A 131,892-nucleotide genomic window follows, 5' to 3' on the forward strand; every position below is an offset into this window, starting at 1 on the left:
GCAACACACTCATCGAGGAGGGGGACGGACACAATGCCTGCTTCCAGTACGCTGGGGCAGACGTTGTGGATACGATACGGTGACGATTCAGACGTTGCGTCACGGGTGGCTGTGTTCCCACGGGACTCAGCCACCACCTCGTTTGCTCCCCGTTCCGTGGCGGCAGGACTACGGCCCTGCCGTCCGCTACGGCAAGCAGCGAGGGTGATATGAGGATTACTGTGAGCGATAATCCGCCAGCCACTAGCTCATGGACCGTTCGCACCTCGTCTCGCTCGTCTGACCGTTCCCCAGGAGACGGTCCCACCGTCTTATTCCTCAATCACGTATTCGGACATGATGTGTGATGATGAGATGTCTCTTGCAGCATCGGGGGGTGACGTATTGCCATCCGACTCCGACGATTCCTCGGGCTCCCTCCCTCGGGGGGTCGAGCCCAGGAAGAAGCGGACGTCGAAATGTCAGCCATGCTTTCCCGGCCCCCGTGAGTATTTGGTTGCAGTGCCCGCACTGCCTCTCCCGGCGCTCGCGGCTGGCTACATGGCGCATCGGGTTTGAGCGCAGCTATAAGCCGCACCCGCCCCTAGTGCCGTGTTTACCGGAAGTGCATGAGGAACTTAGTAAGACCTGGAACGCCCCCTTTCCGGCACGTTTCACATCAAACAAAGTTCTGTCACCCTCTCTTCCCTCGAGGTTGAGACAGCTAGAGGATACGTCGAGGGCTCGACCTAGACTCCCGTCCAAAGCATGTGGGGTCTCGGCATCTCTGGTGTCAAGAGCTTACATTGCGGCGGACCAAGCTGCCTCCTCTCTCCACGCTATGGCTCCTGCCAGGCCAGGGCATTGAGAGAGCTCCACGAGGGTAAGACCGACCCAGCGCTTATGTAGGAACTCCGCGCCGCCACCGACCTCACTCTACGGGCGACCAAGGTGACCACGCGGGCCCTGGGTCGGACGATGTCCACACTTGTGGTCCATGAGAAACACCTTGCGCAGATGAGTAACGCCGAGAAGGTCCGCTTTCTCGACGCACCCGTCTCGCAAGGAGGGGGCTGGTTGGTGTTACTGTCGAGCCGCAGTTCTCGACAGTAAAGAAGCAGTCCTCCATGCCGCGACTCGGCCATCGAGTCCCGTGCACCGTCTGCTTCCCAGCAGCCCTGGTCCTCTTCGACGCCCTCCAGCTCTGGCGCCCCCCCCCACTCAGGCGGCCCCCCCTGGAGGAGACAGCGAAGAGGAGACCATCGCCCCATCAGCAGCCGCGGCCCTCATGGGAAGACCTCAGGGGGATTGAGGCTACCATTGGGCCCAACCCCAGCCACGTCGCTGGGAAATCAGATAGGGACGGATCCTGCCCCGTCTCTCCATCTGCTGGCCCCCTCCGGGGGGCTAGCGCCCACTTACTCTCGAAAAAGAGAGTTTCCTCTCTCTCTGGGTTATCACAGCCGCTCCCACCCTCTGCACGACGATGAACGGCAAACTCGACGTTGCATCACGGCGAAGCGCAATGTCGAGTATAAACACCAGCCCTCAGCACTCTCAGTCAGACAGTGCGTTGAGCTGCGCAGTCGCCTGGCAGGAAAAGCAGCAGAGCCGATCTCCTCCCCGGGGGACCTCCCCCGGCAAGGAATCCGTACTGCTAGCCATCGAACCAGGCTGGCTAGGGAAGACGATCCGTCTCGGCTACGCGAACCCAAGTTTCAGGGCATCCGTTATACCTCAGTCAGAGGCTAGGATGCTCCCGTACTTTGGGCCGAGGTCGCCACCCTTCTGGCGAAGGGAGTGATCGAGCCCGTCTCACCAGCCGAGATGTTCAACGGGTTTTACAGCCTGTACTTCATTGTCCCCAAGAAAGGCGGGGAGGCTGCGCCCTATCTTGGGTCTGTGTTCTGAACAGGCACCTATACAAGCTGCCTTTCAGGATGATCACACAGAAGCGCATCCTGACGTCCGTCAGGTGTCAGGTTTGGTTCATGGCAATCGACCCGAAAGATGCGTTCTTCATGTCTCTATCCTCCCTCGACATCGGCCGTTCCTACGGTTCGTGTTCGAGGGACAGGCATATCAGTACAGGGTCCTCCCCTTCGGTCTGTCCCTGTCTCCACGGGTCTTTACTAAGGTCGTGGAAGCCGTGCGGGTACTAAACTATCTCTATCTCGACGACTGGCTCATCTTGGCTCACTCTCGAGATCTGTGGTGCACACACAGGGACCTGGTGCTCCGGCACCTAGATCGGTTGGGGCTAGAGGTCAACAGGGAAAAGAGCAAGCTCTCCCCGGTGCAGAGCATCCTCTTTCTCGGTATGGAACTCGACTCTGTCCCCATGACAGCGCGACTGACTTCAGAGTGCGCTCAGTCAGTGTTGAACTGCCTGAAGCTTTCAGGCAGTCAGCGGTCCCCCTGAAACTTTTTCAGAGGCTCCTGGGATACATGGCATCCTCGGTGGGGGTGGTCCCCCTCGGGTCGATGCACATGCGACCGCTCCACTGGCTACAGAGTCCCCATAGGAACCCCATTCTGTCGGTTCGACACAATGTCGAGAGACCGACAGAAAGGGAACATCTTGGTTACGGATGTAACCTCGGTTCCCTGATGGAGGGAACGAGACGTTGTGTCTCTCATGCCACAACACTGGCTGCCCACCCCAGCGGTCGGGGGAGGATGCTTAAGGCTCCTCAGACCAAAGGTGAATGAATGAGCACGCCGGCTTCCCTCTTATACCGGACATCCAGGGAGGAGTCCGGCATGCAAATTTCATTCGCCAATTTTCATTGGCCTTTTCTAAATACTCAGAAGATGATAGGTTCTCAAGACAAACCCCATTCTGTCGGTTCGACACAACATCTTGTTCCCTCCATCAGGGAACCGAGGTTACATCTATAACCAAGACGTTCTCTCGCAAAAATCACCTTAACAAATTAAGGGGAAAACAAGGGGTGCTGCAACGGTGTGTCATGCATTCTGACTTCTTTACAATGTTAACATGCTGTCTTCTCATGCTTAACATGGTCAACTTGTCAAAAAACGAGTTGGGCGTATTACGTAGTATTTCTGTGCTCGATGCACTCCCCCAGCGACCGTACAGGTTTCGGAAAGTTTTTTTCGAACATATAAAACTGTTTCGTAACAATTTTTCTTAGTCTCTTATTGGACAATTCTACCGGAAAAGCACACGCCACGCCCATGCGGCAGCAAGGAGAGCAGGAGAAGGAGAATGCGCAGACGACACTTCACTTATGTGCAGGAGAGAGAGAGAGAGAGCATACATTCGCGAAGTTCAGGTGTTTGTTTGTTCACTGCATTTGGGTGATGAATGTTATATAAATGGTGGATATAATGCTGGATTTGGAGATCGTTTGAAACTCATATATGGAGTCGTCCCAGCGCTAAAATATGCCGGACATGAACCACATGCGGTGAGTGAAACTGATGTCTGTGTTTTGTTGGCAATGGGTGCGCACGTGCTTTAGTTCAGCCTACCCCCCCCTATAAGGACTCCGTTGCATGTTGAGAGAGAGTGCTGATGGATCGCCGTGTGAGGTAATTCGCTGAGTTCTTCCGGAAATCGGAGTGGTGTTCAACGGAGCTTGATGAAGTTTGCAGAAGTAAATTGCCGGAAAGTCGATCTCAAAGAGATGAGATTGGTCCCAGGTGAGTTGAACTGCCGAGCTGAGCAAAGAATAAGTCGAAGGATGGTGGTCTTAAGCGCATACATGCCACACCCTCAGTGGGTAAATGGGTGAATGTAGAGCAGCCATCGGTGCACGGGAAAGTCTTTCTTTTTCACTTTGACCGCCATGGCAGTTCGAGTTAGAAATACTCAGAACTCTTTTGTGTTTTGTAATTTTAATAAAGCAACAATGTTAGAATAAAATATACATATATTTAAGAAAAGTCAGGGTACTGTAGTTATATGGGTTTTATTTCAACAAAGTTGTTACATTGCAAATTTTAAAAACGGTCAAAATGACTGCCTTGGTAGTTCTAGTGTTAAGCTCAAATTCATGGTAAACATGACAGTCTGGAGTTTTACCATCAGCACAACTTGCTGTCTGCACCTTACTCTCATACTAATAATAATTTGTAATACCACGAACACAATGACAGCGTTCACCACCGTTGCAGAGACTGAATAACCATAAAATACATCCACACAGTGGCCGCATTTCACCAAAACCTAGGATATGGCAAAATTTCCTCTGGCCATACAACAGTGACATTCCATAGTAACAGAACCATATATTATACCACATCATATCTAAACAAAATGTGTACAAGAATTCACGAAACTGAAAGAAGGCATGTACATGCACAGAGACTAACAGATAACAAACCCTACCCTCATGCCATTTAATATTACTATGTGACTGTTAAAATAAAAAATGATGATTGCCAATTTATGGTCTTATGTCATCAGTCAAATCCATTCCACTTGATTTATGCCCAATTAATAAAACTCCATTCCGTGTTTTAGCATCCATTCCATTCTGCTCATTCAGAGTCCATATAAATTAAACTCCATTCAGTTTAGACACAGCAATGTAAACAAAGTTTTGCTGTACATTATAAATTAAATACAATAATAATAGTGTAAATTATTATATTTAATAAAAAATATTAAATGGCTGCCAACTAATTGGGATAATTAGGACCTCCCTACTACCCCTAACCTTACCATACACTTCATTATTAAACACCTGTTAGCCATTTTTCAAATAGTTTCTTCATTTTGTTGAAAATAAATGCCTGTATGATCTACAAGCGAGTTCAGCGAAATGGGGAATCAAACCTACTTGTCACGTGTCTAACTACACCATTGAAGCTACTGGTTAAAAACGATACACTACAATACACGTGCTTCCGAGTCCCATACCAAAAATATACATTTACATTTACATTTAGTCATTTAGCAGACGCTTTTATCCAAAGCGACTTACAGATGAGGGAAACAATGGAAGCAATTGGAACAACATAAGGACAACAAAAAGCATAATTGCAATACAAGAAAACTTGTCTCATAAAGCCTAACACAGTATACAGAGCTACATTTTTTTTTTTTTTTGAAAGAGTAGAAAAGAGATCACTGATCAGTCAGGTGTTGACGGAAGAGATGTGTTTTCAGACGGTACTTAAAGATGGCTACAGAATCTGCTGATCTTGTAGCAGCGGGCAGATCATTCCATAAATGTGGAACCGATCCCGACAAGGTACGTGAGAGAGATTTTTTACCTTTTTGGGATGGCACCACAAGACGTTGTTCGTTTGCAGAGCATAGGTATCTGGCGAGTATATAAGTCTGCGTTAGCGAGTGAAGGTAAGGGGGTGCCAAATCAGTGGTGGTCTTGTAGGCCAGGAGCAGAGTCTTGAATTTGATTCGAGTGACTATAGGGAGCCAATGTAACTAAATGAAGAGAGGAGTTACGTGTGCTCTCTTCGGTTCATTGAAGACCACTCTTGCCGCTGCATTCTGGATCATCTGTAGAGGTTTGGTTGTGCAAGCTGGAAGTCCAGCCAGTAGCGCATCGCAGGAGTCCAGTCTGGACAGAACAAGAGCCTGGACTAGGACTTGCGTAGCATGCTCGCATAGGAAATGGATGAATCTACAGGACCGGGTGGTGCTGCCAACCTGATCAGTGAAGTTAAGCTGATCGTCGATCACCACTCCCAGGTTTCTTGCCGTTCTGGAAGATGTGATGGTTGATGAGCCCAGTTGAATGGAGAAGTTGTGATTAATCTTTGTGTCGGCCGGGATTACAAGCAGTTCTGTTTTATGTTTTATGGTCGTTCATCCAGAGTGAGATGTCAGCTAGGCATGCTGAAATGCGTGCAGAAACAGTCGGATTGTCAGGCTGAAATGACAGGTGGAGTTGTGTATCATCCGCATAGCAGTAATAGGAAAACCATGTTTCCGAATGACAGAGCCTAGGGATATCATGTATATAGAAAATAGCAACGGACCAAGCACTGAGCCCTGAGGCACCCCTGTGTCGAGGTGTTGGGACTCAGAGACCTCTCCTCTCCAGGATACTCTAAATGACCTACCTGTGAGCTAAGATCTGAACCATTGTAGCACCACTCCAGAGACAGCCATAGAGAGTCGACAGGAGAATGTGGTGGTTAACAGTGTCAAAGGCAGCAGACAGATCCAATAAGATAAGTACAGATGAGTTACAGTCGGCTCTTGCCAGTCTCAGGGCTTCAATGACAGAGAGCAGCGCGGTCTCAGTGGAATGACCGCACTTGAAACGAGACTGGTTGCTGTCCAGGAGGTTGTTCTGGGTGAGAAAGGATGAGAGCTGGTTACATACCACACGTCCAAGAGTTTTAGCAATGAATACATCAGTCTAAAATATTTTGATTATCTTTGAGCATCATTATGTACACTTTTTCAACTATTTTGTCTGAATGCTAGGGTATGGCAACTGCCATACACAAACTGCGCCCCTCCGAATATATGAAACTTTAAAATTACATAATTCCATTGCCTTATCAGGAACCAAAACCGCTGAGCCATGTCTCTGAAAAAATCAGCACATTTTTTCAAGTCTCTCAAGGGTCTCTGTATGGTGAGCCACAGCTGTATTTCATCCATTTTGTTAGTAAGTGAACATGCATTTGTGAGGAAGATACAAGGGACTGTGGGGGCCTTTTCGACATGCATGCCGACCCCGATTTTGCTTCCTCTCTCATCGCCGTGATTATCTCCTTCCGGTCGGCCTAATAATCCATGGAGTTGCCGGTGTTCTGACCAGTTCCATTTGAATAATGTCAAAGTCACATAACTTCCTGAAAACTGTTGTTTGCAATTCTGTGCGATTATATACAACTTTTGTGGCTAAACTATGAACACTACTGAGAACAAATAGCAAGCATCTTGTGGGAGAGTGCAAAGCCGCTGCACTTGAGTGTGCCGCTATTTTGTTTGCATGCAGTATGTTTATACCAGAGTTGGCATTGCATTGTGGCATCTTTGAAGGCTTATATAATATTGTTTGTGGAGTGGGTGCTGTTGAATAATGAATCCCCATTCACCATCTGCCCTGCCAAGGAGGACTTTGCCAGCCCCATTCCAGACACAGAGCCCGGCCATGCCATCATCCCGCCGCATGGAATGTGTGCCCGAGCCCACCACAGACAGAGAGCCTGAGCCTGTCTGACCATGTGTGTGAGCTGGCATCATTGTGTATTACTGTGGGAGTCCTCGTGAAGTTTGAGGGTATGGATTGGGACCAAGCCCACACTCCCACCGCTGTGGGTGAGCTGTTGCTGGCCTCTGACAATTTGGACTGCTGGTCCCACCCAGCTCTCCTTCGTCTCTGCGGGTCCCACCCAGCTCTGCTTTGTCAGCCAGCTCCTCGTCTCCATCATCAATGAGGTCCCCACCCAGCCTCCCACTCGTTCCTCTCTATCTTTGCCAGCCAGTCCATCTGCCCTGTCTTTCCTGGCCCGATGATACCTCAGATTACTCTCAGCATGCCAAAACCGGTGGGTCAAATGAGCTTCGGAATCTTTAGCTTCCAGCTGCCTCGGGGTTGGAGGATCCCATGTCTCCACCTCCAGCCTTCGAGACCCGGACTCCACCTCGGTCCTTTGACTCATCGGCTCCATCTTGGCTCCTGGCTCCCTCATCTCCACTATGGCCTGTCAGCCCACCATTTCTGCCACGCTCCTTCATCCCTCTGGCTCCACCTTGGTCAGTAGTCAACCTGCCTCTGCCTAGGTACTACACTCCTACAGCTTTACCTTGTCCCTCTGGCTCCGTCTGGCTTCTACCACTCTCGGCTCCTCCTTGGTCCTCTGTCACTCCAGCTTCACCGCAGTCTTTCAGATCCCCGCCTCAGTCGCCTGAGCAGTCTTCTCTGGCTGGTACCTCCTGCCACGACCACCAAAGCTCCTGGAACCGATACATCATTTTGGCCCAGTATGCACAAAACTCCCTCCGACAACCTACTCACCCCTTTCCAGTGCGTGCTTTCCCATCAACCTCTTCCCCTGGTCCAGGGATCCATCTAAAGTGCCTTCCATTAATCATTGGTTCCAGGAGAGTAAGAGGGTCTGGGACTCAGCTCACCGACACCTCCAGAGAGCAATCCATCCCCAAGTACATGCCGACACCCTGAGAGGTACCACTCCCAACCACTACCCAGGTACTGGCTCTCCACAAGAGAAATCTACAAGCGATTACCATGTAATCCTAATGCAGCTCAACCCTGTCACCTAGGAGTGCTCCATCAGGGTACAGGATTCACCCTTCATTCCATGTCACACCGTTAAAACCTTATAACTCACCTGTCTCTCCTGTCCCCACAGAGCCTGGTCCCATGAGCAATCCCCCTCTCTCATCAGTGATGGATGATGCCACTGTCTACACCGTTAAGGGGGTACTCACAGCACGGCGGGCGGCTTGAGTATCTGTTTGACTGGGAAGGATACAGCCCGAGGGAGAGATCTTGGGCACCCCGGGATGATATTCTAGACCTCAACCTGCTGACGGAGTTCAGCTCACACCCCAAGTTTCCAGGCCCACGAGGTCATAGCCGCCCACCAAAGAATCTTCGCCCCTTAGGAGCAGGCCGTTGAGGAGGGGTCTGTGTCATGAACACACTGCTCGCTCACCACACAGTGCTCACAGTCACCAGAGTATTAATCACCCGCAGCTGGAGCTCATCAATGCACCTCATTACCACCAGCCTCAAAGCACACTCTCCACATTGCCACTTTTTCTGGCCTCCCAGATGGATTAGGACCAAATTGCTACTTACCTGTGTTATCCCAAAGTTCTCGTACATCTTCCTCTCTCAAGACACCAGATGCATAGATGCATAGTGCATGGCCTTGAAAACAAGTATAATAATCTTATAAATAATTCTCATTCATACTGGCAACCACTTTAATGAAATTGATAATGAAGTCACAGATTCATATTTCTAGCAGACCAGGGGTCTCATGTACAAATACTTGCGTTGATTCCATACTAAAACATTGTGTATGGACAAAGCTGTAAATGTGCGTAGGCACAAAAAACTCAGATGTATGAATCTCTGCGTACGTAGGATCCCACGCATATTCTCTTTGTACATAACAATTAACGTGAAATTTAGCGCACATGCACTAGCACAGCACCCCACCCAGTCTCCATCAATTAAATATATTTGAATATGGTAATGAGTCCACTTTGGCAAAAGCAAGCAGCAAGAAAATGGCAAAATCAAGCAGCAAGAAACGAAAGGTGCTACTATCGGAGGTAGAAAGGAGGAAAAATATTTTATTTGGAACTTTGTCCTCCGGAATTAATAACAAAAGGGAAAAAATGAGTGGGAGAGTTTGGCTGATGCCGTCAACGTGGTGGGATCATAAAATCGCAGTGTAAATTAACTTAAGAAGTGGTCTGAAGTGGAAGTTAAGCATAGAACTGCTGCGCACCAACAAAGTGTCAGCAGAACAGGCGGTGGTACAGGGGTCGATGAATTTACAGCCTTTGAGCAGAGAGTTGCCTCCATTGTGGGCGACACTTTACTCTCTGGAGTTGTAACCGTTGCTGTGGGAGATTCGGAATTACAACAGGATTGTCGTGAAGGTATTTCTCATTTGCTTTACGTTGGTTCACATAGCTTACCAGACTGCATTTAAACATCAAATGCAAGCAATCTAGCTGACCAAAAGTACACCAGACATTTTATGTATCCATAGCATTTATGGCAAATGCGTGCACGCATTAATAATGAACAGACTCAAATCACAGTTAACATTTGACTGTGTTTATTTTGACTCAGATGGTACAGCAGGAATGTCCACTGGCACACACTCTTGAGTCCGCCCCTCCTGAGCAGCCAGAGCCCTTTGTGTCCAGTGTCTCTGGCGTTTCTATTGCTCCCCCCGGTGCTGAGTCCCGTCCGTCTGGCCGCGTCTTGATGCATGCTGTTATTGAGTCACAACAGCAAATCGTTAGGGCCATTGGATAAATTAACAGTCACATGAAAAACATCACTGACACACTCACAGACATAAGCCCACTCATTAAAGGAATTGGTCAATAAATGAACTTTGTGTCTGATTACCATTTATATTGTCACAATCATATGTTGATGGGCCTGAATAGCTTGTTGGTTGGGCTGCACATACACTGGTCCTGGGTCGGGGTCATCTGGCGGTGCCACCACCTCACCAAGTGGTATGCCGTGCCTGTGCGCAACATTGTGCAGGACACCACAGGCCAGCACGATGCGGCACACCTTGTCAGGGCGGTATAACAGCATCCCCCGGTCCTATCAAGGCAGCCCCACCGACATTTCAGCTGCCCAATCCGCCCGCTCTACAACAGTTTGTGGGTTGGTGAGGGGGGTTAACAGCCACGTCTTTAGTGGATAACCGTGGTCTCCTGATGGGAAGTTGAATAATTACATTGTTACATGAAACAACTTTTAAATGCATCACTCACCAAGAAGCCACACATCGCGCACCCGTCCAGCTTGGAGCCTCATCCCAACCATGCTGTTTGTAAGGATGTATGAATCATGGGTTGACCCAGGCCACCTTGCCACAATATTTGTTAGGCGCATTTGTGTGTCACATATTATCTGACACCACAGGCCAGCACGATGCGGCACACCTTGTCAGGGCGGTATAACAGCATCCCCCGGTCCTGTCAAGGCAGCGCCACCGACATTTCAGCTGCCCAATCCGCCCGCTCTACAACTGACCGAGTGCAAGAATGGGCATCATTGTATCTGCGCTCTCGGTCAGTTTGTGGGTTGGTGAGGGGGGTTAACAGCCACGTCTTTAGTGGATAACCGTGGTCTCCTGATGGGAAGTTGAATAATTACATTGTTACATGAAACAACTTTTAAATGCATCACTCACCAAGAAGCCACCCATCGCGCACCCGTCCAGCTTGCCACAATATTTGTTAGGCGCATTTGTGTGTCACATATTATCTGCAAATTTATTGAATGGAAATGTTTCCGATTCACATATGCAAATTCTTCCTCAGACGGCGCCTTTATAGCAATGTGTGTGCAGTCGATCGCTCCGATTACATTAGGAAAACCAGCTATCACTGCAAATTACGCTTTAATGTTTGGCTGGTCAACTGCATCGTATGAGAACCTTATTTACCTGGTAGACATGTGGATGATCCCGTCCCATACAGCTGGCATTGCGCGGCACAAAGATGACTGGCTTATTCCTGAGCGGTCCGCCAGTTCCCTTTGGAAAGAGCCAGTTGCCAGGAAACCAAGTTTTGTCAGCACCTGTAAGTGAACGGGTAATGTGTGGCTTCTCACTGTCTCTCTCTCCAAATTCGGACCCAACTCAGCACAGAGCTCCAAGAGGATAGCCCTTGGAAATCTGAAACGGCTGATAAGCCAGTCATCATCGTGGTCCAGAAAATCACTGTTGTCCCTAAAAACTCGTTCTCTATGGATTTTCATAGACTAAGGATTGTGTTATTTTAGCTCATGCTTTTGTATGTTCTTAATTGCATAATTGATAGAGTAATCCCATATGGCGTGTGACAATAATATGTCAGTAATTTTATCAATTACAAATGAATAGCAATGTTCCTCACAGGTGGTGCAATTGACGTGTCGAATGATTTGTTAGGATAATGTTTGCAATTTGAGTAAAGACAATAGCTGTAATAGCTTTCCCAAAATCTGAAGTGCATAGAAATGGTTTAGCATTAACAGACATAAATTAAAAACAAAGATCTTACCACTGAGTGTATTTGTCTGTCCATCTTTGTCACTATTGTGGCGGGCAGAGAAACGAGACAGGCACAGAATTGCAGTGTTAGGCCCCGGAGGGTGATTTATTACAAGATGTGCACGTGAAAACAGTGGGGAGAGCTGTGGGGGAATTAGCTCCATCTGTTCCAGTCGTGAATCTTGCCGTGAAGGCTCCGGGGATGTGAGTGCACTGGTGCTTCGTGGGTTATGAAGGGCTCCTGCCGATCGTTAGCCGCTGGTCTCTAGAAGGGGAAAACAGCAACACGTGAGTCATGCAACTAGCGGAGAACAAGCTCACCCTTCCTTCTTCCTCTGCCGTTTATATGGGGTGAGCTTGATGGGGAGCAGGTGCCAACGATCGGCAGGTGTGGGGGCTTGATTGCGCAGTTTCCTTGGCGATGCTGATTTGCCATTGGCCCGCTCGCCACCCCCCCCCCCAAGCACGTCGACCTGCGCATCCGCCTGTCGGGGACTAGGGGAAAATAGGGGGGGGTTTAGTCCCTGACCATGATGCCCAGCCTGACCACATCGGCCTCTACCTTCTTCGGTTGGGGTTGGATGATTCCGCGGCCGACTCGGAACCCCAGGTACTGAGCTTCAGCTAGACCCAGGTGACATTTCCTCGGGTTCGCGGCCAGCCCTGCCTTCCAAAGGTCTACCAACACTCTCCGGAGTCATGTCAGGTGTTCCAAGTGGATGACTAGGTCGTCAATATAAGCGGCAGCATATTCCTGATAGGGGCGCAGCAGAATGTCCATCATCCGTTGGAACGTGGAATGTGCCCCGTGCAGACCGAACGGTAGCACCCTGTATTGCCAGTGTCCAGAGGGAGTGCTGAAGGCTGTCTTCTTTTTTGACTCCGCCAGTAGCCTTTGGTAAGGTCAAGAGTCGAGATAAAGCGCGCCTTCCCCTGTCGGTCCAGGAGTTCATCCACTCGGGGCATGGGGTAGCTGTCGAAACTGGAGACCTCGTTGAGGCGCCGGAAGTCATTACAGAACCGAAGCATTCCATCTGGCTTCAAGGTTTTATCCACCGTTTGCGACGTCCAAAACCCCTCGGGGCTGTCGTCCAAAGAGAAGCTCGAAGGGGGAAGACCCCGTGGAGGCTTGGGGGACCTCCCGTACCGCAAATAAGAGGGGTTCTAACCATTTAAATAAGAGGGGTTCTTGCCACAGGAATGTTGTGAAATTTTAGGTGAAGTAAACTGTAACATTGGTGATGAAAAATAGAATGACTTAGAAGTGCTGAAAGTAAAATGGTACAGTGCTGTAAAAGACAGATTACACGGTTTTTACATTTGGCAATACACTAACATTACCCAACATTTACAGAACCTATCATTTTTTATAATACCTATCCATATGTAATCAAGCAAAAGGTCAATAAAGAAATCCTCTACAATCATTTGGCCAATGTTTTATTTTTCAAATGTAATTGCAGCATAGGTATACTCTCTCTAACCAAATGTTCACAGTTAAATAAAACAAAATGAAACAAATGAAAACAAAACAACATTTAGCACACATAACATAAATTTGGCTGAATCCTGGCTTGAGCATTTGGCCATAGATTTTCATCAACATCACAGTGAATGTCTTCATAGTTCATGAACCTTGGGAAAAACCTTTTGGCATGGCGAATCCATGCTTGACAATGTTCTGCACTGATGTCATCACATGCCTCATCCATGGCCTGAAGGAGGGTGGCACACTCAAAGGGTTGGCAATCATACACCTTCCACCTCTATGCTGAAAAAAATCCTCAATAGGGTTAAGGAATGGAGAGTATGGGGGCAGGTAGAGGGTCATGAATCAGGGATTGGTCTGAAACCATGCTTGAACCACCTCCGCATAGTGGAAGCTGATGTTGTCCCACACAATTACATAGGTGACCTCTTCACCTTGACCGGCCGCCTCAATTTCATTGAGAAACTCAATGAGATGTGCAGCATTATAGGAGCCAAGTTATGACAAGTAATTTAGATATCCCTACAAATACACATTTGCGTAACTCTCGGAATCCAAATTCTCTATATACTGTAGCTCACATACCAATGTTACCAAGTGGTTCAGTGATTAACCATTAAGATAAATTAGATCAAATAATAGACAAATGAGAAAACTGAATGAGAAGACATGCAAATGAAAAGTTAGATGGGAACTGGCCTTTTGAAAGGCTTAATGTGAATGAAACATTAATATAGGTGAAACACTTATTCTGCGTAGTGAAAAGTATGCTTTGTGATTGTGTGTATTGTATTAAGACAAGTGAAAATAGGCTGAAATGTTTGAAAAAAAAAGTGCACTTTTGACAATCTGTTGTGATATTAGTACTAAGAGTTTTTGAAAAATTAACAGCTGCTTGTGAAAATAGTACCAAAGCGAATAAAAAAAAACTATAATAGGAGAGCTGTGTAAGGAAGTGGAGCCATTACTAGATTATTATTCATTTGCATAGGAATAATCTTGGCACTAATGATGCAATTTCCACATTAATGCAATTTCCACATTAATGCATCTTGTTCTGTTGCAACTCATGATCAGGATATATTAAGCAGGTTGCTTCTTATAAATATTTGGGAGTTCATATTGACGATGAGCTTAAATGGAACACACTCACGTGTCAAATGTCTGTAGACATTGCGAGAGTCCATCAGCGCCTAAATTTTTTAAGAAGATTACAATTGTTTGGAGTAGGCTTGTTGCGATAGTCGGTGTCACCGGTGATGCATGAAGTGCTTTGACATGTCCGATTACATCACTTGTCCACCGCGGCACCCACCCCCACCGTCATTTTTAATTTTTATTGTAATAAATCACTTATTTTAGTCAAAGACCAGACGGCGCATCTGAACGCGGCTGCTGCATTCAGCGTAAACGAAACAATATTTTATTCATCATCTGAGGAGAGCGAAGTGCTGACTGACAAGACGATGGCATTCTGGCAAAGAACACATTAGAATATGTAAGCAGCATTGTCATCAAGAGCCGGTTAAGTTTTAATTTTCTTTTTGTTCTAATTTTCAAAAGCCGGTGCTTTGCAATTTATTTAACATAAATGTTTTTCGTTTTGTATTCCTTTCTTATTTATTTATTTACCATAAACATTTTTCTTTTGTAGTCCTTTCTTATTCGTTTCCTGTTTTTTATTTAGTTGTTACACAATGTTTTCTGTGATTACTCGTTTTGTTATATAGGCAACTTATCTAACATAAATGTTTTTTATTTTCGTTTCTTATTTATTTTTTGCTTTATGTGTGCTGTGATTATTCGTTTTGTAAGGTCTGTGTTTTTAATACAAGCAAATGTCATTGTACTTTTTTTTAGTTTTGTGTGTTTTTATTAAGAAAGATATTGAACCCACCATTAATTACGTTCCCGAATTGCCGCTATTTTAAAACTGAAAGTAAAATGCGTCTTGCGCACTGCCGCATCTTCGACCACCCCACACTGTAAAAAAAAAACGTAATTTTACAGAATTTTCCTGTTTTATTTGACAGTTTTTTTCTGTATTTTTGAAAAACAGGAAAAAATGTCTAATTACAGAAATAAACTGTGAATTTGTTTTATTTTACGGATTTTCCCTGTATTTTGGAAATACGGGGAAAAAATGTCAAATTACAGAAATAGACTGCGAATTTGTTTTATTTTACAGATTTTTTCCGTATATTTAAAATATGGTTAAAAATGATAAAAATTGTCAAATTACAGAAATAGACAGAAAAGTTACATTGTTTATTTAAAAAGGTATCTGTATATAATTGAATATAAAGTATAAAGTCCTTTAGACAGGAAAAAATGAAAATATTCGTGTGATTTTACATCAAGAGCAGAGACATGTTCCTGTGCATTTTGTTTTGTTGTTTCACTGGAACGAATAGTTTCTATGATAGCGTGATAGATTGAGGCACTCGTGAAGATTGTGCCCAGGAGCCAGCGCCACTGATAAAAGCAGCATGATTAAAAAAAATAACACAAGGATGTCTCTTATTAAACACAAACGAACGAAATGAATGCTCTGCTGTTCAAATAGAAATGCGTCCACGACGCGATATGTTTTAAAAGTACTTCGACTGCGTGTTGGCGTAAAAGAGCTGGTGAGTTAGTTTTCTATCCGACAGAATCAGTTCGTGCATCAGAATCAGACATCACTACTGTGACTGACCAATCTAGTTCCGCTTGTTAAAGTAGTTCTGCTGCATTCAGTGTTTACGCATTTATTCTCATAATATGATAACATCATATAATACATTCTGTCTTTTCTGTTTTATTTGACAGTTTTTTTCTGTATTTTTGAAAAACAGGAAAAAATGTCTAATTACAGAAATAAACTGTGAATTTGATTTATTTTACGGATTTTCCCTGTATTTTGGAAATACGGGGAAAAAATGTCAAATTACAGAAATAGACTGCGAATTTGTTTTATTTTACAGATTTTTTCCGTATATTTAAAATATGGTTAAAAATGATAAAAATAGTCAAATTACAGAAATAGACAGAAAAGTTACATTGTTTATTTAAAAAGGTATCTGTATATAATTGAATATAAAGTATAAAGTCCTTTAGACAGGAAAAAATGAAAATATTCGTGTGATTTTACATCAAGAGCAGAGACATGTTCCTGTGCATTTTGTTTTGTTGTTTCACTGGAACGAATAGTTTCTATGATAGCGTGATAGATTGAGGCACTCGTGAAGATTGTGCCCAGGAGCCAGCGCCACTGATAAAAGCAGCATGATTAAAAAAAAAAACACAAGGATGTCTCTTATTAAACACAAACGAACGAAATGAATGCTCTGCTGTTCAAATAGAAATGCGTCCACGACGCGATATGTTTTAAAAGTACTTCGACTGAGTGTTGGCGTAAAAGAGCTGGTGAGTTAGTTTTCTATCGAAAGAATAGTTCGTGCATCAGAATCAGACATCACTACTGTGACTGACCAATCTAGTTCCGCTTGTTAAAGTAGTTCTGCTGCATTCAGTGTTTTGTTACGCATTTATTCTCATAATATAGTATGATAACATCATATAATACATTCTTTCTTTTAGTAGCCTACGCACATATTTACATGACAGTTATGAAGATTTTATATCTTTGAAATTTTAGAATTCGCGCAAGGATACACCTTCTAAGCACAAAGTAGAGCAGCTGCGCACGTGATAGGACATCGCCTCACCTCAGCCTAACCGCCAGGTTTGGAGAGGCGAAGCAGGTAAGATGCATATTTATTTATATAACAATATTAATATGTGTAAGTTCTAGTTACATTTTTTAATGTATTAATATTGACCACATTTGGCAGCAGACCGGTAATCATTTAACGGTAATCTTTAAAATGTTTATCTTAAAAAGTAGGCCTCGGTTGATGGTAACGTTAATGTGTATTATTTTCTTTTTGCGTGATTTTAACCAAGTCCTACTTTATAACTTAGTTTTGTGGTTTTAGTGCGTTCTATTGCATTTTAAGAGTTGCAAACCCCCCTAAAAGCCACCTTAGTCAAAAATGAAATGATCATGTTGTGTAACGTTAACATTAAACACTTTCCACACATAGTAACGTTAACTGTTAACTTATAACGTTACTTTACTCAAATAATTTTGCTTCAAAATCTGGTACAAATTAAATGAAAGTAAATGGAGGAGCCTGATAAAAAAATGCTCGTTTAACATACACAAAAAGAAGTCTGACGGATTTTGAGGGTTTTGCATCCGACCTCTTCATTCTATTACTGAGTAACTTATCTAATGTTACCTAACTTACTTGCCAAATTAGCCGTTGACGAATAGTAGACATTTTTAGACTTTATTGACAATTTCTGACAAATATAAATTGGCCTAAAAGTTAAAATATGCCGTTACTGAGGCGATGGATTAAAGTTGAGTTAATTACAACGCCTGCATAGTGACATTCTTAAAAATGTATTAAACTCCAATGTAAGTATAGCTTTCAGATATAGTCACAAAGATGATATGTTTAAATCAAGTGTGGTATGTACATTCAAGCCCGGTTTCTGTATAAGCAGAATCAGCGGAGCCACATGTGCTTGCATCTTCATATTTCGTCATATAACCGCGTCGTCATGATCTCCGTAATATTTCGTCAGTTTTCATATAGGATTCATTTTGGAATACGTTACAGTATGGAAAAACGTGAAAATACTGATTCTGCTCGGAGTGGAACGACATTTTTTTTTTCGTTTTAAAGGCATACTTCACCCAAAAATGAAAATCCTGTCATAATTTACTCACCTTCGAGTTTTTCCAACTGTGTATACATTTCTTTGTTCTGATGAACACGGAGAAAGATATTTTGAAGAATGCTTATAACCAAACAGACCTCAACACCCATTGACTACCATAGTAGGAAAAAAACAATGGTAGTCAAAAGTGCCCCAGAACTGTTTGCTGACCTACATTCTTCAAAATGTCTTTTGTGTTCAACAAAACAAAACAAATTATAAAATAATTTTTCTTACTATGGTAGTCAATGGGTGTTGAGATCTGTTTGGTTGTAAGCATTGTTCCACATATCTTATCAGAACAAAGAAATGTATACACATTTGGAGCAACTCGAAGGTGAGTAAATGATGATAGAGTTTTCATTTGTGGGTGAAGTATCACTTTAAGCCCTGGTTGTCATCCTGTAAGTCTTTCACATTGCTGTTGGTTTGATTTTATTGAAATTCAACAGAGACTGGAATGGCCACAATACATCTAGAAATGTTGATTTGAAATGAAAAGTTGGAATGGTCTCTTAATTTTTCCAGACTGTATACTGATAAGGACTTACTGGTTAGCAGATAGCATTTATTACTTTAGTACGTTTAGTATTTTAGACGTTTCTCAGTATATTTCTTTGGATTTTTGTAGATATCTTAACATGTCCCTTACACTTACATGTTTGATTTTCCTTCCTGCAAGTAAGCGGGGCTTCTTGAGCTAGTTCTCAAGTACTTCAGAGAGAAAGAGGATCAGATGTTCCGTAAAGTTGATCAGACAACCTTGCCTGATGAAGTGGACTGTGCTGGACTTCCAATTACACCCTGCATAATTGTGTGTGTTATGTTTAAAAATTCTGAAGTGAAGCTATATTTAATATTTGTTGGAATTCATGTTCTATTTTGTCACAGTGTTATAGATCTCTTTTTGTCTTTCATGTTACGACAGGACGTTCTCCTTTGACTGCAGAGTACTTTATGTTATCTGTGGACCAGGTCATAGTTAACAGCCACATCATCATCTTCAGTGATGCTGTCAAGTTGATGTTTGTCTCATACTACTGCTTGAACATTTCCTATCCAGCTGAACAAGGAGCAACACTGGAATTTGTGCAGAGGTAAGAAAGAAGCTAATGTCAGTCAACATCCAATCACATACCACGCTCTCACATACACTCATCCTCACATACACTCACTCTCACACACACACACTCATCATCCTCACATACACTCACTCACTCTACTACAACACTCACACACACTCATCATCCTCACATACACTCACTCTCCACACACACACACACACACACACACTCATCATCTCACAACACACTCTCACAACACTCATCTCACATACACTCACTCTCACACACACACATCCTCACATACACTCACTCTCTCCACACACACATCACTCCCACACACACACACACATCCTCACATACACTCACTCTCACACACTCACTCTCCACACACACACACACACACACACACACACTCACTCATCCTCACATACACTCACTCTCACATGCACTCACTCTCCACACACACACACTACACACACACACACCACACACTCATCATCTCACATACACACACCCACACACACACACACACACACACACACACACACACACACACACACACACACACACACACACACACACACACACACACACACACACACACACACACACACACACACACACACACACACACACACACAACACACACACACACACACCACACACACACACACACACATCACACACACACACACACACACACACACACACACTCTCACACACACACACACACACACACTCACACACACACACACACACACATCACACACACACAATCCACACACACAACTCACACGCACACACATCCTCACACACTCACACACACACACACACACACTCATCATCACATACACTCGCGACCTAACCATTCCCTGTGCAAATCTCCACCATGCTGATATTTTTATTGCTAATATATTAAAGAGAAAGTTCACCTTCAAAATGCAAATTTTGTCTTGTACACGCCCTCTTTTTATTTCAAACCTGTATGACTTTCTTCCGCAGAACACAAAAGAAGAAAATGTTGGTAACAGAAAACCGTTGGTCCCCATTGACTTGCATTGGTTTTGTGTCTATGTAATAGAAGTCAGTGGGGACCAACGGTTTTTGGTAACCAACATTTTTCGAAATATCTTCTTTTGTGTTTTGCAGAAGAACAAAAATCACACAGGTTTAAATGACAACAGGGTGAGTAAATACAGAATTTTCATTTTGAAGGTGAACTATTCCTTCAAGAGAATTATGGTACAGTCCTTTATTTATTTTTTACTGATTTTTTTTATTCAACAGATGCCTTTTCAAGATAAACCCAGAGAAGGGATCCAAAATCGTAAAGAACACATCACGAAATCAAAAGGCAGTCAGTCCAAAGGTTCTTTCACGGTTTAGCAAAATTGCAGACTATGAATGGATGGAGTAAAAATTGTCAAATACTACTCCATTATCTTATCTTAAAATTATTGGCTGTCACTGATTGAAACTACATGTGCTTCTGTTGTCTATTTGTTCTTTCATGACTCATCTGTTGACAAGACAATTTCATGGTAATAAGTGGTCTAGTTTTTAAGGCAGTTTATGAAATTTAAAATTTTGTATAAGTTGTAATTTTTATANTTGTTGCACTTTTATATTGGTGAATTGTTGTAATGATTAACTAATTGTTCTATTGATATATTGTCACAGTGCATTTATGATCTAATTTTCTATTGTCCATTACTGTTTAAAAACAAGTTATTTTTTTATTAAAACCTGAAAAACTCAACTTGAGGCAAATTATTTGAATCGGTGATCTTATTGGTACTTTAATGGTTTCTACATAAATTCCCACAATATGTAAGTGAATCTTTAATCTTTAGATCTTAAATTTAACATTATAAAAGTCAAGGAGTACAAAAAAAACTTGTGTAAAATTACAGTTAAAAACTGTAAAATTGTGTGTAAAATTACAGTTAAAAACTGTAAAACCTTGTGTAAAATTACAGTTAAAAACTGTATTTATAACTACGGAAAATTCCTGTAATTTTATGTAACGGATATTTTCTGTTAATTTTACGGTTTTTTTCCGGCGCCCCAGCTGCCGGAAACTTTCCGTTTTTTTACGGGTTTTTTTTTTACAGTGCACAGCAAACCCCTCACGCCCGGTGTCACAGGTACAGTACAACCAGTGTTTTTTCATGTCAATTAACCGGTGGGAAAATTTCATCACAACATCCCTGGTTTGGAGTGAGAAGTAATGTGATTTTATTTTTTTATAAAGCAAAGATTGAGTGCAAAGGAAATGTCTTTCAAAAACGATTTTACATTTTAAAGCAAACATTATATTAAAGCAGGTTATGCCTATATTTGCTTTAAACATGTTATTGCATGTTTCAAATTTTTACTGCTATGTTTAACTTGGTAATATACCATTGCTGTCTTTCCGAAACCTCGGATGTCGAAATGCCACTGTTTTTCAGGAAATGGAAAAAACACTGTACTTTATACATGATTAAATACGGTGTTGTTAAAGTTGACAATGGGTGACAAAAATGGGTGAATAATAATAATGATTTATGGCAAACAATAAAAAAAAAAATCACAATATATGGAGATACAAGGTTTTAGAAGGACAGCAGTGAAATCATATAAAGACTGTATTCACGCTGTGTGGGGTAAAAGAGAGATTCTCAGATGTTTACAGTGAGGTTTGCTTTTCAAATGTGATGTGTACATCGCATCAGTGGCTAACAACTGCCTAAATAAAGACACAGTTATTATTACCGCTCTTATTTTTGACTCTGGTATGTATTCACTTGCAGTTATGAAACTTTTTCAATAATTTGCATGTAAGGACAGAAAAGACGTGGTCATTATTATAACAGTGTGTTTTGTATCTGCCTGTAACTGCTTTAGGTTTTTTTACATCACATAAATATCAATATTGTTTAGATTTTCTTCAATATGTGTTGCCTCCTGTCACGTAATAAGGAATTCTATGGTATAAATTAACTATTTTCTTGACATACCTCATGTGTCATGATCGTGGAAATGAGGACCCAGGTGCAGACAACGGTGGACGGAAAACAAAAGACTTTTAATAAAAAACACAAATCAAACACCCACGATGGGGAGACAAAATGGGAACAGAGCTAACAATACATAAAAATATAAACCAAAAACTTCCCACATGGGGGACAAAACAAGCGGACAGGGTATTCAAACAGACTATATAAAACTAAGACAGGACTACACTAAATACACACAAGAAGACAGGATCAATGGATAAGCAACACTCACAGGGACTAGGAACAGCGGTGAATACAAAACGAATCAGCACAAGACAAGAGACACGAGGTCAATATATAGGGAAATACAAACGAGGGATAACGACACAGGGCAGGTGAGGGTAATCAAACACTCAGGGAAAGTTAACGAGGAAACGAGATGGCGGGAACAGAGACGAGGACCGGAGAGAGAGAGTATGGAAGGCCGAAAGGTCAACAATCTCCCTCTCCACATAAAACATAAGGCTTTGTCATGACTGTGCTACAGGACCAAGAAAATCATGACTAAGTGAAGCAGAGCCATGACATCATGTTTTTATTCAAGATCATTTCATAAAAATGTATGTAACTTTTATTTATGTAAGTAGCATATTAAGGCTTAAAAAAGGCTTATTTTGTCACTGGCTATAAACATAATTTGCTTGGTTACCACAAGTAGTGTTAACAGAAATAGTGTATTTCATTGAAATTTTTATTCTACTTACTGTTCTCATCCACAGCTTCATGGCTGGCAACCAGGTATAAAGAATCCTTACAGGGGGGCGGTGGTCTGGCAGGTTCCTGAAAATGTTGACATTACGGTTACGCTGTTTAAGGTGCAAAGCATTAACAATACATGGAAATTGAAATGATTTGTTTTATTATGCTAATACTAATAATAATTGACATTATTGTTACAGATCTGTAGGTTTATGTTATTTATTTGTTTTTAATTTATAATTATTTATTTATAAGTTTATATTTTTAATATTATTTTTCATGAATGTATATTTCATAAATGCTTGTCATAAATATTTGTAATTGATATATATTTTCTGTTGATCAAAGTTAAACGTGAGCTAAAATTTGTCAATCTAAGTTCAATTATTTTTCTTTAGGATCCAAACGCAGATGAATTTGAGGACAAAGACTGGACATTCATCATAGAGAATGTGAGTAATCATACTCTTTGTTTAACACGCTGTCATATTGCAATGTGATGTTTTGAAAATGTAGTTTTGAAAGCAGACCTCTTAAATTATAATGAGATAATGAATGAACCGAGTGCTGGTTTCGTTTTGGCTACAGTACAATACACTAAAGTTTGAAGGTATGATGCTATTTGTCAGCAGTGTAACCCCATCTTAACCCAACAATCATAGGAAACAAAGGGTCATCGGAAAGTTTTAGCATCAGTGGATGTAAACATGAAGCAATATGCGAGTGCTACTCCGGCTCAACTTGAACTGGCTCTTAAACTAAAGCCTCTGTCTGTGAAAGTGGTGGATGTCACACTCAAACTCACTCTGTCCTGTGTCTTCCTGAAAGAGGGCAACGCCACGTAAGTTTTTACTGTTTTTCTACTAATCAGGTGTTATCCTGATCCTTGATCAGATTTTATGTTATGTTTGCATAAGGTTACAGATTGCATACATGTTTGTATAATGTTACAGATTGCATACATGCAATGACAATTACATGTTTTCTTATTTTACTGATCTACAGTCAGTCATTTAATGTAGGCATTTTTTTAAACGTTTCCTTTATATATGCACACTTTACACATATTTCGGTAACACTTTAGAATAGGTACCAATTCTCACTATTAACAAGTTGCTTATTAGCATGGATATTATTAGCATATTGGCTGTTTATTAGCACTTATAAAGCACATATTCTGCATGACCATATTTTACATCCCTAATCCTACCCAATACCTAAACCTAACAGCTGTCATACTAACTATTAATAAGCACCAAATTAGGAGTTTATTGAGGCAAAAGGCATAGTTAATGGTTTGTTAATGGCGAGAATCAAACCTTAAAATAAAGTTTGATCCATATTTCATTATAATACTGGTCCATATTTCATGAACATTTATGTAGATGTGTTTCTCTTCGTGGAACTTCTGTGAAAAAAGCAGGAAACTAAAAATATAGGAGTTTATAGTATATATGTCATGAACGGTGAGGGAACAAGGACAGAGGACCCAAACGCAGACAGTGGGTAAGGGGCTAACAAGGACTTTAATAATAAAATAAAACAAAGACAAAACAAAAACCCACGAGGGAGTAAAACAAGAACAAGGATATAACAGGACACAGGAACAAGGACTAACTACACCTAACAAGACTAAAGATAACATTTACCATTCAATACAAATAGGTAGACTAGACTAACAGAGACAGTAACTCACCCACATGAAACGAATGACAATGAACCAGCACAGGACAGAAAACACAAGGGGGAAAGAGGGTACAGGTGTGGGGCATGAAATCATAATTAGCACTAACGAGGAAACAAGAGGGCAGGAACAATGACGACCGGAGAGTATGGAAGGCCATCAGTGCCAAAATGCCCCTTTCCACATGAAACATCAGGTTCTGTCATGATTCTGCCACTAGATCAAGAAAAGCAAGACAAGATGGGGCAGAACCATGACATATACGTCATAAGGAGACATATCAGAGACATATTTTCAAAAGTTGACCCCAAATGACTGGAGTTGACTTAAAAATAATCAAAAAACGAATCGATGTAAAGAATGTATGGAGTTTACAGCAAAGTTGCAGCCAATTCATAGTTTTCATCTGACCTCACGCACTTTGGGGAACGCCTCTGTCTTCCCCCTGGACCCAAATTTTAAAGTGTTTCCTGTAAAGGTCTGGGACCCCCCCAAGAAGCCATATGACTGACAGGTAAAGCATCCAATCACGTTTCGTTTTGGGCCGTGTCAAAATTAGGGGCGCTGAAATGTCCCTACAGTAAAAGACCAGTGTGCATTCAAGAACGTGTCAACAGTTAACAACAACAACGTTTATGAGTTTATGCCGTGAACCTTAATAACAGAGTCTAAGCCGATTACTTATGATCCTGAAGTTCTTACCTGGAAATTCACAACATATTGGCGATGAGGATGGCCCTGCTTGCTCTCTCGCACCTCCTGCTTTTTTGGAAACTCCGGGTGAGCCGACCAGACCGTTTAATTCATGGATTCGTATGTTTGATAACTACTGACTGTAACGTCGGCAGAGGACATTCTGGAAAAGAGAACGCGTGCTTTGCTTATCCATTGCTTGGGTATGGAGGGACAGCTGATTTTTTTATACACTCACAGTGGCTGATGAGAGATATGAGACTGCGCTGACTGCTTTACGAGCATTTTTTGTACAGAACGTTAACGTGGGTGCCGAGAGAAATAAATAACGGCAGCTCACTCCGAGACCAGGTGAACCTATCGTGCAATATGTGGCAGCCCTGCGTGACCTTCTTGTGAACTGCGGCTTTGGCACGCTCGCAGAGGATATGATTAGAGTTAATGCACTCCACGAATACGGGAACATGCACATGGGAACGTCTGCTGTTGGAAACAGATCTCGTATTGCAAAAGGTGATTACTATCACGGGACAAATTGAGTCTGTAGTAGCTGAAGCTAAAGCAATGGAGCAAATCTGAAACTTCAGTTAAAGTGGTCCATACTGGCTCACGTTACAGAGACCTGCTCCATGTAAGTCCACATCTTCCCAGAAAATTACATCAAATGAAACACAGAAAAAAGTGGATGCAAAAAAATGCTACCATTGTGGCAGTACATTACATTTAGCAAACTACCACAAATGCCCAGCTAAACAGTCAAAATGTAGACAGTGTGATGTTGGACATTTTGCTAGAGTTTGTCAGAGTTCTGCATCCACCTGCAATGTACAAGAGGTTGCTGTGCCAGAGTTAACAGTCTTAGGCATTGAAATGCAACTGCCTTTGAACCAGAAACAAAATCTGACATGTAATTGCATACTGCGAATGGGAATTCAGTCAATACTGAACTGCTTGTGGATACTGGGTCAGCTGTTTCTATCCTCCCAGAGCATCTGTACGAACAGCACTTCACAGATACTTCCCTTACTGTGCCCTCACTAATGTTTCAAGCAAGTTTCATATTTTAAAGGGGTCATATGGCGCGAATTGTGTGTCTTTGGTGTGTTATAAGTTGCCCATGAATGTATTAGACACCTAAAATTACAAATATTAAGATGTATTCTATCTAAAAGCGAATGCTCACCCAGACCTGCCTGAAACGCCTTGTGTAACCACACCCCCACAAATCTATGTCAGTTCATGGTATGATTTGACTAAGACCGCCCAAATGTATACGCAAGTAAGATGGCTTTGGAACCTGATGTTCCAAATATGTGACCCTGGACAACAAAACCAGTCTTATGGGTCAATTTTTCGAAATTGAGATTTTTACATAATCTGAAAGCTGAATAAATAAACTTTCTATAGATATATGAGTTGTTAGAATAGGACAATATCTGGCTGAGATACAACCGTTTAAAACTCTGGGATCTGAGAGCGCAAAAAAATCTAAATATTGAGAAAATTGCCTTTGAAGTTGTTAATCAGGGGCACTGTGGCAGACCATCCACTCACAAAAATAAAGTTTTTATATATTTAAGGTAGGAAATTTACAAAATATCTTCATGGAACATGATCTTTACTTAATATCCTAATGATTTTTGGCATAAAAGAAAAATCGATAATTTTGACCCACACAATGTATTTTTGTCTTTTCTAAAAATGTTCCCGTGCTACTTAAGACTGGTTTTGTGATCCAGGGTCACATATGGTAAGAGGCGTTACATTTCCGTCACACGCTTGCAGTATTCGACCAATCACTACGCACTGGTTAACTGGCCAATCATAGCACACCTGCTTTCAGAGCCAGAGTGAATACAAACATGCACGGTATGTGGAAAATACAGCGTTTTTAAACCTTAAATCGTGTATAACACATTACATCTAAAACAACGATAATATTCGTTTTAGCCGTGTATAGACCTCCTTTAATGCAAACGCTAGTTTTATGATGTCTTTCATTTTATGACAAGTGTTTTGAGTACAGCATAACACGTGTGCATCATATTTTTCATTATGACAATCAAAAGCGTTTGATTCAAAAATAAAAACATTAACTCAACTCAACTCAACTCAACTTTATTTATATAGCGCTTTTACAATTTTCATTGTTACAAAGCAGCTGACATGAGACACATTGACTACAAGCAAAACAATCAAAGTTGTACCTGCAAAAACAAGAAAAGGTTGAAAACACAGAAGACAGACATACCCACACACAAAACACTCCACACACACAACACGCACAGCACCAACACACACAGACACAGACACACACACACACACACAGCACACACACACAAACCACACACACACACACAACACACACACACACACACACACACACACACACACACACACACACACACGTACGTACACAGACAAGTACGCACACACACACACACGCTCAGTGAGAGCACACATTTAGGATAAAGGAGAGAGAAGCACAGGTCAAATATAACAGACTATAAATTCCTATATGCAATATTAATTAAGTAAAACTTTAAAATTCTAAAGCAGCCCCCCCGGTCAGGCAGATAGTGCAAAAACAGTATGCAAACGGTGGCGAGGAACCCAAAACTCTAATCGAGAAAAAAAACCTCAGGAGAACCCAGGCCCAACCAGGGGATTCCAGTTCCCCTCTGGCAAAAGCTGCTGCCTCTGCACAAGCTCCAGAGAACTTGCACAACAAGGCTAAATAAAATAAATAAACTTAATAATAAAATAAATTTAGTTTAAGATTATCATTAATAATCTAATAGCATTTGAAGTTTTGTGGTGAAGACATGTCAAGAGACCGCGTCCTTCTTTATCCAGCTCTATCATCTCAGCTCTTGTCAGGTCCCCACTTCCCATTCTCCCTCTACCATCAGGTCAGGCCATGAACTGCATCCTGCTCGCTGTGGTAACCTTGGAACAATGAGACAAGACTGGCTGAGAGTAGAGTACTGTTCTGTACTCTTTGATGCAACAAGTACATCAGTTGTGTTTTTGGTTCCGGTTGATCTAACTAATGCAGCCTAAACCCTCTAAAGATTTATATTATGGAAGAGTAGTGTATGCAAGATTAAAAAGATGCGTCTTTAGTCTAGATTTAAACTGACAGAGTGTGTCTGCCTCCCGGACAGTGCAGGGAAGACTATTCCAAAGTTTAGGCGCTAGATAGGAAAAGGATCTACCACCTGCACTTGATTTTGAAATTCTAGGTATTACCAACTGACAGGACGCCTGAGAGCGTAATGCACGTGAAGGACTGTAATACAAAAGGAGTTCATTCAAGTACTGAGGAGCTAAACCATGTAAGGCTTTATAGGTAATAAGCAAGATTTTAAAGTTAACGCGATGCTTTATAGGTAACCAGTGCAAGGTTGACAGAACCGGGCTAATATGTTCATACTTTTTTGTACGTGTAAGAACTCGAGCTGCCGCGTTTTGGACCAATTGGAGTTTTTGTAATAAGCCTGCAGGGCAACCACCTAACAGTGCATTACAGTAATCTAGTCTTGATGTCATGAATGCATGAATTAACTTCTCTGCATCTGACGATTGACAGCATATGACGTAGTTTAGATATATTCTTAAGATGGAAAAACGCAATTTTACAGGTGTTGGCGACGTGGCTCTCAAATGACAGATTACTATCGAATAGAACGCCAAGATTCTTTGCTGACGACGAGGGTTTTATAGAACATCCGTCAATAGTTAAACAGTATTCTTGGTTGTTACTTATAGCAGTTTTCGGTCCAATAAGTAACACTTCCGTTTTGTCCGAGTTCAGTAATAAAAAGTTGTTACTCATCCAGTTTTTTATATCGACTATGCATTCCATTATTCGATGGAACTGCTGTGTTTCATGAGGCTTCGAGGAAATATAAAGTTGAGTATCATCAGCATAACAGTGAAAGCTAACTCCGTGTCGCTTTATTATATCTCCTAGAGGTAGCATGTATAATGCGAAGAGCAGAGGCCCTAAGACTGAGCCCTGTGGTACACCGTACTGGACTTGCGATTTGCGTGACACCTCATTGTTTATTGCTACAAATTGAAAACGGTCGGATAAATAAGATTTAAACCATTTCAAAGCTATTCCCTTAATGCCGACATAATTTTCGAGTCTATGTAGGAGTGTGCTGTGGTCAATGGTATCGAATGCAGCACTAAGGTCTAGCAGCACCAATAACGAGATACAACCTCGGTCAGACGCCAATAGCAGATCATTTGTAACTCTGATCAAAGCAGTCTCTGTACTGTGACATGCTCTAAATCCAGACTGGAATTCTTCATTGATGTCATTCCTTTGGAGGAAGGAGCATAATTGAGTTGAAACTACTTTTTCCAGAATTTAGATATGAAAGGTAGATTCGATATAGGCCTGTAGTTCCTTAGTTCTCTAGGGTCGAGTTGGGGTTTTTTGACAAGGGGCCTTATAACAGCCACCTTATATGCTTTAGGCACATGTCCTAATGTCAGAGATGAGTTAATAATACCAAGAAGAGGATCTATAATTTCTGGGAGCATCTCTTTCAGTAGATTTGTAGGTATAGGGTCTAGTATGCATGTTGTTGATTTAGATGATCTAATAATTTTAGACAGCTCATCTTGATCTACGGTATAAAATAATTGCATTTTCTCCTTAAGGGCGCTGTAGTTAGTTTGTTCAGCGGGTTTCACTTCTGATTGCATTGTTATAATTTTTTCTCTAATATCTTGGATTTTATATGTGAAGTAGTTCATAAATTCATCACTGCTATGCTGATATACAGGATCAGAAGTCACTGACGATTTATTTTTTGTTAATTTAGCCACCGTGTTAAATAAAAACCTAGGGTTGTGCTTGTTTTCTTCTATTAGTGATGAAAAGTAGGCGGATCTAGAAGTTTTTAGGGCTTTCCTGTATTTTCGAATTTTAACGTCGTCCACATTTATACCGTAAGACAGTATTAAATCTAAAGTATGATTACGAAGGTGAGTGGGTCCTGACACATGTTGACTAATGCCCATGGAGTTAAGAGTGTCTTTGAAAGCCATTCCTAAGGCATCTGTAACGTTATCTACGTGGATGTTAAAGTCACCAACGACAAGGAGTCTATCTGCGGCCAGTACTAGTTCTGATAAGAACCCACCAAATTCTTTAATAAAATCTGTGTGGTGCCCTGGAGGCCTATATACAATAGCTAGAATCAATTTAAAAAGAGTTTTATCTTTAGTATTAGGTGTTGAAACATGAAGAACCATGACTTCAAAAGAATTATATTTAGAGTTCGACTTCTGGGAAATGCTAAGAGAGTTATTGTAAAGTGCTGCGACACCTCCCCCTCTGCCTTTTAGACGAGGCTCGTGTTTATAATAATAATCTTGGGGGACAGATTCATTTAAAGCAATATAATCATCTGGTTTTAGCCATGTTTCTGTCAAACAGAGCATGTCTATTTTATGATCTGTTATCATATCGTTAACAAAAAGTGCTTTATTAGAGAGAGATCTAATATTTAGCAATCCGAGTCGTAACAGTTGATTATCTGTATTTTGTTCATGTTTAGTTTGTTTAACGTTTATTAAATTACTTTCAAGAGGTTTACGCATTATTTTATGTTTGCTAATCCGGGGGACAGACACAGTCTCTATTTTGTGATGTTTGGGAGAACGGATTACTACATGTTGTACATTTTGTGTATTCTGCGACGTGAGACGGCAAGCAGACAGTTGGTTAAGCCATACTGTCTGCTCCCTGACCTGGGCCCCAGCGAGTCAAGTTTTAGCATTAGCATTAAGACTTTTTGCCATATTTCTAGACAGGATGGAATCCCAGCCCAGGAGGGATGGAGACCATCTCGTTTCAACAGGTCAGGTCTGCCCTCAAAACTCTTCCAGTTATTTATAAAAACTATATCATTCTGCAGGCACCACTCAGACAACCAGCCATTTAGTGATGATAATCTGCTATAAATCTCATCACCACGATAAGCAGTGAGGGGGCCAGAGAATATTACAGTGTCTGACATCTGCTTGCGAGCTCACACACCTCTTTAATGTTATCTTTTGTGATCTCCGATTGACGGAGTCGAACATCATTTGTGCCGACGTGAATGACAATCTTACTGAATTTACGATTAGCCTTAGCCAGCACATTTAAATTTGACTTGATGTCAGGCGCTCTGGCTCCCGGTAAACATTGGACTATGGTGGCTGGTGCCTCTATGTTAACGTTCCGAACAATAGAATCACCGATAACTAGGGCACTTTCAGCAGGTTTCTCAGTCGGTGCGTCACTGAGCGGGGCAAACCTGTTCGAGACTGTAATCGGAACGGTCGAGTGATGTTTTGTCCTGCGACTACGCCGTCTCACAGTCACGAAGTTTCCCAGCTGCGGAGGATTTTCAACCGGAACCGAGCTGTGTGCGCTAATGTTGCTCGCATCCAAAGTGTTTTCTATCGTCGTTAAACTCTTACTATCCTCAGATAAGGATTGGATGCGAGACTCTAATTCTAAGATCTTCTCTGTCAGCCTAACTATTTCCCTGCATTTATCGCATATAAAGCCCTCGCAGCTGACAGAGAAGGCTAAGCTAAACATATGACATGAGGTGCAAGTAACAATAATAGGAATAGAAGCCATAACTCACCGGATTTGAAGTGCAATTCCAACTTACCAAGGTTGCTCGATGGATCGTAGTATACTCGCTTAAAAAGAGAAACAGTTAGCACACAAGACAAACCAGAGGCAAGATGATATTCCACAGTGTGAACAGAAAGCAAGTTAACACGCTATTGCTATGCTAACGGCGTTAAGTTAACTATCACTTTTGGTTTAGACTCTTCCAAGTAAATAACAGGAACAGGGTTATTGAGATATCAGGATAAGTTAGCAACGACAATAATAATTAACGAAAATAAAATACACTAATATTAGAGCGAACTGATAAGAGCACTGATACAAACAATCTGCCGGCAGCGATGCAGGAAACAGGAAGCAATCAACATAAACAAACGTTACTGCGCATGCGCGCGTTCGTGGACTGCACTTAACTTCCAGTACACATTCACCATCACATTGGTGGCTCCACACACTGGTGTTCAATCTGAGGAGCGAGTGGATCTGAAGAAAGACTTTTTTACATTCACAAAAAGCTTGTAATACCAGTAAGAATGAGATGTCACACAAACGTTGTGCCATTCCTGGCTGTGAAAAACAAGTGTCTGTACATATAAGGGATTCCCATGTCAGAAATGGATTGTTTCTTTATAGCCACTGTCCAAGTTATGTCAACACCGACTTAACCTATCAATTGTTATGAACGAAACATGAATCCTGCAAGCGGTAAGTAGTGTAATTTTAAATACTACGTTGCAACCGGTCATGACCCGTTCATTTGTGAGTTTTTAATTATTTGACAAGATGGAAGCGGTAGCTGAGATCTGATGATAACACTACAGAATATATGAAGAGTTTGGTTCCAAAACGCGATGAACTCCATTTAAAAAAAGAGAGATTCCGCCAAAATCAGTATTGTATCGGGTCGGTATTGAAAAGTCACTTTTTAATTTTATGCAAAATGCGATATCCGCCGTGTTATTCTGTCATATATGCCAGTCTCACTTCTCTGCAGAATGCGATATATCCGCTCAACCAATCACAGCACAACATTCCACACATTTTAAACAGTAATGACGGCACTCTGAATACAGTCGGCATACTAGTTTCCCTGATCTACTTTGTACTTTGTGTTCAACAAACAAACAAAAAAATGAATAATTTTGACTGCATTGATGAACCTGTGCTGGTTTCTGCGGTGGGGAAGAAACATAAGCCATCGAAATCTAATCATTTACGTGAGGATATTAAAAAGATGAGGCACTAATTTATAGCATTAAAAAGATGACCCGTTGAATTCATTTTAGGAGCAATGAATTTAATGTATTTTTAGTCCAGTGCCTGTATGTAAGATTAGTATTGTATTGAGTTCAGAGGCTGTCATTTGTGGATCAACTCACTTTGTTGTGTATTTTCAGTTTCAATATGAAAAATAACTTTTATATTGATTCAATGGATTTATTGCATTTTGAAAAAAAAATGGATTTATTGCATTTTGGGGAAAAAAGACCTTTTGGTCTGAGGAGCCTGAGCATCCCTCGACCGCTGCGGCGGGCAGCCAGCGTTGTGGCAAGAAGGACAAAACGTCTCGTTCCCTCCATCATTACCACGTCTGGAGCACTAGGTCTGGTTAGAGCTATGTGGTAGATAACTCAACTGTTCCCCGGCCTAAGGAGGCAGGGCTGCTCTGGCCAGCCTGCCCCCAGGAGGGTGCTTAGTGATGGATGGAATGCCTGTTCTTTACCCAGTGGGGAAAGAAGGGAGGCGTAATAGCCGCTGATCCCCGTAGAGGAAGGGGGAAGGGCTTTCGCAGGTGTACGCCCTACCGGCTGCCGGTCCTACACGTTGCACTGCAGGACGCAGTTCCACGCGTAGGTATTAGAACCTCGCGAAGGTGTTGGGTGTAGCCCAACCCGCAGCTCTGCAGATGTCTGCCAGAGAGGCGCCCTAAGCCAGTGCCCATGAGGAGTGTGCCTCACTCCTAATGGGCAGGGACGATCTTGAGATCGGTATGCCGTAGTGACGGCATCCACGATCCAGTGCGTCACCTCTGTTTGGAGACAGCCCTCCCCTTCTGCTGACCTCCAGAACAGACAAGAGCTGCTCAGAGCTTCTGAAGCTCTGCGTGCAGTCCAAGTAGAGGCGCAGTGCGCGTACTAGACACAACACGGACGGGGTTCCTCCCCGGTGGGTAGCGCCTGCAGGTTCACCACCTGGTCTCTCGGGGTAGTGGTGGGAACTTTGGGCATGTAGCCAGGCCGGGGTCTCAGGATAACGTGAGAATCACCGGGCCAGAGTTCTAGGCAATCTGTGGACACGGAGGGTGCTTGCAGGTCCCCTACCCTCTTGGAGGTGAGCGCCATCAGGAGAGCCGTCTTTATCGTGAGGTGAGAAAGAGCGGCAACTCCGAGGGGCTCGAAGGGGGGGCCTCTTGAGGCCCGCCACCTAGGTCGCAAGAGGGTACGGAGCGCGGATGAGGCGGTAGCCTTCTCGCACCCCCTTAGGAACCTAATGACCAGGTTGTGCTGTCCCAGAGGCTTCCAACTGGGTCGTGATGAGCGGCCGTAGCGGCTACATACACTCCCAGTGTGGAGGGGGGAGAGGTTACTCTCCAGTCTCTCTTGAGGAAGGGACAGCACGTTCCCGATCGAGCAACTCCGTGGGCCTTCTCTTCGAGAAGAGCACAAGGACAAGAAGAGGTGCCACTTATGGGTGTATAGCCGCCTAGTGGCCGAGGCCCTATTCTGAGTGGTGTCCCAACCCCCGGGGGTGGGCCACTCAGGATCTCCTCGTCCCATCCAGACATGGAAGTTCCAGGGGTCTTCCTGGTATGCCATAACGTGCCCCTTCCCCTGGGAAAGGGGGTCCTTCGCCAGGGGGATCGGCCAGGGGGGCTCCGAGAACCAAGTCCGGTTGGGCCGATAGGGCGCAACTAGTACCACTTGATGCTCCTCTTCCCTGGCCTTGCACAAGACCTGTGCAATGAGGCTCACTGTGGGGAAGGTATACTTCCGCTTACCCTGCGGCCAGCTGTGCGCTAAGGTATCCGTGCCGAGGGGTCCCTCGGTCAGGGAGTACCAAAGCGGGCAATGGGAGGAGTCCGGGGAGGCAACAGGTCCTCCTGTGCCTGGCCGAACTGCACCCATATGAGCCAGACTGCGCGGGGATGGAGTCGCCACTCTCCGCGAGATGTCGACTGACGAGAGATCTAGGTGCCGGAGCGCTAGGTCCCTGTGTGTACACAACAGATCTCGTGAGTGTGCCCAGATGAGCCAGTCGTCGAGATAGTTAGTACCCGCACACCTCTCTCCCCGAGGGGAGTGAGGGTGGCTCCCCCGATCTTCGTGAAGACTCGTGGGGACAGGGACAGACCGAAAGGGAGGACTCTGTACTGATATGCCTGCCCTCGAAAGCGAGACATGAAAGTAAGCGTCCTTCAGGTCGATTGCCATGAACCAATCTTGGCATCTGGTAGATGCCAGGATGTGCTTCCGCTTAAGCATCCTGAACGGCAGCTTGAGTAGGTGCCTGTTCAGGGTACGCAGATCTAGCAACCCCCCTTTTTTGGGACGATGAAGTACGGGCTGCAAAACCCATTGAACATCCCGGCTAGAGGGACGAGCACGATTGCTTGCCAGAGGGGTGGTGACCCTGGCCCGAAGCACAGGAGCATCCTAACCTCTGACTGAGGTTGAAAGGATGTCCTGAACTTGAGCGGGCATCTGGTAAGTTTTATCGCGTAGCCGAGACGGATCATATCCCATAGCCACCATGATGGTTTGGGGGCTCTAGTCAGGCTCACAGGGACCGAGACAGGGGCTAGGGGTATGACCTGCTTCATCGACCTCCCAGCGGGTGGTTCGATGGCGAGCATTGCGGATCACTTACCGTGGGGAGGCCCCCGGGGAGGAGATCGGCTCTGCTGCTTACCTGCCTGGCGATTATGTAGCACAACACACTGTCGTTTGAGAGTGCTGAGGGCTACTGATTATCCTCGACATTGGGTCTCGCCATGATGCAACGTCGAGTTGCCGAGCACCGTCGTGTAGAGGGTGAGAGCGGCTGTGATAAACACCCAGAGAGAGAAGAAACTCGTAAGAGAGTGGGCTGTTGGGACGGGGCAGGAACTGTCCCGGATCGACCACCCAGCGATGGAATGGCTGGTGTCGGGCCCGATGGCATTCTCGGTCTCCCTGGGGTCTTCCAATGAGGGGCGATGGTCTCCTCTTCGATGTCCCTTCCCGGGGTGCCGCCTGAGTGGGGGGCACCAGAGCCGGAGGGCGTCGAAGAGGACCAGGGCTGCTGGGAAGCAGATGGTACACGGGACTCGACGGCCGAGGCGCGGCGAGGGAGGATTTGCTTGATATCCTCTGTCTGCTTCTTTACTGTCGAGAACTGCGGCTCAACAGTATCACCAAATAGCCCCCCCCCCTTGCGAGATGGTTGCGTCGAGAAGGCGGACCTTCTCAGCGTTACTCATCTGTGCAAGGTTTGGCCAGAGGTGTCTCTCATGGACCACAAGTGTGGACATCGCCCGACCCAGGGCCCGCGCGTACACCTTCGGTCGCCCATAGAGCGAGGTCGGTGGCGGCGCGGAGTTCCTGCATAAGCTCTGGGTCGGTCTTACCCTCGTGGAGCGCTCTCAATGCCTTGGCTTGGCAAGAGCCACAGCATAGAGAGAGGAGGCAGCTTGGCCCGCAGCAATGTAAGCTCTCGACACCGGAGATGCCGAGACCCTCCATGCTTTGGATGGGAGTCTAGGTCGAGCCCCCCAGGTGGCCGCCGCCTGCGGGCACGAGTGCACCGCGGCAGCATGCTCCACCTGGGGGACATCGACATATCCTCTAGCTGCCTCACCCTCGAGGGAAGAGAGGGTGACAGAACTTGTTTGACGTGAACGTGCCGGAAAGGGGCGTTCCAGGTCTTACTAAGTTCTTCATGCACTTCCGGTAAACACGTCACTGGGGGCGGGCGCGGCCTGGAGCCGCGCTCAAAACCGAGGCACCATGTAACCAGCCGCGAGCGCTGGGAGAGGCAGTGCGGGCACTGCAACCCAATGTTCACGGCGGTCCGGGAAAGCATGGCTGACATTTCGACTTTCGCCTCTTCCTGGGGACCCCCCGAGGGAGGGAGCCCGAGGAATCGTTGGAGTCAGATGGCAGTATGTCACCCCCCGATGCTGCAAGAGACATCTCATCACCATGCATCGTGTCCGAATACGTGGTTGAGGAACAAGACGGTGGGACCGTCTCCTGGGGAAAGGTCAGACGAGCTAGACGAGGTGCGAACGGTCCGTGAGCCAGTGGCTGGCGGATTAACGCTCACAGTAATCCTCATATCACCCTCGCTGCTTGCCGTAGCGGGCGGCAGGGCCGTAGTCTGTAGTCCTGCCATCACGGAACGGAGAGCAAACGAGTTGGTTGCTGAGTCCCGTGGGAACACAGCCACCTGTGACGCAACGTCTGAATCGTCAACCGAGTTTGAAGAGTAGAGTTTGAAGTCTCGAAGTCGATCAGTGTGAAGGCTCCGAAAAACAAAAGGTGAATGAATGCAGCACGCCGTCTCCCTTTTATACCCGGATATCCGGGGGCGGAGTCCGGCATGCAAATTCCATTTGCCAATTTCATTGGCCTTTTCTAAACTAGTCAGAAGTTGATAGGTTCTCAAGAGCGAACCCCATCTGTCGGCTCGACACAACGTCGAGAGACCGACAGAAAGGGAACTCTTCATATACACCAGCATGTGTTATAAACATCTTGGTATAGTGTTGATAATCTGTGCTAATCGTAGTTTTTTGCAGTAAATGCACTTTTTAGGATACAAACATGCGTTTAAAAGAGTAAGCATGACTCACACAATAGAGGAAAGCGGTGTCTGTTATCACTAGTGATTCATTTATGTTTTCTTTATAGGTAAAAGCTTTAATCGCTGTGCTTGTGTGATTGTTTAAATGTCTGTGACATGAATAAACACAAAATATGCTTATAAAGACATGCTATTTGAGAAGTTTTATACAAATAAAACTATGGTTATCCAGCAACATGTCTCTCTGAGACCTGATCATTTTTTTTGTTGTTGCAGTAAATATGGAGACAGAACAGTCTCAATAATAATACATTTACAAAACACAATTCATAAATTCACAGCACAATTCACATTCACAAAATCAGATTCGTAAATTCAAAACACAATTCATAAATTCACAAACATTTTCCCCAAATGCTCACACAAATATATCTCGCAGAAATAAATTCAGAATGTTTTCACAAATATGTATATATCATGTTCTTGAATTACTTTCCAGTAAACATTTGTGAATGTTGTTACATGTATTTATGGATTGGTGAATCTGCATTTGCAAATCGTCACACGTGTGTGGATTGCTTTGAATTTGTGTGTGGTATTTTTGAGACTGTCCTGGCACGCTGAGATTCAAGCGTAACTTTTTTTTAAGGATGGCCTGTTCAGCCAATCGCGTTGAGCTTTTGATCCACCAATCAAAACGCTCCTTACTGAAGTGACTCGAGAAGCTCGACGCTGCACAGTTCTGTGCAGTGTGCCTGCATCGGTTCAAAAACAGAGAGGGACGCAAGAGCACACTCAACAAGTAAGTAAAGTTTACTTTTTATACCTGATGCCACTCTATATCTCATAAAATATTCATAAAGCTTGTTTTTGTTACTGAGCTGGCGGTGTTGAATTGAAGGTGAACATGTTTGAACTGGCGTTTGTAAGAAGACTGTTGCAGTTACCAGAGCCTTTAAATTTCAGTCGCCACAAACTTTGCTCTTGCGGTTCACGTAATAAAACATTTAAACAGATGTTGACACGTATGCCTGAGCGATAAAATAAGAGTAATTTTAAATATTGTAGTTGGGGCTCGGGGGCGTTGGATCCTCTGCTGTTATATTTTAAATGCTGGCAATGTTTTACCTCTTCAGGATGTCATCGCGATTCGCAAGACAAAGCATATTTAAAGCTTTGATATGTTAATGAAAGAAGGGAAATGGCGTGGAATATGACTTGTGGTGATAGATAGTTTCAAATATTGAATTTCAGCACCAAAGCACATTTATTTCAGTATTTTTCGACCACATTTGTTGCTGAAATGACTGCATTTCTTGTCTTTTTAACATATTAGTTGATCTCTCACATCCAGTAGTAGTCAGCTTTAGTTAATGTGTATTGGTAGATAATAGCTACTTAGATTTATATGTTCTAACTGCAGTTAACTATACTAACAATAAACTTAGATACATTGATGAATTTAAACTGTGCCACACAACTTAAACCTCTGACACATTGTTCTCTCTCCTTAATAGGAGCTGATAGAAAAGTCTAAGCAAGAGATTTTCCTGTAGTCATGCAGTCTCAAGTTTCAGTTGTGGTGGGTGTTGTTATTATTTATTTAATACAGGCAAATAATACAACAAACACTACACATGTACAGTAGGACCGATTATTATTTCGTTATTGTTATTATTAAGCAGGTAGTCTGTTACAGAGACTGAAATGACATAAGCTTTTTTTTTTTTTCACTCTTAAATGTGGCTTGTTAACGGGTGTATGTCTTTGTTTTCAGCAGGATGGCTAATGAGTGGAGTGATGAATTTTCTGGTAGAGTGATGCAGTTTCTCAGTGGGGTCGTTGGACTGGTGGAGTTGCTGGAGCTGGTGGGGTGGTTTGATGATTAGCCTGTAAGATAGAATTGAATTGAATATTGTCTGAAATTAGTTATAAATTCATTGTCAAGTGCCAAAGTGCTATCACATACAAGGCCACACATTTTCACTAATTTTTAAAGCAGATATTAATATGATGTAAAGCACTTGAGGCACTTGATATAATATGGACAGTTTTATATCATAAATTCATACATTAATAATAATGCAAAGACAAGAGACCAGACAAACAAGTGAAACAGATACATACCCATGGAACATATTTCAACTTCACTATGTCACAAATATTTTATGTTTAACTACATTGCTACATTTGCTTGACAGTTGGTTACTTACTAAATTAACTTGACTTTTTAGGTAACTGTTGCTGTACTGGAGACATTTAGTTTTTACTATCATCACTGGCATAAAATTAAAAGGATGCAATGGCTATTTTCATGTTTATGCCTTTTCTGGTCTCCTTTTTCTACCTGTAAGAGGTTTAATGAGTGTGACGACTTTCCATTCAAGGAAAGGCTCATCTACTACCTGGATATATTAACAAATGAAATGTTTGTTGCCTTATTTATTTTGCAATTACTGCCAAATGTATTTATTGTTGCTTGCATCCACTGATATTTACTTGTTTTGCATGTTTATGTGGATGTCTTATATGTAAGCATTAGTATATAATTACGACTATGTTATGTATTCTATGTTACGTTCTCTCTTAAACTAAACCCATTCCTTTCACTGAAAGCTGTTTATTCAAAATGTCACTACTCACTATTGCTTTTCTGAAGAAATAAAGTCTGTAAACACTGCACCACTGGTTTGTGCGTGTGCTATGTGGGGGTCTGAGTGAAAGATGCATGCTTTGCAGAATCAGATCCAGAAACAACGTCGCAAAACAACATTAGACAATGTGTTGTTATAAAGATTTTCTGTTCGTTTTAAAACTATGGCGAAACAAAGTAGACGTGACAGGTTGTCATAGTCTAAACGGCCGGAACGTTCATATTATAACTATAACTATATTTGCGTCCACACCAGCGGACGACAACGATAACATTGTGTTTATTTTAGGCCTGCGTGCTGCAGTGTTCCCAGTCAGTAAAATGAATGAAGATGACCTGCTGCTGCTGCTTTCGTTTTCGTTCCCGAACGTCTTTTCTCCAAAATATGACAGCAACAGCTGGATGATCGCTCTGACACTTCTCTTCCAGGGAGGCAAAAATGCAAAATATGTGTTTGGTTCGTCATGTCAAAATATGTGTTCGTCGCGTGAACTACGTGCAATCACGTATCATGTCAAAATACGTGCCTGCTTTAGATGTGTCCAGAGGGTTTATTATAAAAGAGGTGCTCGCGTTTGCTAGATACTCGCTTAGTCTCGTGTGTAATTATAGTTAAGTGTTAAGAGAGTGTCTTACGAGTATGCTGTGAATGCGAGCGTCTCTTGAGACGCGACTAAAACATATTTTTGACATTACGAGCCACACAAATGACGGGCTACATACATGGTTTGATGAGCTTCGCATTCGTGCCTCCCCGGAAGAGAAGTCACGGATCGTCACTGAAAGCATATATTTTGCCAGCTTTCTCAGATTTATGTATCAGTGCATTTAATGTGTTAATATTTAGAATTGGCTGCAAATACTGTAGCTTCAGGGGTTTGCTCAAACAGACTGTCAAAGTGTGGCGACTGAAATTTAAAGGCTCTGGTAACTGCAACAGTCTTCTTACAAACACCAGTTCAAACATGTTCACCTTCAATTCAACACCGCCAGCTCAGTAACAAAAACAAGCTTTATGAATATTTTATGAGATATAGAGTGGCATCAGGTATAAAAAGTAAACTTTACTTACTTGTTGAGTGTGCTCTTGCGTCCCTCTCTGTTTTTGAACCGATGCAGGCACACTGCACAGAACTGTGCAGCGTCGAGCTTCTCGAGTCACTTCAGTAAGGAGCGTTTTGATTGGTGGATCAAAAGCTCAACGCGATTGGCTGAACAGGCCATCCTTAAAAAAAAGTTACGCTTGAATCTCACCGTGGCAGGACAGTCTCAAAAATACCACACACAAATTCAAAGCAATCCACACACGTGTGACGATTTGCAAATGCAGATTCACCAATCCATAAATACATGTAACAACATTCACAAATGTTTATTGGAAAGTAATTCAAGAACATGATATATACATATTTGTGAAAACATTCTGAATTTATTTCTGCGAGATATATTTGTGTGAGCATTTGGGGAAAATGTTTGTGAATTTATGAATTGTGTTTTGAATTTACGAATCTGATTTTGTGAATGTGAATTGTGCTGTGAATTTATGAATTGTGTTTTGTAAATGTATTATTATTGAGACTGTTCTGTCTCCATAGTAAATGCACTAGTTAGTTTGCAAACATCCATTTAAAAGCGTAAACATGGCACATTGTTTCTCTGCACACAATAGGGGAACGTGGTGTCTGCTATTCCTAGCGCTTCATTTCTATGTTTTTTTTTAGGTAATAACTTAAATCGCTGTACACATGTGATTGTTTAAGTTTCTGTGACATGAATAAACACAGAATGTGTTTAAAAAGACGTATGTACATAGAAACTGCAATTATCCATCAGCGCTTCTTCCGGCAGCAGCTGTCAATCATAGAAGTGGGCGGTTACACCGAGGCTACCAAAGGCTCTTAAAGGGGAAACCCAAGTCATAGATGGAGCAAGTCATAAATTAGTCCCTGCAGGATTTTGCGTTCAAAGAATTTAACGCATAATCAAACAAACTCCGCAAAATTTGCGGCAACTTGCAAAATTTTTCATGTTTATTTTGGTGTCAATGAACATTCATCACAATCAACTAAATGCTGATTTCTTAAAAGTATGTGAGGTTCATGGCATAAACTCATTAAAGTTATCACAGAGACATTTCCACAACCATAAACATGAAACGGCATGAAACGAATCGTGATTAGTTGCTTGACCTGTCAGTCAAAATGGCCTCTTGGGCAGGCCTTAAACTTAGTGGTCAAGTATTCAGAATGAATCTGCTGCATGCCTTTTAATCGTAGGGAATGCATAAATAATGTTTTCAAAAGTGGTAGCTTTAAAGAAGAACCCTATTTGCCAATTTGTAGTGTTTTTTACTTTTTCGGTAACCCCCCCAAATTTCAATAAAGCCGCTGCAAAATTAAGCATTTTGGGCTGCAGAAATCACAAAAAATCTCTGCAAAATCCTGTGGGGACTGATAAATGGAATAAAATGCAAGTGATGAGCATGTTATGGCTCCAGCTTACCTGATGACCAGAGTCAAAAAACTCCTCCACGTATCTCTCCAAAGGACGGCCGTCTTGACGGAGATGGGATAGGAGAAGGTCCACGGAGAGTGCACTGTATAATCCATTTTTAAAAGTCCTGTCTTCTGTCACATGATGCCACAGACCGGAGACGTAGAGAGAATTACAAACACAGTGATTTAGCAGTGTTGGGCACGTTACTTTTAAAAACTAATTATTTATAGTTACTAGTTACTTCTCACAAATAGTAATTGAGTTAGTAACGTAGTTACATAATTGTAAAGTAACTAATTATCAGGGAATGTAACTATTGCGTACCTTTTAAAAAATGTTCAAATATGTCAAATAACTTGGATGCCCCAACTTTAAATATGTTAAATGAATTAAATCGAAACTAAATAGTATAAATTATTTTGATAAAACATTGTACACTAATCTACACTATTTTAATGTTGCTGTGGGTCAATGTGAGAGACCCCTATTAAATTCAATATTTTATATATCAATATATTGTTCTTGTAAATATTGTAAATATTATCATTACTATACTGGAACAATAAAACACAATAGAATAGTTCAGAACTTTTACTGTTTATTGCACAGACCACAACTGGTCAACAAATAAGTCTAAAAATAAATGATGCTTCGAAAGACAACTTCACAATTGCTAGAGCTGTAGCGTCATATGTTTTACTGTGCAGCATGGATGTATACATTTTTAGAACGTTTCAGTGTGGATAGGCATGATTTGGAAAACAACTGAAAACGCTAGTGTGGTCAAAGACCGTTTTAAAACGAAAACTCTGTTTTCAAAGGAAAACATATGGACAAGGTCTCAGCTACTAATTTTGTGACAGCATGTGACGATATGAAGTGCTTCATAGACTTGCCACCGACGTGGAGCCAATAAGTTGCATGTTACATACACATTCCTTGTGTTTCACCAAAAGGAGGGGAAAGTAGTTCTTAGGCCTATATATCCAGTTTGTGAAAGCTACATTTGAACTTGTTGCTCTTGCCATCACTCTCTGACTCCTACATGTTGGTGCACTCTGTGCGACTGTGTTTGTATGTGAAAACCCACCCTACTCTGCCTCTTGTTGGCATAAGCTGAAAATTTACTTTACCTAAGCCAATCATCATCAGTTATGCGGTTATCTCCCACCCCACTCACACACACACCAATCAACATCAGTTATGTATCCCACCTCCCAACACACAGCCGAGAAAAAAACTTTGCAGGTACTTTGGAAGAGAGAGCCTACTCCGATGAAAACTGCTTCAGTCAGCTCAATTATAGTAACGCTGCATTTTATTGTCAGTAACTGTAACGGCGTTGTAACGGGGGAAACAGAAATGCGTTTGAATACTCGTTACTGAAAAAACGAAGCTGTTAGTAACGCCGTTTATGTATAACGCCGTTATTCCCATCATTATTATTAAAGTGGAAGTTCACCCAAAAATCAACTTTGTGTGATTTTTTTTACTCACCCAGATGACGTTAAACATGTTTAGAGAACTTCCGACATCTTCGGAGCACAAATAAATATATTTAGGTGACATCCGAGAGCTTTCCAGGCCTTCTCATTGAAACCATGGTGTCAGTTTTTGCCAAGGTCCGTAAAAGTACTAAAGACATCGTTAAATTGGTCCATCGTGGCATCGTTGTCATAGTGGCTCAGTTGCATTTTTTTGAAGCGACGAGAATGATTTATGCGCAAAAAACAAACCAAAATACAGACTTAAATCAATATATTCTCCTCTGTCTTGTCAGTGTATGGCGCGCATTCACGAGAGCACTAAAAATACAGCTAACTAACACAAGAAAACACAAGAAAAACATTTTCTGTGATTAATCATGATTAATCGCACATAACAATAATATTTTAAAATATACTTTTACATTTTAATAATTTCACATTTAATCTTCAAATTGATGTAGAAACAACATATTTCTTTAACAGCGTCATTTTATGAATGAAAGAAAACATTTTGATATTAGTACTGTAACTGATGTCTCTATTAAATTGATTATTTTAACATTAATTATAGCCATTCAACAACATAATTGAGAGCTATCATGAAATATACAGAAATTGAAGGAAGTTCTCAAACACTTTACAGTCTTTAATGCTAAATTATAAATTAAATGCAGAATAATTCTCATTAAAGCTACAAAATCACATTGATTTCTTCTTTTATTTTGTTCTTTGATTAACATTAGTAACAGGAGTCACAGCAGCACGTTTAAGAACGTGGCCCCTTTAAGAGCTGTCTCAGTACGCAGATCTGCCGTCACCGTACTCCCATTTTCACAACTCTGCATTCATTTAAGATTTTATTTTACACTTTGAAGTCTTGCTTAAGAAAATGCTAGACAAAACGGGCTTTCTGACATAATCTTGTTTGGTTTTATCCATTCAAGCACGAAAGAGAACTTAACACGGATGCGCTGTCTGACAGAGATTCACCGACGCAGCCTTCAGCCAGTGACTGTTTACACCAGACTGGACCTCGCGTTGCGTTTTGCCGCGTCCCACAGTTTAGAAGCTGTCTATCTTCATTGGATGCGTCAAAGCAACTGTTTAAAATCGCGCTTAACTGCTTTAAAAGCCTGTACACGAATTAGAGCGTGATTACATAATGTAACGCTAGACAAAGAATGTCAAAACAAACGGCTGCTGCGTTAATTGCGTTAAATATTTTCCACGCGTTAATTTGAAAAAATTAATCCCATGCGTTAACGCGTTAACGTTGACAGCCCTACTTATTATTAATGTTTTGTATTTAAATTCTATGAATTAAAACTATGCACAATATAAAACACGGTCCATTTAAGAACAAAGCAAGGTTAATGTAACATTGGCTTTACAATAATTAACAACATGTTTAATTGTACATGAAAGTTGGCTGAGACTGTTTTGCAGGCTGTATGTGGCATTCTGTCCCATGGGCTCATGGGATATAGAAGTATCTCAAGTATCCGTGGCGGAGTGCTTCAGAATCTGGGCGTAATCTGTAAAATATCCGGGAATTTCTTGCCTACACTGTAAAAATTAAAGGTACTTTGAGGAACCATTTGGGGTTCTTCACATTGCCACACCGGCGGAACCCTCAGGGGAAACTCAAGGCACCGCTTAATGAAGGGGGGCAGTTCTCTGAGGAACCCTCAAGGCTTCTTGGGGATCCCTTTTATTAAAATGGTCTGGAAACATCTTGGGTGCTTAAGGCACCATTTCACAGTTTATATTTGCTATTCACAATATTTTAATAAGCAGAAATACTAAATCAAATACAACAGTTTATTGATAAACAACAACAATTTACATTGAATAAATATTTACAGAATGGTCAATATTGAACATTACCATTCTAAATTCATGAAATCACATGTATAATTAATATTGTGTTGGTGATATTGTTATAAATGAAAAGTCTTTATCTTAACAAAACTAACCAAATAATTTGCCTTAATTTTAAATATACTGTACATACAGAAATATTTCAGGTACTTTGTACAAATGTACAATTGTAAAAAAGTCCAGCAAAAAGTAGTCTCTCATAGCAAGGCCTACACCCATGGTAAAGTTGTAATTTGCCAAAAAGCAAATCCTCGCGAGCTAGAGAAAACAATGCTGTTCTCTCCAAATGGGTTTCCTGCTATTACCAGGTGGTGTGAGGACCCATGTAGTCAAAGTCAAAATTATTTCTATAGTACATTTCACAATTTTGCATTGCTAAAGTATTTATGGCAAAAGAGAACAGGAGCTGCGCCTGTTGGCCTTAGGTGTCCCAGGCAGTGCAAGGATGAGCATCAGGGTGGGCTGGGTCTGTTGGCCTTGGGTGTCCCTGCGAATAAGACATGGAGACCAAAAAGAGGGATTTAGATAACGTCTCATAAAACATTAAATTTAATCATTTAGCACATCACAAATTGGTTTACAAATGTAACAAAGAACAAACAAAATATTACAATGCCTGGAAGTCACTGTTTTGGTCTATGGTTAAGGAGTACAATAGGCTATTTATAGCAACAACTGTAATAATCCACTTTATTCAGATTTTCCATTGTCAATGAGTATTTTTACATGTGCAAATATAACAAATAACATAATAATGAAAATATCACAATAAAAATAATACTTACATTTTTTTGCTGCTCAACTGGAAAATACTGAAAATTCTGAGTTAAAAGGATAAAAACAGAACTGAATCATATAAATATTTAATTACAGACAATTTATGTAACATGGGTGGGAAAACCATTCAACACAAACATCAATAAGTTAAAAAAGAGCTATACATTCACTAAAAGTGAACATAATAGCTAAAAGTGGCTAAAAGTCATTGTTTGTCATTAACACTAACGTTACCCATTTAACGTTAGCCCCACAAGCTTCATCTTAACTTATATTCGTTAGCATCTCGGCTAAAACATGCGCTGCCTACACCGTGTAAATAAATGGTTTAAACAGCCAAAAGCGGCCATACAATTAGACGTGTCAGAGTATACATTTACATAAATAGTATATAGTTAGTATATTTAAGTTATTTATATATTTTGACTTTACTTCCATCCAATGGGACAGTCGAGAGGTTGTTGCGATCCGTAATTTGGAATTCCCGCCTGTCGCGCGAGCGGAACAACACTGGTGAACACTCGTGCCACTGATGTTTGATCGCAGACGGATCGGCGACATCAAAGCACAGTGAGAGCTATTTGTGAACTGACTGCTCTGTGTGCTTTAGAGATGTTATTCTAAGTCCGTATGCGTTTTGTCATAAGGTGATCGGTCTGCGCAGAGCTGGAAAAAGTTAAACATACATACTAACGAAAGCGGCACATGCCTTGACTCTGAGACATTGGGCCAACAGCGCCACAGTACTGTGGAGGGCGAGACTGCACAATAAACACAGAGCAGCTGCAGTTTGTTTGTAAAGCACAACAACGTTTACATCTTCAAAAGATTTCAGTGACTTCAGGATCCACTTATAGAATAAAAATGTTTATTTATAATATATTAATATAATTAATTATATAATACAAATAGTAAGAAATATTAAATAATCAAAAAGCTTGCTGAAATTTTTCAAAATAACATTTAGCCTTTTCTAATCATGTGCATGATTTTAAATTGTGTTCACTTAGCAGGGGCCAAAAACCAAACTTTGGACTATTCTCATTCTCATAAAACATCAAAATGATCAGACACTAAAAATCCCTATTTCATGCAGAATTTTGTGGGGTTCCTCTAGATACTGTCATGCACAAGAGAGATTCTACAGGAACCACTTACAAGTTTACAGACCTTACAAGAGCCATTTTTAGAATTTGAGTTCCTTCAATAACCCGCAAAGCACTTTGAGGTCCCAGTGTAGTGAAAAGGTGACTCCAGAACTTTACAACTGAATATGGGGTTATTCAAGAATCTTCTAGGTTCCTGGAAGAACCACAAAGACTATAGATGGTTCCACCATAACCCTTTTATTGAGAAAAAGAGCTTTGGAGCACCTAAAATACAGTTTAAGGTTCTTTGAGTACACAACAGGATATTTGAGGCACTTTTTCTTTTTACTGTGTACTCTTTTATGAATACTGACGATTCGGACATACTACTCTGTTCAAGTACTGTTTTCTCCTACTACATAGTAGGTAAGTAGGCATATTCGGACGCAACATTAGTATACGCACGTCCAAATCTCACGAGAAATAGTCCACCATCTGGGTATTTCTCGCCTACTGTTTTGTGAATACTGACGGACATACTTTTTGTTTGCCTACTATGTAGTAAGGAAGTATGCCATTTCAGATTCAGCCGGTATTTATAATGAAGATGATGCTGGATATCGCTAGCAGGTGTGGGTGATTGAAGACGAGTGACGGGAGAGGGAGCGTGGAGAATACTGGGAAGTGAAGTCGGGGGGAAGACACGGGAGAAACAGGCAGTAGCTCTTCACTGAACGCAATATCCAGGGGCCGAGGTTGGATCCAGATCCAGTCTCCTCCCACTCCATTTGATTGGTCAACAGATTCCTGCAGCAGTTTTGCCACAACATACTCGTGTTGTTGATCTATCATTTCTGCATTGAGTTGTAACTGAAGTTATTCTTTTGACAGAAAAACAGACTTGCTGAAGACAAACTTCATTTATTAACATATTTTTAATAACATGTTTTATTAGATTTAGGGTAAGGATTAACATATATTTAACTGTGATCATTACTTACAGGCCTGCACTAAATTATGAATCCATCTCGACTACATTATTCAACCTGGTCTCATAGGAAATGCGTACCTCTGTACACCTTTTGCAGCGCCACAAAATATGTACCACCAGGTACATATTGCAACCCTGTATCACAATTTCCAACAACAGTAACGTTAACAACACCATATCATATTATATTGGGGTGTAATGATTTTGAATGTAATCAGACGTCGTATTTTGTGTGCGTTTATTATTTTGTACACATAATTTAGATGTTTTTGAGCACGTAACCCGCCCCTAAACCTAACAGTTTGTATATTATACAATATAATACACAACACGTAACAGGCTGTTTATTCAAAAAGTGCAATTATTCCAACCGTTCCGAGGCCAAAGAACAGACCCAAAAGCGATCCCCTTCTACGTCCACCATAAAACTCTGAACCAGACCAGCTGCGCGGAGTGACAGAATTTCAAAAATGTCCACCCTTCGACAGTGAAATGGCATTGGCTCTCGTGTGTCTTGTGACTAGTTGCATCATTACGTTAGCTACGTTTTGAAATGGCATTGGCTGACCCACTCCAATTCAAGTGGTACTCGCTGCAGAGCCAAGGGGTGGAGCAAAGCTCCAGCTCCCCCTCGCTGGACCTAGTGGGCGGAGCTTGAGCTATCCACGCGCAGATACAGTCCGAACTCGTACAGTTTGTTCCGTACTGCAAGAAAAGTGTACATTAAAGATAAACTGAACTTTGAGACATGTATAAAATCTTTCCATAGACTTATATCGTTGTCTCGACATAAATGCTAATATTTGTTGTTATTTTTGAATTCCTAACATTTGTCATGATTTTTTTTTTTTAGCGAAACGGCATTACGTGAACACATAAGCTAATAAAAATATTTAATGCCCAAACTATGTATGTATTTCTAACTGTTGAAACTTAATCCATCTCAGAAAAGGAAATGTTATAATATTTTCTTCTTATTATGAATCCTTTCGTTGTTTTGCTTCATTTCTAATTAGTTTTTGATAAAAGCTTCTACTTTATGATGTAAATTACTACATATAGTAGGCAATGTGAAAGCTTACTATCTGTGCACTCTTTCCTTCTTTTTTCCATCGCATTAACGTGTGGTTTAGATGTGAATTCAAATAATCTGATTCATTCGTGTAGTAAACTTCGGACCCTAACTGTCCATTGTTCTTTATTCTTATATTTACAAGCTTTTTGGAGTACGTGCATTCATATATAATAATTTAAATGGAATTATATAACTGTAATAGAGGATAGACTCAGCCTTCACGTGGTAGGCTATGTATTATGCCATTTCAATATGTAACCAGTCTAAAAGTAGTATGAAACCAGCCATGTGATTTGCCATTTAATAGGATGAACATGTTAACACATGAGCTCTGAGACTAGTAAGGCATCCAATCCACTGACATTTGTGAGTTGTGTCATTTTATAGTCACATATTCCACTGTCCTACAGGTGTTGCTGGATTTATTTGTTTCTATTAACCTTACCTTACTTAGCAAAATGTGCATCTAACATAAAATAAATATTTAATGTACATAAAATATAATAAATATACTATAATAAAAAATATAAATATATTTCAAGAACACAACACTTATTTTCACACAGAATTTTAATGTTATTTTACAAAAACAAAACCCAAACGATATTTACATACATAATATTTACAACATCCCACAATATTTACAAGTCAGGGTTGAAGAAACAAGACACACGGATATTTCTTTGGTCTCGTATTTCCTGTAAGAAAAATTCCATGTCCTCTAGTTTTTGAAACGTGAATAAGAAAGGAGCCCGGATTTCTTCTTCGTCCATGTCACCTTCATACAATGTATTAATAAATAAGTCACACATTGTGATAGCCAGCAAGGCATCATCCTCCTTCATTTTTAAAATCTTTGGGAGTTCAATCTTCCCAGCAAAGTGGCGTTGGTTCTCCTCCACCCACTCACAGGCCAGCTGAATATTTCTCATGACCGCTGAGTCCTTTGTGCAATATAAGAAATTCCAATGATAATGTAATTAATCAAATGCTGCTCATAAACACTTAAACAAGAAAGGTAAATACAGAAACAAAACAATAGACAAGCAATACATAAACATTTCCTCTACATACAGAGAATTTTGGTGTTGGGGTAATCTCAATGACATCCGCCTCAGGTGGAGTGACTTCCATGTCATCTGGATTTGGACGTTTTTCTTGGGCAACTGGCTGTGGGATTTCACTGTGGAAAATGACAAACATTACAATGTTTTAGGTGTGCATTTTTTATTTTTATATACTGCCTGCATACTAGAACTGCACATTATGGAGGATTTAATCAAAAGTATAGTTATCAATATCATATACCTTGTTAAAGGAAAAGCCTGCAACAACCGATAGCACCACCACTTCCTGATTGTAGGTATGTCAGACTGATAAAAGAAAGCAATCTTAATCATTTTTTATTCTTTTAAAAGTGTTCTCATAATCATTTTTGTATATAACCATAAATTGATGCAAACTTACTGCGGCGAAATCAAATGGCTTTGAGAGGGTAACATAGAGTGCATACTGAAATACAAAACAAAATCTATATTAACAAATGCAATGTTTAGCACACACACAACTGTACAGCAACTATAAGACCACTTACCACCAACATGAATACCCCACAATCACTTCCTCCCAGCTGAAGTGGTTCACCCTGTTAATTATAGTTGAATTAAACCATATATTATATACAGAATATAAATGTCAAGTCCAGTGATTGTTTTTTTATATTTTAGTCAAGACTGTTTGTTTATGGTTTTGTTGAAAAATACAATAAATTCACCCTCAGTGGGTTATTTGTGACAACTGTGTACTGTATTCTTTAAGTTATAAAACTATACCTCAAAATCTGTCAGTGCAGACATGTTCCAATGGCCGGGAGAAACGTGATCTGCCAATTGTCTGAAGTAATACAACAAAACGGATGATATATTATACAATAATATGTCTTCATGGGCAATCAAATATAAATAAAGACATAACTTATCATATTGCAATAAAAATGTTCGGGCTCAAAGAAGTACTACTGACTTGTGAAGCTGCAAGTGCAGCTATGAGCTGAAAGCACTGATTAGCAATCTGGTATAAAAGATATTAAAACAAGTTGAACTTGGTCAGATGGGCAATCATAGTCTGAAGAGAATATCCATATTTGTAAACAATTTTGTATAGTCTTAATAAAGCTTGTTTACAGCTATATACATTTTAAAACAGTAGTGTACAATTACAAGTAAAAGAAACAATTTCTTGACCGAATCTCCTTGTGTGAAAAGAGGAGCAGTGGAAAACATAAATTGATCAAGAAATATGTCCTAACACAAAGCAGATCCATACTGTTAAATTCATGGCTATTATTTTTAAGTTTTGTGTCACTCACCAGATTGTGTTGTTTCATCTGTTTCAGTAGCTATCTGTGCAGCTGTGCCTTTAGTAAAAGAAAACAAAAACAGTCAAGAGTATAATATAACAATGCAAATGTCCATTCAATGTTGAACAAATGACAAAATTAAAATATTAATATTTTACCAATTACTATCTGCCCATTGTGATCCAACTGCAGTTGAACATCTCTGCCCACTACTTTCTGGATGCTGGTTTTAGTTTTGTTATTGCATTTTGTGTTGTAGTGGTGCAGCATGTTCCGCATCATGAAGATGTGCTCAGAAGGTGTGAGGGTATTCAAAAAATAGTTGTTCTTTCTCATGTCTGAAAATAGTTGCTCGGCGCACTGGCTGTTAACCCAGCCAGCCAGTTCTGGAACAAGTGCAATCCTTCTAAGGGCATCTTTAGCATCCTTTGTATTCCGCTCATGGAAACCGTCGTACAGGGTGTAGTGGTCAGATGACCCAGTGATTGGGTGGCCTGTTTTCTTAGTTTTAAGCCATGGTAAACTGACCTTTAGCCTTCCCTCGGCAGCCAATTGTAGATTGTCTGCAGTTGCTTCAGCCAGCCGCCCCTCATGTGGACTAAATGGCAAATTTTCAGGCTCCCTCAAGTTAGTGTGTGTTGCCAATCCCCTTGCAAAGTCATATATGGCAATGTTTGGGAAGTGCTTCCAGCTAAGCAACATGTCAGCATAGTCTCTGGGACTCTCTGCTCTTAAATTACATGTTATTGAGTAGACCACTCCACAGGGGCACATAACAACTGCCCAGCCACCTATAGAAAATACAGACGAACCCATGCATTATTCTGTAGGCCTGTGGTAACTTGTACTGTATGTCTGTCTTTAAAAGTGAAATATCTTGAGCTTCAAACATTACATTCTCCTGGCAGAAGGACTTTTATCACTTTACAGTAAACAGACACAACAGATCCAACCGTTTAGTGAAAGATGTATCTTACCTGAAGCTCCCCAGACTTTCTCAAAGATCTTGTCGTAAGATGACCTATTCTTCATTTCTTCCCGCAATCTTAGGATAAGGTCCANACCCCACAATCACTTCCTCCCAGCTGAAGTGGTGCACCCTGTTAATTATAGTTGAATTAAACCATATATTATATACAGAATATAAATGTCAAGTCCAGTGATTGGTTTTTTTATATCTTAGTCAAGTCTGTTTGTTTATGGTTTTGTTGAAGAATACAATAAATTTACTAGATTCACCCTCAGTGGGTTATTTGTGACAACTGTGTACTGTATTCTTTAAGTTATAAAACTGTACCTCAAAATCTGTCAGTGCAGACATGTTCCAATGGCCGGGAGAAACGTGATTTGCCAATTGTCTGAAGTAATACAACAAAACAAATGATATATTATACAATAATATGTCTTCATGGGCAATCAAATATAAATAAAGACATAACTTATCATATTGCAATAAAAATGTTCGGGCTCAAAGAAGAACTACCCCTCCTTATGTTAGAGCCAGTGGATGGATTTACTATAACTGAATTCTAAGTATACAATGCTGGAAATAATAGCTGGCTAAAACAAAAAAAGTATGATCTCAAACAGATCGGCCATACATTTCATACTGTGTGACACAGTTCAGTTCATGAAGTCACAGTTCAGTTCATGATGTCGAAAGTATTATTCTGTCACTCCTCACACCTGTAAAAAATAAAATTTTGTAGCCAGTTCATTTAAAATTAAATAAAGATTATCACAGGATAAAACAAGCTGGTTAACATAAGAACACAGACATTCGTTTGTGTTAGTATAAACTCAAAACACATGCATGTTATTAGTATGACTGCAGATCATTAGAACTAGAAATGTGCAATCCTCAAAGGAAAACCTGAAAATATGAATGTAGCTCCCTTGTCCAAAGTAATTGGGGTTCATCGAATCAAAAAAGAAAATCTCCCTTGACTTTAGCTTGAGGATCTATAAAAGGACATGACATTAGAAATTAGTAATGCACTTCAGTGTATCCTTCATAGGAACTGGACCAACAGAGAGCCCACAAAGCACACCTGTGCAGTTATGGACTTAACAATCAAAAGTACAAGTACAATATTCATAAGCAGGTCTAATGGAAAACCAAAAAACTATAAGAAAAAGATAACTTTAAAATATACTTGCATGACACCTCAATTCTAAACACTACATTAACATATGGAAACATGTAACTTACGCATAGAATCCAGTGCCCTGACTCCCATGAAGGAAGTAAAATAAAATCCTTGGTTGCAGCATCATCCTGTGTACCACAGTAATGATCATTATTTTCCTGTTTATGATTGTTTATTTCCTGGACCAACAATTCACATAACCACATATTTTAAAGTATACTAACAGGTATAGCTGCCCTAGGATCATTGTCATATGGAGGCAACCATGTCAGCACCACATAACTGTTGACAGCAAACACATCTTTGCCCTAAAAAGATAGAAATATATAGTGCAGTTTGTGGCATTAAACATTTATCATAACCTTTGAGTTACTAAATCGAACAGAAACTAATAATAACTGACCTGTGAAGCTGCAAGTGCAGCTATGAGCTGAAAGCACTGATTAGCAATCTGGTTAAAAAGATATTAAAACAAGTTGTTTTAACATCAATCCTATGTCAACAGCAATATGATGCCTGGAAATGGACATTTACCATTGCCTCCAACTCATCAAAGGCCAAAGACCAAAAGTCACTTCTCTTTAATGTTTGGGTTGGGCTCAGCTGAAGTAAATGCTCATTTGGATCTTTGGCTTTATCCAAGACATAAGCCAGCTGGAAATGGGAAAAACACATGGTTATATTTGGAACGCATTAAAACATGTACAGTATCATGTCACAAACAAGAACAGTAAACCAGATAAAATATTTATGGCAATCACTGCCAATATGAATACACCACCAAATTCTGTTGTGCTGGTAGATAGTCAACATCCCATATCCTCCTGCTTGCTTGCTCATCTGTCTGGCTTGTTGTTAAACCTAGAACTTGGTCAGATGGGCAAGCAAAGTCTGAAGAGAAGATCCACATTTGTAAACAATTTTTTATAGTCTTAATAAAGCTTGTTTATAGCTATATACATTTTAAAACAGTAGTGTACAATTACAAGTAAAATAAACAATTTCTTGACCGAATCTCCTTGTGTGAAAAGAGGAGCAGTGTAAAACATAAATTGATCAAGAAATATGTCCTAACATAAAGCAGATCCATACTGTTAAATTCATGGCTATTATTTTTAAGTTTTAAGTTTTGTGTCACTCACAGATTGTGTTGTTTCATCTCTTTCAGTAGCTATCTGTGCAGCTGTGCCTTTAGTAAAAGAAAACAAAAACAGTAAAGAGTATAATATAACAATGCAAATGTCCATTCAATGTTGAACAAATGACAAAATTAAAATATGAATAATTTACCAACTACTATCTGCCCATTGTGATCCAACTGCAGTTGAACATCTTTGCCCACTACTTTCTGGATGCTGGTTTTAGTTTTGTTATTGCATTTTGTGTTGTAGTGGTGCAGTATGTTCCGCATCATGAAGATGTGCTCAGAAGGTGTGAGGGTATTCAAAAAATAGTTGTTCTTTCTCATGTCTGAAAATAGTTGCTCGGCGCACTGGCTGTTAACCCAGCCAGCCAGTTCTGGAACAAGTGCAATCCTTCTAAGGGCATCTTTAGCATCCTTTGTATTCCGCTCATGGAAAACGTCGTACAGGGTGTAGTGGTCAGATGACCCAGTGATTGGGTGGCCGTTTGCATCTGTTTCTGTTTTCTTAGTTTTAAGCTATGGTAAACTGACCTTTAGCCTTCCCTCGGCAGCCAATTGTAGATTGTCTGCAGTTGCTTCAGCCAGCCGCCCCTCATGTGGACTAAATGGCAAATTTTCAGGCTCCCTCAAGTTAGTGTGTGTTGCCAATCCCCTTGCAAAGTCATATATGGCAATGTTTGGGAAGTGCTTCCAGCTAAGCAACATGTCAGCATAGTCTCTGGGACTCTCTGCTCTTAAATTAAATTTTATTGAGTAGACCACTCGACAGGGGCACATAACAACTGCCCAGCCACCTATAGAAAATACAGACGAACCCATGCATTATTCTGTAGGCCTGTGGTAACTTGTACTGTATGTCTGTCTTTAAAAGTGAAATATCTTGAGCTTCAAACATTACATTCTCCTGGCAGAAGGACTTTTATCACTTTACAGTAAACAGACACAACCAATCTGATTAGTAAAACTGTTTAGTAAAAGATGTATCTTACCTGAAGCTCCCCAGACTTTCTCAAAGATCTTGTCGTAAGATGACCTATTCTTCATTTCTTCCCGCAATCTTAGGATAAGGTCCATTTTTGAGCCTTTTGAGTCCAGGCCACATTGCTTGCACAGCTTTCGAACCATGTCCACCTATTATTTTATCATGAAATAATTTAGCTTCAAACAGAATTCAAGCGGGTGAATTAATCATTAGTGTAACTGGTCATTACCCTGAGATTAATTAGTGCATCTTGGAGCCTCTCCTCTGTCATTTGGAGATCAGCCATTTCAGTAGCCTGCCTTGGTGCATGACACTTTTCATGTTCTGTGTTTAACACAGTGTCCCCCTTTCTAGTTTTTGGTCCAATCCAAGGAGCCCAGTAATTATAACTTGGAACAACCACAAAAGGGTTCTTTCGACCACCTGGACATAAAACATGTTAGTAACTAAGTCCCTTGTGTGAACGTACACATACAATTAACAATGTTGCCATAGTGAACAGTGTGATTAAGACGAAACAGTACTAGTAACATGAAAAGCATCGCAATACTATCACTGCAGTCTTGTGGGGAACAGACAAGCCTTATACTTTGAGTAAAGAGACACCAACTTGTTAGTAAGCCACTGCAAATGATTTCAGATGTCACAGAGTCCCAAAATCGTCTGATATCGACAGTGCCATCAAAGTGTGCTGGTACAGCCTCCATTTCACTTACTGTAAATTTAAGCATGGTATTAAAAAGATATTGTCATTTTTCTTTTATTCATTACAGGCTGTTTGTTCTGTTACTTACCAGGCATATTGAATACACCCTTTCTGTGAAGGTCCATGACCACTACTGGTGGATGTTATCCACATTTGAAACAAATATATGAGTAGTTGTGTTAGGTCAGGGCTTCAAAGTGCATGTAGGCATGGAGTATTGTGGCTTTTTTAGGGAAGGTCTTATTTTCGGTCTGCTCAAGGACTTCAATTGCTCGGCTTACAGAATGGTGAGTCTAAGAAAGTATAAGACAGAGTAAGGCACACAGAAAATAAGAACAGATTTTTTTTAATTGTGTTTCCTACCTGAAGTGATGTACTTAGTATGATACACAAATGAAGGGTGATGAGAATGTGGTCATTGAAATTGTGAATTCCATCACTCCATTCTTGATATCTGTACATCAGCCCACAGTCAGGACATGCCCTGCAGTATGTAGAAAAGCCTAAAAAACAAAATGGAAGGAAAAAGTTGAGAAATGATAAATAACAAATAAATATTGAGTGCTATCAATCCTAATCTTATTATTAATCTAGCAAATTCACTGTGCGCTTTTACTTTTACTTTGTTTTTAGCATTAGTTACATTTCTGTGGCTAAGATCATTTGGATGATATATTTTTGAGATGTCTTACCATCTACAACACCAGTATATGTGACAAGTTTGGCATTTGCTGTTATGAGCATTGGCTCACTAAGATGCCCGGCACACTCCACACATGAAGTTTCTTTTGGCATCAATTGTCTTGGAAGATCTTGCAAAGATCTGGAGCCAGTGACCAAATGCTGGGGTAGCTGGGCAGGAAGACCTTTTTTTTGCATTAAATAGTGAACCATCCTTCGAAGGCCTGCGTCATCAGGAGGATATGCTTGTCCCGCATCTTCACCTGGCTTTGCTTTGCATACAGATTCTTGTGTGTCTTGATGACTTACCGCTGAATCTGGCCTGACATCACTCTCTGCAGTCATGAACAGTTGTCGGTCAGTTTTAAAAAGATGCCATTTTGCGATTGCTTTATGGAGACATGACTGTCGTGCTTTGGCACATGGACAGTGCCAAGACTTCTTTTTTGAATCATATGCTGCTATTACTCTCCCAAGTCTGCTGTGGTATGATACTTTTGGCTCATATATAGAAATTAACTTTTTGGATGCAGGCCCTCCCACAGTCACCTCAACAGAAAGTGGAACACCTGCATCAGTTGCTGCTTTTTGTTGGTTTAAGCAGCTCTGCTTCCTTGCTTCCCCAAATAGCCTAGAAGCAACCATTTCTGACAGCACCTCTACCTCTAAAATGATGGGTGTGGTGTCCGAGCGGGGACAGAAGAGCAACGATCTGAGATGAATGCACTCATAAGGAACAATTCCACTCCTCACTGCAAATTCAGCATTTGCGTTGCATTCATCCAATTCACAGATTATTTTTTGGCTTGCACCCCACGTTTGTTTTTGAACATGTATAGGAGAACATGGCTTAAAGAATGATTTATCAACAGCAAAGATGCCATTTTTGGCATCAATGCATTGACATGATAGGTGCCGTTTTGGTGTAATTTCAATTACCCTTTGCCTGTGTTTTCGGTTAATATGAACCTGCAAGTTCCTTTGATTTATTGAAATGCCACAGTGTGTACAAGTCACCCTGACTTGTTGCCGGGCACGTAATCTTTGTGATGCTGGTGGGGTTGGTACTGTTGATGCTGCTTCTGATGCTTGGGATGGTGGTGGTACCGGTGATGGTTGTGCTGCTGTTGAAGCTGGAGATAGTGGTGGTACTAGTGATGCTGGCAGTAGTGGTAGTGCTGCTGATGCTTGGGATGGTGGGGGTACTGGAGATGCTACGGATGGCGGTGCTGCTGTTGAAGCTGGAGATGGTGGTGGTACTGCTGATACTGGCAATAGTGGTGGTGCTGCTGATGCTTGGGATGGTGGTGGTACTGGAGATGCTGGTGCTGCTGTTGAAGCTGGGGATGGTGGTGGTACTGCTGATACTAGCAATGGTGGTGCTGTTAATGCTGGGGATGGAGGAGGTGCTGCTGATGCTAGGGATGGTGGTGGTTCTGCTGTTGGCAATGGACGCTGTCTGGATGTCATACTTCTACAGGTTTTAAGATGTTTAATAAAACCATCCCTTCTGATCACAATTGAATTGCAGTAGCAGCAGTGAAAGTGTGGTGTTGGTCTGCAGTTTAGTCCACACTTGATGATGATAAAATCTAAAATTTAGAAAGAATACATTAGCACAATTGTTTTGTTTACAACTTGATATACTGTATATTGATTGATTATATAGTGCATTGCCTAGGAATAGGGTTTTGGTGAAATGCCTTGCTCAAGAGCACAACAAAATCTAAAAGAGCCTCAAGAGTATTTATTTATATAATTATTCAATAATTTTACAATGATTTAAACTAATATAATATAATGTGTATGTGTAAAGTCTATAACAACACTGTATTGCAGAAGTACTTGAACAACTGATATTCCGACTTTTCAAATGTTTCATCTTAAATAAACAATATGTTTTTAGTTCCAGAGTGAATGACTATGAGAAGCTATGATATACTTTTTGACACAGTATAATTAAATCATGCACACACATACCTTCTTGTTGAACTGCATTTACCATATGATTATTTACATGATTTTGTAGCTCGTGTAAATGGTTAAAAGCCGATTTACAGTAGGCACAATGGTATTTTGTGCAACACACTTTGCATCTATCAGTAAGATAGCAGGGGGTCCTGTCCTCCCGCAAGTATTGTAGGATGCATCTGCGCATGTTAAACAAACATAAATACAATTTATAAGTCAAATCTATGATTCGAAATACATGAACCTTACACATGCTAAAACGTAGCATGGGGGATGGGAGTAGATGCTACCACTAAATGAGTCATCACTTGTCGAAAGCGGACTTACGATCAATATGTCAGGATTTGAAAATAACAACAACATTAGAATTCATGTAGATACAGAAATGTATGTCTATGAAAAGATTGTACACATGTCTCAAAGTTTAGTTTATCTTAAATGTACACTTTTCTTACCGTGCGATACAAACTTTACGAGTTCTGACGACTATCTGCGCGTGGATAGCTCAAGCTCCGCCCACTAGATCCAGCGAGGGGGAGCTGGAGCTTTGCTCCACCCCTTGGCTCTGCAGCGAGCACCTTCTCTTTTGTAGTCCGCTATCACGTGACTCAGCAGCGCCAAGCGCAAGCACGCAGACGCCATAAGTGTCCTGCCTTAGCCGATCGCGCTTTGAAAACATTAGTGCCCTTCTCCACAACGTATCTTTGCGAGAGTGGGTTTTCAGCACTTGCCCACATCAAGAACAAATATCGACACAGACTCTGCAAAGAGAATGATTTGAGACTCAGACTTTCTCCGATACAACCAAACATCACAGAGTTATGCAAGTCATTTCAAGCACATCCATCTCATTAAACAGTGAGTAATTTATTTATATATGAGTCATATATCATTTATTGTTTGATAAAAGAAAATTACATGTATTTAGAATGCAAATAAAAAATGTTTGAGACCACGATTGTGACTAAGAAAGGGGGTACGCAGAATGATGTTAAATCCCGGGGGGGGGGTATGCCATTGTAAAAAGCAAGGTTTCATAAAATAAAGTAAATAAAATGATATTTAGGCTATGTAATGCGGTCAGCCGTTATAAATCGGGGTATTTTATAAAGGTTTAGAACTCGGCTCAGCCAATCAGAATCAAGGACCAGAACTGACCGTTTTATAAAATGGATGTTAATGCGTTTTATTGTCTTTTGTTGCGTCGCATTGCGCCGCGTCCCGTGTATAGACAAGGTGTAAATTTGCTACTGTAGTAAAAATGATCATTTACATAGAATCTGTGAAATATATATTTTAAAGAGATAAAAACTGCTTGCTCATAGACTTACACAGGCTGCCTACTGCACAGAGAAGGAGCAAGATGAAGGTCATTGAACACCAGGGACATTTTTTACTTCAGTTCTGTCAAACCCCAGATCAGAAACAGCTCACTTCATGCCAGAATCAGATTGAGTCAGTTTTAAAAATAAATCACAGCAGAGAGTTACATCATCTCACATACTTCAGTGTCTCTTCGTTCTGTAAAATATATGAGAACCAATGTGGATTGTGGAAATTAGTATGTTTAAGTATATTATTATGCCAGAAATGAATATGTTATGCTTCGTTCACACCGCCAGCGACAGAGCGACATGATCTAATTTAATGATATCTTAGCGACATCTGGCAACACGAGCGACAGTGATCATTGGCGACTAGAAGTGAGCGTGTCTAGCGATGCGACAACGTTGAGAATTGCTAAATTTTATTCAAATGATGAGTGACTTTCGGGAGCAACTACCAATTGGGAGTAAAACAGAGGATGTTCAAGTCATCTGTCTCCTGTCAGTTACTGCAGTGTTTCTTACACTGTTACTGTTCAACACAGTCTCACGGGAATTCCTGACATTGTCATGAACTGTAATCTATTAATTCGTGTTTACTGACTTTTTTCGTGTCACACAGCACGACTTTCAATATAAAGTATTTTAAAATGCGGTAACTTGCAATTTAGTTTATATATATATTAACGCTATCTGATGGGAATTCATACCTGTTTTACAAGGTGGCTCATTCGTGTGAATTCCTATTTCCTACAATAGTTTTTCTATGTTTTCCTGTGGCTCAGTGGTTAGAGCATGGCGTTAACAACACCAAGGTCATGCGTTCAATCCTAGGGATTGCACATAGTTAGAAACAAAATGTAAATTATAATGCAATGTAATTTGCTTTGGATAAAAGCGTCTGCCAATTGCACAAAATGTAAATGTTTTGACTTTTCCCCTGTGACGTTAGGTTTAGGGGCGGGGTTAGCCACAGTTAGCCACATCCTAAAATATGTACGACTTCTGATATAAGGTTATAAATATAGAAATGTAAATACACACACAGTCTGTGTATTGAAAGTCGTGCTGAGTGACATTAAAAAAAGGTTGTGCTGAAAAATGGGGATATTCGTGTCCATGAACACGCATTAATAGATTCAAAATTTTGTGTGTATGCCACGAACTGCCGTGAGACTGGGTTGTACTGTTACACCTTATCTACACTGGATGCGGCGCGATATGACACGACAAAACACAATAGAACCCATTATAGTTTCAAATTTTGTCCATACTGGACGCGATGCTCGCATCTACTGTAGACAGGGTGTTACTAGGGCAAACAAACCTGGGAATGCCTTTTCACATCAAACACGAAGTATCACTTCCCTCGCTCTATATTACTCACAGGATTATTTGTTTTCACATCACTCGCGCAAATAAAACCTCACAGGACAGGGAATGTCTTCGCGCATCCGGACATACATACATAGTTGTCAATAAGCTCAAATATGCCGCTCAAGTTGACATTTTTCAACTTCCACGGAAGACGCGATTGAAACGAACATCGCAAATGACTGTGTTGAAATAGTAAATGCAGCATTAGCCACTGAAATGACATTAAACTTTAAAAACTCATCTACAATATTTTTACATTATTGTAATCAGATGCTTCGACAGTGATAATAATAATAATAATAATTCATTTTACTTATAACGCACTTTATATCAACAAGAATAAAAAAATGCTAAAAATAGTGATGCTATTGTTAGTGATTCCATGATAACTGTGCAGTGAAAATCTGATATACTGTAAGTCCATATGTGTAAGTTTTGAAGTATATTTTGAAGTATTGTGTTTCATTTTCATCTGTTATCATCTTCATTACAATCTTCTTCATTAATATCAGCAATAATAATATCAATGTAAATACTTTTTGTGTCATCTCATCAACACTCTTTCCATCGTTCTCTTTCATATTTTTTTACCATCAGTATTATTGTAAATAATATCTTTATATACTTTATAATTGTGGTTGCAGAGTCCGAGCTGATGTCATTTTTGGTCACACCTAGAGCCGCAGACCCTCACGTTAAAGCCAATGATTCCAGCATATACTCCCCAGAGCAGAGAAACAAAGATTTACCCAAAAGAGCTTCAGTCACAGCTGTGGACAAACAAGAAGAACGACCAGAGGTCCCTGTCTCTCAACCTACAGCATTTACCAGCAATACCTTTACACCAGCCAGCACTCCCTTTACGACAACCACAGAGTTAACCAGCACTACCGGTTCAACCAGTGCCAAACGCAACACCAAAACATCTAACAGAAATTCAACCTCGCTCTACGAATCTCCAAGGACAAAACACAGAATCCTGTCCACTTCCACCTCACAGAGCACAAAGACCACCCCAGCAAGATACACTGCGGGACCACCAAGAGCTCCTGTTACTGACGCCACACCGCTCAGATGTAACATCACTGACAGAATGTGGATAAAAACAGGTTGAAATATTAAAGCCATCATAAAGAAACTAATTGATGTACATATTAGTGGCTTTTGCATATAGAGTATGCAAATTTCTTAAAAAGTTTGATAGTTTTGATAAAGGTTAACACACTACCACAGAGGCTTTGTAAGACCAACACTGTAAAAGATAAAAGATAAGAAGTGGTGTGATGAGTAGCGTGTTTGATCCAACAATGAGTTTGAATAAGATTTGTTAACTGTGCTATCAATAGAAATTCATAGGACCAGAACAACACTGGGATGCCTTACTGTTTTTTATCAAACTGTCAAAATAGCATAATGATACATCAATAAAGTCTATCTGTTGCTTCACTCGGATATTGCTTTGAAAAAAATAAGACTTAATTTTACACTACATGCATTTAAACTTGACTCTTTATTTTTGTGTCTGTGACAGTGCTGTCCATACAGTTACGAAGGAGTCGTCTAGACAGTATTCTGAAGCAGAATCTCCCTAGAGGACTAACAAATGCACTGAAGAAGGCATTGAATGACAGCATGGTTCAAGCTAAGGTCTGCACTTTACTACTTTGTGACTTATGCATTATGTATATTTTCCTAAGCCTAGACACTTAACTTATACAGTAAACATGATGTAATAACATTATAGCGGCCGTGCAAAGGTGTTTCATGCATTCTGACTTCTTTACAATGTTAAACGTGCTGTCTTCTCATGCTTAACATGGTCAATTTATCAAAAAATTAGTTGGGAGTATTACGTAGTATTTCTGTCATCGATACAATCCCCCAGCGATCGTACAGGTTTCGGGAAAAGTTTTTTTTCTAACATATAAAACTGTTCAGTTACAATTTTTCTTAGTCCCTTATTGGACAATTCTCCCGGAAAAGCACGCGGCAGCAAGGAGAGCAGGAGAAGGAGCATGCGCAGACGTCACTTTCACTTGTGTGCAGGAGAGAGAGAGAGAGCATACGTTCGCAAAGTTCAGGTGTTTGTTTGTTCACTGCATTTGGATGATGAATGTTATATAAACGGTGGATATAATGCTGGATTTGGAGATCGTTTGAAACTGATATACTGTATATATAGCCGTCCCAGCGCTAAAAGATGCCGGACATGAACCGCATGCGGTGAGTGAAACTGATGTCTGTGTTTTGTTGGCAATGGGTGCGCACGTGCTTTAGTTCAGCCTACCCCTCCCCCCGCACGCGCCGTATGCTTTCGGAAATAATCCTACAGCTGTATCTATCTTTTATAAATGTGATCAAACTAAATACTCTTTGAAGATACGAAGTATGCAATACTACTCTAGGTAGTCAAGATTAATATGAGATTGGCAGAAACCGCGTGTGTTATGGCCGCTTTAAAATAATGTATAAGCTTCTATCCAAACTCAAAGTAAACGTTAAAATAAAGTGATGGAGAAGCACAGCGGAATTAAGCCTTGCTACAACTGACCATAGATAAATAAGACAGATACAGTATGCTATATGATTAATTATGCATATGGACCAAAGCTATTACCGTAGCTTTGTTATCACATACTTTAACTTTTGACAAATGCTTGTGTGTCCAAATTGTTAAAGAAAAATCCTTTAATGTCAGTACTATCCACATGTTGGATGTAATCCAGAAAAATATTTAACGTTTGTGGCTGAATGGCTTAAGGAAAGATGTTTTTGCCTAGAACATAAAATAAATATTGTGTGCTTTATTTTAATTTAACAGCAATCTCCGTTGTTGGTTGTTTTTAATCATAAAAGTAATTTGGTACCATTTATGGCGCAAAGGACATGGCTATAACAGAAGCAAACAAAGATGTGGAACATTATATCCACATTATCCAGTAATGAAAACAATGCTGGTTTATCTTGGTTTGGTTCTGGCAGAACAACATAGCTATTCTTGAATAGTAAAGGTTGGTCAACTAATACAATCCAGCTGGTTAAGGAAGTTATGGGGATACAAGCACACACACAATGTGCTGTACTGGTGACCATATACCCTGATTTATCAGAGTAAGACCATTTCTCTGTCCTGTTGTCTTTGAGATGAATGGCATATCAAAACAATATCTACACAATGATCCAAAGAAAAAACAGCACAATGGCAGTAGGTTGGCACGTATCACCATAAATGCCATTATCGCTCTGGAGCCGCAGGAGAATGATGTCCTGACAAGACACAGTCCCGAGCTCTTCTGTCCTGAGCTATGAAAAAAGTCAAGTTCACGCTTTTAAGAGACCTTTAAAAAGTGGACTCTGAAACATCATCCACTGTTTCTTTCCTTCAGTCAAAATACAGTTTTAATCTGAACCTGAAAAAAAACCTCTGCACTTTGTAATGACGAAATAATGCTCTTCTCTAAGGAGTTTCCATTTTTGCCATTTTTTTGCTTAATATCTCACGTGCCTCAGGTGGAAAGCATTTCCAGTGTGCCTAACGTGACTGTTGGATATTACGTGACCCGTGGAGGGATGGTGTACACCGCCTCTGTGGTGGTGGAGGCTCTTACTCTCTATGGTATTGAGAGATTAATGGCAGACATCCGACAGTTTGTGCCTCTGGTCCAGGCAGTTCCCATGCCAGCAGCCCGCTGGAGACCCAGTCCTGCCATCACACTCATGCTGAAGACAGGTCAGCCATTCAGCTCAATCTCCATCACTACAGATACATTACTGCTTACAATGGAAAAAAAAATACACAACCAACATAAACGCAAATCAGAATAGAAAGAATGTTGTTTCTTGAATGTCTGCGCTATACGCAAAAGAAAATGTTAGTTGATGTTTGTAGTAATGCAACTTAATAATCTATTTTGTGTGTGTGTGTGTGTGTGCGTGGGTGTGTGTGTGTGTAGTGTGTGGGTGGGGGAGAGTGTAGTGTGTGGGTGTGTGAGAGTGTTGTGTGTGGGTGTGTGAGAGTGTAGTGTGTGGGTGGGGGGGGGGGGGGGGGGTGGGTGTGGGTGTGCGTGTTTGTGTTTGTGTAGTTCTGAGGTTTGTAGGTCCAGATGATGACCTCAGATCCTGTAGGTTTACTCAGATGGTGGAGCAGAGGCTGGAGAATGCTTTTGCTGAGGCAGAGGCCATGGTGCTTAACTCTTACAGCTCTCTCACTGTACAGGTGAGAAAGACCATAAGGTTTAACCTTTAATAAAAAATGGTTAAAAAATAGATATTTTGAGAAATGTCTCAGCAGATTTGTGTGAAAGTCAAGACAATGAAACCGGATTTGTGTTCTGCAGAAGAAAGCAAGAACAACATGACGATGAGAAAAGGCTAAAATACACTACAAGACTTTAGCTCAGATTTTCATTCTGGACTTGTTGCAGAAAGTCTGTGCCAGTCTGCAGATTTGATCAGTTACTATATGCAGGGGTGCACATAAGTTTTTCTATCTGGTTCTCAAGAGAGCACCTGGAGATTCGGTTTGGTGCTCACATTGCACATAGTGTGACAAATTATATTTACGTATTAAAAATAAAAGTAAAAAAGTAGTTACTTTTTAATGAACAATAAACAAAATAATAAAGTGGGGTAATACTATATTTATATTACTTTAAAGTACACTTAAAATACAATGATAATGTATTTCTTCTTGTTTTTCTTTTTACATTAGTAAATATTAATTTTCAACACCAATTTTGAAACCTAAAACGACAAGCTTTTCGGTTTTTGCCAGGTTGCTGGGAAGTGCACTTGCGAACGCACATGGAGACTCGCGGTGCGGAGCTAAGATCGAGTATAGCATAGAGAAACACAAGCTGCGTGCAAGTGTCAAGTTTAAACAGCTTGTCCTTTTAGAAAATTTAAGAGAAGCGGTGTTTTGGTAGACGTGCAGCGCAGCGCAGTTCCAGACATTCACAGAGGCTGTGCGTGCTGCGTGCTTCTCTAGTATCTAAAGCAGAACCAACAAAGGCGGAGCTACCAATACTCCGTTTTTCATCATTTACACCCAGGTCCCGTTTAACACCGGGAACAAACGAGATATCAGTAGATTTGGCAGCATTCAGTACAAACGGAAATCTTATCCAGTATTACATTTAGTCGGTCTAAAACAGTGATTGTGCATCAAAAGGTTTCAACCATGTCAGTACGCAAATGAGCGTTCTAAACTTATTTACAGAGCGCATTTTTAATTTTGGTCGCGCATGTGCACCTGCGCACCACTTATGTGCATCCTTGACTATCTGAAACTTTCAAAAGTGTACGATGGTTACACGGGGCGTTTCAGGCAGGTCTGGGTGAGCATTCGCTTTTAGATAGAATGCATCTTTTGTTCTGACACTTTAATTTTTGCAATTTTACGTGTCTAATACATGCATGGGCAACTTATAACACCAAAGACACAGAAAAACACATATTCGCGCCATATGACCCCTTTAAAATCTGAACAGATTTTTTAAAAACTAGACTGTATACGCAAGTAAAGTGGGTGTACCTGTCAGAACAATTGCTTTGGAACCTGATGTTCCAAATATGGTAAGAGGCGTTATATTTCCGTCACACTCTTGCAGTATTCGACCAATCACTACTCACTGGTTAACTGGCCAATCATAGCACACCTCGCTTTTCAGAGCGATGAGCTTCGTAAAAAATCCACGCGTTTCAGAGAGTCGGGGCAAAGAGGAGATACAAACATCCATGGTATGTGAAAAATACAGCGTTTTTGAACCTTAAATCGTGTATACACATTGCATTACATCTAAAATAAACGATAATATTATAATAAAGCACTGTGGATACTGTGGAGTCATTCAGGTTCCTGGGCTCCACCATCTCTCAGGACCTGAAGTGGGAGTCCCACATAGACTCCATTGTAAAGAAGGCCCAGCAGAGGTTATACTTCCTCCGTCAATTGAGGAAGTTCAACCTACCACAGGAGCTACTGACCCAGTTCTACTCAGTGGTCATCGAATCTGTTCTGTGCACTTCAATTACTGTTTGGTATGGCTCGGCCACCAAATCAGACCTACGAAGACTACAACGGACAGTTCGTAGTGCTGAGAAAATTATTGGTGCTCCTCTGCCCACACTTCAGGACCTGTACGATTCCAGAGTGAAAAACAGGGCAAGAAAAATCATCATTGACTCCACACACCCAGCACACAAACTCTTTGATCTGCTGCCCTCTGGCCGGCGCTTTAGAGCACCAAACACCAGGACTTCCAGACACAGAAGCAGCTTCTTCCCCCAGGCAATCTCCCTCCTAAACAGATAACTGCTCCTTAAGAGCAATATTCCACTTCCACTACTCCTATAGTGTGCACTATAGTGCCTTATTATATCTACATCTTATGTATACATGTATATAACACTACCTCTACTTACTAAATTATCCATTTGCACAAGTGTACATACAATCTGTTAATATGTTTATTCTACTATATACTACCCTGTACAATGTCTCTTATATGTTATTATCCCCCATTTTCTGTAAAATAGTCTTTATTTTATATATGCACAATTTAGAATCTTTTAGACTGTAAATCGTATTATATTGTATTGTCATTGTGTTGAATGTCTGTACTAGAAGCTTCCAACACCAAAGAAAATTCCTTGTGTGTGCAAGCACACTTGGCAATAAAGCTCTTCTGATTCTGATTCTGATTCTGAATATTCATTTTAGCCATGTCATATGACCCCTTTAAAAGTCTTGTAGTGTATTCCAGCCATAAATGATTACAGAATGAACAAAAATTGTATCAAGTAATACTTAAATTTTACAAGTTCGAACAGCCCATGAAGTTGAATTTTAGTGTAAGATATCTTTCTTTCTTTGTATTTTTTCCCACACAGATCTTGAGTGCATCTCAGTCTTCAGGTTCTCCTGCTGTATCTCTGATCTATGTGGTGCATAATGGAAGCATCACTCTCAATGGCACTACAGCCAGTAACCTCCTCAGTCGTTTGACAGCAGAGCTGGTGGGCTACTTCCTGTTTTACCCTCCACTGATCACTGCAGAGCGTAAGAGATTTTAAATTCTACACATAGGATGAAACTGTTCATTTAATACATTTAACAAATAGTTGTAATCTTGGTTTGATGGTGTTACTTGACTGTTGCATCCTTTAGCGAAATGTTAGATAGAAAAAAATCCCTTATCCATGTCATGCTCCCAATAAGGATCGTTCACCCGTTCTCACGCTTTTCCAGCTATATGTTTTACTTTTGAAATGATACAAATATTATATTGACATTTGATGTGTTTAAAACAATCTACCTTATATTAGATTTTGTCACGGTTAGCGGACAGAACCCAGACGCAGACAGTTAAGGGTTAATTCAAAATGCTTTATTTATAAAACAAAACAAAAACCCACGAGGGGGTAAACAGGAACATAAACAAGGAACCAAGGGAATTATCAAACAACAAAACAAACAATTCCCGCAAGGGGCATAACAAGAACAAAGACTAGAAATAAACAAGATATTACTTTACAGGAGCAGGGCAGGAATCAGGACAAGGTAATAGGGAAACAATCAAACAAAACGAACCAGCACGGGACAAAAAAAACAAGAGGGCCTTAAGTGGGGGAAACTAACAAAGGATAATTACATAGGGCAGGTGAAGGGCAGGTGACGGGAATCAACACTAAGGGCGAGATGAATGGAAACAAGGGGGCGGGGCTAAGAGACACGACAGGAGGACAGGAGGCGCAATGTCATAACAAAGGCCACGTGTCCCCACACATAACCTAACAAGCACAAAAGACATAGTACTGTCACGACTCTGTCCACCGAACTAGAAAACTCATTACAAGAAGGACAGAATCATGACAAGATTTGATGCCATAGAAAACCAACCATGGATAAGGCTTATTAATAAAACCATTAACTCTTTTTCGTGTAGTGTTGCCGTTATGTCAACATCACAACATTCACAGGAGGCAGAAACAGGTTCAACAAACATCAGCAAGAGCACAGCATGCACATGAAAACCAATTATCAAGAAAAATAATAAACAGTGGGGAGGTGTCATGTACACCTGTGCGAGTGTCTGTTGTAAACAGCGTTCTGCAAACATATGTACTGTACATTCATGTGAGAATATCACACACCTCTCGCTGTCCCACTTCTGCTCCTGGCATTGTGAGGTTATTTTTACTTTTACTTTTTACTGTCAGTATTTACTTCCTTGCACAATCCTTTGCTTTTGGACATGTTGTGTGTTTGATAGGCAGGGTTGGGAGGGTTACTTTTAAAATGTATTCCGGTACAGTTATAAATTACTTAATAAAAAATATAATCAGTAACGTAATCCAAGTATCACAATATAAAAGTAATGTAGTCCGATTGCTTTTGGATTACTTTAGGGTCACATATGTAAATAAAACAGAAAAGAAAAAAGATTTAAGTATTTTCATTTACACAGAAGTAAAGCAGCATCAGAATTGTCTTGAGGTGGCTTAAAGCAGAATATCAGATGACATAGATCTAAAAAAAACTTATTAGAGGGGGCTGCGATATTAAAATGAAATCTTTATAGTTGATTATAGACTTTGATCTTGTAATCTTGATTATTAATGTCAATTAACACAATACATTATAAACGTCATATTTGGCATTTGATAGGCAATGTAGATTAAACAAGCTGAGAAGCATTTAGGAATGTTTTTTATGCAATAGAAAATTGTATATTGAAATTGGTTGCTCAGCACAAGTTGTAATCCTGAAAGTAATCAAATTTTTAACTAATTGAAACTAAATTTTTGTATCCTGATCACTGTAATCCCGTTACATGTAATCAGTTACTCCCCAACCCCGTTGATAGGCATAATGAAATAAATGTACTATAAAAATGACACTTGAATGTTAAATGACACATCCTGTTTTCTACCTCAATGTGGGCTCTTAACAATTTGAGAAATTGCGTTGAAACTTTAGACGCATTCTAAATATAATTATGAACAATGTCAGTGAAGTAAAGTAATTCAACGGCTGTTCAGATTTTACAGACTATTTACAGATTCTGCCTGGAAGACACAATGTCAGCCAAATCCTTTAATCACACTGCCAGTATGCAATTGAGTAAAAGTTTCATTTGGGAAATGATGTGGCTAGAGTGAATGTGCACAGCTAAGCCTCAGGACCACGATCAAAGCAACTGGATTTAGAAAGAAACTGTCTTATCTACTCTCTCTCTCTCTCTCTACCCTGTCTTGCTTTCTACATCTCATACTCTATAGCTCTGGAGTATCACAACCTCAATACCTCTGTAGAAACCAGGCAGTTCTGGGTCATCACAGGTAATCATCTTCCTCATCGTCATTAAGTCAAAGAGCTTCATTTAAAAGGGCGAATAGCAATGAAAGGAACATGTTCATATTCAGTAACATAATCAGTGCAGAGAATCCGGGAAAACCTTGCACTTACTGTCTTTCCTCTTCATGTCTCTGCAGTTATTCAGGATGTGGAGAACTCATCTCTTGAGGGACAGTACCAGAGCTTCGCCAGTCTGATGGAGGAGCGTTTGGCTGAGCTCCTCATGGTGGCCCATCAGCAAGGCCTTCGCTTCAGAAGAGCAACAACAGTGGGCAGTTACACTGTCCAGGTATGTGCTCATGGAACTAAGGTTTTATGACAATTTGTTAACTGAGATATTGATTCTGTTACATAGAAAGTTTTGCAAACTAGCAATGTTTTCATAGTGCCACATCAAAAACTGACTATTTTGACTGTGGTCTACCTACTTTAAAGGGGTCATGAAATATTTGCGCACTGTTCCCACTTCCGTGCTTCTGAATAGCTGAATACTGTGAAGAAATTGTCTTGTTGTAAGGGGCAAATTTACTAAACTAGCACATCACTTTTGCACACTTTTAGTATACAGGGCTGGGAAGGTTACTTTTAAAATATATTTCACTACAGATTACAAAATACATGCTTTAAAAAGTAATCTGTAACGTATTTCATTAGATTACACAAGTTTTGTATACTTTATAATACTTTGGAATACTAAGGTACATAAATCAAAGGGATCACCAGGACTTGGCTTTCCTCTGCATATTTTAATTAAACAACAGAAGTTTAACAGTTTTCCCTCATTGGACATTATATTCCTTAATTGTGAGTGTATGTCTCACAATTCTAAGAAAAGAAGTCAGAATTGCGAGTCAAAAACTTACAATTGAGAGAAAAAATCAGAGTCAGTGTGACAAAAAGTCGCAATTACCTTAAAAATTACTTAAATACGACACAAACAACTATCACAAAACATGAAAACAGTCGTTAATCATTCAGGTAACGACAGACAATAAAGATTCAGAAATAATAAAGAAATAACCTATTCAAGACAGTACTAAATAAAATTAGCATGCAATTTCTATGAACCCAGATCCTTCTTTTGATAAAATTATTAAAAATTTGCATATTCAGCAAGGGGTATGAAACTTATGGGCATACCTGTAGTTTAGGATGCTTTTGCATATTGTCAGAGTCAGAGAACCACAGATTGCTGTTTATATTAATTGACTGTTTATATTAATGTTAAAATGAAATAAATGACATAAAAATTCCAAGTAATCACTTTGGTAATCTAAAATACTTTTTGGTTGTAACTGTAATTTGATTACCACCCATTTAAAAGTAACTGTAATGAAATACAATTACTAAAATTTTGTATTTTAAATATGTAACTAAGTTACATGTATTTCGATACGCCCCAGCGGTGTTAGTATATCAGGACCTTCACCATAATCTATCCAGTTTAACCAAGGCTTAAACTTGGAATTTTGTTTTATTGCACTTCAAATTATGTAGCCACATTTGTTGACATACTACCCACAATGCGTGAACATGGCCTAAAATTTTATTTTTGTGAATACACACCTTTCTACAAATCAGTGCTAGTGCGTTATTCATGAAGCCCTGCACTGTTTGTCTGCCACAATTGATGTAGCACCATTACTACCAGCAAAAAGCAAGTGGTTAACAGTGTTTGTTTATATTCTGTATTGGTCTTGGCAGCTGTAATTCATCACACGATAATAAAATGATGAAGAGAAGCTTTTTAGCTTGGCACACATCCAGAAACAATGAACAGTGAAGTGCGTTTTAAAGAGCAAATTAAGGTGCCTGTATTGTAATAGTGAAGTGATGCTGTACATTCTCAGTAAAGTGTGTGAGAACACAGTAACTCTCCACAACTCGGCACCTCAGACTGGTCTACAAGATTATGAATTTCAGCATACATATTCAGTTTGTGAGCATGTATGAATGATCTGATTTGGATCATTGGGCATTAAAACAACACTCATGCAAATTAAAATGTTTCCTCTAGTACTGTAAGTTGCGTTGATGGAAAAGATTCAACATGGTTTACAAATGAAAACTGTGTGTACAGAAGGTGATCATGCTGTGTTTTGTTGAATTCAGATGGTGAGTATCAGGCGCTTGCATGGTCCAAAAAACCCAGCCGAGATGACCTACTACGTCCAGCAAAACGGGACCCCACTGCTCGGCACAGCCACGGCCAAGCTTCTTAATACACTGGACTCGCAGACCATGGCGCTCACGCTGGGCTATTTTGTCGAACTGCAAGCTGAAGGTTAAATTACTTCTCCCTGAGCTTTGCCTATTCCTAGCATCAGCAGAATTACAGTTACTACTGTAATTTCAAATCAAATCACTCAAGCTTTATTTACAGAAATATCATCCCATAAGTGAATGAGGTTGCTCTTTTTCAGAACTAATCAACTGCCTCCATAAACAGCCTCTAAGATTCTTACCAATACAGTACTGTATGTGCTTTGAGAAAAAGAAAACATTTCACTAAACGTTGTATTCTTAAAATCTTTCTGAATGTTATGGATTCAACTCAAAGAAGCTCTATGAACATACTCATAATGGAGGTACACAGTGCAACACAATAAACATTACACAGTAGCTCACCCTTTTTAAAACCTAATAAAAACATAACAACATAACGTGCGTTTGTTTGTGTCGCATCTACAATGATGCCACAGCAGAAGAGGTGGTGCAACTGTGACGATAATTTATAATCCCACTCACTTTAAAGCGGTACTACACTGCAGTGGAAAAGCAAACTGAGCTGTGAAGTGAACTGTACAGAGCCGAGTCGTACCAAGCCTAACCATACCACGCAGTGGAAAAGCACCATAAGATGTCGTCACGTTTTCACTTCTTTGCCGAAGGAGATAACGTATTTATGAAACGCGCTCTGTAGAGCAGTTTGTCCGTTTAGGGCTACTGTAGATATAAAATGGCGAATTGCATGCAAGGGGACCCATTGTGTATGTAGATAGAAATAGCTCATTCTAAAGGCTTGTCCACACCGGGACAATAATCATGCACGTTTATTGTCGACGTTTAACGCCTTGTGACTAGGCAAAGGGCGCCAATGTGAGTGTGCACACCGACACGCAAATGCCAGACAAAAAAGCGTTCTTTAAAAAAACGCCCCAGGGCCGTTTTTTTGACGCGCCGCATTAAAAACTGACCGACTAATGAGATTGGCGCTTTTGTTCACATGCCTGGAGCTGCTGAAGTTACAGCAAAACACGACTTGGTGGCGCTCAAGCACAAAACGGTTATACCGAGCACACATTGACGTAGAGGAAGCAAGATGTATTCTTCTTCTGTGTGGCAAGCGAGTGTCAGAAGCATAAAGTTGCGCAAGCGCCACCTTGTGAACCGGGGTATTTCTGTTTTTCATTAAGCGCCATCTATGTCAGGGAGTGAATTTGCATGTTTACTCTTCATCGCCAGTGAAAATCGTTTGGGTCTCGAAAAACGCAGGTGTGTACAAGTCTTTAGGTAATAAAAACATAACGCTTCAATATGTAAGGTCTTTATACACCTCTGAAGACATAGTTATGTACTGTATATTACATTGCATTTCTGTTAATAGATCGTCCAAAAAACCTTCCTCTGCAACGTTGCTGAACTATGTTCTTGTTTTAATGTTTAAATACAGGAAATAATACTCTTAAATATTCTGTCCTAATACTTCAGGTTGTTGTTTAATATGTGACTGACATTATTTCCCATTGTGCAGCCGTGGTGAAGAATCCTCCCAACAATCTGTGGATCATTGCTGCGGTGCTGGCGCCCATCGGTGTGGTGACCCTCATTATCATCATCATTACTACTGTACTGTGTCATAAAAACAAGAACGATTTCAAGAGTGATCCAGTCGGTAGCTTCAACCCTCGAGTCAAGGTACGGAGGCGATTAGATCAGTGTTTCTCAATTCCAGTCCTCACGCACCTCCTTTCCAGAATGTTTGAGATCTGTGCCTTTATAAAACAACTCACAAGCCTGTTAGTTATTTTGGGAGATGTCTGAAACATTAGGCGTGTTCGACTTCTCACAAACCTTTAATGGCATTTAACATTACAGTACTGCAAGAGAGATTCGAGAGTAGAGGACTCTAAATGCTTGTTTTCAGTTTGCTCTTTTGTCATACTGTGGTGTCACTTGCCTGGTCTGATGATCTGGTCTGATGGTCTGGTCTGATGGTCTGACAAGCCTGTTTTGCGAGGGGGCTGATGAGTTAAATCAGCTCTTTTATATATGGAGACATCTAAAACATTCTGGGAGGGGGTAGCAAGGCCTGAAATTGAGAAACAATGGACTAGAATGCACCTCTCGCTCGGCCATTTCTCATAAAGCATGGCTTTGTTCTTTATCTGTCTCATTATAACTCATTACAGTGTTTTATAGACTCAGCATATTGTACAGTGGCTTCATCAACGGTTCTCCTCAAACTCTCACATGCTTTGCTTGCTTTGCCTCTGGGAATTCATCCCTGAGAGAACATTTGAGAGAGATCCGGAAATGATTGATGACTCTTCATGCTGTTTTCTCTCATTTAGACTGCTTACTGGAGAGACGTGGGTTATTACCCTCAGGTAGTTATTCACATCATCTCACCTGCTGCTCTGGGCTCCTGATGTTCTCACTCTGTTTAGGATGTTGTATGGTGTAGATGGGTCCCAGGCACAAATACTGGTGATCTTTCTCAAAAATAAAAACTTTGTCATCATTTACTCATCATTTTGTTGTTCTTAACTTAATGACAGGTTATTCTACTTAAGAGGAAGCTGCTCTCTTAGAATACAATGAGAGTGAATGGAGATGGACACTGTAGAGCTTAAAAAATAACAGAAAAGCATTATTATATTGTCCATAGATGCATATTATATTTCAAGTCAAACAACAGCCTATAATTTTGCAACTCTTAGTGTTCTCTTTTTTTTTTGCCTTTGTTTCGGTCAACGTACAAGTCATGTTAGGTCTTCCGTCACGAGTCTACAGTAAAGGTTATGACAAGTATAGAGGGGAGATGTGTTGGAAAACAATACTGCGCCGTATAATCGGCATTGTAATGCAATCTAATTCATTCATAATTCAGTAATATCTATAAATACTAAATCTTGCACAGTTTCTAATGGACCATGATTCATTCATTTTTAGCATTTTAACTTAATTACAGAAATACAGGCATTTTCAACATAAATACATTTGAATCAGCAGGGGGTTTGCAGCTTTTCAGTTTTCATCAAGTTTCCATCAAAGCTCTGCTGTGTAACACAAGATTGTAATAATCACAGAAAATTTCTTCTTTGAAGGGTCAAATAAATTGCTTTTGCATCTGTAGTACCCTTTTGGGACTTAAAGGGATACAAATTCTGTCATTTATTCACCGTCTTGTCCCTTTAAACCTGTATGACTTTCTTCCGCAGAACACAAAATAAGTTATTTTGAAGAATCTCGGTAACCAAACAACAGCATTGACTTGCATTGGTTTTGTACCTATTAACTTTTATTGTATGGACACAAAACCAATGCAAGTCAATGGGTACCGCTGTTGTTTGGTTACCAACATTCTTCAAATATCTTCTTTTGTGTTCTGCAGAAAGAAAGTCATACAAGTTTAAAATGAGTAGAGGGTAAGTAAATTATAGAATTTTCATTTTTGGGTAAACAATCCTTTTCAGTGGAAATCTCAGAATGGAAGTTTATTCTTTTATTGAACTAAAAGCAGTCTGCTATTTTTTTCCTTTCTTTTGCAACAACATATGTGCTTAAATGATAATAGAAGTCTTATTTTTGATTCCGGTTTTAATTAAGTGTCACATGCACACACAATTTGTCTTATATACTTAAAAATGTTACTAAATTTGTAAAAAAAAAAAGGTACAGCAATATACCAGACTATGACCTACATGTGTGTGCATGCACGTGCGTGCGTGTACATATGTGTCTATATTTGGGGTTGATCTTTGTGTGCTTCAATAGCCAAACAGGCAGAGAATATTAGGAATAAGGTCATACATTCTCAGAGGATTTTGTTGAAAGTAGGCTAGCAGGACCATGAAAAGGACAGAAAACGATTTGGTATAAAAGTGCATCTTTAATCAAAATGTGCATTTAAAGCATCAGTGCATCACATAACCTTCTCTCTAAATAAATGCAGAGCACAAATCTCTTTAAACATATGTCAAATGATGTCATATCACATATAATGATTGACCTGCTTCATGAACCTTATGGCCTAGTTTAGGTCAGGCAAATTATTTCACTGTTATAGCAAAATGATTCCCCCATTCAGGACCACCTTTATCAAACATGGAATTACATTTTTTTTATTATACTATTGTTTTTTAATATACACACCAGCCACTGTCTGGCACTGGTAATTGTAAAATCAATATTTAGTGGAAAAAGATTAAAATCTTGTTCATGCAAATGACATATCTTTGAAATTCTTATTTATATTCAGTGCATCTTTGTTGTTTTAGTGATAAGGAACAATCAGTGCGTCTGAATCAATGCATCTTAATGTCTCAGTTGTGTTGAGTTATATTTTATGGAAACCAAATCTTTATGCTTTTAATGAAATGTTGTATTATTTGCTCATTGTTTAGCCTGTTCAGGGGTTTGACTATGCCAAGCAACACCTGGGTCAGCAGGGTGGTGATGAGGAGAACCTCCAGGTTACCCAGGAGACCATGATTCTGCCTCACCCCATCCGAGATGCCCCGCTGTCCTTAGATAAGGTCATACGTCGGGATGGGTCTGCATCCAAGAAGAGCTTAACCAGTGAGATACGGAAAAGGTATGAGTGATGAAAACTCAATTAACACTCAAAAATCTGCCAACATTTGCAGTGGTTTGGCTGCATGCCACAAAACTATTTGTCATGGAAGATGTAGCCAAATGTAATATACCCAAGAGAGGAATGAGATAATTGAAATATTGTAACAGTGACTTTAATCGTTTTTACTGTAATCAATCCCAAAGATTTAAAACCATGTTAATCATGTCACACAAATCTTTTTAAATGATCATTCAGATGACGACTGCCTATTTGGGATTAGAATCCAAAATGAAATTGTTAATTTCCATTAGAAGTAAGATGCTGATAATCCAGATAAAGTGACTTATTATAGCAAAGAGAGTTGGTGCATGGTGTCGGCAATGCCTAGGTCATGGGTACACTTCTTAAAAAAACATTGAAGTTGATCAAATGTATAATATATGACTTGCTCAAGTTGCTTTGGAGAAGAAGTTTGGCAAATTTATAAGGGTAATGTACAGTAAATGAAGAAGATTTAAACAGAGACATAAAGCGATACCTATGTGTTGTAAACTAATAGACTTTTACTCGTAGAACACAGAACAGGCATACTGTATGTTCACAGCAGATCGATTTTTTTGTGGCTGGCACTGGCCACACACACAGCACACATATTCACACCTCAGTAATATGATGGAACAAAGTCAGAGTCAAGTGTGACCCACTGCCGATTTCTCTGGACTGTGGAACCCTACCAACAACTTCCTGGCACAAACAGTGCAATACTTGATGGGCCGTATGGATGCATCAAGAGCCAGCACAGAGCTCTGTGGTCATTTCGAGTTACTGTAGCTACAGATTAGTTATGACCTTATTTAGTATGCTACAAAAAAGCATATGATACCAACTAAGTAAATGTAAATGTAAATGCATTTTGTTAATTATCTACACCTAACCATAGTAACTTAGTTTACTATACTTTACACTTTTAAAGTGGCTATAACTCAGACAGTTTCTGCATATCTCATGTTAATCTTGAGTATTTACAGAATAGTATCGCACCCTTCAAATATCCATAGAGTCTTTAGTTTGATCACATTTATAAAAGACAGATACAGCTGTGCGAATATTTGTGAAAACATACGACGGGTGCGGGGTGGGTAGTCGGAACTAAAGCATGTGCGCACTCACTGCCAACAAAACACACACATGACTTAGTTTCACTTACCGCATGCAGTTCATGTCCGACATCTTTAAGCACTGGGACCGCACCATCTGTCAGTTTCAAACGATCTCCAAATCCAGCGTTATATCCACCGTTTATATAACATCCATCACTAAAATGCCGTGAACAAACAAACACACCTCAACTTCTCACTATCGCAAGAGTAACGAGCTGCAGCTGCAGGTGCCCAGCGCAGCCAGTCTTGATGGTAAGCGGGTCTATGCCGTTATTATAATGAAATATGTCGCGAGCACATTATTACAAGGCGACAGCGCATTCTTGTAATACGAGCGCACGGATCTCTCCACTTGCACACCGATTTCCTTTGCTCATGCACAAAACTGGATGCGCGCTTTCAATTATACGCTGCTCTCTTATGAATTTTCTCTCCTCTCGCTCAGTGAGTGTGTGCGCACTCAAAATGCGTGCCATGTGTCCACGAATCCTTTGGTACTCTTGCTCTCGAGAGGTCCTCCTGTGTGTTTCAGGCATTATAGGCTGTCAAAAGTAGTCAACCAATCAGGGATAAGCTTCTTGGTGAAGAGTTGTTTTTTGTGTTCTTTTCTACAAAGGTGTCATGTTAATGTGTAATTCTTGTAAAATAGTATATTGTAAATTGCTGAGTTTCATTCTTATAAAATCTTTTAATATATAAATCTTTTCATGAGTGGATTCTTGTGTGTGGGTAGGTGGGTGGATGGGGGGCACCTCTGGGTGTCACAGACTGGCGTGCAAGAACCCAAGCGCAGGCAGGCAGTGAAGGGGTTAACAAATATATTTATTTTCTTAAACACAAAAACGACAAAACAAAAACCCACGATGGGGCAAACCAACAAAACTAGATGCAAAAACTGACAGGACAAATATAACTGAGACAGGGTAAAAGAACAATACTATAGAAACGCAAACTCAGACTTACACAGGCTCGACTTGACATTGACTGGGGATTTAGACAGGAACACAATACACGGTACACAACGCACAATCCACGAACACAAGACAAAGAAACAAGAGGGTATTTATAGGAAACACAAACNGTGTGCGCACTCAAAATGCGTGCCATGTGTCCACGAATCCTTTGGTACTCTTGCTCTCGAGAGGTCCTCCTGTGTGTTTCAGGCATTATAGGCTGTCAAAAGTAGTCAACCAATCAGGGATAAGCTTCTTGGTGAAGAGTTGTTTTTTGTGTTCTTTTCTACAAAGGTGTCATGTTAATGTGTAATTCTTGTAAAATAGTATATTGTAAATTGCTGAGTTTCATTCTTATAAAATCTTTTAATATATAAATCTTTTCATGAGTGGATTCTTGTGTGTGGGTAGGTGGGTGGATGGGGGGCACCTCTGGGTGTCACAGACTGGCGTGCAAGAACCCAAGCGCAGGCAGGCAGTGAAGGGGTTAACAAATATATTTATTTTCTTAAACACAAAAACGACAAAACAAAAACCCACGATGGGGCAAACCAACAAAACTAGATGCAAAAACTGACAGGACAAATATAACTGAGACAGGGTAAAAGAACAATACTATAGAAACGCAAACTCAGACTTACACAGGCTCGACTTGACATTGACTGGGGATTTAGACAGGAACACAATACACGGTACACAACGCACAATCCACGAACACAAGACAAAGAAACAAGAGGGTATTTATAGGAAACACAAACTTGGGATAACGACATGGGGCAGGTGTGAGACATTAAACACTCAGGGAAAGATAACGAGGAAACGAGATGGCGGGAACAGAGATGAGACACTGGAGAGAACGTATATTATTGTCAAAAGGACAATAATATGTTTCTCTCCACACATAACCAAAGGCTTTGTCATGACTCTGCTACAGGACCAAGAAAAACATGACTATGGAAGCAGAGCCATGACACTGGGGCTGTTGCCCAGGGGCACCATGAGGTCTTAATACGCCTCTGGATCCACCATGTTCTCAGGTAACAATTTTTATATATTTGATGCAACATTATTAATCAAATGTATATTAGAAATGAACGGTAAGGGAGCATTTGGTATATTGCATAGAAGTTCAGTTTTATGCCCTGAACTTCTGGAACACTGAATGCAGAACACTTACAGTGTCTGTCTGCAAATGCATTAAATGCATAACCAAATAGGTATAGAATATTATATGATATTTCCAAATGCTCCACTGCTATTATTGTTTTGATATACCGTTACTTGTAGTAAATATTATTTTAGAATAAAGCTAACTTAAGACACCAATCTAAATTGGTAATCAATTTAGTACTATTAGTACTAAACTATTTTAGTACTATTTTGACAATACTACGTTTAGTGTACGACATGCATGAGGACCACATGAACTTGAGGGTGTTGGCCTGTTTTGTCTGAATAACATGGTAGTGAAACTGACGTTTATATGTAGCCTACAAAGCATCCTAATGCCCCGTTCATTTCTAATACACATTTGATTAATAATGTTGCATCAAATATATTAATATTGTTACCTGAGAACGTGGTGGATCCATCTTGCTTCGTTGAATACGTCGAGTCACTTTCAACCAATAAGATGCCATGTAAGAGGTCGCGTTTTCATTGGCCCGCCGTGGAAGCCTATCCCTGATTGGTTGACTACTTTTGACAGCCTATAATTCCTGGAACACACAGGAGGACCTCTCGAGAGCAAGAGTACCAAAGGATTCGTGGACGCACGGCACGCATTTTGAGTGCGCACACGCTCACTGAGCGAGAGGAGAGAAAATTAGAAATAAGAGAGCAGCGTATAATTGAAAGCGCGCATCCAGTTTTGTGCATGAGCAAAGGAAAACGGCGTGCGAGCGGAGAGATTCGCACGCTCGTATTACAAGAATGCGCTCTCGCCTTGTAATAATGCGCTCGCGACATTTATCATTATAGTAACGCCATACGGGTCTCGCTCGTCAGTTGTCGCGTGGGCGGGCTATTTCTTTCGCCTTTGCCGAGGCCGTGCTTTTCTGGGAGAATTGCCCTTTAAGGGACTAAGAAAAGTAATAACGAAACGGATTTGTCATGTTCGAAAAACTTTACGAAATCTATACGTACGCTGGGGGAGTGTATCAAGCACAGAAACAAGACATCATAAGTCCAACTCGTTTTTTGACAAGTTGACTATGTCAAGCATTAGAAGACAGCACGTTTAACATTGTAAAGAAGTCAGAATGCATGAAACACCATTGCATCCCCCCTTTAACACTTTGAGTGTGATTGTAATTGCTGAATTGAGTATCACAGCAATGCAATAGATGATCCAGATCTAATGGTAATACCCTTACACTGGGTTCCAAATTATTATGCAAATGATATCTTTCTCTGGTTTTCCTAATTTGTCGATGCAAATGACAGTCAGTATAATTTTCAAGTAATCAACAGTTAGGGTACATTTGGAATTTTATTGAACAAACCTCCCACTGACAACAGTATTTATTTAAAAAATGAAAAACTCAAAATGCACTGTTCCAAATTATTATGCACAACAGAGTTTGAAAACATTTCATAGGTTGTAAAAAACTGAAAATGGTCATTTGTTGAATTTGCAGCATTAGGAGGTCATATTTACTGAAATCAAAAGCTATTTCAATCAAAAACATCCTAACAGGGCAAGTTACATGTTAACATAGGACCCCTTCTTTGATATCACCTTCACAATTCTTGCATCCATTGAACTTGTGAGTTTTTGGATAGTTTCTGATTGAATTTCTTTGCAGGATGTCAGAATAGCCTCCCAGAGCTGCTGTTTTGATGCTAACTGCCTCCCACCATCATAGATCTTTCGCTTGAGGATGCTCCAAAGGTTCTCAATAGGGTTGAGGTCAGGGGAGGATGGTGGCCACACCATGAGTTTCTCTCCTTTTATGCACATAGCAGCCAATGACACAGAGGTATTCTTTGCAGCATGAGATGGTGCATTGTCATGCATGAAGATGATTTTGCTACGGAAGGCATGGTTCTTCTTTTTGTACCATGGAAGAAAGTGCTCAGTCAGAAACTCTACATACCTTGCAGAGTTCATTTTCACACCTTCAGGGACCCTAAAGGGGCCCACCAGCTGTCTCCCCATGATTCCAGCCCAAAACATGACTCCGCCACCTCCTTGCTGACGTCGCAGCGTTGTTGGGACATGGTGGCCATCCACCAACCATCCACTACTCCATCCATCTGGACCATCCAGGGTTGCACGGCACTCATCAGTAAACAAGACTGTTTGAAAATTAGTCTTCATGTATGTGTGGGCCCACTGCAACAGTTTCTGCTTGTGAGCATTGGTTAGGGGTGGCCGAATAGTAGGTTTATGCACAACTGCAAGCATCTGGAGGATCCTACACCTTGAGGTTTTCGGGACTCCCGAGGCACCAGCAGCTTCAAATACCTGTTTGCTGCTTTGCAATGGCATTTTTGCAGCTGCTCTCTTAATCCGATGAATTTGTCTGGAAGAAACCTTCCTCATTCTGCCTTTATCTGCACGAACCCTTCTGTGCTCTGAATCAGCCACAAATCTCTTCACAGTACGATGATCTCGCTTAAGTTTTCGTGAAATATCTAATGTTTTCATACCTTGTCCAAGACATTGCACTATTTGACGCTTTTCGGCAGCAGACAGATCCTTTTTCTTTCCCATATTGCTTGAAACCTGTGGCCTGCTTAATAATGTGGAACGTCCTTCTTAAGTAGTTTTTCTTTAATTGGGCTCACCTGGCAAACTACTTATCACAGGTGTCTGAGATTGATTTCAGTGATCCAAAGAGCACTGAGACACAATACCATCCATAAGTTTAATTGAACAATATAAAATTAAATGTTTACGACACTTAAATCCAATTTGCATAATAATTTGGAACGCAGTGTATTTGTAAAATTACAACACGAACACAATACATTTAAAATATTGTATGAGTGCTATAGTGTTTGCCAAACATTCCGCTTCTATACAATGTGCAGTTTTATTTAGACTATATCATCAGAGATGTGTCAGCTATGTCACACAAATGTATATTTACTGCAAACATGTTTAGGCTACTTCTGAGCATGCGATGACGCTGTATTTGTGTGTATGTGAGATGAGAGAACAGGCAAATAAAATGACATAACCATCTTTGCACATGCACTGACTCACCGCTACTCCTTGTTGCTATGGTTACTTGCAGTAGGTTACCGAGTGAGGATGGCTCTGTCATCAGCAGCGAATCACTGAAGGAGGTTTCGGGCAAGGGCTCGATTGTGCAAAAAGCCACAGCACAGCAGAAACTCACAAAGGAGGAGAGCAGAAAGAGTAATGGTGAGAGACGCTTTTTCACACTTGCGCTGTCACGACACAAACAGACAGCTGTGCTGGGAGATTTCACCACAAATGCCATGATGTTGTTTGGAAGGAGAACGCTCTGACGCATTCTCAGCGAGACTATTTGAAAGATAAGTTAAACGTGTGAGTTTGGGTGCAGTTTTGGGTTGGAAATTAAAATACATTTCATTATCTTTTGCAGTTTTTATAATCAGTCATCTTGCAAAGCCACCTATCCTAATATATATCTAAATCATTTCCAACATTCATTTGTTTTATTGAAAATGCTGTTGAAATGAATGGCCCGCAGACTTGCATAGTAAAGAAAAAGCAGCTTATAAGAGTCAATATTGTTTCAACGATGCTCTAATAATCTGCTCAGATCTTAGAGAACTGCTGAGTTCTTTTTTTCTGTAAATAAGAAATGGGAGCTAAAGGCATGAATTGATCCTCTGCACAAGTGAAATAAATTCCAGCCAGTGCAGCCGTCACATGATGATGATGTGAATTTGTAAACTGAAACTGAATCAGCCTTTACAGGTTTGTTACTGATGTAGAATTAAAAATGATGTTTGTTTGATGTCTTTGCAGATCATTATGATAGTTCCTCTGGATCACTTCAGCTCATTTCCATTAAACCAATGACTGCTCCACCCAACTACTCACACCCCGCGTCCTCCGACCGCAGTCAGGACTCGGCCATATTCAATGGAGAGGTAAGAAACCTCTCTTACATGGCATATACAGTATCTCCAGGATATAGTTGAGAAGCGCCAGCCCTATTCAACATGATTACTTTATGTCGAAGGTGTGTTTCTTGTGCTCAAGCATGTGTATTGTCCATATCAACAAAACCAAGCAATCTTATTATGTCTCTGATAATACTGTTGCTTAATTTAACCAAATTTGGGCTTCAGAGAGACTTGGCACAGTTTTTCTTTTAGCATATCAGTTTACCTTTGGGAAATCAGTTTCACATTCTTGTATGATTTTTTGCAGTAGGTGATTGGCCAGCCCCTTTCTTGTGTACGCAGGTGAATTTGGCTCTGAAACAGAAGTCAGACATTGAACACTACAGGAATAAGCTGAGGCTGAAGGCAAAAAAGAAGGGTTACTACGACTTCCCATCTGCTGAAGGGAGAAACAGCTCTAAAGACCTGAGCCAGAGACACAAGTATAACCGTGACAAACCTCCTCATCCTCACGGCAGACCTGCAGAGCAGGAAGACGACAGGGGATCCACATATGTGAAACATCATAGGAGGTAAGAGAAGTCACTTGCGACTGTGTATGTGTGTGTAAAACTACTGTACATGGAACATTGAATGTAATAATGTTATTGCATCGTATGACAAAGTTTAAACCACAGTGAAAGAACAATAGCACCACATTTTAAAAATATATAGCCATGCACCTTACAAACCTATGGTGTTACCACGGTATAGTGATAGAATCAAATAATACCATGTTACATTGTCAATATGTCAATAGTTTGACCACTTTTGATTACATTTTTGATTATGATCTTAAAATCCTACGCTATAAAAAATACAACCTCTAGTATTTATACTCAAATTGTTTGTGGAGATAAATGTGAGTATTCACTTTTTTGTAATAATAATACGTGGGGCTTTACACAGTCATTTATGTTAATATTTATAAAAAGTGTTATTTTTGTCTTAGTCCTTTCATCATGCTTTTTGACACTCTCCTCATCCTATACTAACAGCTGTAATCCTCTCTGGGTATCTTTTTCTGTGTTGTACTTATACTTTGTTTGTTGCTTATTGACACTATAATTTCCCCATGGTTACTTACTCTGTCATGTACTGTATCTCTGTTTACTGTTCATTATTGAACCATGAAATGCAACTGCAGTCATGCCATCCCTGGACTAGGCAAATGCCTACCGTCCATTTAACTGTCAAATTGATAGTGAAATGTCTGTTTAAGATCTGCTAATTGATTGTCTATTAACTGTCCACTTAACTGTTTAACTGAATCATCTGTTTAGATATTGTGAATTGATTGTCTGTTTACAGCGTCCTTAAGCCTGGGAAAGGCGCTATATAAATTAAACATATTATTATTAACAACAACAACTTCAAAATGTTCTACCAACAATCAGAATCAGAAGGAGCTTTATTACCAAGTATGTTTACACACACAAGGAATTTGACTCGGCAACAGGAGTTTAGTGCAGAAGAAAGTGTACACATGGTGCAAACATAGTGCAAATATAGATTAAGGTAGAAAAAATGAGAATTAAATAATAACTAAAATGCACTATATACAAAAAGGGAAAAAATACAGGCAAAAACCAACATATAATTTTTTAAAAGAGTGTACCGATGTGTTATTTACAGGTTTAACCTATTGTTTCTTATAATGTACAGTTTCCAGATGCTGTGTGCAATGTGCAAGTGTGCAATGTGATGGACAGTGTGTAGTAAGAGCTTTTAATTGTTCAGGCTGAGTATAGCCTGCGGGAAAAAAAACTGTTCTTGTGTCTGGCTGTTCTGGTGGTCAGTGCTCTGTAGTGCCGGCCAGATGGCAACAGTTTGAAGGGGAGTGAGCTGGGTGAGTGGGGTCCAAAATGATTTTCTTAGCCCTTTTTGGGCAGGGGGTCACCAATAATTCTCTCAGCAGTCCTGACTGTTCGTTGTAGTCTCTTAATGTCTGATTTAGTAGCTGAACCAAACCAGACAGGTAACAAAGCTAAAGTAACTGGACAAAGATTTATGTATTTATTCAAGTAAATTTGTTATTTTGTCTATACAGAGTAAGTATACCGAATGTTCATAGAACCTAAAAACTTGAACAATAATAAGTTGGATGGACTTTATGTCCTTGGTTGAGTAAACTTAAAAATCTACAAACCCGATTCCAAAAAAGTTGGGACACTGTACAAATTGTGAATAAAAAAGGAATGCAATAATTTATGAATCTCATAAACTTATATTTTATTCACAATAGAATATAGATAACATATCAAATGTTGAAAGTGAGACATTTTGAAATGTCATGCCAAATATTGGCTCATTTTGGATTTCATGAGAGCTACACATTCCAAAAACAGGTAGCAATAAGAGGCCGGAAAAGTTAAATGTACATATAAGGAACAGCTGGAGGACCAATTTGCAACTTATTAGGTCAATTGGCAACATGATTGGGTATAAAAAGAGCCTCTCAGAGTGGCAGTGTCTCTCAGAAGTCAAGATGGGCAGAGGATCACCAATTCCCCCAATGCTGCGGTGAAAAATAGTGGAGCAATATCAGAAAGGAGTTTCTCAGAGAAAAATTGCAAAGAGTTTGAAGTTATCATCATCTACAGTGCATAATATCATCCAAAGATTCAGAGAATCTGGAACAATCTCTGTGCGTAAGGGTCAAGGCCGGAAAACCATACTGGATGCCCGTGATCTTCGGGCCCTTAGACGGCACTGCATCACATACAGGAATGCTACTGTAATGGAAATCACAACATGGGCTCAGGAATACTTCCAGAAAACATTGTCGGTGAACACAATCCACCGTGCCATTCGCCGTTGCCGGCTAAAACCCTATAGGTCAAAAAAGAAGCCATATCTAAACATGATCCAGAAGCGCAGGCGTTTTCTCTGGGCCAAGGCTCATTTAAAATGGACTGTGGCAAAGTGGAAAACTGTTCTGTGGTCAGACGAATCAAAATTTGAAGTTCTTTTTGGAAAACTGGGACGCCATGTCATCCAGACTAAAGAGGACAAGGACAACCCAAGTTGTTATCAGCGCTCAGTTCAGAAGCCTGCATCTCTGATGGTATGGGGTTGCATGAGTGCGTGTGGCATGGGCAGCTTACACATCTGGAAAGGCACCATCAATGCTGAAAGGTATATCCAAGTTCTAGAACAACATATGCTCCCATCCAGACGTCGTCTCTTTCAGGGAAGACCTTGCATTTTCCAACATGACAATGCCAGACCACATACTGCATCAATTACAACATCATGGCTGCGTAGAAGAAGGATCCGGGTACTGAAATGGCCAGCCTGCAGTCCAGATCTTTCACCCATAGAAAACATTTGGCGCATCATAAAGAGGAAGATGCCACAAAGAAGACCTAAGACAGTCGAGCAACTAGAAGCCTGTATTAGACAAGAATGGGACAACATTCCTATTCCTAAACTTGAGCAACTTGTCTCCTCAGTCCCCAGACGTTTGCAGACTGTTATAAAAAGAAGAGGGGATGCCACACAGTGGTAAACATGGCCTTGTCCCAACTTTTTTGAGATGTGTTGATGCCATGAAATTTAAAATCAACTTTTTTTTCCCTTAAAATGATACATTTTCTCAGTTTAAACATTTGATATGTCATCTATGTTGTATTCTGAATAAAATATTGAAATTTGAAACTTCCACATCATTGCATTCTGTTTTTATTCACAATTTGTACAGTGTCCCAACTTTTTTGTAATCGGGTTTGTACTTGCATTACAGTTTTTGCATTACAAGTTTAAGTTTGTTTAGCTGATTTTTTTCATGGTGAATTTAAAATACATGGAACATTTATCAGTAAACCAAAAAAAGCGTGCGTGTGCGTTTGCGTGTGTGTGTGCAGGTGCATCCGTGTGTCTGCGCGTCCGTGTGTGCTAGTACGTGTGCATATTGTGTGTGGAGTGTTTTGTATGTGGGTATGTCTGTCTTTTACAGGTATAACTTTAATTGTTTTGCTTATTGTAAATATGTCTCATGTACAGCTGCTTTGTAACAATGAAAATTGTAAAAAGCGCTATATAAATAAAGTTGAGTTGAGTAAAGGGATAGTCCACACTGTTAAAAAAAATCTGTAAAAAAACGGTAAAAAGTCTGGCAGCAGAGTCTCCAGACATTTTCCGTAAAATTACGGAAAAGAACTGTTTCACAAAATTACATGAAATGAACTGTAAAAATACAGAGCCAATTTTATGGTCAAAATTGGTTAAATTACAGTATAGCACTGTTGATAATTGCTCATTAAACTGTGTAAAAACAGATAAATTATATCAAAATACATTAAAAAGCAACTTCTTTTCAGGGTAATCTCTGTAAATTTAGGAATTTTTAAGTAATTTTATTAAGATTCTCTGTCAATCTACAAAGGAATTTACTTCTAAAAAACATTTTAAATGTATAATAACTAAGAAACTACTAATAAAAACCTAATGTCTGTACATTTACCAGTTATAATAAAGATATATATTATTAAAATACACCAAAAGTAGCTACATTTAAAACCTACAATACTGTTAATTAAAATTAATTAGCAGTTATTTGAATCTATCAGGTCACAGGCCTACAATAATTTCCTGTTAAATTCTTTACATGTAAAATAAATACGCAATATTAAAAAACAGAACTTTATTTTGTACCTTCAATGTAACAGAAAAAGACATTCTGGGGAAATGCAAAAATATTTATTTTTTAAAATGTTCATCTGACAGTGGGAATACAAGCGGAGTATATCAGATTCAGAACATAGCTCTGTACATGCAAGTTATTTGTTACACATTTAGACATTATTTGAGCAACTTGAGTCATATAGATTACTTATGCTACCTATAGGTGACTTAGATTGTCAAGAGTTTTGGTCCCGCTCACTGTCATTATATGCCTTCTATAAATCCTGAAGTTATCTGCTGAAGAAAGAAAAACATACATTTTAGATGGCATCAGGTAAACGTATTTTTCAGATACCAACGGTCGCAGCAAAATACTTAGACTGACTGCAAATCTCTATGTACATTATACACTATATTCAGTTGACTTTCTTATAGCAAAACCTCCCAAGAGTTACTTTTGCAGTAACACATCTTGCACAGTCACAGTGGACCCACAAGGACAACACAAATTATTAATAATGAATATTATAGGAAAATGATACCGTGTAGATCAAATTTAATTTATTGCCACTGTCAAAGCAATCCTATGGAATCAAATTACTTGTCTGTCTTTGGCAATGTAGATTTTAGATTATAAACAGTCCAATCTTTTCCATACCTGGATTGTTATGGTCACCTGCGGTAGATTAGCACAAGCAGTCGATCCACAGAACCTGAAAATATTTAAATACATTGTATTAGGTTCACACATACAAAGTAGATTTTAGATTATAAACAGTCCAGTTTTTTCCATACCTGGATTGTCATGGTCATCTGCTGTAGATTATCACAAGCAGTAGTTCACAGAACCTGAAAATAAAATATTTAAAATAAATTGTATTACGTTCACACGTACAAGGTAGATTTTAGATTATAAACAGTCCAATAGTTTACATACCTGGATTGTCATGGTCATCTGCTGTAGATTATCACAAGCATTAGATCCCCAGAACCTGAAAATAAAATATTAAAAATAAATTTGTATTACATTCACACGTACAAGGTAGATTTTAGATTATAAACAGTCCAATTGTTTCCATACCTGGATTGTCATGGTCACCTGCGGTAGATTAGCAAAAGCAGTTCACAGTACCTGAAAATAAAATATTTAAAATAAATTGTATTACGTTCACACGTACAATGTAGATTTTAGATTATAAACAGTCCAATCTTTTCCATACATGGATTGTTATGGTCACCTGCGGTAGATTATCACAAGCATTAGATCCCCAGAACCTGAAAATAAAATATTAAAAATAAATTTGTATTACATTCACACGTACAAAGCACAAGTTCCACAGATAGACATACAAAAAATCAACAAGAAAATTAAGATATAACGTTAGAGTATTGCTATGAAATTAAAACAAAATGTATAGGGAAAACATTAGATCATTTTTACCTACACTGCAAAAAGTGCCATTCTTACTAAGCAGCAGTTTTGTCTTGTTTTTATTAAAAATATCTAAAACTTCTTAAATCGATATACAATTACTTGACAAGAAAAGTGACCTAGGGTATTTAGGCTCGGTTTCACAGACAAGGTTTAAGAGTAGTCCCAGACTAAAATGAATTTTGAGCTGTCTTAACTTAATTTTTTTTAAATATATCAGTGCCATTGTTTTGTTTTAAGATGCACATCAGTAATGTTTTTTCTGTTGCATTTTAATAAAAGCAACTTAAAATTTAATAATTAAATTATTAATTATTAATAATTAATTAAAATAACCTAATTTAACTAAGACATAATCCTGGCTAAGGCTAAGCCTTGTCTTTGAAACCGGGCCTTAGTCTTGTTTTATGTAAAATTATATAAGAATTAAGTACGTTTATGGTAAAAACAGGCAAAAAAATCTGCCAATGGGGTGAGATTTGTTGTCACTTAGCAAGAATGTCATTTTTTGCAGTGTAACTTTACCTACAGGTGTAATAATCATCTATTTGGATCGGAAACACATTTCTATAACCAAAAACGTTCATAAAAACGTCTCTGAAAAAAAAACTTTTATCGTGAGAACACAAATTACTGCATTATATATACTAACGTTAACGTTACTCCTTAGCTAACATTACAGTAACGTTAGGCCTCCAGGTTTATCAGAAGAGTTCTAACAATTAGCTTCAAGACAAAAAGTGCAGCACATTACATGAAATAATAAAATAATCGTTTAAATGTGTTATAAAACGCTTACCTCATCCGGCGGTCGGTTGCTCTGACTGACATGGTGAGACGAGTATAGTGAAGCAGGCGCTAAAGGCGCGTTGTTTTCCTCACAGTTTCAAAAGTATTGGCGCTTTAAATGTAGCCTACATGTCATATATTTCCATCGGAGCGGAAGAAATTTCTTCACTGTCACTCGCACGCTACTGCTCACTGCTGTTCTCAGAGATGTTTCCCGCGGTGCCTGCCTGGCTACCATAGGAATCCACTGGAGTTTGAAAACTCCCGCTCTGGCTCTGCTGCTCGCACTAGTACCGCCACTCACAGCCGTTAGGACGCAAGTGCGCCAAATTTAAATTTGCAGCCTCTGATTGGATGATGGAAGTCTTACACAACTAAAATATATATGCCCAAAAGGAGAGTTATAAATTTGATTGCAGATTAATTACAATATTGTTGTTTAAATTACAAATACTGCCGTACTGTAATATATTACAGAAATTATTACAAATTGTTAAAATACTGTATGTTGTATTAGCTATAGTGAATCGATAACCGTTGCACACGTAAATACTTTATTTTAATATTTAATATGTTAGGCAAAGTTTCAAAAACGTAATAGGATCTAGCAGTTTTACTACAGTTTACTATATTTAAGTTGTCAAAATGCAAAGTTGTATGTTGTTTAGGTGAGAACAAAAATAAATGTCAAAATAAATTACATTTGTGTCTGTAGAATTACCAGTTGACCTCTAAAATACCCTAAATATATAATGATATTCAACTGCATTTAATTACAAAGCAGTTGCAATTTTACATATTTTTTTTACAGAGAAAATCCGTAAATTTTTACTTCATTGCATTTTGGGAATTGTAAAAATACTATAAATTGCTTTTAAAAAAACATAATATTTCTGTAATTTAAAATTACAGGAAATTAACCATAATTTAATAGGTAGTACTTTTTAGTACAGCAAAAATCTGTAAAATAACAGGCATTAACTTTTTAATGGAAAAAAGGAAAAATTCTGTAAAATAATACAGACCATTACCTGTAAAATTACACTTTTTTTTAACAGTGCACCCAAAAATGAAAATTCTGTCATGAATTACTCATCCTCAAGTTGTTCCAAACCTGTATACATTTCTATGTTTGTTTGTACACAAACAAATATATTTGGATGAATGTTGCACCACCAACTGCACCATTGACTAACATAGTAGAAAAAATATTGTATATTTTGAAGAAATGAGGAAAACAAACCGTTCTGGGGCACCTTTGACTACCATTTTTGACTAACCCAGAAATCTCAGTTGCTAACATTCTTCTAAATATCTTTCTTTGTGTTTAATAGAACAAAATAAATGTATACAGGTTTGGAACTACTTGAGTAATTCATGACAGAATTTTCATTTTCGGGTGCAGTATGTTGGAATAGAAAAGGTCACTGCCCAAACAGTTGCTATAAAATTAGAAGCACAAAATTCTCTAGAATATCATTATAAGATGGAAAATGAATATGGAAATGATTAAAGTAGTCAAACCTGTTAGAAGAGGATGTCCCAATACCAATGTCCACCTTTAAAACTGCTGATGACATTTATTCAAACTGTTACATCATGAGTGACCTGTATAGTTCTGTGTGTTATTTTGTTGGTATTTTTGGTGTGAAAGTGCTAACTTCCGCTGATGTGTGATTGCTGTCTGACCCGCTCATTGCTCTGACACGTGACTCTGCATGATGACATCAGATGAAGTTGCCTACACTGCGACTTGTCTTTTCATGCCTAATAAATGATTTTCTAACCTTACACAGATGAGTAGTATTCATGTTCCTCAGTAATAGAACTTCTGTAACTCAATAGATAAAAGCATTCAAATGTATAACTGAAATAACTGAATCTAGCTCTAAATGCAACAGATCTATGTTTTCCTATAAAATATCTCAATGAAAACACATCTTATTTCACTACAAATAGTTCTAATAGTTCTAAACGATTTTATTACGTTTGTGTTGCAATGCATCTGCTGATTTTTCTGTTCCCAGTACAAAATGTGTGTATGATCATCATGGTTTCAGAGTGTCACAGGTGAAGCAGCCCTCACATCGAAGCAGACAGTCTCTAAACAGTCCCAGTCCTGGAGGAACAGAGATGGATCTTCTGGTCATGAGAGAAAGACCCAGAAAGGGGATTCGCAACACTGGTTATGATGTAAGTGTTGTTTAACAAAACAATTTGCCTCACATTTATTAACATCAACAGAAGAATTCCCTACTTCGGGCATTAAATACCTTTAAGAAAGTGTACACACACGGTGGGCGTGAGAAAAAAAACACGCCCACGCGTCAACCAGCCAGCTTGAGAAAGCTCAATGCCGCTTCACTCGGCTGACGGAAGTTTAGCTGTGTTTTGTTTGCTCACTGCATTTGGGTGATGAATGGTATATAAACGGTGGATATAACGCTGGATTTGGAGATCGTTTGAAACTGATAGATGGCGCGGTCCCATCGCTAAAAGATGCCGGACATGAACCGCATGTGGTAAGTCAAACTACAGTAAGTCATATGTTTTGTTGGCAGTCGGCGCGTACGTGCATAATGTAAACAACACAAATTTATAGTGAATCAACAGTTATACAGGGATAATGCGATGATGTATTGTGTGCTCGTGCTGTAGTTCCGCCCACCCCCCTTCACGCCTCCAGGCGCTCGTCTTTTTCCGGAAATAATTGTACAACTGTATCTCTTTCATAAATTTGATCAAACTAAATACTCTTCAAAGATACGAAGTATGGAATACTACTCAATAGGTACTCAAGATTAATATGAGATTGGCAGAAACTGCATGTTACCTCATCTTTAAATGTGTAACACTGGTTGTGTGAGGCATGAATTTTTGTGCCTTTGTATGTCTCTACACAGTAGAATGACAATAAAGCTCACTTGAACTTATTTGATTAACAGCTATGGCATTTTAATTTAGCATCTAAAACACTGAACCTATAGTATATTGACATGTTTTTGTGATATGAATTGATACTCTTGGATAAGATACTGTCAAGAAAACAATGATAGTGTTAGTTAAAGGAGTAGTTCACCCAAAAATGGTCCCCATTGACTTGACCATAGTCATTTTTATTCCTACTATGGAAAGTCAGTGGGGACCATTATTTTGGTGAGCTACTCCTTTAATTAACATAAAATAATTCACATAATATTTAAAGTTATTTTAGAAGGCTGTCTTAGACGTTAGGGGCAAAAAGATCTACAGTCCTTTCAGGACTTTAATGTTCTGTGTATTTTCAACTGTCTAGATATTTGCAACCACAATGGACTAGAGTCTGACAACAGCTTACTTAAATACTGATTCTTTATACTGTAAGTAATTAGCAAAATTCTAAAATGTAAACAAAACCAATGCACTGACAATATGAATGGGCTTATATGACCATATTTCTTTACTCTGGTAAGCACTAGCTTTTGATAGCTTTTTGCATAAAAAAAGATTATTCAATAACCCTGTCGGGCACCCAGATAGCAATACAGTATTACAAAGATATATTCTTGGCATCATGAATATTCTAAATAAGATGGAAGAATGCATGGGAAATGTTACTTTTTAAATGCCAGATTGCAATCATTACAATTAAATTTTATATGCACATAATTATATTTTAATGAGTTATATTTATCGCTTACATACCGTATACAAGGAGAAATACAGGGGTCTAAAAACTGATCCTTGTGGTACTCCATACTGGATTATATTCTGTGCTTTCCTGTGGCTCAGTGGTTAGAGCATAGCGTTAACAACTCCTAGGTCATGGGTTCGATCCCAGGGGATTGCACATAGTCTGAAACAAATGTATAGTATAATGCAATGTAAGTCACTTTAAAGTGTCTGCTGAATGTAAATGTAAAATGACCTGTAATTCACAAATTCTCCCAGATCAAGCTCTCATTTTATAAGAGATTTGATAATTGACAGCTTAAAAGTGTTTGGGTACATGTGCACAAGATAGCAAACTGATTTAACAATATTTTTGTATTTATGCTTCGTTCAGACTCTTCAAATTCAGCTTGATTGTTGCACAGTCTGTTTGTCATAGAGTGTCATGGAGATTTATAAACAGCAATGGAAACAGATGAAAGACTTGATCGTTTTGTCCCATACAGTTTTCCAAAGTATACAACAATCGACTTTGCCTGCGATGCTTTACAATGTCTTGATAGAAAGACTAACATGTAAAAGGATATAAGCTTACTTGTCAGAAAGCAATGCAGACTGATTTTTTTCTTGTTCACAACAAATTGCATATAATGACACTAGGCTATTGTAACAGACAACAAATTGTTTAGTCAGAATCAGGCATAAGTACTCAATACACAATTGTAGAAATAACCAGCTGAAAATACATGACAAGATGGAAGTAATGCCCTATGTCAAGCTGATGAGCTCTTGAGCCCTGATTGTCAGAGTGGTACAAAGTTTTTAATCAGAGAGTTTATTTTTCCAGTCTCAATGTTGGGCGTCTGATGCCAGTTCTACCTGGCATAGCATCTCATGGGTGCTTATCCACCGAATCTCCCAATGCTGTGAGTTTGACAACGTAGACAGTTTAAAGAAATGAGGACCAAAGCATCCCGAGCACCAAGACTGGCCTGAGGTTGGTGTTAATAAACTCTGGTGGAAGGATAAATTGTTAATTGACATCCTTCAGCATTTTCCTACTCCAGGCCATATTCAGCAGCCAATTCTCTTGTTCAGGAAGCAGAATTGTTGGCTTTATCTCTTCCTTCTGGATGAATGCTTTTCTTTTCTCTCTTTCTGGATGAATGCCATTGGTCTCAGTATGTTGGTAATTCCTGGGGGCATCAAGTTATATGTCATCCACATGGTATTAATTGCTTCTACAAGCCCTTTCAGGACCTGGCTGTGATGCTTCATGTACCTGCATCACAACAAATCTGAAGTCAGCAGTTTTTTTCTAGCAAATTAATGCACTGAAAAGATTTTTTGAATACAAGCTGCATGGTTATGAAGGTGTGTCTCTATGGAAACAAAAGCACACTCTTATGGTTTGGATTACAGATGTACAGGATTCTACCAAATGCGTAAGCTTGAAAAACATGAAATTGCCAGGACAGAATTAGTGGCACCTACAGTGTACATTTTGATCTCAGATCTTATTAAGTGAAATTTACTGAAGTACACTTACTGAATGCACGTCTCAGCAATTGTAAAGACGCTGACTCTCTTATTTGAAACAACGCTTAGCTGTTTACGCTTACAGTAAAACATATTTGCCCTCTTGCATTTGGTATAAACAATATTGTATTTGTTTTTGTCCTCACACTACGCGTTATGCTATGGTCTGTTCATCTGTAACCCTGTGCTTAGTGTGGGCTCATAGTGACAAATGCTACAGTTCCATTGATTATGGTATAAACACATTGCCATTGGCTAGATTACTGCAGATTCTCGTTCTTGATGGTCTGTGCTGTAAAGGGGGTGATTTATATGATGGGCCAGAGCGCCTCAACTCTCACATGCCACAAAAGAATGAAAGAGATAAGGAAAGATGTGAACTCAAATTCTGCGGTTACAGATTTTTGACACAATGTTAGTACTAGACAGTATAGACAAAAACACTGGAGTGTGTGAAACGAGAGATAAAATAAGTTACATCAAGTTGGTGGATTGCTGCAGTCTATAATTACTCTCTCTCTCTCTCTCTCTCTCTCTCTCTCTCTCTCTCTCTCTCTCTCTCTCNCTCTCTCTCTCTCTCTCTCTCTCTCTCTCTCTCTCTCTCTCTCTCTCTCTCTCTCTCTCTCTCTCTCTCTCTCTCTCTTCACTTGCTGCAGACCACAATCATCTGATGAATAAACGCAACTCCCACACTGTTAATCCATCCAACAGGGACGGATGTTTAACAGACTGTATGGCGCTGATGTTCAGTTGTGTTATGGTTGTGTGTGTTTTATGAGTATCTGTGTGTGCGTTTAAATAAAAATGAGTAATTTAAGTAATTAGAGTTGCATAATAACCTAGCTAACCAGTGAGCCCATTGTATCACTTTATTTTACTAGGACTTTCTGATTTCACTCGGTCCAATTAAAACTCAGAGGACATGTTATGAGGTAAAAAATTAAAAGGTAATGTGGGTCAAGAGAGAATGTAGAATAAACAACTGATTCATAAAGTGTCTCAGAATAGCAGTGCTGTCTCAGGATCACATTTGCTTTCTTGCAGCTTATTATTTCCTCAGTCTTGAGATTTTTTACAACATTTTATCTGCAGAGGATTGTTAAAAATGACTGCTAGCATAAGTTATACAGGGACAGGGGGATTTTTATTAAGCTATAACCATTTTATTATACTGTGCAAGCACCATTAGTACATTCTATGACATAATGGTAAAGAAATAGGAACACATTAAAAACTGTAATTAAACTGTAATTTTACTGTTTTATTTAACAGACTTCTTGTATTTTTTAAATGTGGTTTCTTAAACATCATTTTTTACCTCTGTTGGTATATTACAGTTTTTTTGTTTGTTTACATTTTTTCAGTGAAAACACTGTAGCCGTCGAATAATGTATCTGCCAAATGAATACATTTATTCATATATTTGTATTTTTTTCTTTACATGATTAATGTCACAGTCACCAGCCGCAGTGCCCTTATGCTCCACAGGCTGGCACTATCCTCATCTCCCGGGCTGCCATTTCACACTACACTTCCCATAATCCATTGTTGGACTCATTATGTTGATCACAATCACCTGTGTCTTGTTAACCTGTTTCACTCTGTGTATTATACCCTGTTGGCATATTCAGTCGTTACGAAGTCTTGTATGTGTTACATCTGCATTTCTGAGCATTCGACCCTTGTTGGATTACCGTGTTTTGACCTTGGATTAGTGATGGCGAAGTGAAGCTTTCTGAACCACTGAAGCTTTCAACAAAATTATCGAAAAAGGTTCATTACTCGAAGCTTTTTGAACTCGACTATGATCTCTGCTGGTGAAAGTGTGGGAAAGCGCTGTGTCGCAAAATGTTTCACAATGGACCAACGCTGTAATAAACGAACGAATGAATGCATGGGTAGATTAGTAAATTAATAAATCAGCATATTAAGTACATGACAACAATCTGTTTTAAATGGGCCCTACTCCTCAAAACGATAAACATAACATTTTGTATTGTGGATGTGGACATTTTTCCTGTTTGTAATCAAGTCAAACTCATGAATAGAGGAAGTAAATAAATGCAGGTGCATGCACACAAAAATACACATACACTTTCAAACGATTATAGTAAATCTGTTGCTGTATCAACCCATGAGGGCGATTTTTTAAAACCTTTGAATCAAGTAAGAAGCAGTCACATGGGTGTGTTCGAAACGAAGCTTCGGACGTCATTGGTCACGTGATTTTGATCAAACGAATCAAGCATCGATACTAAGCTTCACTGAAAATCGCTTCATTTTTTTGACACAAGCATCGGAGCTTTGGTGTCACAGCTAACATCACTACCTTGGATTGTTCTTTGCTTTTGTAAACCTTGGCTGCCTGCCTTGACCTTTGCCTGCGACCTCGTCTGGGATTGTTTGCTGCCTGCCCTGGACTTGTTGCCTGTTTGTATCAATAAAGCTGCATTTAGATCCTCAACCCTTCAAGTCTCAGAGCATACATAACAATTAATAGTTTGCTCTTTTTCTGTAATCTATAATTTGCCTTTTTACAGTGTGTCCTTAATCTAATCCCTGTCCTGAAAACTGCCCCTTATTGTTCACTTTAATTTAAAGAAGTCATCATTGCATTTGTTTTTTTTTAATAATGTACAGTTATGAGCCTGAATATCATCATTTCACTTCATGTTGATAATACCCTGATATCATAGAGCAGATGAAGTAATCACTGGAATTATTACTGGTTTGTTCAGGTTATCCTCTAAAACTGATGGTGTTAGTTACATCATGAATAATCTATTGATTGTTTTTGAGTTCCTGTTTAGCCTATTCACCTTTATCTCATTTTAAACTTGTGTCCACTCTGCTCCCTATTATGTATGAAAATAAGTTATTTGTAGGTTGATTTCTCTGAAGTGAAAACATTGCAATGTATGTTTGTTTGTGTGTTGCAGACTGAGCCAGAGATTATTGCTGAAACTGACGTGGACCATGTGGCAAGCGGTCATTATTACGGTTGTGGTCGACAGATGAAAGGTCAATCTGAAACATCCACGCTGAGCTCTCAGCCCTCTATAGATGAGGTCCGTCAGCAGATGCACCTTCTTCTGGAAGAGGCCTTTAGTCTGGCTTCAGATAGCCGTACGGCCTCCAGCAGACACCATCAGCATCCGCCGCTGGGCTCTTATGGCCTGGGTCCAGTCATTCCATACTCCGAGGTGGTAACCAGCACACCAGGCACAACGTGTCGAGGACAGGGAGGTCTGCAGTGGGTGCCAGCCTATAGACCAGACCCTTACCAGTACAGCCTGGCCAAACAGGTGCGCTTAAAATTCTCAGTTTACACCGGAATTATTATAAACAATATTTCAGCAGTTTTAAGGTCAAATCAAAATTGAATATGCTTGCTTTATCAATAGACACTTCTGGTCTAATGTGTGTGATTGATTTGAGTTTATTCCAATGACAAAAAATGCTTGCATTTAAGGCTCTGAAATGCCTTAGAATGTTTCATTTTTTTTAATTGTATTATAATGTTCACTGTTGGGATTATTATATAATTGGCCAATATTGGGACATACTGTATTAACAAAGTAACACACTACTGAAAGTGCAGCTTAGGTTTACATGTGCTAGCTTACCTTTGTACGTATCTACAAACTTTGTCAGTGGATTTTTGATGACTTTTTTGTTGTAGCAATTTTGGTTTTCCATCAAATATTTAAGTCTGTATGAACTTTTATTATATGGTAAAATATGAACGTATTATTCCATACTTTTCTGTATATCTGAGATATCCAAACCAGAAATTGTGGCCAGGATAGCCCAGGCACCATCAGACAATATTTTAGGCCCTGTGAAGAACTTCTGGCAACAGTTAAAAGATTAAAACAGCAGCGGTACAGTATGAACATGTTACCCGATCTTCTGGGCTGGCCAAAGTTATTCTTCATGGCATAGCTGAAGGTACATGAATGAGAGCGAGACCAGGGAAACTGTGAGCAGAATGGACTGGGACGAATTTGCCAAGACACAGGTCCTGGCCAAGAACTGCTAGAAGTGGAAAGAGCCGTCTGAATGTGTCTCTAATGTGGTATTTTCTCACGTAGGCATTCAGGTTTACTCAGCTTCCTGACATGGCTTTAGGGTCTCCTCCACCGCCCATCCCTCCGAGAACATGCCCTCCACCTGAACCCTCACTGAGACGGTCGGAACACATGCACTCACAAATACATAAACACGCAGGGTTGTTTTTTCTATTATGGCAGGGACTTTTCATTGACTGCTGTTGTATAAGAACTAAATAATTCTAATCCTCACACAAATCTTTCTGCATTTGATCTTTTTCAGTGGGACATTCTTTAAATTCACTTTTGCATTTAGATGCTGGTGATGCCGTATAACTTTAAACGTATATCTGTGAAGTCATATACAGTATATGCTAGTGTGTTCTTAAAAGTGTCAAAATTTTGTCCTAGCAGCTAAACATATTTACAATATACAGTACAGTCTGTATTGTTTGGAAAACCCATGAATGACCCTACAAACAATAGCAAGTGTCACATCATGTTCATGACCCTGATGTAAACAATTCAAAGGCTGCTAAATATTCAATTAAAACGTTGTAATATGTCCCCAGCTTTATGTTGCTAATATTAACACTACAAACGAAAGAAATAAGTATTTAATGCTCTTTCTCTAAAAGTCAATACTGCCATCTGGTGTCAAAACTCGCATCAGTGCATGTGTGAAGCTCTTCTCATGTTCCTCAGGTCATCCTCTGACCTTGGTCCAAAGGGTCACTGCTCTGAATCTTCAGCACCGAATCAGCACGGCAGCGCCGCCTATATGCCAGACAGCAGAGCAGCACTTCCACCTGTCACTACTGAGCCTATTCCCAACCACTCAGGTCAGTGTGTCTGTGTGTTTGTCTAGTGAGGTTAGGGGTGTTTGTGTTTCAATAAAATCTCACTTCACACCTTACTTTCAACTGGACAACATCTTAAAACCCTATTATATATCCTCCATTGCGTTTTTGAAGAAACATACATGCTACACCTTTCTAAACTTTGTTTACTAAACTAACATGTTCAATATTTTTGACCCATTGCCTGTCGTATTTGTTTTTGACCCATTGCCTGTACTTCACATTTTAACTGCTTGGAAAATAAAGTAGTTTGTCCTCAGCCATGAAAGTGCCCGTTTATACAAACTGTGACAAAAAAGTAAGGTAAAGTTACATACACCTGTATATTTCCAGTAATTGTTATTCTTTATTTGTCCCTCAGGAAATCCCATGACAGCGGTGTATGCCATTCCAGCCACTCGTCCTGGGTACACGGGCTATTTCATCTCCACGCCACCCTCCTCCTACCACAGCCCGTCCTGGATGTCCTACCCACCTGAACCCGAGGATGTGCCTCCTCAGTGGGCTGAATCTGTAAGAATCTGTTTTACATCATATTATCTTCTGTCAGGTGTTCAATTCTGCAATCTGGGTTGCATCCCAAGGTGCCACCAGCGTTACAGTGCATGAACCATCAATGCAATTGAATGTGGCATAAACCTCATGCAACCAGAAGAGGCTGAATTGGTCCACCCCATGTGTCTCTACAATGTTGTGAATGTGGGGGCCTTCCTGGCCTTTGGAGCAAGTCTGTTACTTATCCCTGTTTGTGTATGCCTGTTTCAATCCAAATGCCTTCACACGGTGTCTTTTTAACCAGTGTCATTTAGAAACCATTTGCTGAACTGAATTTATCGCTGACGTTGAGTGGACACAACAAATTCCTGGGGTAGTTGAGCACATTTCTTTAAATGAACACTTTTAATTTTGAATTATTTATCTCTTTCACAAGTTCAGGGTTGTGCTCTATTCAGAATTGAGTTGAGAATGCCTCATCAGAAGAAAACAAAATTGCCAAGGAACTTCCCCAACTGCCTACTATATAAACAAATTGCAAATAAATGGCTCCCAAAGCATGGCTAACACCGTGTCTACACCGGATGCGGCGCAGCACGATGCGACGTGACAAGAGACAATAGAACGCATCAGAAATAGGGCTGTCAAACGATTAATCGCGATTAATTGCATCCAGAATAAAAGTTTTTTTTACATAATATACAGTATGTCTGTGTACTTTGCATATTCATTTTGTACCTATTAACACAAAAACATAAACATACATGTATATATATTTAGATGTATTTATTTATATTTACCAATAATTGAAATTATTAATAAATGTTTATAAAAAAGAATATTGTATATTTTTCTTAAATACAGTATATACATGTATGTGTATGCGTTTAATAATTCAAAATTAATATGTGGCGCGGTGCGGTGTGACAATCCTATTAGAACAAACCATGTGTCGCGTCGCATCGCGCCATGCCGCGTCCGGTGTAGACACGGTGTTAGAATCTAAAGTGTTGTCACAAATAAGAGCAATAGTTGACAACCAGATTTGGGATCCAATGGCACATGGAGGTATCTGAAGCTCCTTACGCCAAAACAGCTCTTCTGTTAGTGCTGCTCTTTTAAATTAGAGCATCAGCAGAGTGTCACTTATCACAGTCTTCTGTCATCAACTAATTCCTGCCCACAAATACAAAAACAACCCACACAGGAACACAAATCCAAAGGGTCATAAAAGTATTTTGCATGAACATAATTTAGTTTTGCACGGAATTGCAAGTCAGTAAATTCTCCTTCTTTTCATTCTAATTCAATTCAAATTCACACCATAAATTGAAAGGAAGCCATTTTTTAATTCTGAATTTCGCTCAACCCTGGTCATGAGATGACATTGTTGACAGTAGCTGCATTTCCATTACCTTTCAAATAGCGCTAAACAATTGCGAATTGATTATACGTCCAATGGAAACACGGCATAACAAAAACTCCCACATATGCAGAGGTTTTACGCTCGCATCGTGTTCTTTCAGGCAGTTCGATAAAGGTATATTTCGCAAAACTGCAGGAGACAGAATGTTTTTTTAAAAAAAGAAGAAAAAAATACATTTTAGTCAAATAACATCGTTTAATGGATATGCCGCCATTTTGCAGTCTTTTTTTAATTTAGAAGATATCACATAGTTTGCGCAAATCTGTGATGAAACCCAGCTAGTTGTTAAGATTTTATAAATCATGGTTTAATAAAATGATCCAATCACCCAATTCAACTTTGTTTAAATGGAGTGACACGGTTGTTTTCACGTAGATTCTAAACTTTTTTATTTCTTCTTATTGTGAGTGTTGTTGTTGTTCTGCATTTGTCTATTAGTTCCATTTTTAAATCTAGAGTTTGGTCTTCTTCAGTACAGATCGAGATTCAACAACATTACATTTAAAACCAGCCCACTTTAGATGATTGTTTTCAGCATAGCTGTTGTTGACTGTTCGCCGTCTTCTCTTTCAGATGCCCTTACCAGGCTACGCAGAGGCCTTTCCGCATCCCCACTATCCTCAGGGCAGCCCTCTCCTGTGGCACCATAGTCAGGCTGCGTCCGCTCGGGGCGGTCCGGACCATCCGCCCTCTTCATCCACCGCAGCATCCCAGCAGAGTCTGGCAGAGTCTGGGGATCGGATCAGACCTGATGCCCCCCTCAGCAGCCTGTCCACCTCAGCCCTGGTCAAAGCCATCCGTGATGAGGTGGCCAAGCTGGCCAAGAAGCAAGCACACATGTTTGAGTTCCAAGTGTAGAGGTTTCCAGATGAGCAGACCACATTTACGCATTTAGAACTCCTGTATTAATCAGACTTTTAATTATTATACTTCAACGGATCCTTCTATTATACTTAAATGAAATGCCTGTCTGTTGTTTATACACATTTTGTGTGATTCTCTTTTACTCTGGCCATTGTAGTATAACATTGATATATCTAATTCAAGATTTTTTTTGTACTGGGATAATATGATAGTCTAAACAGTTATTGGTTGTAAGTGTTGTGTTTCGTTTATGAAACAGTAATTATTTGAATTTCATCATCAAATTTCAACATCAATGTCTAGACCAGGTGTGACTGAAGTGAAAGTGACCTATTAGTCAGATATGGTGACCCATACCCTTAATGTGACCTCTGCATTTAACCCATCCAGAGAGTAGTGAACACGCACAGCAAGTCGTGAACACACGTACACCCGGAGCAGTGGGCAGCTATCACTGCAGCGCCCGGGGAGCAAGTGGGGGTAAGGTGCCTTTGCTCAAGGGCACCTCAAGCGTTACCCGCTGGCCCTGGGAATCGAACCGGCAACCTTCTGGTCACGAGTCCGACTCTCTAACCAATAAGGGGATGAATAAGGGGATCTAAAAATCATAAAAATGACAGTGGAAGCTAGACACCAGGCCCTTCATTTTGTTTAGACTTTTCACTTATTGGCTACATTCCCACAAAATGTGTTGAATTGCAATTCAAAGAAATTCAACACAGTCCAAAATATGAAAAATGGCTTCCTGGAATATTTTAATAAAACCAAACTGGCATTGACATAATGCTCATTATTTCGTATAGTCTATAATGAGTAAAATGTATAGCAATTAGTTCACACATCTAATATTTATATAATGTATTATTAATATTTCTTTTATTTAAGATAGTCAGGAAGGGAGAGTGGCTAGAGTGGTCAAAGACTAAGCGTCCATCAGGGCATTGTGTTGCAGTTGGTCATTTAATTTAGATAACTTTGATTGATTGTCATCATTTTTTATATTTAGTGTTTAATCAACAGAAGGAATGTGTTATGGTTTAATAACTTGAGACATAGTACACCATGTAATAATGTTCTGTAAAAGGTGCTAATGTAGATGTAATGCCTCATCATAATCATCATGGTGGAGTTAAATGTAAAAGAGCTTTCATGCCTAATAATGACTTTTTTTCTCTTTTACATTGTTTTTTTTCACATTTAACACATTGTTTGTTTCACATAAGGGCTTTTTTATAATGTAACATAAAATGCATTTGAGAGAGACTCATCTGTCTTATACAATGGATCTGTTTACTTTAAAGCAGTTTGACTGGCAGTCTGAAAGTCGATAATGCATGAATTAAGATTCTGTATAAATGATTTAAATCTGACGTGTACTGTTCAAAATGCACTTTACTCTTGATTTTTGTGCACATGCAAGTAAAAAAATACCAAAATCGTATGGTATTATTATATATTATTGTAATAATATATATTATATTTCAAGAATGATCCAGTACATTCACATTAATAATACTGAACTAGCTCACATCATTTAGCCGATCAAAACTATACACAATTCACTTGGGCATGCTATTCGTATCCTCAAACACCTGATGATTGCAGAGTCTGGGCATGTTTTGTGCTTTGTGTGAGAAATTACTTCAGGAGTTTGCCATCAAAGGGATGGTTCAACCAAAAATTAAGTTTTCATCATTTACTCACCCTACTGAGCAAAACTAAACAACATTGGCATCTGTCACTTTTGTTTCTACAAAGGGGAGTCATATACAGGTTTTAAATGACATAAGAGTGGAGAAATTATGCAAGATAATTATTTTTTGGGTGAACTATCCCTTTAAGAGACCACAATAATGCATTCCATTAGTTTTCCTTACAATCTTTTTTAGTTATAATCCATTTCTTCAGAGGCAGCTTGATATAATTGATTTACCTTTGACTAGAAAGGTACTGCAATGATCAAAACAGAAAATAAATAAAATGAAATAGTTCATTACTAATAGATTTTAATAGATAGAATTATATGCAAAAACTGCAAAACATATCTTATAAACAGAACTAAAATATAAATTGTGAAGACAAACAGAAATGTTCATAAATACAGTATATCCCCATAAGTATTGGATGTATATTATTGAATATATGTCATTAAATTAGTGGATCCCTATATATTTGAATATGCAATTAGTCAACCTTTTTGTAATACCTTATTAAACTCTTTTTTATAACTTAGGTAACATTTAACAAAAAGGTCTCTTTCATCAACATTAACTGACAAACATTACATCAGAGTTTCTCAAGGTAGCCTGGCGGCATAAGGATCCTCAAAAACTTGACAAAAAAGTTTGTGAATTTTTGCATCAGAACATTAACTAACAAAGAGCAACATATAGTTACAACATTTACTTGTCTTTATTTATGTATTAACCAATTGTATTTTTTGGTACGCATATTCTTCACAGTGAAGCTATAGAAGAACCATTTTTGGTTTAGAACCTTTCATTCAAAGGTTAAATACGGTTCTTAAATGAACTATTTCTTTATTACCTTTACATAGTCTAAAGAACCTTTTGTGAAACATTGACTTTTGATCCACTAGTGAAAAATCCAATACGTGAAATATGCTTTCCCTTTCAAAGAGATTACAACGTAAGCAGATCACTACTGCAGTATTTTATGTCAGAATAAAGAAATATTTTCATGTATTGCTATAAATTTTTTTTTAAAATAAAGTCAACATAATTTTAATGTTTCAGACGGCTTGAATCGTTTTTTTGAGTGTGATTAAATAAACAAGCAAATTCAAGCCTTCACTGTTACATTACAATAAACCACTGGTAGTTGACAAATATACCGTTGAGTCCTTTGGTGTGACAGCAAAAAATAGAAAACAAATAATAGTTTATAAAAAATATAAATAGTAGGGTACAACAGGGCTGAAGGCACACCTTAAGAAACAATGTGCTTTTCAGTTAACCCATATTGTATGATTGTAGAAAAAATATACAGGTATATGCTTGTATTAAACATTTATTGAGCAACAGATTTTGTGTAAAAATAAATCATAAGTGGTTAATTTTGTTCACAAATCTTATATGAGGTGGTGGGTTTTACCCGCAGGGTAAATGCTCACAGTATTGAACAAATACTTAAAATAATAAAGCTAAAAAACATGGTTTTAATAGCGTTTCATTAAATGCTTGTTCAAAATAATCACTTTAGCAAAGTTTGTACTATTTTTGTTTATTTCGATAAATAAAATAATTATTTTTTGTTCAATAAATATACTGTCATTAAAATAAGTTAATATCACAATATATAAAATACAGAAACAAAATTACTTAAAAAAAAGTAAAGATTTTGAAAGCATTGGAGATCTCATAATAATTTAATATAGATTTACAGTAGTAACAATGAATGATATTGTCACGGCTGTCGTGAAAGAACTCAGATGCAGGCAGGCAGTGAAGGGGTTAACAAACAAGACTTTTATTACCAACAAAAACAGAACCAAAACACCCACGAGGGGGTAAACGAAAAGGTAACAAAATAATAAACTAACAACAGGACCTAGGCTAAACTAACACTAAACTAAACAATACTTGACAAATGGCTAAACTAAACACTTACTAGGGGGATTCACAGCAAAACACCAGAACACAGGACACAGCGAACATGGAGCGTAGGGTAGACATCAAACGGTGAGCACAACAAACGCAATACACGAGCACAAAACAAAGAAACAAGAAGGTATTTAAAGGAAAGACAAACGAGGGATAACGACACAGGGCAGGTGTGGGTAATCAAACACTAAGGGAAAGATAACAAGGAAACGAGAGGAGCGGGGCCAATGACGAGACACTGGAGAGAACGTATATTATTGTCAAAAGGACAATAATATGTTTCTCTCCACACATAACCAAAGGCTTTGCCATGGCTCTGCTACAGGACCAAGAAAGACATGACTAAATGAAGCAGAGCCATGACAGATATTTTATGATATTATATGATTAATATAATATTTTAAATATAATGGATTCATTATAAATATGGTGGACACCCAACTTAATATATGATATTTATCATCTGAATCTAACCATGTCATGTCAACAAATGGAAACATCAGCCAGCTGTTTATTATCATGTTAATTTAGTGTGCCTTTAGCCCCAACAACAGGGGTGCTTTTTACTCCAAATGCCATATACTTTTACATTCTTCTGTTATTGAAAACTTGTGGCTTTAATTAACCTGAACAAAACTAAAAAACATTATCAAGACATTTATCTGAAAATGAGTAGCCTAATTTTAGCGATTCTCGTGTCCTTCTTGAACATTTTGAAAAACATAAAATATTAGATCAAATTAGCACCGAATCAATTTTGCGCTCCTGCCCGCGATCGTGTAAAAGATCAGCTAAATATCATGCTATTCAATACAGCATTTTTTTGTGCCATGTAATGGTTTACAGGAAAATAAAAGGTGCCTTTTGCCCCATAGAGCCTTTAGCCCCGTTGTACCCCATAAATGAATAATCGTATATGATTTCTGTCACACCATACACATTTACACATTTAGTAACGGGTCTATTATTGAAAATTATTGTATTTAAAGAAACTGTGTAGGTCTACTCACAATTATTCAAAGACGCAAATAATACAAATATCTGCTCATTGTTCCCATCCACCGAGCACATCTGCCTGTCTCGGATCCTCGGCCCCATAACTCCAACATCTTCTCTTCTGTTTGTTTTACAATGTACAGTGTGTTTTCTGTAAAACAGCTTTTGCAACAATGGACAATTGTGAAAAGCTCTATAGTAAATGTTAATTGTGACCAGCAGGGGCCCCAAGCCTTTGAGTGGTGGTTAAAAATTCTATTGCATATGGAACTTTTGTACTTACTGACTTTTTTGTGTGTGCTTGAAACTTTCTCTGTAACTCAATAATACTCAAAATAAGTGTGTCTTAAAGGGATACTTGACCCAAAAATTAAAATTCTGTCATCATTTACTCACCCTCAGATTGTTCCATATCTGTATACATTTCTTTGTTCTGTGAACACACAGGAAGATATCTGGAAGATTGTTGATCAAATCTCTCACCTATTGACTCCCATAGTATTTATTTTCCCTACTATGGCAGTAAATGGTGGGTGAGATCTGACATTTTTCCAAATTCCTTCCTGTGTGTTGTGTTCAGCAGAACAAAGAAATGTATACCGGTTTGGAACGATCTAAGGGTAAATGAATAATGATGACATAATTTTCATATGTGGGTGAAGCATTCCTTTAAATGTCCATATAGTCTGCATGCATATGGATTGATGTTAATAATCACATCTTCTGCAGTCTTCCATCAGATAGAGAAGCTCTCGTATCGATACTCTGCATGTGCTGCTCCAGAGGTCCGATAACCAGCATTTATGCATTTATCTTTGTGGCCACTAGATGTCAGGAATGACTTTCATTCAATTTCAAAACCAAACGGTAACTCTTGAATCATCTAAATCAGTGGTTCACAAACTTTTCAGATCAAGTACCACCTTAAATTAGTTGCTCCAAGTACCACCTCATGACCTCCGTAGAAAAATCACATGAATAAACATTAAATTTAATAGACTAGTTGCTGTGAATATTTATCTTTACACCTCGTCCTCCAATTCTAATGTATTATTAATAATACAAAGATTTTTTTATTTACCAGCTGTTTTCAAACTAAAGAACATGAAAAACATGGAAAAAACAAGTTAGTCGGCAGTAATAGTGAACACAAAACAGTTTTCTGTGGTGTTCAGTAGTGTAGTGTACTGCTCGGTAAATGACTTTTATGGGGATCTATTAACTTTGTGGGGACTTGAAGAAAGACTACAAACCTATAATAAAGACAGACAATGTAGAAATAATATTTAACACAGAAAATAGTATACGTATATTTATTTAATCATCAAGAGAACAGCTGTGTATAACAAACAGAGACTCACACTTTACTGTAGTGGTATGGGGAAAGCAAACAGGTTCACAATTCGCGTGCTTTTGATCGCCGTATTAATATTAAAACGCCGATTTCTTAACGCCGCCAGGCGTTAATTAAGCGCCGCCTGGCGCTAAATTAACGTCATACGCCGCCACGCGTTAAAATAACGCCGCACGCCGATCGACGTTAAGTTAACGTCACTCAAAATGCAAACTTATTAGCTAATATACATAGCCCCTCCTCTTCTGGGTTTGCGAGCTCTACGGCAAGTCGGAGGCTCGGAGCATCCAGTACAATTTCCAAGGGCGCTGTTCACTTAAGTTAACTGGGGGACCGTAGTGTCACCTCAAATCCATAGCCATCTTAACTTTGTGGAAAACAAAAATGTAAAGAAATGAAAGAAAAAACAGCTGAAAAGAAAAACATATAACTACTGCAGTACGTTCCAGCAAGCAATGTGTAAACGCGGGTGCGTAAATGATGACATAATTAGTAGTAAAGTGAGTCCTTGCTGTTAGTCTACAGGTTATCTCGGTTTGCTCGCAGTCGCATGTTACGTCTTTAGCTGGTTCGAGTCCCGCTCGGACCATTTGCAGATTTTTACATCGTTGGTCTTGATAAGTTTATCTGTCACATGGATTTTTTTTATGTTTTAGCATTTAATGCGTGGTTAATATATAAAGAAAGTCAGGAATAAGAGCTCTTTTTCCACAACAAACTTACAGGATATTCTAAGTTTCTTAAGCGCTCCCGACAGTCTCGCCAACAGCCTTTCAACAATCACCTTAACGCACATCACCTGCCCACTTAAATTTCATTAGCACGCGACCATTCACATTACCTACGGGACATATTGCTTACCTCCGTGAAGAGACTGACGCTATACCGTGTGTGGCACTGCAAAGAGGCTTGCGTTACTAAAAATAAACAGCCACATTTCCAGTTGAAATAAAAAATATTATACATTCTTTATATTATTCAGCTCATGGAATGTGCGGGATTCAGGGTTGGTGGCGTATGTTTCAAAAACATAATTAAAAAGCCTATCGTGCATTTTAATGCACAATTTAGGCTATGGCCAAAGAAATTGCATTCATCATATTACTGCAAAATATGTCCACTTCAATCAAAATGAGTCTGACTATTAGGTTAACGGACTTAAATACAGTAAAAGAGAAAATAAAGTGCGGTGTTGAGAGTTATTCAAAGATTATAAATCACAAAAATGATCTTACTCTGACTGAACATCCAAAACGTGCGCATATTAGATAATACACAAGATTTGTGTCTCAAATATTTTTTGTATTGTCAACATTTACCAGCCATTTACGAAAAATATATGTTTTAAGTGTTTCTTGAATGAAGAGAGAGACGTGGTTGACCGGACTGTATCTGGAAGATCGTTCCACCAGCATGGAGCAAGCAGCAGTGAAGAAGAATGAGCGGAAAGATTTATGATTTAATACCCTTTTGTGAGCTACCAGGCGCCGTTCATTCCCTGAGCGCAAGGCGCTATTTTGGGGTTATTATTATATAATGTTTTTAAGTGAAAAAGACAGACGTTTTAAATGGAAATATATATTGTTTTATTTATTTAATGCAGAACAACAGGTGCAATTACAACAAAGTGTTTCCTTTATGCAAAAATAAAATGAAAAAGACACCTAGCCATCTTAGATAAATATACATTGTCAAATGAAAATAAATAAAAGCTAGTTGTTTAGCCTGCATTGAAAACTTATACAGAGCCTCAATACAGGTCAACGGAGTGAAGTCTAAAAGAAAACAAATTAAGCCGATTTATGCAGCTACAGTAACTGTGCAAAACGAATACAACACAAAAAGCCCTGGATAGTGTGACATTTACATTAATATATTACTCATTATATTACTTATAACAACCTATATCCACAACAAACGTACATTAAGTTTCTTAATCGCTCCCGACAGCCTTGTAAACGGATACAGAATAAAAGCATTTTTGTTAACTTTATTAACGGAAGAAAACGTTAATAAAGCAGACTTCACATAATAGTAGTTCTCCAGTAGAGAACATGCATAAACACTCAAGTTAGCATGGTCGTCATTTTTATATTGTTTCATATACTTTGTCGAGTAAAATGAATTATATCTAAACGCTCGGCTGAAAGTCAGTTCCACACAGGGTATAGCGTCAGTCTCTTCACGGAGGTAAATGGCAAAATGTCCCGTAGGTAATGTGAGTGGTCGCGTGCTAATGAAATTTAAGTGGGCAGGTGATGTGCGTTAAGGTGATTATTGAAAGGCTGTTGGCGAGGCTGTCGGGAGCGCTTAAGAAACTTAGAATATCCTGCAAGTTTGTTGTGGAAAAAGAGCTCTTATTCCTGACTTTCTTTATATATTAACCACGCATTAAATGCTGAAATATAAAAAAATCCCTGTGACAGAGATAAACATAACAAGACCAACGATGTACAAGTCTGCAAGTGGTCCGAGCGGGACTCGAACCAGCTAAATACGTAACATGTGACTGCGAGCAAACCGAGCTAACCTGTAAGAGCAACGACTTATTTCACTCCAAATTCTGTCATTATTTACGCACCCGCATTTACACATTGCTTCCTGGAACATGCTGCATTAGTTATATCTTTTTCTTTTCATCTGGTTTTTCTTTCATTTCTTTACATTTTTGTTTTCCACAAAGTTAAGATGGATATGGATTTGAGGTGACTCTACGGTCAGACGGTTTCATCGCGTGCCAGACCCCCAGTTAACTTAAGTAAACAGCGCCCTTGGAAATTGTACTGGATGCTCCGAGCCTCCGACTTGCCGTAGAGCTCGCAAACCCAGAAGAGGAGGGGCTATGTATATTAGCTAATAAGTTTGCATTTTGAGTGACGTGTGACGTTAACTTAACGTCGATCGGCGCGCGGCGTTATTTTAACGCGTGGCGGCGTATGACGTTAATTTAGCGCCAGGCGGCGCTTAATTAACGCCTGGCGGCGTTAAGAAATCGGCGTTTTAATATTAATACGGCTATCAAAAGCACGCGAATTGTGAACCTGTTGGCTTTCGATATAGTGGCTCTTGTCCATACGGCGCGTCAAACTAAAGCACGCGCTGTGATTCATTGATTTAACCTCGAGTAGATGCAGACGCTGTTGAATTTGCGCTTAAAAACATTAACAACAGCTTTAAACAGCGGTTCAAGTGCAGAAATACATAAGAAGCTTAATTTACACGCAGCTCGTCGAGAGAGAGAGAGAGAGAGAGAGAGAGAGAGAGACAAGCGCCTGTCTGCTCCCGCTCTGTGTTTGAGCTGCCTGCCACGCGCCTGAGTTACATCGACCAATGATAAATAAACAACTATATCAAAATTGCAAATAGGCTAAGATGTTTTCCGTTTTTATCGATCATGTAATAAACACTTGAAATTGTATTTAAAACACGGAATTAATATACAGTATATCGTTTTTTATTTCCTGTCGTGTCACGTACCACCAGGGGTCTCTTCAAGTAGCCTACCAATAGTTGTACGTGTACAACAGTTTGAAAACCACTGATCTAAATCAATTGAATCATCTGAAAGGTTTGATGCATACCTTGAGTTTTAGTTTTATTTTCCTTTTCACCACACTGTCTTCAGTATACCCTGAAACTTCAATTTATATGCATCCATTCTCCATATATATCTTAACCCTTATTGAGTCACAGGGAGTACTACTGGAGCCTATTCAAACTCAGCATGATAGTTTGGATAAAAAATGGTTACACGAATCCTTTAACTATTTTTATTATTACCTGGAATCAACTGAACCGAGTTCTAATGCCTGGTAAAACTTAAGAAAAAAAGTAAAGTGATTTTAAACTCTTATGTAAAAGTTATCTGTCAAAAATGCGCCTAATGGTACTATGTCAATGTAACCCCACTCTAATTGTATCCAGTTGTTCATTGTTTCTCAGGGTTATACGTATTGCACGCCTGTGTTTCTATTGCCCTTTGTCAGTTGTTGGAGGATACGTTACAGAGATTTTGACTTCACTTCTTGTTACACCTGAGCTTTAGACAGGGTTCGAATTGAGGGGGACTGGGGCGGTCCCAAGCCCCTCATAAGCCTTAAGGGACCCATCATAAGGTCTAAAATAAGGAATTTGGGGGTCCCCTGGTTTTTCATTAAAACTAGACTAAAACCCCCAAATTATTTTTTTGTCAAATAATCATGCTAAAACAAAACACTATTGTCAGTTATTTGTTCAATTTTAATAAAACGCAAATTAAAATGACTTTTTATCTGAAAATCCAGGCACGTTCAAACGCGCCACATGGGGTTCTGTTCAATGAAGACATGTACAGAGATGCCACACCGAGACACTGGCCGCGTGCGGGTCCTCTTTTGCATTTCCCCCAAGACTGTTTTTCTTCCCTCAGAAAACGTTTGCATTTCCCAGAGATTATTGCGCTCCCTTCTGTAAACATGAGCTCCGATTTTGACAAGAAGGCTTTCGCCCAAAGAAATTACATTATTGTTTCTTATTCTGCATTGGTTCATATGGATTATTTTGGTAATGCTTTAGATTATCAGGAGTTTCTGGTGTTTTATACGCTTCTGGTGACTGGCTGGTGTGGCAGCACTGTACAGACAGCCACTATTGACTTTGACGTGATCCTCTCCCTCACTTGCTCTAAAGATTTTTTTATTGATATTCCAAAAACGGGAACAGCACTGCATTACAAGAATATAAAGAACAAGAATCAAAGGACGAAAAAAAATCTCTCCCTCATGTGGATCTCTTATAATGGATTTTCAACATTTTAAGGACATTTATGCATGTAATGTGGTTTAATTATCCTGTTCCGAACTATCATGTGATTGATGCCTGTACTGGCAGCTCTGATGATTTTTTTAGGGCCGGTTAGGGGACCCCCCAAGAGCTTTGACACAATTCGAACACTGGCTTTAGGCAAACAACACTGAATTCAGAAATTAGAATTCAATGATTGAACAATTATCTTCCAATTGCAATGTGTCAGATAGTTCTATTAAGCGGCATTTCGTTTACTTGTTAATCTGTGTATAGAGAACTGTCTGCTGAAGAGTGCTTATGTCTCAACTGAGTTTAAACATTAAGAGGGATACTTATACTGTATATGTAAAGTGTGCTTATGCATTAATCTAGGATATGTGTTTGAGTATATTAAGTCTGTGCTGCTTATTGTGTAAACAGGGAAATGTGCAGGTTGATGTGAGGATTCCTGTGGTTTCTCTGCCCAGACAGTCTCCTGACTTACTCCTTTCGCTTGCTTTTCAAGAAATGAACTAGCACTCATGGGCTTCAATAAATTTTTTATTTGCTCAATGATTTCCTTAAATTTAATCAAAATCGATGACCGGTGTAATAATTTTAATAAAAAGCAGGACAATTAGGAGAGCAAGATAAAGATTTGCTCTGAGGTACGTGTAAAGATTCAAGAGTGACAGAGAGATAATTATAGTTTTACTTTTTGGAATCTTTTTCTCACATTTGAGATAATAATAATAAATAAGCCATTTGTAAATTAATTCCACCTAAAAGTGTGTTTATTATAAACACCGTGACACTAATAAAATGCATATTTATACAATAATATGATATTATTATTTTTCATTTCTGCAAACAGAAACTTAATTAGAGAAAAAACCTAACTGATGTGATTTCACAAATCCTATTCACAGGTTTATTTATAGACTGCTTAAGGTACCAATAAACACCTGTGGTTGCACATTTTGTTATATTATATTATATGATTCTGTGAGAGGAGGCTGATACATGAAGTGAGGTGATGTAGGAGAAGAGATTGGTGCATGCTGGGACATTGGGCATGTTCAATTCTGCCCTGTGGTGTTGCGTGGCAAATGGAAGAGGAGATTTGTATCACTTCCTCTCAGTAATTTAAGGGTGAGAGAGAAACTGGGGAATAACACATTACACAGGCATCGTGCTTAATCGTCTTTTGTTTCTTTGTTTAATGAGAGTTATTTGTCTCTTACAACCCCACACCGCTTACTCCAGACACCTGAGATACTGTGCAACAGCTTTTTCAACGAAAGGGTCTCAGCTGAAAAGGGTTCGCTTTGCTGGACACATGATATGTTTATGCAAGCTGTTTACATATGGCAAGCCGATTGTGTCACAATTACGCTATAGATTAAATGCGTTTATATCCGTTATTTACAGTGTTTTGCCTATTGTATAATGATCCCTCCTGGTTTCCACAGCCAGTAAAAATGAAGTGTTCTCACCCAATCACTGATGAACTGAACAAGATAAAACCAATTTACCACTGATCATGTAGGAATGCCTTGAACTTACAGGATATTATTATGTGCTCAGTGTTACCTCTGCTAACATTAAACATATTATAGCTTGCTTTCTAAAGGAACGACTTTTTGTTTTTGGAAATGTAAAGTTACACAACGTGGTCAGCAATTATAGCATTCCAATCCCATTGTATGTATCCATGCTTATTACATATAGTGCCCAGTTAATTGCTTACGGTTTGTACTTCAGTATTTTAAAGAATTAAAATATATTAAAAACAATATATCATTTAGAGACTATGAAACAGTTAGCAAATTAAAATGATAAAGTTATTAGTCAAATTACTTTACTGGTCCAATTTTATTTATTATGTTAGAGTGTCAACCCCAAGCTGTTTACTGTTTATTTGCACAATTGTAACATGCATTGTATTAGCGCCATATCAGTGATCTGTGACACTCCCGTTGGTCCCTAGCTCGTTTTTGCCCCAGGATGTTCTTTCCCCACGCTCCCTCACTGACATTTGCACCTGTTCGTCATCATTGACTGTCACCTGCACCCCATCATCCTCGTTATCCTGACACTATATGTACACTCTCTCCCCACGCTCAACATCTCTCCAGAGGACAATCTGAGGTACCACCTCAGCCAGGACGGCTGTCCTCTGGAGAGATACGTAGAGGACTTCCTCGTACTGAGCCGTGAGGTGAGTTGGGATGATCACTCACTCCATGCATGTTTTTTGATGGGGTTGGATGATGTCTCCCAGCAGTGTCTGGCTCCCGAGTTCAGGGGCAGACCCGTTGGGGAGTTTATCGATCTCATCCGGTGGATAATGGGATCTCGCCTCCGTGTGAGCGAGACCATCCCGGATGAGATCGATCATCAGCCGATCCCGTCCAAACACGCGTTGAGCGACCCAACTCACCTCACCCCGAAGTCCTCCATCAGAGATGAGTACCGCAGTAATCCAGGGTTCGCAAAGGCCGCTGTCCAGGCGCCAGAGCCCGCTGCCCAGCTGCAAGATCCGGCTCCCCCGCAGCCGAAGCCCGCTGCCCAGCCGCCTGAGCTCGCTGCCCAGCCACCTGAGTCTGCTACCCAGCAGTGTTCCGAGCCGGTCCCGCCTGGCCTCCCAGTGTGTTCTGAGCCGGTCCTGCCCGGCCTCCCAGTGTGTTCCGAGCCTGTACCACCGACCTTCCAGTGTGTTTCGAGCCGGTCCCATCCGGGCTTCCAGAGTTCCCCAAGGTTACCGCTGTGGTCGGGGCTCTGGCATGTGTCTGGGCGGTATGGACCAGTACTCAAGATTTCCCAAAACCCCGTCCCAAAGCCTTCCCGGAGCTCCGTCCTATAGACTGCCTAGAACCCCTGGACTTGTGCAAAATATTTATAGGGGGGCATCATATAGGGACGAAATGGCTGGCACGGACATGAGGACTGCAGCGGTCATGCCTACTCCTCGTTTTCTCACCCCAAGCCTCCCAAGTGGCCGGCACCTTCCAGGCTTCCAGTGCGGCTGGCATCTTCCAGGCCTCCTGAACGGCCGGCGCCCTCCAGGCCTCCCGAGCGGCCGGTACCTTCCAGGCTTCCGGTGCGGCCGGTGCCCTCCAGGCCTCCCGAGTGGCCGTCACCTTCCAGGCTTCTGGTGCGGCCAGCACCCTCCAGGCCTCCCGAGCTACCGACACCGTGATGGATTCCCGGTGGCGGTGGCGACTCCCTGTCTTGTCCTCCATGAGTCTCCAGGACACCCCCCCTCACTGGTTGTTCCTCGGCGTGAGGTCGCGCCTACCGGGAGGGGGGAGTACTTTGACACTCCCGTTGGTCCCTAGCTTGTTTTCTCCATTTTTGCCCCAGAATGTTCTTTCCCCACGCTCCCTCACGAGACCCTCACTGCCATTTTCACCTGTTTGTCATCATTGACTGTCACCTGCACCCCATCATCTCGTTATCCGGACACTATGTACTCTCCTTTGCCCATTGTGTTTTGTCAGGTCTTGTTGTAAGTTAGTCTTTATCTTGTTCTGTGGCTGTTTTTGCTCGTGTAATCTTGTTCCTTGGATGTTATGCTCGTGTTTGTACATTGTTCTGTGGATTACCTACCCTTTTTGGATTACCTTGTTTTTTGCACGGTTTTACCCTGTGGATTATATTGTGTGGATTACCCTTTTTTTTTGTTCCTGTTTTGTGTAATTAAATTCATTCACCTTCACTCTACCACCTGTGGCATCGTCTTTCATCCGTGTACTGTTACATGATCATCTTTCATATATGATTACTTGTGCTGGGTTATTTATGATGTAATGTCCGCGTGTACTACACGATTTTAATAAACAATGTTCATGTAAACTCGCGTAGCCACTCCAATGGCCAAGGACTCTTTTCACAGAGCGCTTTTCCACCATCGCGCCGAATCATTCTAAGCACGAGGTCTTAAACGGTTACAGTTATGTTTCCACGTGATCCTGGTTCGACACGACATGATTACAAACAGTTCTCGGCTCGGAATTTTCAGCACGGTTCTAATGAATTCTAATGAATCGCATTCATTAGCTGAATCGTGCTAATGAATGCGCACAGAGCCGCTATAGCTCAGTCTCTTGTGTTACCGAGGCAGCGCGTGACACGTTTGTCTTTACATAATAAACATTTCTGTTATCAGCCCTGCGGTGGAAAATGAAACCATTTACGTACCGGCTGGCATGGATCGGCACGGAGAGGAAAGATTAAGCAACGAGAACGATTCGGTGCGATTGTGGAAAAGTGCTCTTAGTTTCATACTCGCACAGACAAATATCTTAAATCCAGTCTCTTAAGAGGAGTAGATCTTGTTGTAATGTCGTAATTTCTCCAGTAGGTGTCACTGCAGTTCTGTCCCCTGTTCTTTCTTCTGTGTAATAAATAAAACACGTTCAATCGCAACAGGTTTTACACAGGATTTTGTGTACAATAGACAGTGTTGTGGAATGCACAATGGAGGATAGACTGTTTATTGAGAAGCTGAGCGGACAAGAGAACTGGGCAACATGGAAATTTCAAATGGAACATTTGATGAAAGCTAAAGGATTATGGGGCATGGCAATGGAGACTGAGACTGTGGCAGAGGGAGCAAATGCACAGGCAAGAGCGGAATTTGAAAAACGGAGAGAGAAGGCATTCTCTGTGTTGGTGCTAAATGTAAGTAGTATCTTATCGCCCCAGTTGTATCTGATAACAAGCTGTAAGACCCCTAAAGAAGCATGGGACACATTAAAAGCACAGTTTGAGAGAGACGCTCTTGCAAATAAGTTGTTTCTGAAGAAAAGATATTTCAGATGTGAAATGAAGGAAGGAGAAAGCATAACTGAACATTTTGAAGCATATGAAGGAATTAACTGACCAGTTACAAGCGATAGGTGCTGTGATTGAAGATGAGGATCAAATTGTAACACTGCTAGGTAGTTTGCCATCAAATTATGCTACAATTGTCACTGCTCTGGAAACAAAGCTGGACAATTTAATGCTGCAGTTTGTTCAGCAAGCATTAATAAATGAAGAACAAAAACGAGTGACTGCTGATGGTAACAATAGTGCTGTCGAGACCGGTGGGGCATCAGCAATGTCAACACAAGTTTGCTGTGATATGCAAGGCAATTCCAAGACAGTGAAAGCAGACAGATCCAGCTTGTGGAGATGTTACAAGTGTGGGAAAGAAGGACATATCAAACGTGACTGTCCAAGCAGAAAAAAAAGAAATAAAATCCACAAAACAAAAAATGTAACGTGACCATTCAGATAATTCTTCGGAGAGCGCTTTTGTTGCTAAAGAGGCAAACCAGGATCAAATGATGCGACAAGTCGAGTGGATAATTGACTCTGGAGCCTCAAAGCACATGACTTCAAATGAAGAAATTCTCCAAGATTACCAGCAGTTCTCACAAGCACAATCTGTGAAACTTGGAGACGGGAGAGTTGTTGAAGCTCTAGGACTTGTTAACGTTAAACTAATAATGACCTTCAAAGTCAGTGATGTCAAAATTGTCACAATGTTTGATGTGCTATATGTTCCCAAGTTATCAGGAAATCTCTTCTCAGTGGGAGCTGCTGTTAAAAGAGGAAATGCAGTGAAATTCAAGAAGTCTCGCTGCTACATCCGTAGTGAAGAAGGAGAACTCAGATGAATGGGAACACAAAGATCTGATGGGTTGTTTCAGCTGGATGTTGAAGGGAGTTCACTTGTCAGTCACTGTGCATCAAGTGAGGTAGAATCAGCCAGCATGTGGCACCAGCGACTGGGACACACCACCAAGCTGAGGGAATTTAAGAATCTGGTGAGGGGAATGAACTTTCCTGCAGAAAAAGAAGATAATTTCTGTGAAGCATGTGTTGAAGGCAAGCTGTCAAGAAAGCCCCACAAGCCAGTGGGAGAAATACGTTCCAAACGCAAATTGGAGTTGGTTCATAGTGACGTCTGTGGTCCCATGCAGACTGAATCTATTGGTGGATCAAAGTACTTTGTGACGTTTATTGATGACTATTCTAGATGTTGCAACATATACTTTATGAACCAAAAAAGTGAAGTGTTTGAAAAATTCAAGGAATTTGAGATAACATTCTCCAATGAGTGCGGACAGAAAATAACAAGACTAAGAACGGACAATGGTGGGGAATACACATCAAAAGAATTTCGAGAATACTTGAAATCTCAAGGTATCCATCATGAAACAACTGTACCTCACGCACCTCAGCAAAATGGTGTTGCAGAAAGGAAAAATAGGACTTTAATTGAGGCAGCGAGAACCATGCTCTCTCATGCTAAACTGCCAAAGACATACTGGGCAGAGGCTGTCGCAAATGCAGCTTACATACAGAATAGGTTACCCACATCCACCCTTAAGCATGTAACGCCCTACCAGAGGTGGTACGACAAACAGCCAAGTGTAAGTCACATTAAAGTGTTTGGTTGCGTAGCTTATGCACATGTTCCAGACACAGAAAGACAAAAACTGGACAAGAAGGCTGTGAAGCTCCGTTTCGTGGGATATGCTAACAATGCGAAAGACTGCCGCTTGTTCGACGAGGAAAAACGAAAGATTCTAATTCGCCAGGATGTTATCTTCAATGAATCTGACTTTGAAGTGAAAAAAGAAGTGGATATTCCTCATTCAGAGAATGAAGTTGTCATGAGAACTGACAAGAGAATCCCAGTTGAAACTACTGTTGATGAAACTGCAAAAACACCGGGCAGAGTCAGAAAACCACCCAAGAGATATGGATACGATGAGTTTGCCGATCTGGTGGCTGTTGATCATTATGCTAATGTTTGTTGTGTTTCACAACCAAGCACACTAAAAGAGGCAATGATGAGTCCTAAAGCAAAGGAATGGCAGGAGGCTGCTGATATGGAATATGAATCGCTGCTGGAAAACAAAACGTGGGATTTAGTGGAACAACCAAGGGATCAGAAGGCCATAGGATCAAGATGGTTGTTCAAAGTCAAGCATCAGAGTGACGGACGAGTGGAGAGATACAAGTGCAGACTCGTCGCTAAGGGATACTCGCAGAAATATGGTGCTGACTACGATGAAACTTTCTCACCAGTGGTAAGATTCAACTCAATTCGCACGCTGCTGTCCTTCGCTGTCCAGAATAATCTGTATATGCACCAGATGGATGTGGTAACCGCATTTCTAAATGGTAACCTGGATTAGGAAATCTATATGGAGCAACCAGAGGGATACATCAGACCAGGGGAGGAACACCTGGTGTGTAAATTGAAGAAGTCACTATATGGGCTGAAGCAGTCCACTCGCTGCTGGAGCAAAACATTCACAGAGTTCATGATGAACATTGGTTTCCAACAGAGTGCATCAGATCCGTGTGTGTTCATAAGATCTCGACAGGAGCTGGAGATATTGGCTGCATATGTTGATGATCTGATTCTGATTACAGAGTCACTGGAAAGCATGACACAGCTAAAACTTGCTCTTAAGAAGCGCTACAAGATGAAGGACATGGGAGAACTGTCATATCCTGGGAATCTCTGTCATCCAAGACAGAGAAAGAAACCGTGTGTTTCTTCATCAGAAGCAGTATATTGAAGCAATTCTTCAAAAATATGGCATGTATGACGCCAAACCCACTGCAACTCCAGCTGATGTAAATGAAAAGCTAAGAAAGAACTATGGTGTCAGCAAGCCTGTGGATCCAAGTACTTACCAGTCTATGGTAGGTAGCCTACTGTATGCTGCACTGGGCACACGACCTGATATAGCACAAGCAGTGAGTGCAGTGTCCAAATTCAATGCAAATCCAAGTCCTGCACATCTGACGGCAGTGAAGAGAATTCTACGGTACTTGAAGGGTACACTTAATCTTGCTCTCAAGTATGAGCGATCAGAGTCTGGAACTTTAGTCGGTTTCTCAGACGCTGACTGGGCTGGAGATCAGGACGATTGTCACTCGACAACCGGTAATGTGTTCATACTGAGTGGAGAAGCAGTGAGCTGGCTCAGCAAGAAACAGTCAACTGTTGCTCTTTCAACGGCAGAAGCTGAGTACATTGCATTAAGTCAAGCGGCTCAAGAATGTGTCTGGCTTAGACGACTACTGAGTTATCTTGGAATGGATACTACTCCTATGGTGATTCTGGAGGACAACCAAGGAGCCATTGCAATTGCAAAGAATCCAGTGGATCACCCAAGAACAAAGCACATAGACATTCGCTATCATTACATTTGTGAATGTGTGCAGAACGGGATAATTCACTTACAATATTGTCCTACAGAAAACATGAAGGCAGATATTTTGACCAAACCATTAATGAGACAGAAGTTTGAGCATTTTAGGAGTGAGATTGGGCTCTGTTTGATTTAATTCTGGTTAAGGTAACACCAGATTACCAATACTGTTGTTTTTTGTTAAATTGGTTAACATGAGAAAAGGACTAAGAAAATACTCTTACTAGTTTATGTTAATATGATTTATGGTATCATGACATTCTTTAAACAAAAGAAATGAGTTTTTTTTTGTTTAGTTATATAATTTACTGAAAAGTCATAATGCTATTGTAAAAAAATTAGTGGGAGTGTTGTAATGTTGTAATTTCTCCAATAGGTGTCACTGCAGTTCTGTCCCCTGTTCTTTCTTCTTCTGTGTAATAAATAAAACACGTTCAATCGCAACAGATCTTACCTCAACAAATTACATAATTTAAGATGCCAATATAATGCCTATGCCACCGTATAAACTAACGTGATTCTTACATCAGCAAATACCACTAAGAAACAAAAAACTTGAATGGTTTTATTTAAGCACAAAGTAAAACTTTATAAAAGGTCACAACATGTCTGAGAAGGAACCTTTTCAGACAGTAGGACAAAGTATTTAAAGTATGCTCTTTAAATCAATAAGGTTTCTGAGAAAATGTAATTCAGAATGTTACAGTCCTTTATCACTGCCAAGTGAAGACTATAGCACTTGCAGGGCAACAACACATCTGTCAATTTTCTCCACCGGTACAATCATATTATTTTGTCATTTTACATAATCACAGTTGATACAAAGACGAATAACACATTTCTCGAACACCATGCCAATTTATCAAATGTGTCTTCTGCTGGAACTCATGTCTCAGCCAGAGAAACCAAGTTTTAAATAAATCTAATTTCATAAATGGATGTACATGGATTAAACTAACAGAACAAGAAGCCTCATGTGAAGAACTTGCTTTTCTTCATCTCAAGATTCTTTAAAAAGATTTTTTTAAAATGTCCTCTTTCATTCTACTGAGGTCTAAACAACCCCCTAAACATGAATGTTAAATGTTTGTGAGTGGTTTGAGTAGTTTATTTTACTGCCTAAGTACAATTTATTTACCTTAATTCTAATGGTGAATCTACAGCACTTGTTCAAAAACAAGGAAAGTTCAATGGTTTTGATCATCATCTTCCTCCAGTGAAATGAGCACTGGAATTCAGTCTGTCCAGCATGAAATGAGAAATTGATGTAGATCATTTAATACTCAACTCAACTCGACTTTATTTATATAGCGCTTTTTACAATTTTCATTGTTTCGAAGCAGCTGTACATGAGACATATTGACTGTAAGCAAAACAATTAAAGTTGTACTTGTAAAAACAAGAAAAAGGTGAAAACACAGAAGACAGACATACCCACATACAGACACTCCACACACACAATATGCACACGTACTAACACACATAGACATAGACACACACACGTGGACGTGCAGACACACACACACGTACACAGACAAGTACGCACACACACAGACACGCACGCACAGTGAGAGCACACATTTAAGATAAAGGAGAGAGAAGCACAGGTCAAATATAACAGACTATAAATTCCTACGTATATGCAATATTAAGTAAAACTTTAAAATTCTAAAGCAGCCCCCCCGGCCAGGCAAATAGTGCAAACAACAGTATGCAAACGGTGGCGAGGAACCCAAAACTCGCCAAAACTTGCGCAGTCGTTATGGAGTACAACTATTCTTTACTGTTTGTAGCTGGCTTGTAGAAAAGGCATTAGTAGTATAATCATGTACCTTGTGTCAAATGTTTGATTGATTTATGACCCCACCTGTCAAAGGTCTGTCAACCAGTCACTCAAATGGTGACTTTTATGGCCTGTCAATCTTGATGACATTTATGTTTTGTGGCTGTTGTTGGGGACTGCTCTGTCCCCCACCCTTCCTTCAGTGGGGCTAACTACCTACATACCCCCTCATCACTCCCTAATCAAAAAAGTGTGTTTTTCAGCCTGTTTGATTTTACTATAGTCTATTTGTGAAAGACGGTTGTGTTTGTAAATTAGAGAGAGATAAAATAAATATTTATGTGGGTTTTTCTTCTAAGAGTGTGTTGTTTCCTTGTTTTATGGCTTTTATCATGCAAATGAGTGAATTGAGACGTGAGGTTTGCAATCTTATCAAAGTGTGACTGTCCCCCTACTATCCCAGGCAAGTCATTTTGAGCAGTCAATCAAATTAGGCTGGGTTTTTTATGATCTGTCAGTCTTGTTTGACAGTTTATATTTTATGGCTGTGTTGTTGTACCCCCTGTCTATCTATCCCCTGGCCTGACAACCTACTGTTCTCACATTACGGTGTGAAACCTGACGGGTGTGTTTTTAAATGAGAGAATGAAAGTTAATGTTTATGTATGTGAGGTTTTCTTCTAAGAGTAAGTTGGTTCCAGGTTTAAGATTTTTATCTGATAAATGATTATTGTGTTTGGGTCAGCATTTTATCATTGTGGCATGAACTACATTTGATTCAACGACATTCCCTGACATGTTCTTCCTGGTCATGGAGGAATGGGGGATTGTTTTTTGTTAGCACCTCTAAGGGGTGCGTTTCTAACAAATGGTATAGTCTTAAGACTGTAGGGTATGGTCGGATCAAAGTTTACCATCTGTGATCGTAAAACACAGTAACCTCTCAGCAGGACGACGACCAGGCACCAACAAGTCTGGCCAAATGTCCTATTCTTAACACCAGAAAAGGAGGTTCTTGGGGGAGGACAGGACTTTCACCAAAGTGAGAAAAGCCATGTGGCCCCCAGGGACTGAGAGCCTCAAATTCTTCCAAAAGAATGTCTCTTTCTCTTTCCTTAGCCACAAAAGACTGGTTTAAAGTGTATACATATGAATCTCCACATTGTATGCTTGTCTCTATGTTATTCTCCTTCACCTATAACCTCAAAGGCATATGTGCTTAGTGGTATTCTGTGTATATTTACATTCTTGTCCAAACTACAGGTCAATAATTGTAACCCTTTCATGTTTCATATCTACGTGTTTCCCTTTTCATGTCTCAAAGCTTGCTCTTTTGCGTATGTTCATTCGCATGTGTGTGTTTGCGCTCGTGCGCGTTCGCTCGCTCGTCTTCAACCTCTCGAGACCTGTCTCTCCTTGGAGACAGCTTCTTCCGGCAGTTTGCTTCAGCTAAATCCGATGGACTCACGGCTCGCTATGAACACATCAGGACCCTTTTATACGCGCGCCAGCATGTGTCCCGAGAAACAAAGAAGCCAATGCAAGTATCTGAACTATTGCTAACTAGTTGCGTATAAGCTTTGCCCCTTTTAAATAAGGAGATTTGTCATTCTTGTAACCAAATTACATTTAGCAATTTGTATGTGGGTATATTCCAAGCAAACAGGTTTTTTCTGCCCGATATTTGACACTTTAAAAAACTTTCCTAAATCAAGCTGTGAATAGATGCTTTGTTTAGTAAAATACAACAGATCTACAACCTCATATTTAGCTCATAGGGACTGCATGCACATGTTGTGCCAAATATTGACAATTAGCAATGTGTAAGAATAAACATACATACACAATAGCAAAAATACTAGACGTGTAATACAATAAAGGGAGACATTAAGATGAAGAATGTTTTGGATGTAAATACTTGTTTTATTTATTAAATCAAAGCAATCATGCATCAACCTAAAACATGGCTCGAACTATGGGAAAACAGCTGATCTTACCTGCATTAAAGCGAGAAATTTTGGATAAATCAGTGAGGGAAATGAGGCAATTGAACAAGAACTCAAAACAATGAACAGGTCAAAATTTAAGAATTAGATTTTTAGAACTATTTAAAACAAAGGTCATCTGAACAACTATAACTAAAAATGGAAAAGAAGTAACCATGCAGCTAATTATAACTAAGAAGTTGTAAAGAAAATAAAGCTGAAAAAAACTCATGAAAACATTATGAAAAAAAGTAAAAATGAGAAACTTTACATAATAAAATAAATACAAATCCGTAGCCTGTACGGAAGCCTGTCCGTAAGCCTGTCACTTTCTGTAGCTTATGTCAGAAAATGAAAAAGCTGTCTTAGATTTACTGGCTAGCAGTTGAAATGCCGACCATCGGTTTCATTCGTTAGGTATAGTAAAAACATGTAATGAAGCTAACAAACGTAACTGACACATCACATCAGATTACTCTAAACAAAAGGCACATGTAAATATTCACAAAACACTGACAAACAAAACAACTTCTAAAAAACGTAAGTGTAAAGCCTGACAACTTTGTAATGACTAAACGCAAAATGTTGAAACTATACAAAAAGTTTACAAAGGAGAACAACTTAAGATATGTAAAAAAAAGTGCGTGACATTCACATGGTGAGGATACAAACTCATGTAGTAAAACAGGTATGCTTGTATGTCAAAAAGTTTTGAGCAAAACTGTTGATAGAGAGAGATCCATATTGCGTACCTGTTGTGTATTTGAGGGTATAGTATTAGGATTAAATCACATACTCTTTTCCTAATGCATATCTATATAATCGGACAACATGGTAACACAAAACGTACATTCATCCTTCAAGTAATTAGCTATTTATCAACTGATTCATTTACTGAAGCACTGGTTTATAGAGAGAGTTTATATGTTAATAGTGTATCTATATGACTAAACCCATCCTTACCTCAAGTAACATGTAAGATTTGGGTTGGGTAATGCACATGGAGTTAACATTTGTTGATGCAGGTCTACACCACTGAAATACGTAAGGTGTAGGTCAATTAAAATGCTACTGATATGCATGTTTTGCCAGTACTGTACATATAGAGCAATCAAGAAAAGAAGATGGAAATACCAAAACACTTGTCTAAATAAGATAAAACTAGGCTAAAAACTAGAGGTAACATTCAATCCTTTAAATGAAGAACTTTCTAAAAGCTGAAACCACACATCTATCTTGGGAGCTCTATGTGTTTATTAAACATTTAAAACAGCATTTACAGCATTTCACAAGACACAATGTCTGCATAAGTTCCCTGCATGCTATAGCCATTTTTAGTTTATTTGTACGTTTGTTAGAATTTTAAGTCAAACATTTTACATGTAAAAGATATATCTTAAATGTAACTACATTTTACCACTTATATGTAATGCACAATCCAGCACACAGTCTGTAAAATCTGTCTGTAAAAAAACATAAAAAGCATTTTACACATACAGAAAAATACGGTGGTACATAAAACACTTGCAGAGGGGACTTCTCTTGCTATTATTTTTAATACGTTCAGTTGATTTGTGTCAGAAAATAAAAGTAAATTCAATACATGTTTTGAGGGATAGTACTTTCCTTGTAGATCTTGAGATATCATCTGAAACTAAACATTTATTAAATAAAACAGCGTAGAACTAAACAAATTGAAGATGAAAATATTTACTAGTTTTTTTCTTATTCCTAGTTTTAAAAAGTTTAACCCTAAACCAGATGTAGTACATGTTTGATTTTATTATTCCAAAAAGAGTCACTAACACAAACATTAAAGCTTTTCTGTCACACCAGATCGTAGACACACAGACATCTCCAGAAAATCAGTCAGGATGGAAACCCAAACCTTTTTTGGTTCGTTGTCTTAAGACTATACTATTTGTTAGAAACGCGCATCCCTTAGAGGTGCTAAGAAAAAACAATCCCCATTCCTCCATGACCAGGAAGAACATGTCAGGGAATGTCGTTGAATCAAATGTAGTTCATGCCACAATGATAAATGTCAGGGTCCTGTCCTTCCTATTCGGAGTTTTCATGTCTTGTGGACAGGGTCGTGACAGTACCATGTCTTGTGTGTGTGTTTCGTCTTGTGTGGAGACACGTGGCGGTTTGTTTTGACATTTCGCCGTGTGTCCTCCTGTCTTTCGTTTAGCTCCGCCCCCTTATTTCTCCGTTAGTGTTTCATCTCCCTCACCTGTCCTTCACCGTCCCTGTGTAATTACCCCTCGTTAATGTTTCCTTATTTAATGTCTCAGTTCCCTTTGTCCCTCGTCTTTGCATTGTTCCTTGTTTTCCAGTATTTGTTTGCCTCACCTTGCCTTACCCTCGTGTTCCGGATCCCTCATTCCTGTTTGCTGTGGACTTTCCTTTTTTCGTGTTGGACTTATTATTTTGGATTTATTCATCATGTTTGTTTTATTCCCCTTGCGGGAAGTATTTTAGTTTATTTACTTGTTTTGTTTGTGACCGTTTCCCCATCGTGGGTTTTTTGTTCCTGTTTGTTATTAAAAGTTTATTATTTAACCCTTCACCTGCCTGCGCTTGGGTTCTGTCTCCCGTTGAACGTGACAGATAAAATGCTGACCCAAACACAATAATCATTTATCAGATAAAAATCTTAAACCTGGAACAAACTTACTCTTAGAAGAAAACCTCACATACATAATGTAGTGTATTTCGGGTAAACTATGAGTTTAAACACAGTAACCTACAAATAATTAATGGTGATTAACCATTAATTATTTTATACACTTTACCTGATGCAGCAGAGCTAATAACAGCGACAAACTAAATACACTCGTCCACTGGAAAAGTAGTTTCAACTCAATTATGCTCCTTCCTCCAAAGGAATGACATCAATGAAGAATTCCAGTCTGGATTTAGAGCATGTCACAGTACAGAGACTGCTTTGATCAGAGTTACAAATGATCTGCTATTGGCGTCTGACCGAGGTTGTATCTCGTAATTGGTGCTGCTAGACCTTAGTGCTGCATTCGATACCATTGACCACAGCACACTCCTACATAGACTCGAAAATTATGTCGGCATTAAGGGAATAGCTTTGAAATGGTTTAAATCTTATTTATCCGACCGTTTTCAATTTGTAGCAATAAACAATGAGGTATCACGCAAATCGCAAGTCCAGTACGGTGTACCACAGGGCTCAGTCTTAGGGCCTCTGCTCTTCGCATTATACATGCTACCTCTAGGAGATATAATAAAGCGACACGGAGTTAGCTTTCACTGTTATGCTAATGATACTCAACTTTATATTTCCTC

The 131,892-nt window shown here is 39.6% G+C and overlaps 4 protein-coding genes and 2 long non-coding RNA genes across 12 annotated transcripts; 3 read left to right on the forward strand and 3 right to left on the reverse strand.

Annotated features, from left to right (window-relative positions):
• Positions 1–22,050: 22,050 nt before the first annotated feature.
• LOC130563211 (EH domain-binding protein 1-like) lies at positions 22,051–48,702 on the forward strand. Its single transcript, XM_057348644.1, has 5 exons — positions 22,051–22,062; positions 22,787–22,882; positions 23,165–23,218; positions 23,429–23,607; positions 48,545–48,702. The coding sequence occupies exons 1-5, from the start codon at positions 22,051–22,053 to the stop codon at positions 48,561–48,563; spliced, it is 360 nt and encodes a 119-aa protein (XP_057204627.1). The 3' UTR covers positions 48,564–48,702.
• LOC130563168 (uncharacterized) lies at positions 38,066–39,472 on the forward strand. Of its 2 annotated transcripts, none has more exons than XR_008964057.1 (3): positions 38,066–38,381; positions 39,097–39,161; positions 39,357–39,470. It is a non-coding gene; the product is annotated as an uncharacterized LOC130563168 (long non-coding RNA). The 2 variants fall into 2 exon arrangements; XR_008964058.1 differs by having other exon boundaries at positions 38,083–38,381; positions 39,360–39,472.
• A 3,493-nt stretch (positions 48,703–52,195) lies between the features above and the next one.
• Positions 52,196–53,437, reverse strand: LOC130562519 (HMG domain-containing protein 3-like). The gene is made up of 3 exons (XM_057347587.1): positions 53,364–53,437; positions 52,545–53,177; positions 52,196–52,443 (listed from the first exon to the last, which is right to left on the reverse strand). The coding sequence occupies exons 1-3, from the start codon at positions 53,416–53,418 to the stop codon at positions 52,388–52,390; spliced, it is 744 nt and encodes a 247-aa protein (XP_057203570.1). The 5' UTR covers positions 53,419–53,437; the 3' UTR covers positions 52,196–52,387.
• Positions 53,438–53,449: 12 nt separating this feature from the next.
• Positions 53,450–60,612, reverse strand: LOC130562517 (uncharacterized). Its single transcript, XM_057347586.1, is given in 17 exon segments — positions 53,450–53,486; positions 53,684–53,744; positions 53,988–54,072; positions 54,260–54,348; positions 54,599–54,664; positions 54,761–54,844; positions 54,940–54,987; positions 55,679–55,725; positions 55,827–56,474; positions 56,670–56,811; positions 56,892–57,085; positions 57,273–57,377; positions 57,457–57,661; positions 57,732–57,871; positions 58,061–59,641; positions 60,030–60,199; positions 60,476–60,612. Coding segments are annotated over 14 exon segments (3,387 nt in total). The 5' UTR covers positions 60,055–60,199; positions 60,476–60,612; the 3' UTR covers positions 53,450–53,486; positions 53,684–53,744; positions 53,988–54,059.
• Positions 60,613–60,711: 99 nt separating this feature from the next.
• Positions 60,712–107,274, forward strand: kiaa1549lb (KIAA1549-like b). Of its 2 annotated transcripts, XM_057347584.1 has the most exons (21): positions 60,712–60,878; positions 63,367–63,831; positions 64,254–64,369; positions 66,233–66,452; positions 66,805–66,938; positions 69,614–69,782; positions 72,005–72,064; positions 72,218–72,369; positions 74,193–74,364; positions 75,835–75,998; positions 76,655–76,690; positions 78,710–78,900; positions 85,240–85,370; positions 85,965–86,089; positions 86,408–86,637; positions 95,012–95,144; positions 101,081–101,446; positions 102,236–102,333; positions 102,899–103,035; positions 103,415–103,566; positions 105,548–107,274. In XM_057347584.1, the coding sequence occupies exons 1-21, from the start codon at positions 60,842–60,844 to the stop codon at positions 105,830–105,832; spliced, it is 3,573 nt and encodes a 1,190-aa protein (XP_057203567.1). In that variant the 5' UTR covers positions 60,712–60,841; the 3' UTR covers positions 105,833–107,274. The 2 variants fall into 2 exon arrangements, with proteins under 2 accessions (XP_057203567.1, XP_057203568.1); XM_057347585.1 differs by lacking the exon at positions 76,655–76,690.
• Positions 90,776–93,757, reverse strand: LOC130562520 (uncharacterized). 5 transcript variants are annotated; one of them, XR_008963981.1, is made up of 7 exons: positions 92,962–93,757; positions 91,969–92,005; positions 91,812–91,829; positions 91,668–91,722; positions 91,526–91,579; positions 91,389–91,443; positions 90,776–91,027 (listed from the first exon to the last, which is right to left on the reverse strand). It is a non-coding gene; the product is annotated as an uncharacterized LOC130562520 (long non-coding RNA). The 5 variants fall into 5 exon arrangements; XR_008963980.1 differs by lacking the exon at positions 92,962–93,757 and having other exon boundaries at positions 91,969–92,378; XR_008963983.1 differs by lacking the exon at positions 92,962–93,757 and having other exon boundaries at positions 91,812–91,862; positions 91,951–92,378.
• Positions 107,275–131,892: the final 24,618 nt, after the last annotated feature.

Source organism: Triplophysa rosa, linkage group LG12 (assembly GCF_024868665.1).
Source record: "Triplophysa rosa linkage group LG12, Trosa_1v2, whole genome shotgun sequence".
NCBI lineage: Eukaryota > Metazoa > Chordata > Actinopteri > Cypriniformes > Nemacheilidae > Triplophysa > Triplophysa rosa.

Coding starts and splice junctions, on each gene's coding strand:
- kiaa1549lb (XM_057347584.1), top strand. CDS start 60,842: ATGCAAGTCATTTCAAGCACATCCATCTCATTAAACA. Junction 78,901..85,239: donor ACCAGTGAGATACGGAAAAG/GTATGAGTGATG, acceptor GGTTACTTGCAG/TAGGTTACCGAGTGAGGATG. Junction 102,334..102,898: donor CCTGAACCCTCACTGAGACG/GTCGGAACACAT, acceptor CATGTTCCTCAG/GTCATCCTCTGACCTTGGTC.
- LOC130563211 (XM_057348644.1), top strand. Junction 22,883..23,164: donor TTACGGTTACGCTGTTTAAG/GTGCAAAGCATT, acceptor ATTTTTCTTTAG/GATCCAAACGCAGATGAATT. Junction 23,219..23,428: donor GGACATTCATCATAGAGAAT/GTGAGTAATCAT, acceptor CAACAATCATAG/GAAACAAAGGGTCATCGGAA.
- LOC130562519 (XM_057347587.1), bottom strand. CDS start 53,418: ATGAAGAATAGGTCATCTTACGACAAGATCTTTGAGAAAGTCTGGGGA. Junction 53,178..53,363: donor GAAAGTCTGGGGAGCTTCAG/GTAAGATACATC, acceptor TATTTTCTATAG/GTGGCTGGGCAGTTGTTATG. Junction 52,444..52,544: donor CAATGGGCAGATAGTAATTG/GTAAAATATTAA, acceptor CTTTTACTAAAG/GCACAGCTGCACAGATAGCT.